The sequence below is a fragment of the Anastrepha obliqua genome, chromosome 1 (assembly GCF_027943255.1).
Source record: "Anastrepha obliqua isolate idAnaObli1 chromosome 1, idAnaObli1_1.0, whole genome shotgun sequence".
NCBI classification, from domain to species: Eukaryota; Metazoa; Arthropoda; class Insecta; order Diptera; family Tephritidae; genus Anastrepha; species Anastrepha obliqua.
In genome coordinates this window covers 133,971,330-134,115,508 of record NC_072892.1, presented here as the reverse complement: position 1 = coordinate 134,115,508, position 144,179 = coordinate 133,971,330, and the positions used below count along the sequence as shown (strand labels likewise).

General features: G+C 36.7%; 8 protein-coding genes across 9 annotated transcripts; 4 read left to right on the top strand and 4 right to left on the bottom strand.

The window, feature by feature from the left end:
• The first annotated feature begins 29,887 nt into the window (after positions 1-29,887).
• On the top strand, positions 29,888-60,875 carry LOC129251677 (serine/threonine-protein kinase 32A). Of its 2 annotated transcripts, XM_054890851.1 has the most exons (9): positions 29,888-30,100; positions 34,730-34,785; positions 48,675-48,840; positions 52,154-52,224; positions 52,484-52,572; positions 52,672-52,709; positions 59,369-59,494; positions 59,556-59,737; positions 59,807-60,875. In XM_054890851.1, exons 1-9 carry the CDS (start codon positions 30,046-30,048, stop codon positions 60,653-60,655), a joined length of 1,632 nt encoding a protein of 543 aa, XP_054746826.1. In that variant the 5' UTR covers positions 29,888-30,045; the 3' UTR covers positions 60,656-60,875. The 2 variants fall into 2 exon arrangements, with proteins under 2 accessions (XP_054746826.1, XP_054746827.1); XM_054890852.1 differs by lacking the exons at positions 29,888-30,100; positions 34,730-34,785 and adding an exon at positions 46,065-46,203.
• A 14,118-nt stretch (positions 60,876-74,993) lies between these two features.
• On the bottom strand, positions 74,994-86,072 carry LOC129236184 (methenyltetrahydrofolate synthase domain-containing protein). The gene is made up of 8 exons (XM_054870420.1): positions 85,380-86,072; positions 77,501-77,674; positions 77,227-77,427; positions 76,921-77,096; positions 76,333-76,674; positions 76,193-76,261; positions 75,918-76,131; positions 74,994-75,793 (listed from the first exon to the last, which is right to left on the bottom strand). Exons 1-8 carry the CDS (start codon positions 85,483-85,485, stop codon positions 75,465-75,467), a joined length of 1,611 nt encoding a protein of 536 aa, XP_054726395.1. The 5' UTR covers positions 85,486-86,072; the 3' UTR covers positions 74,994-75,464.
• A 637-nt stretch (positions 86,073-86,709) lies between these two features.
• LOC129236185 (BTB/POZ domain-containing protein KCTD9) lies at positions 86,710-88,453 on the bottom strand. The gene is made up of 2 exons (XM_054870422.1): positions 87,789-88,453; positions 86,710-87,638 (listed from the first exon to the last, which is right to left on the bottom strand). Exons 1-2 carry the CDS (start codon positions 88,380-88,382, stop codon positions 87,192-87,194), a joined length of 1,041 nt encoding a protein of 346 aa, XP_054726397.1. The 5' UTR covers positions 88,383-88,453; the 3' UTR covers positions 86,710-87,191.
• A 93-nt stretch (positions 88,454-88,546) lies between these two features.
• On the top strand, positions 88,547-89,940 carry LOC129236186 (Golgi to ER traffic protein 4 homolog). The gene is made up of 2 exons (XM_054870423.1): positions 88,547-89,078; positions 89,157-89,940. The coding sequence occupies exons 1-2, from the start codon at positions 88,710-88,712 to the stop codon at positions 89,823-89,825; spliced, it is 1,038 nt and encodes a 345-aa protein (XP_054726398.1). The 5' UTR covers positions 88,547-88,709; the 3' UTR covers positions 89,826-89,940.
• Positions 89,941-91,356: 1,416 nt separating this feature from the next.
• LOC129236183 (uncharacterized) lies at positions 91,357-92,924 on the bottom strand. Its single transcript, XM_054870419.1, has 3 exons — positions 92,266-92,924; positions 91,812-92,184; positions 91,357-91,729 (listed from the first exon to the last, which is right to left on the bottom strand). The coding sequence occupies exons 1-2, from the start codon at positions 92,831-92,833 to the stop codon at positions 91,922-91,924; spliced, it is 831 nt and encodes a 276-aa protein (XP_054726394.1). The 5' UTR covers positions 92,834-92,924; the 3' UTR covers positions 91,357-91,729; positions 91,812-91,921.
• Positions 92,925-94,875: 1,951 nt separating this feature from the next.
• LOC129236182 (protein Tube) lies at positions 94,876-97,712 on the top strand. The gene is made up of 2 exons (XM_054870418.1): positions 94,876-95,525; positions 96,459-97,712. The coding sequence occupies exons 1-2, from the start codon at positions 95,114-95,116 to the stop codon at positions 97,544-97,546; spliced, it is 1,500 nt and encodes a 499-aa protein (XP_054726393.1). The 5' UTR covers positions 94,876-95,113; the 3' UTR covers positions 97,547-97,712.
• An 8,309-nt stretch (positions 97,713-106,021) lies between these two features.
• On the top strand, positions 106,022-108,434 carry LOC129236179 (E3 ubiquitin-protein ligase TM129). The gene is made up of 3 exons (XM_054870416.1): positions 106,022-106,668; positions 106,747-106,876; positions 107,667-108,434. Exons 1-3 carry the CDS (start codon positions 106,166-106,168, stop codon positions 108,225-108,227), a joined length of 1,194 nt encoding a protein of 397 aa, XP_054726391.1. The 5' UTR covers positions 106,022-106,165; the 3' UTR covers positions 108,228-108,434.
• Positions 108,435-109,093: 659 nt separating this feature from the next.
• On the bottom strand, positions 109,094-142,468 carry LOC129236180 (uncharacterized). Its single transcript, XM_054870417.1, has 2 exons — positions 141,409-142,468; positions 109,094-109,387 (listed from the first exon to the last, which is right to left on the bottom strand). Exons 1-2 carry the CDS (start codon positions 141,697-141,699, stop codon positions 109,241-109,243), a joined length of 438 nt encoding a protein of 145 aa, XP_054726392.1. The 5' UTR covers positions 141,700-142,468; the 3' UTR covers positions 109,094-109,240.
• Positions 142,469-144,179: the final 1,711 nt, after the last annotated feature.

The following is a 144,179-nucleotide window of genomic DNA, read 5'->3' as shown; positions in this document are numbered from 1 at the left end:
GAAATGAGCAAGATTTTGAAGGGTTATTTATCTGCTAACATTTTGGTTATATTGACTTATGTTTGGCTAAATATTTTGGAAGCTGCATTCAATAAGACACAGGTACTTTTTTCGATATTTTCAAAATCGGGTGGCACGATATGTCACTATATGTGAGGGGAAAAGAACAATGTACATGGCTTGGAAATTAACGTTTTAACTTTTATTTATAGAGTATGAACACTGCACATGTTATAAAAGTTAGGAATTTTTCTTTAATTCATCACGCGAGCACGTAATGTTTCGAACGGAATTTTAAATTGTTTAGAGGCTGATCGAACACTAGCGCCATCTCGGACTGTCGCGATTGCATTTTTTACGTCCTCTTCACTTCGTTTCGGCGTTTTTCGCACATAATTACGCAACATTTTGCTGCAAAAACAATTAAAATTTATTTTATTCAATTAAAAGTAGTGACCTATAATGCCCCCAGACGGCTGACCTATAGTGCCCCCAAGAACATGTTTTATGTTAGTGTCGATATTTTTTTTAAAAACAAAAATATCAAAAAACTAACACATTATTCGTGTTCAGCATTATTTTCGACGTAAAATAAAACTCACCTGGCAAATATTTACATACATTAAATGCACTGCACCGTAGAATAAAAAAAATGCTATGTCGGAGAAAAGCTCACAAAAAACTAAACGACGCCAGAACTAGGATAACTAATCAATGGTGACGGCCGAAATGACAGTCGCGAACGTTGTTCCCCACCACGTATTCAATTCACATAAGACGAGTGACCTCTGCAAAAACAGTGCGACGAAAACCCCACCTACCTATTGTGCCCCCATACCTATCTTACCCCATTCTACTCTAGTAATTTCATTTATTAAAAGCTTAAAGTGTAAAGCAAATCACAAACTATACTAATGCGCGAAACGACGAAATGCTTTAATGAAATTACGAGTTTTTTATGACGATGTATAAATTATATGCCAACTGTTGCTGCAGCAATGAAGCAATTAAAAACGCTGCAAATCATAGCTAGCGGTTTTTTTTTGTTGTTGCCACAAGCGAGCTCAACATCAATTGGACAATGAAACCGCACAACTGTCATGCATTTTTTATTTTTTCTTCTCTTCTTTTTTTGCCCACATTTTCCAACTTTATTCAATGATGTACCTAATGAATTAATCATGGATCTCAGGTAGTTTATTACTTATTACTGGCGAAAAAAAAAAGTTTGTTTAATTGTGCGCGTTGAGGCGTTTAATTTGTTAGGACATTATTAATTAGCTTGGACATAAATTTGTAAATACTCGCGTCAAGGCAATGTTCCGTGTCAGATGCAATGTTCCGGGATTTCACACACGAACTACGGCTAATAGTTTATTAAAATGTTTAAAGGGTGTCCCATTTCGAACAGCTATTTTAAAGACTTAAAAACAAAGCATGCAATATTCTTCCTGAGTTCCCTCGTAGCAATAAGTTGCGATGTGAAGAATATAATATTGGATTGATGCTAATCTTGTGACCTAACTTTACTTTCTTCGACGACACATAGAATCTCGTTTTTGTCTAAGAATCTTCCTTGAATTGTTAGCCCACACAGTTCCTGCAAGGGTTGCCTTATATTAATTTGGGGAAACAGAAATCCATTATTTGCTCAAACTAATATTTTGCGCCCTTGCATCACTACTTGTGAAGAGCTCTAACCAGATATTTTTATCGGAAAGTTTGGAATTTTTTAACATAAACTTACAGTTTCCTTTGCGAACTTAATTTGCGTTCTTATTTCAGTGAGCTGAAAAACTCATTTGGCCATTTGATTTTAAACAATTTCGACGAGGAGCGCATTAGCCTAGTTCCTTCCACTTTTAGCGTTGATCCACACTTAGACGTTGTGAAACGCTACGCTGGTACAAAGAGCTCCAACGTGGCCGTCGATACTTGCAGGATGAATTTCGTGTAGGCCATCCAAAAACGGTTATTGTGCCAAAAAAACTCGATGAAGTGCGTCAATTGGTAACGCAAAATCGTCATGTGGCATATCGCAAAATAGAGGCATTCTTGGGCATTAGTTGACCCAGCATATATTCAATATTGCAGGAACATTTGGTTGTCAAGAAGAGATGTTCCTCATTCTTAATTCCTAATTGTTCAATTGCTCAACAAAAAAAAACTCGCATCGATTGATATAAAGAAATGTTGAAGAAATTCAGCAAAGGTAGTTCAAAGGACGTCTATGACATCATAGCAGGTGACGAATCTGGGATCTATGTATATGAGCCGGAAATAAAACAGCAATCGCCCCATACTATACCAAGACCAGTTTAATCCAGCAAACATTTTTCGCGCAAGAGCATCATCAAAGCAAATGGTCGCCTCTTTTTTCGTAAAGTCTTGCCATGTTGCAACTGTATCACTAGAGAAACTTAAAACAGTCTATTCTGAGTGGTTAGGTTAGGTTAGGTTGTAATGGTTGCCCAGAGGGTAGGGCCCACTTGGACGAAATAGTTTGGTTCGTCCTTTGTGATACCATTGAAGGACAAAGAGGGGGAGGAAGGGAAGGGATACGGAGTGGTGAGTGTTTGTGGACTACGAACGGTGACTAGTCCGCGGTTGTGTTAACCTCATTATGCTGCTGATGTAGTTCATCAGATTTTTGTTATCAACACCTGCTATATCAGCAGGCGCAGAAAAGAAGTGAGAACCAAGATATTTGAATCTTAGTCCCGCGAAGGCTGGGCAGCTTAGGAGCAGGTGCTGAGATGATTCCACCTCATCCTCCATACAGCTGACGCAAAAAGGACTCGAAGTAATTCCGAGTCTCACGGCATGTGTACCTCGCGGACAGTGCCCCGTGATGATGCCCACGAAATTCGAGAGATGACATTTTGGTCATCCCCAGGATATCCCTCGAGCGCCTCCTATCCAAACGTGGCCAGAAGGACTTCGCGACCCTACACGTTCGTGTACTTTCCCAGCGTTCGCTGAGTTGGTGCATAGCCCATCCTTCCAGGAGTAGAGCGCAGGTTGTCAAGGGGATCCCGATCCTCTTCTTTCGCGGACACATTGCCTCACAGGTCCCCTGTCTGGCCAGCTCGTCGGCTTCGCAGTTTCCTGCAATGTCACTGTGACCAGGTACCCAAATTATCTTAATATCGAAGAATTCTGATGCAATCGAGAGTGAGACCAGGCATTCCCTGACCAGCTTCGAATGCACCATAATAGAGCCTAGAGCCCTAATGGCCGCTTGGCTATCGGAGTAAATATTTACCTTTTTAGCAGTTATTACGCGAGTAAGTAGCCAGTCAGCTGCTTCTTTAATTGCGGCCACCTCTGCTTGGAACACACTACAGTGATCCGGTAGCCTGAATTTGAGTTTGATGGGGAGCTCTTTGCAGAGTGGTAAACAACCATTTGTTTAGCAGAAGATTTCGGAGAATTAAGGAAAACCAAGCGCTGAAGGCGAATCATCATTCAACAAAAAAAGGGTACCTTTTCGTATTTCAGACTTTTTGAGCTCTCATAAGATCGAATTAATGGGTCATTCGCTTGCAGTCCTGATTTGGTACGTAAAGATTTCTTTTTCTTCCCACACATTAAAAATAAAATGGTCAACATTTTTCAACATCTGAAGCAGCTGGTGAAGCCTTTAAACAGTAGTAAGTTTAGTAATTTATATTTAACAAAACTTTATTGCAACGAAATATGTAGATTAGTGAGTCCTTTTTTAAATATGAAATATACGAAGGAAGGTCAATAAATTCGTGGAAGGAGTGGAGATTTTTTTTTTCTTAGCACTACTTGTAAACTCATTACCTTAGTCATAAACATTGAATTTGACTAAATCGGTTCTGGAAGAAGTCAGAGAAAATTCAAAGAGCATTGAGTTTAGTGTAGTACTACTAAGTACGGAAAAACAGCACCGATCATTTAAGTATAAATTTGATCTGTTTACGGTGACTCTTAGCCGGGAAAAACAATGACTTTTAAATAGTCAAGGACGCGCATAGTACAGAGAGTATTACTTAAAAGATAGTAATAAGTATCACTATGCTATGAGGGAAATGGCAACTGTTTTGCAAACGGAAATTTTTGCCATCCTGAAAGTATCTGAATGGATAATCGAGAGGAAATAGAGCGGGAGTTTTGGAGTTTCCAGTGACAGTCAGGCTGCACTGAACGCAAAGCAAACCTCAAATATTATTCAGGAATGTAAGAAGAAGCTCAATTCTGTCGCAAGACAGAACAGGCTTGTACTTATATGGGTTCCATGGCACTCCGGTGTTCAAGGAAACGAAATTGCCGATAAATTGGCCAACCGTGGATCTGCGGTTCCCCCACAAGAAATAGAGCCAATCATCGGAATCAGTTCCGCAGGAATCATGAACTGAAACAGCGATTATGTATGTAATCTACATAAAGAGCGATGGTCCATTCTAAAATGCTGCAGAACTACAAAGTGTTTTGTGACAAGCCCGAACAGAAAACTGGCAAATTTTCTACTAAAACTTGGAAGGAAACACGCTCGGTTGATGGTCAGTATCATTACAGGACACAACCCATGGGGTCAGCATATGACCACCATTGGAATCATTGAGGGCCCGATTCTCCTGTCTTGCTTGGAGGAGGCGGATAGCACTGAGCACTTTCTCTGTGAGTGTCCTGGCTTTCGCTAGAGCAAAGCAACGAGTTTTGGGTTCCGATGTCATGGGAATGAGTAATATTCGTTCTCTAAAACTGGAAGATATTTACAGATTTGCCAAGGAATCTCACAGATTTCTACAAAATTCTCACAGGACTAACTACCTTTGCCTCTGTCTTTATTCTTTCCTATCTCTTTCTGTGATACTTTTCTCCGTACCTCCTAGATAGTCACCCTCTTTCCAGAGCTCTAAATACAATGGGCTTTTAAGCCTGAGTGTTTGCTCGACCTATTCAAATTTCATTTCATTTTCAGAGAGACAAGCTGCAAGCGACACCGTCAGACATTACTGGAAAAGTTGAGAAATCAGTTCGGGAAATTGAATCGTTTGAAAAATAAAAAAACGAATTATGAAAATAGTTGGAGTATTACATACCACTTTGAATATCTTTCATAATCATCACCATTTGGTGCAAGACAGGTAGCAAGAAATGAAGGATGCGTTTATTAAATGGTTTGTTACTGAAGACGAAATTTAGGTCCATCAATATGCGTTCAAGCAGGAGTCAATGCAGTGGCTCAGACAAGGTGTAGCCCCATCTAAGGAAATCAAGGAGTCATATTCTACTGTAAAGGTGAAGATAATTTTTTTTGTAATACATAAAACTTCTTATTGGTTGATTTTAAGAGATGCCCGAAAATGAACATTTTCTGGAGAATATACAAGGGTAAGTCCAAAATAAACAAGACTAGCGTCATAAAAAAGTTTTTGATGGCGCCATCTTTTTAATGAGTCAGTGCCTTGGAAGTTACATATCTACCTGACTTCCAGTAAAAACTTGGTGGCATTTAGTTCAGTGAAAGCGAAGTTATTGCGTTTAAAGTGTCAGTATGTTTGTGACATCGGTACAAAAATGAGTTTGGAACAAAGAGCTAATATCAAATTTTGTTTTAAAATCGGTAAAACGCTTACCGACACATTTGCTGAAAAAAGTGTATGACGATGATTGTCTATCTTGTGCCAGAGTTCATGAGTGGTTTACACGTTTCAGAGATGGTTGGAGGACATAAATGACAATGAACATACAGGCCGCCCAAAATCAGTAATCACCGAAAACTCCATCGAAATTGTTTATGCATTTATCAAAACTGAACCGAAATCATCGTTAAAATTCATAGAGTCGGAGTTTAATATCTCCCAAATATGGATTTATCGCCTCTTAATTGATCATTTGGACTTACGAAAGGTCTGTGCACGTTTTATTCCGTATAAGTTAACTGAAAACCAAAAATTGCTCAGAATTCAACATTCGAAAGACCTCATTAACTTCGCCTTGTATTTCAGTGCACACAAGCAAAAAGAGCATAGATAGGTATTAATTAATTTCATTTTCAGTCTTATTGTTTGACTTAAAGTAACATTAAATGATTGTCAAAATACTGTGTAAGCACCAGCGATTTCAACTCCTCTCGGGAGCATAGGCAATTTCAGCTCTCCAGCTCTCCAAGTGTTTTTTGGTCTATCTTGCGGGTTCCAGTCCATTGCCATTCTCGTGAGGCTATCTGGTCTTACTGCCCACGAATTTCTTCCTCTACATTATAATTTTGCACCAAAAGCACTCCATTAATAAAAAGAGCAAGTAAGGAAGGCTAAATTCGGTACATAAGTTTATATATTCGCGCATATTTTAGTAAAATTTTATTCGAGCTCGTTGTTAACTTTTATAATCAAACAAACTCGTAGACGATGGGAGTATTTCTAGTAGTTTTTAACATCAGATAGAAGGAGGGATTTAAATAATGAGGTGGAAAGCAATATGTATATTAAGTTTGAACGAGTGAATGTGGAACTGTGTCGCACATCCTTTATAATGCAGTCCCTGTGTATACTATATATAATATAATCCATATCGCACCCTAAATACAAAAGGGTCACAACTCAAAATTTTCCACACTCGAGCTTCACTTGTTTACAGTAGCACAGAAAACAAACTATGTGACATATCACGCTGAAATTTGCCATGTAAGCTTATAACAGTCCTACCAAAAAACAAAAAATTTATTTTTGCCATATGTCATCCGCGGACCGTTTTATTGATAACGTCTCGTTCATATTTGAGCAGAAGTACATTTTGAGTTGTGACCCTTTTGTATTTAGGGTGCGATATATATAACAAGCATGCAAGTGCAGCGTTACGTATACACAGACTATTATCTAGCAATCCCACTACAACATCTGAATGCAGAAAAATCAACAGGGGAATGTGGCTACATTTTCCTCAATTATTAATTTGTGTATTTTCCAATTTTCACGTTCATTTTATTTTGTCCACTTCAATAACACCACAACAAATTAAATTTTTTGCGATAAAACCAATTATGGAACATACGAATGAGCTCAGTATAAACACACATAACTGACACAAGCAAATACATTGGAATACCAGCAGAAACATGCGTTGCTAATGAAATATGCGAGGATATAATCTGGATTAGTTTTTATCTCGAGATTTCCGTAAGCAAAAAATTTCCGGCTAATATTCCAACTCAAATACACACACATATGCATAATTGGACGTAGTTATGTATTCTCTAATGCATTCTAAATGTTGTTTAGTCACTTAAGGGGGTATTCTAGTCTAGAAATTTGAAAAAATCGAAAATTTTTTGTTTTCAAAATTCGATAGTCTAGGTATTCAAAAATATCTCCCTAAAAGGATTTTGCAAAATTCGAATTATTTTCGAAATTACAACTATTTTAGTGACGCGACAGCTAGACTGGTTTGAGCGGACGGCGAAATTCAAACGCGTTTTTCTCAAAACTCCTTTTGCTGAGGTGGTTGACACGATATCTGAAGTTCTATCTGACCGATCCCTTTGAAATTTGGTGAGAATCTTTTTCATACATCTCTTTATCACTGGAGCATTGGATTTTGAAAAATTTTAATTTGAAGTATTTTTAAAAAATTCGTAAAGGTCAAAAAACAGGGGTAAAAAAAAATTTTTTTTTTTCAAGTAGGCGCCATTTTGTGAATTTTTATTTTTTTTTTTTTCGGCCGAGGCTCAAGATGTAGCGATTTAGATCACTACAAGGGTTGGAATCATGTCAACCAGGGAGCACTGTTTGACTAGCAACCCCTACTTCACCGACCTGTCACTGGATGAATTTTTGACTTTTTTTTTTTTTAATTTTTTTTATATACCTTAAACATCAATAAATATTATATAAAAAAATGGATAGTAAAAATGTTTTTAATTTTTCTTTTATCCTAGTTTGAAAAATACCCAAAAAGTAGGGCTCTAGACCAGAATACCCCCTTAAATAGACGGTTAAATAGCTGCAGGAAAATAATATTGGGTAGTTAAAAACATCCTGAATAAATAGGCTACATACAGCTCTTAATTGGAGCATTTCCTGTAAGGTTTAAGGGGTTACATACGTCCGGCAGCGCCAAAATTGCGCTAAAAGAAAAACTGTTTTTAGAAGGGATAACAATTGAAATAAATATAAAAAAATGTTATACATTGTTTATTAGTATTTAAACTTTATAAAAAAATGTATTTTAATTTTTCTTAACAAAAATTAGTATATAAAAAATCGCGTGACCCAAAGTACAATGGAAAAAAAATTGCTCCACGATCTGCATCATTTCTCCTTGAAATATTAAGGGGGTATTCTAGTCTAGGCGCCTTAATTTTAGGTATTTTTAAAACTAAGATAAAAAAAATGAAAAACATTTTTACTCTCCTTTTTTTATAGTGTTTATTAATATTGGAAAAGTATAAAAAAAAAATAATAAAATTGTGGAATCACAGGCCGGCGGAGTGGTGACTACATAAAAAACAGTGCTCCATGGCTGACATAATTCCAATCCTTGTAGTGATCTAAAACAAACAAATTAAAAAAATTCTAGTTAGATGTCGCTATCGGATTACGCCAAATCAAAGAAAAAAAAATTCCCAAAATGGCGTCAACTTGAAAAAAAAACTTTTTACCCTCTTTTTTTACCTTTTCAAATTTTTAAAAATACTTAAAACTCAAATTTTTCAAAATCTAAGGCAGGCGCGATAGACAGATGTATAATAAAAAAATTCTTATCAAACTTCAAAGCGATCGGTCAAGTAGAACTTGAGATATCATGACCACCCTCTCAAAAAAAATAGTTTTGAGAAAATCGCGTTTGAAGTTTGAGGAACAATTCCAATAGAATAACTTATTTACTACTCACTCTGGATTAATCGGCGATATATTTCCAGGTATATATTATAAAAGTATAATGTACAGGGTTACCCATATTCGATGGACCCATCTGGCAACCCCGTATCTTTTGAGAGAGACGTCAGATCGCTTAATGACATACCGCGTTGGAAGCGTCAGTCCAAGCAGATGTTTACCATAGAACAGTACCAGCCACGTGATCGCTTCCAAATTGTTGAAATTTACATTCAACAAAAGAAGTCAAAAGAAAAAGAAGAAGAACAAAATCATCATGTCCGATGAGGCTCATTTCTTATTGAATGGGACGGTAAACCAGCAAAATTGCCGTATTTAGGCCACTGAAAATCCTCACGAAATTCAAGAGGTACCTCTTTACGACGAAAGAGTCACTGTTTGGTGCGGCGTTAGTGCGAAAACGATTATTGGGCCGTTTTTCTTCGAAAATGAAGATGGTCAAGCTGTTACCGTCAATCAGGAGCGTTATCGCGATATGATAACCACTTTTGTGATGCCAATTATTCGCCGAAAGCGTATGAGGCAGTTCTGGTTTCAACAAGACGGCGCTCCACCACACACAGCTCGCACCACAATCGATTTTTTGAAGAAATTGTGTCCTCGTCTTTTGATGTCGAAAAATGGCGATTTTGACTGGGCACCGCGTTCGCCCGATTTAACGCCATCTGACTTCTTCTTGTGGGGATATTTAAAATCAAAGGTTTATATCAATAAGCCAAAGACCATAGAAAAGCTCAAGAACAACATCCGTGAGGAAATAGCCGCTATTCCAGCCGAAATGTTAGCTAAAACTATGGAAAATGCTGCAAAACGGGCACAACACGCCGTACAGGCTCAAGGCGGCCATTTGGGAGATATCATATTCAAAGAGTGATGTCCACAAATCTACTTGAACCAAATAAAATGATTATTATCGTCAACATCAAAAAAATTGTGGCTTTCTTGGATTTAAAAAAAAAACACATGGGTCCGTCGAATATGGGCAACCCAGTATATATCATATATATGTATAGAATAAATAAAGGTTGTGTGGGATTTTCAGGAAAGAACGAGAGCGAAAGAAGTCGTCCGGTAACATCTGCCGTTCATTGTGCGATTCGCTCCACTCGGCCGGCTTAGACGAATTCGAATTTTGAAAAATCCTTTGAAGGGCTTATTTTTGAAGCTCTAAACTTTCAAAATATGCGAAAAAATCGCTTTTTTCAAACTTCTAGACCAAAATACCCCCTTAATGGATCTGTGAAAAGTAAAAAAAATCTTGTAAAATAAAGTTGTAGTTCTAGTCTGCAGAGCTGGATTTTTGAATTTCGAAAAAGTTTGCAATTTGCGGCATTTAAAAAATAAAGTATGCGTTTTACGTCACAAATGGCACACTTTAATTATGTTTATAAAAATTTTTAATAAAAATATCACCAATCCGGCTCGAAAGACTAAAGAAAAACACTTTCGAATATTTAAAAAAAAACCGCATCAAAAAATTTTAAAAACTGCAAACCGTGCAGGAAAAAGTTGTGTCGAGAAAAACGAGTTAAAACTTTTATGTGCATTTTTGCTGCCTCAAACGAAGGGCAGCTACTTAAGCGCATCAAACACTCGTCGGGCAATTACATTTTCTACCATAACTTTGTATCTATAGGGAATTTTTACAATCGACTTCCACAGAAATACGCCTAAAACTAGAAAGAATAATAATCTGTAAAAAAAGTCGATTTTTTTTAATTCTGGTTGTATGTAACCCATTAAAAACGATTTGTTTTAAGGTATACAGTTAAAATGTATGTGTAATTAAACTGCAAATGCCACTTTGATTAAAAAAGTTCTCAGAAAGGGCGTCCCATCTGTGATTAACATTTCTACGAAAATTTTATCGCCGTTGCTTGGCATTTGTAAAAGTTACGCTGCCTTGAGTAAATCTACCTTTGCACATGTTTTCGATTTTTTACAATTTCAGAAATGGGTTTGAATTTGCATTAACAAGTTAGTATTAAATTTTCCCTAGAAATATTGGCTATTGTATCAATAACGATATTCTAAAGAAAACAGCCGACAGTCGAGTGACATGAACGCCTCAGAGGACATCGTGAGTTCTTTAAGTATGACGAACCTAGTGGCAGGCCGTCGCCTTCGAAAACTTATGAAAACATCGATAAAGTGAATGCGAAGTTGATCAATAACAACAACTTAACTATCAGAGAACTGGCAGAGGACTTCAACATTGCTTATGGATCCGTTCAGCACATTTTGGTTAATGATTCAAATTTACGCCGTGTTGCTGCAAACTTAGTCCCAAAGTACTTGAATTTAATGCAAAAAATGGACTGCGTCGATGTCACCAAGGATATGATTTCCAAGTCAGAACCCGACCCAACATTCATCAAACTGGAGACGAGGCGTAAGTTTATGAGTGCGACATGCAATGCAGACATCAGGCGAGTGAGTGAAGAGATCCGAATGATCTAAAACCAAAAAAAACACGTCATTTTCAAAATCGATGTTAAGCTTTCTTATGGATTTCAACGATATTAAGGGGTTAGGGGTAGTCAAAGGCCCCAAAAAATCATGATTTTCAAACATTTTAAAACAAAGCATTAATACATCATGTTTCGCTTGCAGTTCATTCAAGGTAACGGCAATGAGCAAGGTAACGACACATGAGCAAGGTAACGGCAATGAGCAAGGTAACACTAATGAGCAAGGTAACGACACATTTTTTCGTGCGTGCAGCCTGTTAAATCGAATTATGAGACGTTATCACGTCAAAAATAATAATAACATTAAAACAAAAGGTATTATTAACAAACTTGGTTTTATTTTAAATTCTTCAAGTAAATCAAATTAATAATAATCAATAAGAAGGCATATGCAAATACAAATACGTGAATTTATATATGTACATATGCGCATATACATACATGTATACGCTCACTTAAGTAGGAGAGAGCAAGATGTCGAACGTTGCCGTTCGTTTGCTTTGTTTGCTTTGTCGTTCGTTCCGCGCTTTCGCTTGCAGTTCGTTCAATGCAATGAGCAAGGTAACGACAAATGAGCAAGGTAACGGCAATGAGCAAGGTAACGACATATGAGCAAGGTAACATTAATGAGCAAGGTAATGACATATGAGCAAGGTAACACTAACGACACATTTTTTCGTGCGTGCAGCCTGTTAAATCGAAATATAAGACGTTATCACGTCAAAAAAAATAGCCGTGTCCCTAGAAGTCCCTTGCAGTGATCATCACAAGTCCTTAGAGATTCACTTAAATCAATCGGACAAGAGAAATGAGTTTTATTAAAAGATAATTTTGTGCCTGATCGAAGCTTTTTGTTTTTTTTTTTTATTAATTTACAATATGGCGGCCTTTCAAAGTATTTGTCGGATTCACTTAAAATTTTCACACAATATTTTTAAGATATTATACTTTAAGAAAGTGTAAAAAAAAAACATTTTTTTTTAATTCTGAATACCCCTAATCCCTTAAGTTAGGCTATACCAATCGATCAATAGCGATACCGGATGGAGCTCATTAGTTATGTGTTTTGAAATAGTCCACCCGCATGATGCCTGATGCCCTGATATTTCACGCGTGTTTTGAATAGCACAGCACATCCGCAAAGGAGATGCTCTACAATTTCCCTTGAGCCCTGCTCCCTACATCCTGCTTTCCTCGCTGCCCGTAATTCCTACCTTATAAGTATACGCTGCGACTGGGCTATGTCCCGTCACCACGTCTATCATAGTTCTACAATAACTTCGTATTTGTGATAGTATAAATCAAGTTCGAATGTGGTCGTCCTGTTACCACATGATCTCTGCACTCCTGCAAGTCGACAGACTCTCTCATCTTGTCTTGAATTTTCTGGTCATGTTTTCATGTCCGCGTTTTTCGCTATATCGTCTACTATCTCGGTCCCTTCAATGCCATTATGGCATGCACGCAATACAAATGTAGCTTACAATTCGCTGCCAACCTTTCTACTGCCCCCCTACTCTGAAGAACGATCTCGGACGTTATACTAAACGATGTATGTATGTAATTGAACCTTGTAGTTGACAAAATAAGTTTACTGCCTTTTCAACTACTAAAATCTCAGCATGGCTTACAGCATGCAGTAGTCTAGAAACGTATACGACTTCCTTAGGTCTAACTCTGGGCAGTATATTCCAGTGCCTACTCCACTATTCATTTCAGAACCGTCCGTATAAAAGTTATGTGTATGTATTTAAGCGTTTGGAGCTAAAGCCCTTACGCCATCATTCTTTTTCGATAGCGATCTTAAACCTTTTTTCCACCTAAAACCGGAGCCATGTAGTCCATATTAACTATATGGAGCTTTTGGTGTTCCTGTAGATTTAGCTACAAGGTTTTCTGCAAAAATATCTATCGGTGGTAAGTCAAGAAAGTAATGTAATGTAGGTATTCCATAGACAAAACATCCTGAACTTAACATAAATAAAGATAAATAGAACTGTATTTAAAAATATTTTTTTAATTCCACAAACCAAACTAAATCCTTTTTGATCCATGTTGAAGTATTTTGCAACTAAATGTTTTTGTTGCTGAAAATTCGCAAAATTAAAATTGAACGTTTATGCTCAGACTAGCAAACCCGGCCCCCTTCGCTGGGCAAACTAAAATAGAGTAGATATGGTTTAGAACAGAAAATATATGATTTTCATATTATTTATTTCTTTATTCTTTATTCAAGCGCTTTGGCGTAAACAATATTTTTTGTTTTTCTATTTGTTTTTGAGTAAATATAAAATATAAATTGAAAATCAGGAAAAAAGAAGATTGTTTTTAAATTTCAAATCAACGCATATGAATAAACAATCGTTTTTTTTCCTGATCATCCATGAATTTTTCGTTTCAATTTATATGTTTTATTAAGCATTGGAGCTTTTTTACCCATTATCCATTTATATTTTTCAAAAAAAAAAAACGAAAAAAAAATTTTTTTCCACGAACACATAATTTCATTAGGATTTCACATTAAATTCACAAATTTCGTAAGAAATTATTCACTGTTCCAAAATCCACTCCAAAAAAATTCACAAACAATTTTTACATGTTGCACTTACGTTTTTTCTTTATGGCATCCAAATCAGAAAGAAATATTAACACATTGTAACTCACACTGTCAATTTGACAGTTCAGTTCCGCCCCAAGCGTTAAAAAAGTAAGCGACATTATGGCTGGTTCAAAAGAACGCTGTACCCGTTGCCAGTGCTCCGAATTACAACCAAACTTTACGAAACCCATTTTCAATACTTACTTAACAATGTGCCTAAGTTTGGTTTAATTCGGTGCAAAGACACGGCGGGTCCACGTTTTGGCATATATTTCGAGACCCTAGTCATCAATAGGTATGAAAATTACCCCGTATTAAAGCACTTATCAACAGCTTTCATTTGATATCCATATTGTACAAACACATTCTAGGGTCCACGTTTTGGTCTCTATCTCGAGATCCTAGTCACGGAGCGGCATGAAAAATACTCTGGACTAAAGCATTCACCAACAGCTTCCATTTGATACCCATATTGTACATACACATCCGAAGGTTACCCGGGTCCACGTTTTGACCTATATCTCGAGCCCTATTTCCAACATAAAATATAATCCATGTTACTCGTGGATGATGTAGCTTTCGAATGGTGAAAAAAATTTTAAAATCGGTCCAGTAGTTTTTGAGCCTATTCATTACAAACAAACAAAGTTTTCCTCTTTATAATATTAGTATAAGTATATTAGTATAGATATATAATATTATATATAATTCAATATACGAATATTCCTTTTTATTGTGCCAAGAGTGTACACGGTGCGTGCTCTTAGTTCCATGGAAATCGTCCCTCCCTAACGCATAGTGACTTCATTTACTGTAATAGTAAAAATGTAAAAAAAAGTTATGTAAACACATTTCCATTTGTTTACTTTCCTTCAATTTCGATTTCTTATAGACTCCACTTCTGCATTAAAATCCTACAACAAGTCATTTTCTAGTGCGCCCTTTGCCGCAGTTACTGACAATATTTTACGCATTGCCGCCGCTGATATTCTTTTTCCTTGGTTTTGTTATTTACCTCGATGATGAGCAATTTTCCTCGGGTCAAGCGCGTGATATGCATTGTGTTACTACATATGTATGTATATTTTTATGTTTACTTTGAGCCCTTTTGCACTACACTTATACATGTATGTATGTATGTATGCCTGTATGTATGTAGGTACATATAGGTAAGTTTTTAACTGTGTGCGCATTTACTAATGTTTATTACCACCATCCACTCACACTGCAAATACACTACTATAATGGCAGAAGGCTCAAGTATACCAACGAAGGAAAGCAAACTGGTTCTTTCATTGAAAATAGTGCAGCATATCAAGAAAAGAATTAAAAGTATTGTAGGTTTATCGCACTGGAAATGAAGGAAATTACTTTAATTGCTCAGCTCTTACTCGTTTCTTGCTTGAATGCCTGGTTTATCGCTTTAGCAATAAAGCTGCTTACGGCATATTTTCGTTTCCTCTCACATTTCTAAAATTTCAAGTAAAAAAGGCATTTGCCTCGCTTACGTGCGTACCTAATGATTTCATCCTTTCTCCGTTGTTCTTTCCTTTTCTTTGGCTATTGTCAAAACTCTTGTTCGTAGCCATCTAATGGTTATGGAAATAAATACAAATTGATTTACCAACATTCAGAATTTGGTGAAGAATAGTCATTTTAAGACGGCTCTGATAAAAATTTATGTATATCAACTAAAAAAATATTTTCTTCATATAAAGTGCAAGATTTTTATGAACGAATGTTGAAACTGCATAAGGTCAATTAGTACAGTAGACTCTTTTTTCTGCTGTTGCTAAATCTAAACGTGGTCGTACAAGTCTTGAAGACGATCCACGTCAAGGACGTCCAAAAACAGCAACAACGCCAAAAATCGTAGAAAAAATACAGGAAATCGTATTGGAAAATCGTCGAGTGACTGAAAGAGATTTAGTGGAAGCGATAGCCATCTCATTGGGCAGAATGAGCAATATATTTACTGAAGGATTGGCTCTTAGAAAGCTGTGTGCACAATGGGACTTTCTCAGAAACAAATAGAGTGTTTCCGAAAGGATAATGTAGATTTTGTGCGTCGATTCTTCACAATCGATAAGACTTGAGTCTATCACCATGATCCGAAATCAAGATATAATAAAGAAACTGTATGAGAGCACAAACGTCTTGCTTCTCGCTCCACGCAAAAATTTCTATATTCGGGGTTTTTTCTGGCAATAAACCATAATTTGCTCAGGTGTTATATCAAGCTTATCAAAGTCTCTTTAAGCGGTGTCGTGTCAAAATAAGTGCTGATTTATATACAAAAACAGAAAAAAAGAAATAAAATAAACAAAAATAAATAATCGCATAAACAAAAACTTGTTTTTTGCTTTCCGTGAATGCTGCTACGCTCCAAGAATGATAGAAACAAGATTGCGCCCATCAGAGAGTGCGTGACGCCGCATTAGCTGAGTCGTGCACTGTTACCAACCATCTGCTCTTTGCAATAAATTTAGTGCTTTTTTATACCCAAAATGCCAAAAATTTTAAGTTTGGTGTTTGTTTGTGTTTGTTTATTAAACAAAAAATTGTAAAAAAGGTCACTCTGAGAAGATTTTAGTGCTAATGAAAATTTGTTGGTTTTTATAAAATTAGATATTTTGAAAGTAAAATTTAATTTTTTGCTCGTTTTAAGGTTATGTTAGAATACTAAATTTTCTTCTCTCAACTCTTCTTAACATTGAAAACCTTTTTACATTTTAAAAAGCGTTTGAATTTACTAAAACCATAGAGATGTAATCGTTTCTTCCGGTCCTCAATCCTTAATGGGACATAGGCCATCAAGAGATCTATTCATAGTAAAAATAAGCAACAAAATATCAGAAAATACTGCCGAAACCATAACAAAATTTTTACAAAAAGAGTACCTTATCTTGTTACATAACCTGAAATATAGCAAAAAGTCGTTTTCTTAACAAAAAACGTATAAATTAAATTATACAAAACCATTACACATTTATTTAAAAAAAATTTACATTTTAAAGACAATTTGTAACGCATAAAAAGTCCTTTAAGTTATTCAATAAAAATTTGGTATTTTATTTTCTTTAAATGGGCATTTTGGTGCGTTTTTATATTCAAAGCTAGGCAATCGCTGCAGTAGCGAGAGAGAGATTTGACTGATGAAAGGAGAAGAACACCAGGAATAACCGCTGTCGCGGGCAATGCGACCAGATGTTAAAAATAAAGCTAAATACATATAAAAATGTAAACGTATATTTTGCAAAATTATAAACATTACATTGTAATTAGAACAGGCTAGAAAAATGTCATGAAGAAAGAACTAAAACTCCGAGACAAAATAGGAAAAAAATGCCAAATCACGTTACGAACATGGTAATCTGGCCATACTGGTGCTAATAAGACGTCACTCATTGTCAAATTTGCTGAGAGCCAAATAACGGTACCACGATAGGCGCCATATCATTCCATCATGGCAACGCTCTATATCGGTTTTGATACCATTAAGTGCCTTGTTAATTTCTCCCGCTCTTTTGTTTTAAGTTGTTTACAAAAAATTACTACTCGCACGAAATGAAATCGCCTCATAACCACTTCTTTAGGTTTGAGTCCAACAATACAGCATAATTTGAGCAAAGGTGAGAGTGAGTGAATCACGCATAACTAGAGCAAAAATCATGAGTGCAGTGACAGACTCAGCAAAGGAATCAGAAGAGCGCATACTGCAACTTATAAGAGAGTTTACGGCTGAGCTTACAAGCCTAAAGAAAAACTTAAAATCTCTGGAAGAAAGAATAGAGACAGTGAAACGTGACTGTGCTGAAGTAGAGAAGTTGCGCAAAGACATTCGTTTTCTTAAAAAACGGATATGTTCACAAATGATTATTTTATCGTTGAAGCCTGCTCTTCTTTCTACATCAACGACCCAGCAGCAATATTTACCCAAATTTATTCTCAATTGTATGCAGATTATGTCCATATTTATCGAACTTGCAAACTCAATGAAATAAATAACTGAGTTCTTAACATCAAACAAAAATGTATGCCGTATTAACAAATGGGTATACGACGATGCACTAACTCTTAACCCTAAGCAGTCTCAATTGCTTGTTATTTCCAGAAAGCCCCTCGACACTTCAACTTTCCAAAAGTTAGTCACGTGAATTCAGTCGTAAGTTGTACGGCATACTTCACGCGCTGTGGGCTACGCAACATTTTACTCCTCCACGCATTCACATCTTAATTGTTAAATATATGTTATGCCATCGTTATTATATGGTTTTGAAATCCTTGTAAATTGTGGCTATACGTGTAACCATTAACTTAAAATATTGTTTAATAATATTTCCCGTTATATGTTTGGGATCACGGCAAGAGACCACGTTTCTCATCTTTCTGGCACAATCTACTCGATGTCTTTGGATAAGCTTTTTCAGTTCAGATCCCTCTTACTCTCGCACAAAATCTACTACTCGAAAGTACCGGGGTACCTCGCCTTCAGAATAACTGCCACGAAGTCAGTGAGAAACTCTAAACTTCTCGCTGATAGATACAAAGCCCTAAAGTCATAAAGACAGTTCTTGCTGCATGTGACTCGACTTTGGAATTCTCTTGGCCAAAACTTAGTATCTATAAAGGTGTTAGCATCAGTTTTTTGGGATGCGAAGAGAATTTTGTTCGTGGATTACTTACAAACTGGTAAAACAATAAATTCTATTCTAATTCTAATTCTAGTATTATTGCAGCCTTTTAGACCAGCTGGGGGAAAAATTTGTGATAAAAAACCCAGTTTGCAAAAGATAAAACTTCTACATCATCAGGGCAATGCACCGTGTCACCAGTAGTGAGGAACGAAAATACTAATTTCCAGGCTGATGGTGATGATGATGGACACAATGATCATAATTTTTAATTAAATTATAAAATTAGTAAAAATTTTAAATAATTATTTAAAAAAAATTAATGAAAACAAAGACGCATTTTCTTCTTTTGCGTCTTATTTGGTTTCACATTCTTCCTTTTGTATAAAAAATCACTCAACTATCATTCATTTAGTTCAGGAAGTTCTCTACAAGCCTGTTTCAAGGCTCAGTTGTCGATGGTATCCATTTTTTTTTTTTTGCAGGAAGCTTTTCAAGAAGAAATAGTCAGTATTTTCTTACTGCTCTTCTATTTGTATACTCTACATATTTTTAACAAATTGAAATCTGAACTTATTCAAAAACAAAGCTGAGTGTTGTAAAATAACATTAAAGGAAGCCAGTGGTTTAGAAATTTCAAAAAATCGATTTTTTGTTTTTTCGATATTTCAAAAGTATAGTAACTTAAGAATATACTCTGAAATACTCATTGGAAAATTCTCAGTATTATAGCGTCTACAGCTCATTTACAAGGTAGAGAGTGGTCCTCTCTCTCGAAACGACTTTTTTCGGCCAGCTGTTGTTAAAAAAAAAACCTATTTAAGCGAATGGTCTGAAATTTCAATATGTTGGTCACAACATCAATGGATATCCCCTGTACTAGAATCATAATATTATTTTAATTATTTCGTCTTTTTTTATTAAAAAACTAAAAAAAACCGATTTTTGGAGTGTGAAATTCAAAACCGCGCCATTTTGTCAAATTTTTTTTGTTTTTTTTTTATTCTAGTACGGGACATAGCTACAGTTATACTGATTAATAATTTTTTTGGTTTTTCAGATAAATAGAACAGCCAAAATGGACAACACTGTCCAGGTCTAATTTTTCGGGTGGGCCAACTTCACAGCCATTTTAAAAATTATTAAAATTAAAAAAAAAAATTTTCCTTTTTGTACTATATATAAAATAAGTTAAATAAAAAGCCTAAAAAATTTAAATATCGTTTTTTAATTTTTTTTTTTATTGTAAAAAAATTCCTGAAAATACTCTAAATTTTCGAGCTCTAGACCACCGGGACCCTTAAATAAACTACCACCTACAATAATTGTATGTAAAGAAAGATACCAAATATTGTTTGCATGTGAATCAATTACAAATGGCCGAAGCTTAGCCCTTGTAATGCAATAACCCAATTTACCGCAGGCTAAACTCATGCAATCGTACAACCTGCAAATGTATGACATGTCAGCAGTTATTAAAAATATAATTGCTCTCAGTTGCAGTGCTGCAATCGGACATATTTCCGAATGAAAAAAACACCTATACTGCGCTAAAGCTTCGGGGTGTTGTCACAAAAATATGCGTATGCATTTACGTCTGTGTATTAAATATGTAAATGGTCTTTGATGTGAATATTTTCATTTTCACATTGACAGTGTTTTATAAAATGGCTTTTACGATACAGTTTGCTGGTAAAAATTGTATGGGAATTAAATTGAGAAAAAGCTAATGATGGTACGTCTGTTGAGCAAATAAATATGTAATGCCTGCGAGTGGAATCCTCTTAGTGGATGCATTGCGATTCTTTATTTATGAATTAAAATAAATACCGAATAAAGTTTACATAATTAATGTAATCATATTCTTAATTTAAATTTATCGCTTTCGCCTTGATTGCGAATTTAATTGAATTCAATAATAATTTAAATCCAAATGAATTCTACGTAGCATAAATTTATGCGGTACTGTAAATCGTTACGGGATAATTCAGTTCACATCTCATGAGTGTGGTCGGAAATTCAAGCTTTATTTTTAAAGTTTCAAAAGTAATGTAAAGTATTTGAGAGCATCAAATCGATATTTCCGGGTCTAATAAATTAAGGAATTTTCTAGAATATTCAAGAATTTTTATATTTTAAGAAAACATTATTCGAGAATAACTCAATCGACGACTAAATTGTTTAAACTTGCAGAAGAATGCATTGCCTCTTGTTTTTGTTTGTTTGTCAGTAAAAAAAAGAAAATATTTATATACATGCCCAGCGCACAAATCGGAGTTCCATGTCAGATGCAATAATAATTTTGCACTCACACGCTCTGTATAATAAAATGTTACTCATACGCACCGTATATTTGGTTTTACTAGAGAACAACCGGGCATCATGTTTTGAGCCAAAGACGTACAGACCAATTTTATCAATGTTCGACCGAAACTGAGCCGAACCAAACTGAATATTTTCAAGAGTATAAAAATATACCTATAATGAATTTTAAAGAACCCCGCTTTTTTATGAGTAAGACAAAACAAAGGTGCATTAGCGTAAATCACATTTTCGGTTCATGCAACAAAAAGGAATAGAAAAATTCACTTTTTTAATTGATTTATAGACATTTTACGTATAATATTTTAATAAATATCTGCTATAGCACAACAGAAAAACAAAAAAAATCTTATGTTTTCGATACCACTGCAAATGTGCGTCGTTTGATAGCTGTTGTTTTGCAGAAATAAATGTAAATACAAATAAAGCGAAGCTACTACAATTTAGGAATGATTATTTACTATGATTATAGTAAAGTCTATTTTTTTAAGACTTTTCTCGTAGCGTCATAACCAACGCAATTCATTCGATCATCATTGTTAAATCCTTATTTCTCTTTAATAGCAATTGAAAAACAAATTTGGACTAAAGCGGGAACACCACTGTGAACGCGTGAAAATTAAGTGATTGTCATGAATTTTTTTTTATAAGTAGGGATGATTATTTGAGGATCGGGCAGATAATAATTTATTTAGCATATACTCAACTATATTGACACAAATTTTTATTAAAAAATATTAAAAATTACTATTGCTATTAATATTAATGCAATAACGACATAAAAAACTGATGCACCCTGGTGGCCCCGATACAGCGGTGAATAATCATGAAATCAAAAAACCAAAAAAAATCTTAATCTATACATCAATGGCTATCGTCGTACTTGGCGTTTTTTTTTATATATTTTTGTTTTTTTTTTTTGTTTTGAGAAAATGGTGCAGGTTTGAAAAATGAGTTGGTGTTTTTACCCTTTTTTTGTTTTCGAAAGGCTTGAAAAATTATTAATTTTTAGAATTTTAAAAAACCGCTATGTACGACTGTAGCCAATACATGTACAAAAATTAAAAAAAAAAGTAAAAGCGGTTCATAAATCTTCGATAAATCGAGGCCACCGTGTTCATAAAAGTCGTTTTGAGAAAAACGCATTTAAAGTTTTCACTGACCGTTGTAACTCACTACCTGCACTTATTGTATTGGGTATAACTTCGTCAATTTCAAGATTTTAAGTACAATTTTTTTTACATATTTTTGAATATATCTACTTTAAGAAGATGCAAAAAAAATCGATTTTTTTGAAAAATCACAGTGGTGCTCCCCCTAAATGAAAGAAACGTATAAGCTTCGATTTGGTATTTTTTTAGTATTTATTTATTTTCTAATAATCTGAAAATGCAGTATTTATTACAAACTATGAAAAACAGATTAACACTAAGCCATTTAATCAAAAATAAATTAAACTCTTCATTTTAAGGAAGAAAATGTAAGGAAGTTTACAAAGAAATAATATTAGAGAATACTTGGAATCTAGTTAACAAATTCATTTAGAAACATTTAGAAGTAGTACTTTGTGGAAAAAAAGTATTGGCGTAGATTTTGGCTTGAAAGCGAATTAAATCTCTGAAAGTTATAGAAATCGGAGCTTTGGAGGCGCAATAATTTCTAACTACCCCTAAACAGAAAATATCATGATTTCGTAAACTTCGCTGAAGAATATAATAGTAAATTTTCTCGATTAACGGAAGTCGGAAGTCAATCGCCCCATTTATCAAATCGAAAACGAAAGTGAGGTAGAGAATAGTCCTTCTAATATCTAGTGTTTGTAGATTAATGAGGAAGCACCGACTTTTATAGGATGGAATTGGATCAGTGAAATGCAAAGAACGCGAGGCATAACTGACAGAGACTTTCTGGACAAGTTCAAACGTACTATGAAATATGACAATGATAATATGGTCTCAAAATAAAGACGGCGTATTGCAGCTTCAAATGCACAAAAGTGGTATAGAATATATAAATCAACAAATCTGAAAGTAGAAACCTAAAAATCTGAAATCTAGAACGTCGAATAAAGGCGAGCACAGAATAAGAGTTGGTGTAATTTAAATGCCTATGAAACGAGAACTAAAAGTCAAGTAGCACGCCAAAATTAATAATTTCACTTGGATTGGATAATCAACAACCATCAATGCGGTAGGAAGTAGCTATGAGAAAACAAGACTTAGAATAAAAAACATAACAGCACTTGCTTATATTATATTATATTTAAATTTCATTTATTTCCTTACAACGACATTATCTTAATCAGATTAAATATTTATAGAGTCTGCCGCACTTCCAGCCTTTCAATCATCAACATACAAAAGAAAATTTGCTTTATTAAAACAACTGAAAATGTGATTAACAAAACTTATAAAAAGTAGGGAATCAATTATACTTCTTTGGACGCAATAAAAGAAATAGGCGACACAACATCAACATTGATAATGCATTTCCGAGAGAAGAAAGAGAAAGTACTTATACTTATGCCCTTAATTTAGAAATTAAAACCGTGTGACAAAATTTTTAACTCTTTTTGAAAAATCTGTGTACCCAGTGTCAATTTGAGCTTTATTTTTCAACAATTTTCAACAGCTCACAAATTTCAGAAGTATTTTTCTATGCAGCGCCAATTGCAAAAAATTACGAAATTGCATTTTGACGTGATAACGTCTTATAATTCGATTTAACAGGTTGCACGCACGAAAAAATGTGTCGTTACCTTGCTCATTAGTGTTACCTTGCTCATTGCCGTTACCTTGCTCATGTGTCGTTACCTTGCTCATTGCCGTTACCTTGAATGAACTGCAAGCGAAAGCGCGGAACGAACGACAAAGCAAACGAACGGCAACGTTCGACATCTTGCTCTCTCCTACTTAAGTGAGCGTATATATGTATGTATATGCGCATATGTACATATATAAATTCACGTATTTGTATTTGCATATGCCTTCTTTACTTGAAGAATTTAAAATAAAACCAAGTTTGTTAATAATACCTGTTGTTTTAATGTTATTATTATTTTTTGACGTGATAACGTCTTATAGTTCTATGTAGCCGGCTGCCGCACCAAAAAATGCGTCGTTACCTTGAACAGCATGTTATGTTATGTTATGATATGTTATGTTATGTTATGTTATGTTATGTTATGTTATGTTATGTTATGTTATGTTATGTTATGTTATGTTATGTTATGTTATGTTATGTTATGTTATGTTATGTTATGTTATGTTATGTTATGTTATGTTATGTTATGTTATGTTATGTTATGTTATGTTATGTTATGTTATGTTATGTTATGTTATGTTATGTTATGTTATGTTATGTTATGTTATGTTATGTTATGTTATGTTATGTTATGTTATGTTATGTTATGTTATGTTATGTTATGTTATGTTATGTTATGTTATGTTATGTTATGTTATGTTATGTTATGTTATGTTATGTTATGTTATGTTATGTTATGTTATGTTATGTTATGTTATGTTATGTTATGTTATGTTATGTTATGTTATGTTATGTTATGTTATGTTATGTTATGTTATGTTATGTTATGTTATGTTATGTTATGTTATGTTATGTTATGTTATGTTATGTTATGTTATGTTATGTTATGTTATGTTATGTTATGTTATGTTATGTTATGTTATGTTATGTTATGTTATGTTATGTTATGTTATGTTATGTTATGTTATGTTATGTTATGTTATGTTATGTTATGTTATGTTATGTTATGTTATGTTATGTTATGTTATGTTATGTTATGTTATGTTATGTTATGTTATGTTATGTTATGTTATGTTATGTTATGTTATGTTATGTTATGTTATGTTATGTTATGTTATGTTATGTTATGTTATGTTATGTTATGTTATGTTATGTTATGTTATGTTATGTTATGTTATGTTATGTTATGTTATGTTATGTTAATGTTATGTTATGTTATGTTAAAGTATATTATGTTATGTTAATGTTAACTCATTCTCTATATCCATACAAAATATCTATCAAACAAATAAAATTAAAATTTTCTTTTGAAAAATGCAACCATTCAATCAGTATTTTCTTATGACGTTATCACGTTAAACCGACTTTTCAGACATCCTCTTTTTTACAAAAGATTTCTAATTTCTCAGAAAAGTGCAGAAAACATGGAGCTCCATTTCTTCATATGCTATTTCGAAAACCCTTTGGCCCCAGTATAGTACAATATACGAAAGACTCAAAAAGTCCTTTGGACTCCTCGCCATTCAATTTCCAAACTCGTAGCTGTGTTTACGGGTCACTGGACGATCGGCACATGCGCGGAACAGCGAGGGCTACCATTTAACCCACATTGCAGAAGCTGTGGGGACCTTTCAGAGAAGGAGACTGAAAATGTCCGGATTCGGCAGCTAGACAATTAAGGTCACTTGGTGCTCCATTCTTCGACAGCCTAGAGCAGTGCGCCAACCTAAATCCCATCAATCTTCTCCATTATATCAACAGCTCTGGCTCGCTAAAATGAGTGGCCCGGCCAAAGAAATTGTAAATACAGTACTAGCTTCAGAAAAGAAAGTATGATATCAGTGGAATTAATGATTTCCAATGAAAATACCTTTTCACAATTAATTAAGTTATTCTTTAAGGATGAAATGGCAATAAAAAATATTTTAACATTTCTAAAATTTTTCTTTTTAATTTGAGTACACCTTCTATTATATTCAAATTAAGCTCAAATAATTGTGCATACAGCAAATAAATTCCGCAGAAATCGCACAATACTTGTTTCTGCGAATAACGGTACTTATGTTATTATTAGGACATGTGTACACTTATTAGAAGTTTCTGTCGTTTTTATTCAATGCATTAATTAAAGCTGCCCCAAAAATCGGAGCAGCCAAGATTGCAGTAAACTGAAACTGGACGAGCGATTGTTAACCCGCAAACCATCAGAAATTACCTAAAATCTAAAGAGTACAACGGGTGTATTTCTTGATAAGCCGGATGACTTTTGGAAAGTGATTATATTTATGGACCAGAGTAAATATAATATATTTTTGGGTCAAATGGGAGAAAATTTGTATGGAGAAAAGCGAATACTGCCCTCTCTCCTCCGCTCTTGAAGCATAATGGCAGCTAACTGAGTAGGAAATCTTGTATTTGTGTTTTCTATATTCAAGGTTTTAATATTTATTCATTTTAACAGCTAATTTAAAGCCAAATGCCGAAAAACTGGGTCTCGGCTCGGATTTTAAGGTGGTGCAACACAATGCCCCAAACATTATTCTGAGCTTACACGAACTTATTTGCTTTACAATTGTAAATCTGTGCTTCCACATCCTCCCCAGTCTCCGAGACTTAATTCTATAGAGTATTTGCGGGGTATTTTGAAAAAAATAAATAAATAAGAAAACACTCAAGCGGATTATTGAAGAAGAACGGCAAAATATTTCTCCGATGGAACAAAAAAGTTGGTGTTTTCCATGAAAGTAGACTTAAAAGCGTAATTTATGCAAAAGGATACGATTGAAAAATTTGTAATTATAAGTAAATATGAATTTTTCAACAATTTTTTTTTATGTAAAACATTGGTGATAATTAATTTGATGTTATTTTTTTATGAATAAACTAAATTTTTTGTTGAAGTTCTTGCTATTTTTGTCACTTATATGTAAAAAATAATAATAATGTAATAAAAATTGTCAGGGTGAATCTTTCAATACCAAAGTTGCTGCGATTTGTTCTCTAATGTTGCTGCTGTATTCACAATTTTTCGGTGCAGTGTGTATAATTCATGTATACAGGGTTGCCCATATTCGACGGATCCATATGGCAACCATGTATCTTTTGACAGAGGCGTCAGATCGCTTAATGACATACTGCGTTGGAAGCGTCAGTCCAAGCAGATTTTTACCATGGAACAGTACCAGCCACGCGAGCGCTCCCAAATTGTTGAAATTTACATTCAACAAAAGAGGTCAATTGTGAAAAGAAGAAGAAGAAGAAAAGAAGAAAATTGTGATGCCAATTATTCGCCGAAAGCGTATGAGGCAGCTCTGGTTTCAACAAGACGGCGCTCCACCACACACAGCTCACACCACAATCGATTTTTTAAAGAAATTGTTTCCTCGTCGTTTGATGTCGAAAACTGGCGATTTTGACTGGTCACCGCGTTCGCCCGATTTAACGCCACCTGACTTCTTCTTGTGGGGATATTTAAAATCAAAGGTTTATATCAATAAGCCAAAGACCATAGAAAAGCTCAAGAACAACATCCGTGAGGAAATAGCCGCTATTCCAGCCGAAATGCTAGCTAAAACTATGGAAAATGCTGCAAAACGAGCACAATGCGCCGTACAGGCTCAAGGCGGCCATTTAAGAGATATTATATTCAAAGAGTGATGTCCACAAATCTACTTGAACCAAATAAAATGATTATTATCGTCAACATCAAAAAAATTGTGTTTTTCTTTGATTTAAAAACAAAACACATGGGTCCTTCGAATATGGGCAACTCAGTATAAATATGATATACGAGGTGTGTTAAAAAAATAAGGTGAACTTTCATTTTTCTAAAAAAATATTTATTTATTTATTCATCAATTTCTATTTTATCGTCTTCAAAGTAGTCCCCCTCAGATATAATACACTTGTGCCAGCGTTTTTTTCCAATCCCCGAAGCAGTTCTGATATGCATTTTTTGGTATGTCCTTGAGCTCTCTCAGCGATTCGGTTTTGCTGTCCTCAATCGTCGAAAAACGCGGTCCTTTCATGGGTCGCTTCAGTCTTCTGAACAAGAAAAAGTCGCAGTCACCAAATCTGGTAAATACGGTGGCTGAGGCATGATAACTATGTTGTTTTTCGCCAAATAATCTCTCACAAGTAAAGATGAGTAAGCGGTACCATGAATTGTTTCCACAATTCCGGGCATTTTTTTCATATTGCTTCACGCAAACGGCGCATAACTTCAAGGTAATACTCCTTATATACCGTACGACCTTGTTGTAAGATTTCCTGATGCACTACGCCTTGGCAATCGAAGAAAACAGTGACCTAAATCATGACATTTGATCGATCTTGACGTGATTTTTTTAGCCTTGGCTCTCCTAGACTCTTCAATTGGAACGATTGAGCTTTGATTTCGATGTCATAACCATATACCCATGATTCGTCATCAGCTATGACCCTTTTAAGCAAATCTGAATCATGGTTGACGTCATTCAAAAATTCCTGAGCGATGCTCATGCGACGTTATTTTTGGTCAAAATTCAGCAATTTTGGAACGAACTTCACTGCCACACGCTTCATGAGTCCACCGATATGCTGACATCCTTAGCAACGTCTCTAATTGTGATTCGACGATGCTCCATAACAATTTTCTTCACTTTCTTAACATTTTCATCGGTTGTTAGATGTACTGAGGCGTCCAGAGCGAGCGTCGTCATTCACATCTTCTCGACCTTCTGTGAAAAGCTTTTACCACTTGTACACATTTTTTTGACTCAGAGTACTCTCACCGTATGTCACTGCCAACATTTCAAGTGTTTCTGAGGGCTTGATTCCATTTTTTACACAAAATTTGATGCAACTCCTTTGATCCATTTTTTTCGAAAGCAGAAAATCGCCGAACACGCAAACCACTTGACTTACTTCTGCCTCTCACAAACAAACTAAACATGTCTTATTGCTAAAACCGTGAAAATATCTTCGAGACGAGTGAGCCAACATAAAAAAAATAATAATAATCGAAAGTCGAATGTACGTAGGCCGAGAAGTTTGAAAATTCGCCTTATTTTTTGAACGCACCTCGTACATATGATTTTATTTTATTCAATTGTGAACACGATTAAAAACGTTATCTTGTAGTAGCGGTCGCTCCTCGGCAGTCAATGGCAAACCATCAAATTATATCTGCTACGAAAAGTTTCTAATACAAAAACAATACATCGTTCTGAAGCGAAAGAAATTGTAAGTTCCTCCATTGGTAGGACAGCATAAATACGCAAACCACAAATTGAAGTAAAAGCTTATCCAAACACAAAAAGAAGGATAGTATGGCACGTAAAATATGTATAAATTGTTTTTCTTGTAGCATACACACATATCTCATATAGATATACACTACCACATGTCATGCCATAATAACTCAATGTTGGTTTAAGTTGAACTTACTTACCCACTCAAATTTAATCTGTTCAAAAGACCGTAGAAAACACAAATAAATCCATTTTATTCATTTATCAATTTTTATCAACTCAGGCGGCATATTGAATTGTGTGTATGTGTATGCGCACGTGTTGTAAGAGATTTTCCTCTCTATTTGTTCGTGTAGCCTGTGGCACCACCGCAGACATTTCAATCATCTCAATTGTAATAATTTTATTTATCCCTTTTCTACTTTGCTTTTTCATTGCAGTTGTCGACTAACTGAAATCTGATGGATGTTAAAATCAATTCAATTGTTAAAAATCGAATTGTTTTGGAATTTCATGTAAGAAAAGTCTTCAATTTACCAACACACCAGACATATTGAGAGCATGGACTGCTAGAGGATATTAATGATTGTAATTTGACAGCAAGGAAAACTGCAGCAAAACAGAAAATTCAATAAATAGTACATGTATGTATGTATGTATCGAAAGGTCACAAATACATATATAAGCATACATATGTATGTATGTCTACGCGTGAATGTCCATACGAATTCACAAGCGAATGTGCGGATATTTCGAACGCCAGGAGCAGTGCCAATATTTAACCGCACACATCAATCAAGTTAAGCGTTCGTAATTCTGGAACACAAAATACTCGCTGTTTTACTATGTGTATGCGTGCGGATGTATGTGCAATATGTATGTAGTTATGCATGGAATTCACACAATAAAGTAAATCTCGTATTTATGAGTGAATTTATCGGGCATTGGCGCTAAGGCGAGTTGCCTACAGCTCTGCCCTAAAATGGATGTATTTAGACGTAAACACATCAATCATTTGACAAATTTTGTAATCTCAGCATTAGTTAGCAAATTGATTATAAACAACTCGAAATAGCAAACCTAATTGCACATTAAAACGCAACGCTTAGGCAATCCACTACGATTTCTATATACAAACAAAAATTTTTATGCAGCATGGGGGCGAATTCGTCGAGCAGATCGGATGCAAATCTGCTCAATGATGATGATGGTAAGTTTTATGATTTGTTATTCAAGGTGATTCATATAGTGTTTGTCATATTTTTGTGATTGTGAATGGAACTCCCCTGGGGGATTCCCCATACAATCAATTCAAAATATCACCATTTTTGGCCTTTGCATGAGAAAATAAACTAAAAAGTTCGACCCAAATTGGGGGACATAAGAATTCGTTTTAGAGGTATGGTTCCTTCGGCAAAGTTTCTTATTTTGATTCCTAGAATACGATTTTCACAGAGCAATGAGCGATTTTTAAATCGACCCGCCCTAGTAAACATCCTTTTATATCTGATGTCAAAAATGTCTGCGTTCAGCATTTGCGGGAAGTCGTGCTTCATTTTTACCTTTTAAAGAAAAGTGCAGCTGAAACGTGTTGTATTTTGATCAATATTTACGGTAATCACGCTCCATCAAATACAACTTGTAAAGAGTGGTCTCGACGCTTCCAAAGTGACAGTTTCGACATGAATGGCGACGTGTGAGATGCTTCTTCAACGGCAGAAAAGAAAAGGTTTTCTGCATCGCATCGTCACTGGCGATGAAAAATTGATTTATTATGACAACTTTAAGCGTCGAAAATGTTGGAGTCTGCCAACTGAACCAAGTCCATCGGCGAAAAAAAAGAAATGCGTGTAGCGTAGTACACATAACAGAAGTGAGACTTTCAAGGCAGACAAAGAAAGAGGGAGAAACCCGAGAGAGAATGAGAGAGAAAAAGAATATAATATATGTCTAACTAAATTCACAACATTTGCAGAGAATGCAAATAGGCAAAATTTACAAAAAACGGAGAAGGGTCGACCGGTGTAGGTAAACGCCGGCAACAACGCACACTACTCCGAGCGTTTATCACCCGCACAAGCGCGGCGATTTCAGGACCGCAGCAACGGCACAAATTACCGCAAAGTAATACCAATAAATCCGACGCCGGAATGGATAATGCTTTATAGTACGCACAAGCACTAACTAGGAAACGGAAATAAGCGCCAAAAAGTAGGCACCAATAAAATCCCCAAAAATATTGGGACCAAAAAACGCCCCAAACAGTAGGCACGAAGGAAATATAACGCCAAAAAGTAGGCACCAAAAATATATTTCCTACAAGTTTGCACCAACCAACAAGCGCCAAAAAATAGGCAGTGTTATTTCTCACTAGAAATTAGCAACCACAAGGAACAACTTATAAAAAAAGAAAAAGTATATATATACGGTATAGCTCTCTCTCTCTCCTTTTCCTCTACGTTATATCTTTTTTCTCTCTCGCGGAACGAAAATGCCCAAAACGTTGCATGGCCTTGAAATTTTACTCTCCATTCTCGCTCGTCCATCGACGCCTAAGAAGTTTCACTTCAAAAATATTCATGCTCAAAGGTTATGTTGTGCATCAGAAGGGTGGGATCAGAAGGGTGTCATCTATTATGGACTCCTTAAACCATCTGAAACCATCACTGGCGATCGTTACCGACTGCAGCTAATGCGTTTGAATCGAGCTCTCAAAGAAAAGCGGGCGGCATGGTACGGTAGGCATGACAAACTGATTTTGCGGCATAACAACTTAGAGGGACTGAATTGCCCGCCGTATTTCCCAGCCATTGCACCTTCGGATTACCATCTGTTCCGATCAATGCAGTCCACCCTTATTGAAGAGCGGTTCACTTCTAACGAGAGCTCAATAAATGGATCAAGTCAAAAGAACTCGAATTTTTCGTCAGAGGAATCCGTATGCTGCCTGAAAGATGGAGTAAAGTTGTAGCTTCCAATGGCACATACTTCACATAATATCATGCATTATTTAATTGTTTAAATAACTCGTTACTTTGGCTAAGAAAGGACGGAAACTTATTCCCATACCCAATACATATAGCTTTTGGCAGCTTTTGATGTGTTTTGGGTTACATCTTCACCCTTTACCGCATATGGGATCATACACGTTATACAGTTTTGATTCAATTTTATTTCCAAATTATGTATTATATTAAAATAATTCAAACTATTATAATCCATCAAATATACATACATAATATTTATTTTGAATAAAACACACAAAAAATAGTCTATGTTTTTATGGCAATTCGAAATAAACACACTTCTGTTCAAGTGGGTTAAAGAGCAGAATTAAAATGCGAGTGATTCATTTTCAAAATACTTTTTGACAAAAAAAAAACATTTTTATAGTGTCGATATACTCATCTTTTTGACGCATAATAATTTTTCCACGTTCCAACTGGTTTTTATACTTTACAACTAGTTTTTATGTTTGGCTCCGTAGAAAAATGTAAAAGGATTTCATAATTTTTCTAAATACATTTTTTCCACCGAGAAACAACCTTTTCTCAGCGCTTTATTAATTCATGCACTAAAGGGTTAATATAACTTTTTTTCTCAGTTTCAATAGCCCATTACTACCAAGTTTTAAAATTGACAAAAGAATAGTTTTTCATTTTCAAGTTAAAGCATCGTCATTGAAATTCTCATTTTTTTTCAGTAAGCTTCTTTGTTTGCTAAAACTTTTCTTCTTCTTCTTTCATGTGAAAAAACTGTTGCTTGCCTTGTTTGGTTCGTTTTGCTTTGCTTTCTGTAGTTTGCCAAATGGAAGCTTTGAACACTCGCAGAATAATAGGAAAAAACGAAGCGAATTGTAAAATTAAAATGTCAAAGGCCCACAAAGCGCTGTCAAATGGAAAATTGGCGTTATTCGAAACATTAAAGCACTTCAAGCGAGCGAGGCAAAGTTGCCATTTGACCAACTTTCATATACAGTCTGTATCAGAAGAAAAGAACGGTTTTTTTTCATATAACTTCAATATATATTTCGTTCTGTTTTTTGCTGCATAATAGTCTCACTCAAGGACTACAACGCCAGTGCTAACTCAAGTTAGTGTCGTTCGAAACTTCCCCGTAAACGCAGCCAAACAAAAATGAGGGAGAAGCACGCGAAGCCTTCGAGGCGGTATTTTTTTGTACGCATTCGAAAAGGCCGAAATTAACTTACACCGCGGCTGCAAAAGTGATTAAAAAATCAAAAAGGTTGTTGTGATGTGGAATCAGCGGTATAAAGTGTACAAAAATGTTGATGACTTTTCCGAGCGCGGCTTGGAGCGAGTGACGACAAAAAACCAGGATAAAGTGATCGTCCAACTTTTTAAGCGGGACACTTCTTTGTGACTACGCCAAGCACGCACAATTCTTACAAAAAAAAAATCGATCTGAGTATCAACACCATCGAACGACGACTGAAGGGGGCGAACATATCCTAAGTTCCACTTCATCAAAACCACTGCTCTCAGAAAACCACATTGAGGAACAACAAAACAAGAAAATGGCGTCACAGTATTGGACTGGCCTTCCCAGTCCCCAGACGCCAACCCTATTGAAAATGTGTGGGGAACTATGAAAACGCATCTTGCCAGAAGGCCGGAACATGACTTAAAGCAATTCGTGCGTCACGTTCGCAAAATTTAGTCCTATTTGTCGACGAGCTACGCAGAAAAGCGGGTTCAAAGCATGAAGAAGATGCCAGGCTATACTCGACAATGATGAAGGCTACACGGCTTATTGAGTAATTGCGGCTCGTAGTTTTGTACATATGATACTTTCATGTAAAAAAAAACTGTAAATAATGGGTTTTCCAATGACAAGTGTTACTGGTGAATATATTGCACCATCGAGAGATGATTGACGACTTTTTATAGCCGGAATCGGATGCTATTGATTTGGAGAACATTGTTTTTTCAACAAGACGGCGCTACGTGCCACACAAGTAACGAAACCATTGATCTTTTACTAGAAAAGTTTCTGGACCATGTTATCTTTCGAAGAGGTGATCACAATTGGCCACCGAGATCTTGTGATTTAACACCTTGTGACCTTTTTCTTTGGGACCACGTGAAAGCCCAGGGTCGATTCAAGACCTCAAAGATGGAATTCGTGAGGCTATCGAGGACATAGGGCAGCCACTTTGCAATTCGGTTATGGAAAATTTCATGAAAAGGATATTGTCCTGTAAGCGTGGTCGTGGTGGTGATTTGCCTGATGTTATTTTTCACTATTAATGGCATACATTCCTCTTTATAATGAAATAAACATCCGATCATTTATATTAAAAAAATGGCATTTTTCTTTTAATATATTATCAAAATAAAACCTCTTATTAATAAACCCTATATATATATTTAATACTTCATGAATAATCGCGGTTCCTTTTTTCTGACCCAGACATTTCTACATTTTGAATGAATGGGGTCAGTACTTTTTTATTCTGGCGAACTTGAAAAATGTAGTTTTCGGCTCGCCATAGTTGCGTTTTTTTATTATTAACGGACAACAAAAATAAATTAATCTTAAATAAGTATTTAAAGATCACACTTTGTAGTGAATAAATTTATTGTTCCCTGGCATTTTCTGAGAGTTTTGTTATCAAGCATTGGGTGATGCTCATTAGAACCTTTTTATTTTCGGCACAAGGTATTTTTTACGTATAATAGAAATCATTATTATCTTTAAAATCTTACCTTAAATATGAAGAATAAATTAAAAAATTAAACTTAAAATCTGTTCTTTTATTTGTACGCAATTTTTGTGATGATGGTTGGACCTCGATGCTGATTTATGCTACTTTTAGTAAATTTCGATCATTTTCAAATATTGCGCGCCATTGGCAAAGGTAGTTTTGGCAAGGTAAGTTTTAGTTTGCGAAATAAGAATAAAATTATTATATACAATATTATTACAATTTTTATTAATATTATTTTTATTATTATTTACTAAAAAATAAGGTGAATTATTGTTCCAATTGCATGCATGTTGTGGGTTTTGAATAACGATGTTGGCACTATTGTAGAAGAAGTGCGCCAACGACCGTAAGTCAATTAGCGTGAAGCCTTCTCTTTTGAGTGTGGTGCCTCTCACTTCTGCAAACAAATCAGTATACAAGGTCCGGCACTCGAAGTGAAAGCAATTAAAAACGCCATCAATTTAGTTTGGAAAATTACGTTTATTCAGTTAAAAGTAAGAAATGTGTGAAAATAATACAAAATTCAGAATCAATTTACCTTTGCTCGTTATGGCCACCTTTTTCCTTGACTATGGACTTGAGACGGTCCAGAAACGAATCGCAAGCTGCCCGAATGTGACTTGCAGGTATTTTGGCCCACTCGCGGACAATGGCATTTTTCTGCGCCTCGAGACAGGTGAATCTTTTAGTTCGGACTTTGCCCTCCACATAGTCCAAAGAGAAAATTCCATCGGATTCGCGTCTGGTTAGTTTGAGAGCCATTATGTGGACGTTATGAAGTTCGGTACGTTGTTTTTTAGCCATTCTTGGTTCACTCGAGCTTTGTGAGACGGTGCCGAGTCCTGTTGAAACGTCCATGGTCTGCCACCGAAATGTTTCTGTGCCCACGCCTGCCTTCAAAGCAACCTCCAGAATACTTTCCCGATAATATTTTGCATTTAAATTGACACCAGGCTTGATGAAAACGATTGGAGCGCCCCACCTGCGGCCCAAACCATTACCCACGGCGGGTGGCCAATCGATGACTCAAATTCTCGTATGAGCGGTCGATCAAATAAACCCTATCGTTTTGGAAGTTTACGAATTGCTCAATTTGAAAAATTTTCTAGTCAGAAAAACAATGACCGGAAATTGACCGCTTTCGGCCAAGCCAAGCAACTCGTTTGTTCTCTCAAGTCTGACTTGTTGCTGCTTTGGTGTGAGATCGTGCGCTTGTAAGACTTGACTTTGAGATCATTTTTCAGTATGCGGCTGATACTACATGAAAGCCAAATTATTCACAAAAATACCTCTGAAAGCTTTTCTATAACTTTTGCGTTCCTTTTCTATAACAGTAAACCTTTCTTTCTACCCCATTTTTGACTCTTATATCAGCAAAAGCCTTAAATATTGTATTCAACTGCCTAAATCGAATCTAAATTCGAATCTTGTTGATATTTTATGATAGCCCCCAAAAATGCCTTATTATGCAATTATCGAATCGAATGCGCAATGGATCCATTGCTGAAAATTTGTATGGCTGGTGACAGCGCCATCTTGCTGAAATGAGAGGACGCCCATATTCAGTTGTACAAAGTGCTTTTAAAAAAAATATTTAGCACGCATCTATAGCACTTTCTGTTGATCATAAAATTATTGCCCTTTTTGTTTGCGAAGAAAAATTAACCAATAATTCCATCGCTCCGAAGGCCACACCAAATTCTCTCCAGATTCTCTTCCATAACGGGATGATTTTTAGAACCTCAAATTTGACAAGCTCCCTTATTAATATAGCCAATGGGTGCAAAATTTGCTTAATCCGAAAACTGAAAAATTACTTTCAAGCTGCTAGAAAACCCAAAAAGATACGAGATTATTATTATTAGGCTTCTCAAAAGGCACACAAAAATTTAAGGATTCTCATAAATTTGAGACTCTCTGATTTGGCCAACTGTGGATCAGCGATTACCCCACAGGGGCCAGAGCCAATAATCGGAATCAGTTCTACAGGAATCATGAACTGGATCAGTGATTATGTATGCAATTTACATAAAGAGCGAATGCTGCAGAACTGTAAAATGTTTTGTGACAATCCCGAACAGAAAACTATAGAACTTTCTTCTAAGACTGGGTAGAAAAGCACTTCGGTTAATGGCCGGTATTATTACAGGGCCCAATCCATGGGGTAGGCATATGACCACCATTAGAATTATTGGGAACCCGATTTGCCTGTCTCGCTTAGAAGAGTCGGACATTTTCTCGGTCCGGTGTCCTGCCTTTGCTAGACCAAGGCTACGAACTTTGAGTTCCTATGTCATGAGAATGAGCAAAATTAGTTCTCTCGAACTAGAGAATATTTTCAGATTTGCCAAAGACTCTGGAAAATTTTCACAGGACTAACTCCTTCTGTCTCTATTCTATTCTATATCTTTCTCCCTGTCATTATCTCTCGTTGCTTCCTTGATTATCTACCATTTTACTTTCCAGAACTATGAATACAATGGGATTTTTAGCCTGAGTATTTTAGGAGTCTCGGTGCTTCTTGGCTCGCCTTCTTCAAATTACAATTTTACCTTCTCAGATTTTTTGCTCCATATCGATAATGGATTTAGAGTCACACCTCCTAGGTGTACGAGTTTTCGTCTTGCGAGCGCTGCAATGCGCAGAAGATGTTCTCTGAAGTTTCATCACCCAGTTCGCGAAAGCGGCAGACATTTGTTCCTACTAATTATAGTTTCTTGAGATGATAACGAAGACTACAATGTGCCATGTAATATCCCGTGAGAGTTCGTAAACCTTCTCTATCCAGATTTAATAACTTATTCGATGCTCTTCTGACATATTTACCGTCATACTGTGTAACCTGCTCTGTCCTGGACTCTCCATCAAGTGTTGCCTTAGTTCCCTGTGCTCCAAGTCTTTGATAAGTTTCTTTAAGTGTGCCCACAGAAAGATTCGTGTCTATGAATTTTGAAAATTTGAAAAGAGGAATACGTTCAGCATGGCTTTATAGCGCCCGCCATTCACCACAACGACAGCTCCTTCATTATTTCCAAAGAATCCGAAGACCGATGATGCCGCTAGTACTCTGTGAACTTCGCAAACAGATTTTTTTTTTCAAGTACAGAAAATTGCCTCAATTTGGAAACGTTGTTCTGGCATTAAACGAATCATGATGACTTGCCTTACTGAACAGGAATGTCAACACAGTTTGCCATTCTCAGCTGTCAAACTGCTGTGATAATTATCGGTAGTTGTCATGCAGCTAAATAAAACACCCGTAACATACATACAGAGAAAAATTGTGTTTAGATACTAAGTGCACCTGTAAATTAAATTGAATTCATATGGCAATGGGAAGACTTTGTGGAGAGTGTAAAACGAAAATAAAATTAGTAAATTAGTATTAATTATAACATTTGCTGTTATCCGGAATTAGCGAATTTGACAGAATCAGCTAATAGGCTGACGTAACTGGAGTCACGAAGCGGTTTTTTACGAAAAAAATTAAGATTCTCTAAGTGATATACGAAGAAAATCAACGCAATGTCACTTCATTGCCGCCTTACTGGCTGATTGGACAAGTGAATGCATGTGAAATGATCCTGCAGTGCCAGTGACGTGGCAGCTGAAGTTCCCCTCACAATTTTCTTTTGCACCATAGTTATTGGCCAAACCTTGCAAGAGCGTCAAAATGCAGAGTCTATTTCTTATAAACTCACTAGGGACCACGACATTGGTTAAGACGCTGGCGCTCAACGCAATGTTAAATGTGGTACCCGTAGTCATCGCAGGCAGAATTGCCGTTACACGTACCGCCATCAGACTGAGGGGCTCGGGCTATACGCTCAATCTCACCTATGAGCACTCAAGCAGCCTTAGAAACTTCGAGTTCATCCAGAACCTTCTCCACTCATATTCCATCAAGGGAAGAGTGGACGGAGGGCTACACTTGGGGACAGGGTCTGGTGAACTTGTTCACGGTTGGATCGAAGTTGGAAGGAAAAGTTGGCGGAGGAGTTTTTTGTGGGGAGCTCCCCATCAGACTCAAATTCAGGTTACCGGACCACTGCAGTGTGTTCCAGGCAGAGGTAGTCGCAATCAAGGAGACAGCTGATTGGCTGCTCACATGCGTACTTATAGTCAGGAAAGTAAATATCGAGTCAGTGACGGTGCATTCGAAACTGGTCAGGGAAAGCCTGACCCCACTTTCGACTGCGTTCGAATTCTTTGACATAAGCCTCATCTGGGTTCCTGGTCACAGCGACATTGGGGGAAACTGTGAGACGGATGAGCTGGTCAGACAAGGGACATGTGAGGTGATCTCCCCGCGAAAGGAGAGAATTGAGATCCACTGACTACCTGCGGTCTGCTCCTGGAAAGATGGGCATCGCGCCAACTCAGCGAGCGTTGGGCAAGTACACAAACTAGAAAGGTCGCGAAATCCTTCTGGCCACGGGTGGACCGGGGGCGCTCGGGCGAGCTTCTGAGGTTGACAAAATATCAGCTCTCGAATATCGTGGGTCACAATGCGCGAGGAATGCATGCTTTGAAACTTGGAATTACCTCAAGTCCTTTTTGCGATTGATGTGTGGATGATAGGTGGAATCATCTCAGCACCTTCTCCTTAGCTGCGCTGCTCTGGCGGGGCTAAGATCCAGGCATCTTGGCTCTTACTTCCTTGCTACGCCTGCTGATATAGCTGGCATTGAGCATTTCATCAGCAGCATAAAGCGGTTGACGCAAACGCCGCACAGTCATCGTTCGTAATCCACACACTCTAAACCCATCCTCCTAACCAACCCAGCACCACCTCTCCCCGCCCTCTCCCTGCATCCCATCGTTCTTCCTCTTTCACCTCACCTCCTTCATAATGGTACCACAAAGGACGAAACAGTTTTTCCTCGTCCAAGTGTGCTCATTCCTTGGGCAACCATACCAACCTAACAGCGAACTCATTGCCTTACCAAATAAATTCACTTTTATTTGCTTGCTTGATAAGCAAATCTCGAACTCAAGTTATTAAACCACATTTGTTGATGAAATTTCGTACGGCATCGATAGCAGATTGACTGTCGGTATAAATGCAAAATTTACTTTTATTTTGGAAGTTATTAAAGCGGTTCGATATACGTAAAAGCAAAGATTTCACTAGTAAATGTGATTATGCAGCAAACCTTAGATGTAATCGCGAAAGAGGTTAAGAAGTTTGTTGTTGAGCCATCTGTAAATATGAATTTACTCATGGAAAATTTGTCGATAGATAAGAGCACAAGTGTTTTGCTTTCGATAATCTTGAAAGCAATTAGCAAATGACGAGTTCGAGAGAAGCCACGGCGGGTACTTACTACGAGTTTGGTGAGTTGTTTTTGTTGAAATAGTTGAGTATTTCTATAATATAATCCTAATTAGCGACCAGCACCCTTTTACTACCACTATCCTCGTGTGATGATGCCTTGTTTTTTTTTTTTTCTTTTTTTTTTTTGCTTCTAAGTCAGATCCATTTTGTGAGATCCAAGTATATTAGCAAATTCTTTTTCTCGATGTCTGAGATCTCATTAATTTGCTGTGAGAAAGGCCTACCGAAAAAGCGAAGTCGTGCCCTAGCTAGCTCTGGACATTCACATAAGTAGTGGAAAACACTTTCCTTCACCCCTTCCGCTTGACAGCTTCTGCAGATGGGATTGAAGGGTAGGTTGAGTCTAGTTACATGATCTAACCTACTTTCCAATGTCTTGTAAGGGTTACAATGATGCGTGAATGTTTAACCGAGAATATCCCAACAGATCATTCATCGTTTGTTTTTTTTTTCTTGTAATACATGTAATTAATTGCTTCCATCTTCTTTCGGCTAAAGCATGATAATGGGAAGCAATATATACTTTGATTGTGTTGAGTGGGGTGGAGACTGCCACCGCCTCTGCTATGTCTGGTATCGAACCTTTTCTTGCTACCTCATCCGCTATCTCAATACCCCGTATGTTCCTATGACCGGGAACCCATATCAGAGTAATTTCAAGCCGCTAAGCAATTCTAGTTCCTCTCTACACTGTAAGACTAGTTTGGATGAAATGCAGTTGGAGTCTAAGGCCTTGATAGCTGCTTGAGTGTCTGAAAAAATAGCTACTCTTGCACCAACTTGTAGAGTTTCAGTGATATGCATGCTTCTCTGATAGCCAATAGTTCTGCCTAGAACACGCTGGCATAGTCAGGAAGTTAAATTGACTGAGATAGGTTGAGCGGCTCCGAATGAAAGCCAGCTCCCACACCAGAGTTCATCTTAGAACAGTCAGTGTAGATGTCGATATCGTATCTTCCTATCACCTTCCCTTTGCCCCATTCGGCTCTCGGTGGAAAATGTACCGTAAAGTCTTTTTTGAAGTTGAGCAGCGAGGGTCCCTGTAGGAGATTCTTGCTATTTGACGACTAGGTTTAAAATGGATATTCATTTTTTTGGCCAAGACAACCACATGACATGACGCCGACAGCCTCTTTGGAAAATATTTTCCATTTGCTGCATTGAGTGTGTCTTCATAAAGGTAATCATTATTGCAGGATAAGGCTTTGATATAAAACCAGCAGTCATATATTCCCCCCGCTCAGTTAGAGTAGGGTGTCGTTCAGCAAAGAGGTTTTTTGAGCATGAGATGAAGCACGTAGAAGATTTAAGTTGCTTTTGGCACAGCTTCCATAAATTGATAAAGCGTAGTCAATTACAGATAAAAATGGCCATTTAACAGAGTAACAAAGTGTAGAAGTATGTAAAAGTATAAATACCATATTTGTCCACGTATTAGCTTTAATGAAATGCAAAAATTAAGATCAACATTTCAAATCCGAGTTCATGTGAATGTAATATTTCCAATTAAAAATACTAAAGACTAAACATTTCTGTTTGCATTTCTATAACCGCACTCTTCCTTATTTACTTAGACAATTTTACTAATTTGAAAGGCAGTACTAACATTAAAATTATTTGTTTCATTATTCACACAAGCACAAATTAATTTATTCTACTGAAAATTTAATGCAATTTTACGGTATTTAATTAATTGGCTAGATAACTATTTGCAAAACCAGAACACATTTTCATACATACAAACATGTAGTTACACTAGTAAGCTCTGGTGCATAGCAAATATTTATTTTTCATTTTTAATAAACAAAGGCAAACAATAACAGCAAATATGATTAAGCATTTTTCTTCTGAAGAGTTGAGTTTCATATTTTACTATAATTTTTTCATAAAATATTAAATATGTGAAACTAAAAATTGAGCTCATGGCAAGGCATTAATCAATTGAAGCTAGCTAGAAGTCATCTGCGAAGAATTGATGGCCTCATCACTCCTGGTTAGTGCTTATAATACGAATGTGGCACACGGGGTGTGGAAATTTAGTCGTATTACAAGTAATATATGTACAAGATGGCGCAAAATTAATGCAATAACCTTGGCGTGAATTGTCTTCAAGACTTTTACAATTACGTTCAAATTCAGCAACTTTACACTGTATACTGTACTAATTGATATCGAGAAGTTCTTATGCATCCCCTCTCTTTCAAATCTTCCAAAAATAAAAATTGAATCACTGCACGTTACTTGATTTTTTCCATTATAGAAATTACTGCGACGCGAAACTAAATGACTTGAATAAATCTTCACTTACGTCCATATGAAGAGTGGACCAGCATAACAAGCAAAATTTAGGCTAATGGCAACGCGCTCTTTTATCGAACCGCAAGTTAGGAGCCGCCAGCACTGCTTCCTAAACATTCAGTGGCGAGTATAACTGAGTGCCAGATGATTTTCTTTTTTTTTTCATGTTTCTGGAGCTAATTTTTTTTAATATTGTTAAATCTGTAGACCAACGCAATATAAATAAAACTTTCAAACTTTATACCGAATTTAGAAAAATGTAACCATTTTCCTCTAAATTTTGAATCTTTTATTCTAAATTTTTTAAATTATTAAATTTCGAGTATGCGGTAATAAGTACAAACTTTAAGGGGCGAAAGAATTGAGTTTTTTTGGTGACGACTCTTTCGGTTTTTTTCAAGTATTATGACACATAATAAGTGAAATTTATTTTTGGAAATGGTCTGGTGAGATTTGTTCCATCAGAAATTAATTTTTACACATGGATGAAAGTAAAAAAAGCCGCCGATATTTCTAATCCAAGCCATTTTTAGTCACATAAAACTTGCACTTAATTTACTAAATTTTTGTTACGTTTTTTCCTGCAGATAAGAATTTTCGTGAGCGTCTTGAAGTCGGCTAGAACCGCTGGATCTTATTTATTTGTCTATTTATCTTTGAATGGATACATTCTTACAGACTATGTTAAACAAATGTACTATAATTTAGTAATTACTAAGAAAACAAAAAAAAAGAGGTTGTCTGTAAAGTCGGTTTACTGACGATAGTTTAACGTGATAACGTCATAAGAAAATACTGATTGAATGGTTGCATTTTTCAAAAGAAAATTTTAATTTTATTTGTTTGATAGATATTTTGTATGGATATAGAGAATGAGTTAACATTAACATAACATAATATACTTTAACATAACATAACATAACATAACATAACATAACATAACATAACATAACATAACATAACATAACATAACATAACATAACATAACATAACATAACATAACATAACATAACATAACATAACATAACATAACATAACATAACATAACATAACATAACATAACATAACATAACATAACATAACATAACATAACATAACATAACATAACATAACATAACATAACATAACATAACATAACATAACATAACATAACATAACATAACATAACATAACATAACATAACATAACATAACATAACATAACATAACATACCATAACATAACATAACATAACATACCATACCATAACATAACATAACATAACATAACATAACATAACATAACATAACATAACATAACATAACATAACATAACATAACATAACATAACATAACATATCATAACATAACATAACATACTGTTCAAGCAAGGTAACGACGCATGAGCAAGATAACGACGCATTTTTTGGTGCGTGCAACCGGTTACATAGAATTATAAGACGTTATCACGTCAAAAAATAATAATAACATTAAAACAACAGGTATTATTAACAAACTTGGTTTTATTTTAAATTCTTCAAGTAAATCGAATTAATAATAATCAATAAGAATATACGTACACATATACGCTCACTTAGTAGGAGAGAGCAAGATGTCGAACGTTGCCGTTCGTTTGCTTTGTTTGCTTTGTCGTTCGTTCCGCGCTTTCGCTTGCAGTTCATTCAAGGTAACGGCAATGAGCAAGGTAACGACACATTTTTTCGTGCGTGCAGCCTGTTAAATCGAATTATAAGACGTTATCACGTCAAAAAAACAATTTAAGCTGGTTGACTAAGATGCCATACGGCCACGTAAATTCGCACTAGAAGAAAAAACAAATTTAAATCCGCACGGGCGCTAGAAATCGAAGCATTCACCCCGAATTGCTTCTCGATAAGCCAATTTTAAAGGTTTCGTACTGTCGAAGGTTCTTATTAGGAATATTAAATTGAATTTTACTCTTGCCTTGATCCATGACAAAAACGTGGAGTGAATACCCATTGACGCAAGCTTTAGCAAGCGTATTCGGTGGGATACTTTGTCAAACGCTTTAGAGAAGTCTCTGTAAATTGTATCAACTTGAAATCTGTTTTGGAAAGCAGAAATTAAGTTGTCATTGAAAATAGACCCATTGGTGAGAGTGGATCGCCTTGCAACGAAACCATGCTGGTTGCTGGAAATTACACCTTTGGCACCAAAATATAAACTTTCATTCACAGTTATCTTAAAAAGTTTTCAGACAGACGAGATCATCGAAAACGGCCTGTAATAGTGAATATCCTTGTTATTTCCACTTTTAAATATACGAGTAACGAATATCAATTTCCAGTCATCAACAAAGTCACCAGATAGCTGAGAAGTCATCTGCACCAAGATAGCTGAGAAGTCATCCGAGTCAGTTTTAGATGTGGGCTTGAGCTTCCGAGATCAGTAATAGATAAGCACAATGACCCGGAGTTAAGCTAAGAATACCTGTTGGATGGCAAACTAGAATCCAAGTCCAAGTCGAGTTCAAAATTAGAGCAAAGAAAGCAGCAAATAAATTGGCATATTTACAATTATAAAACGCAGAAGCTTGGGTGAGGCATCCCTTGGAGTGTTTGATAGAAAGATTCTGCTTCTGATACTTTTGGATCTTTGCACATTGGCGACGGCGAGTATCGTATGCGATGAAACAATGAGCTGTATACGAGTAATCTATACGGCGCAATAGACATATTATATATACATATAATTGACGCGTACTCCCCTTTTAGATGTATGGCCGAGCTCCTCCTCCTATGTGTGGTGTGCGTCTTGATGTTGTTCCTCAAATGGAGGGACAGTTTCAAACCGATTCCGAACGGCAGATATTTTTTATGAGGAGCTTTTTCTTGGTAGAAATACACTCGGAGGTTTGCCATTGCACGCCGAGGGGCGACCGCTATTAGAAAAAACGTTTTCTTAATTTTGGTGTTTTACCGAGATTCGAATCTTTCCCGAATGGACTTCAGGACTTTGCTGTACTTGGTGTGTCCAACAGACGCCAGTAATATTGTTTTCAAAATTCAAGATATAATTTCTGTATAAGCACTTCAAACAGTCAAATTCCTTTAAATGGCACTGAAATTTAGAATAATGCACTGGGTCCTTTTATAGAGTGACAAAATTTTTTTTTCAGAATCTTAAGATGCATTAGCCGTTCGCCAAGGTGTCTTAACTACTTTCTTATAGTAAATAGAAATGTGCTTGAGGCACAACTTAAGAGCCTTAGTTTTAGTAAAGTAATGAGTAATAATGTCATGGCAGGCAGTCTGGGGTGACAATACTTAATAGAATTTCGTTAAAAATTGAAAAATCACAGCCATTGTACTTGAATTTGATTTTAGGCTCGTCGGAAAGAGGTTTCTGCTCTTAAGAAGAGAAAGAGGATCCTGATGTTTATCAGTTACACAGATGGGTGCAATACCTTCCAACAAAGTGTATTTGACTTTCTTGGAAATAAACTCTAAACCTATAATTCTGTTGAGGCTATTATAAAAAGCATTAATTTGGAGTAAATCAATGCCTAAAAATACTATCAATAACGTTAATTTCCTTCTTGATTATGTACAATTTTTTTATGAAACAGGCATTCAAACATAAAAAGGTTTATAACCCCGATATTCCCCCAGCGACTCTTTTTTTATTCCCCAAAATGAAGTCGCACTAAAATTTTATAAAATCTGTTTCACTGGCACTCTGGCAATTTGAATTTATTTCTATTTCATATTTTTACTTTTCTAAGTTATACTTTGAAAGTTATATACAAAATTTATTCATTTGGAAAAATGAAATTATTTGCGAAATTGTTCAAGCGAAACCGTTTAGCTATTCATGGCTAAACCAGCGAAAATTGAAAAACTCACCATCATAACTAAAAGTGCAATAGTAGCGCGAGCCACGTCATTTACATAAATGTGAACGTAACAAATAGAGTTAGACTGCGAAGTAAAAAACAGAAATAAAAATAGAAATAGATGAAAAATGTGAAAATGTGAAAATGTGGAAATGCAAAACAAGAACAAATTGATTGACGGTCGCTCGTTCCATTTCATACTTTTCAGTGTTTTTTTTTTTTTAGTTTAAAGATTATGTACAATAACATATCCCATTTATTTCTTTGCTGTGGCTGACAGATTTTCACATTCCAATCATTTTTTTTTTTTTCAATCTTCTTTATGTACAAATTTTTCTTTTATAAATTGACTGCAAAAACTCTAGTACAGTGGGGGAAGAAACATTTTCTATTGCAGAAATCAAATACTGCAAAAGCCGGCTGATGCTTCAAGTGGGTCAGGACCGCTGTCAATAACGTGGCCCCCATGGAGACCACTCGCTTCGCGGTCTACAATGAGGAGAGCGTATCCCTCAGACCTCAGATCCTCCGACCTGTCTACAGGGGATGTCCTGTCCTGCCTGAGTGCCCAGAACCCGAGCGTCAACGCGAGGCTTTGGCAAGACCTCTCACCCACCAAGGGTAGCAACCGGGAAGAAAAGGGCTTCTCTTGTAGTGCGAATGGATGAGGCCAGTGTTGATGTCATGGGCTCTCAGTACAGAAACCGTCTGAGTCTCTTCTTTGTGACTGTCACCTTCCATGTCTATCCCAAATGAGTGGTCTTCACATGAACACAGATATGGGCGATTCTACTGAACCGATTTTGATGAAATCAAATTTAAATCACGTAGAATTGATGTTGTTTTCGTGGGATCTACGGTAATTTGGAAAAAAAAATTGTAGTATTTTTTCGGACCTTTAATGTGAAAAAAAGGGCCAATAAAAGGTTTTTCACCATTGAACGTCCGCTATTTTGCCAAACTTTCTGATCGCAGTCCACACGATAACGACATTCATACCGAACAAGAACATGTTTGTCTTTTTGTTTTCAGACACCTGTGAGTCCCGGAATCCGTGTCGCTAGCGACATACCCTTTTTTGGAAGACCATATTTTGAAGCCTAACAACTTTTTGAACGAACCTCATTTGGCCAAAAAAAAAATTTAGTTTTTTAACAATAGATCTGAAAATAAAATATTGAAAACAAAAATAAAAAATCTTTTTTCGTTTCTGTTTCACATGTTTTTAAAGAAACACCCAAAAACACCATTCCAAATGAAGCGAGAGGGCCTTAAGGGGGAGGTAGGGTTTAGCGCTAAAAAAAAAACACTTTTTTTTTGAATTTTTTACAGAAATATAGCTTAAGATACTTTAATAAAATCAGTTGCATGTTATTGTACATCTTTTCAATAAGTTTTAAAAAAAAAATTAATAATAAAATATTGACAAATAAGCCCATGACAGAGTTTTTTTGGAGATATGTTTTTCGAGAGGTGCTCTGCGGTGCCAATCGGCATTCGTCGTAGAATCATCTGAAACTAAAAAAGTCGGATTTTTCATTTAAAGTATGACGTAATGCTCCCCCCTACATTAATAAAATTTTTTTTTTTTCATTTTTGTAGTTTTGGTGGCAAAAAAACGTAAAACGAGCATTTTTGGCGAAAAATTTCGCCATATTTGTAAGTGAAAAACAACCTTAAAAACAAAAAAATTAAAAAAAAACAGTGTAGGGGGGAGGTATTTTTGATTTAGAAAACGTGTGCCAAATTTGAAAAGAATCGGTTGAATAGTTTCGGAGTTGTGATTGGCACCGACTTTTAAGAAGTCGTTTCGGGAAAAACGCGTTTGAAAAAATGACTCTGAGAAATTATCGATGCTCCGCATTCGAGGTAGAGTGCCTACAAAGGCTATAACTTTGAGAGTTCTGCTCCGATCCACTTAAAATTTTGACACAACATTCTTGAAATGATTTACTATAAGATGAGTGAAGAAAAAAAATTTCGATTTTGAAACCCTACCCCCCCCTTAAGTCAAATTAATTTTTGTAACAGCCAAATTGATTTTCACACAAATCGGTCCTCCTTAATACGAGGGATTGGGAGTTTCTGTGGTTAATCCCGAGCTGTGACGATATGACGATGATGATGATCACTATAAGGCTGGTATGCGGAATTCGTCAAAATTAAAACGGCCACCTCTGAAGTGACACCAACTCTTTTTATTACAACATGAGTAAAATTTTTTTTTTTTTTGTGAAATTGCTGGACTGGGAAGTTATGTTAATCGACACACATTTCAGTTTTTAGGCATTAATCTGTAAAGAGATTAGTGGCTCCCGTTTATACATATAGACGCGTTATGCCGTTAATATGTAATTGTCTTACGCCTAAATCTACTACACTAATAAATTTATTGAAATCATTTATTGATAGCATCATTATTTCTTAGGCTAAGGAAATATTTCTGATATTCTGTTAATTTCACTAACCAATTCATTCGCTCATCCATTTTCCTTTTATCTCGTTTTTGTGTTGATTTGCTGCATCTGCTGCTAATGCTCCGGTGACTAAATCATATGAACAGGTATGCATTGTACAAAAACGTGACAGTGGCATACTTTATGCCATGAAATATGTCAGCCGTTCGGCGTGCGAGTCACGAGGGGCGCTGGGTGGCGTTATCAAAGAAGTGGAACTGCTTGCATCACTGGAACATCCATTTCTGGTGAATTTGTGGTTTTCATTTCAAGGTGAGTATGTGAATGTAAGCAGTAAGATATGCTGTAAATATGTAAGTATGTAGCCAGTTGCAAGCACTGCATACTAAAATGGCATACATACATATGTACGTGGGTAATTTATTTATGTCCTTTCCATTTTCAGCACGTGGGTAGAAGCCTTAACCTCTACTAGTCCGTCCTAATACATACAAATATATATTTGTATATATGTATATAAATGAGTATATTGCTTGCATTACATTAGGATAGGGGGTATATACAGGGTGAGCCAAATAAGATCTACTAATGACTAAAGACTACTGCCTAGCAGTATGCGTAGTTGCTCCATCTTGTTGAAACCACAAATTACAATAGGATACTGCTCCGCCATTGGCCGCAAAAAGTTTTCAATCAATGTTCTGTAAGAAGCTCCTGAAATCGATTCTGGCGTTTCATCCTCATTTTCGAAGAAATATGGACCGATAACTCTAGTGGCCATAACACCGCACCAAACAGTACTTTTAGATGGGTGCTACTGATGTTGGTGTGTTGCCCTTGGATTTTCAGAGCCCCACAATCTACAGTTTTGTTTGTTGACATAACCATTTAAATGGAAATGCGCTTCATCCGACATCAAAACATTATTTAAAAAATCAATTTGTATGGCTAATTATGTAAGAATAGAAACACTCGATAATTTAAACGCGTTGTATTGTACTGTAGGGTTCCATAATAAACCAACAATTCAATTATAACCCACAAAAAGGGGAAAATAAATATGTCAAAAATTTGGCCCACCCTGTATAAGTATATATATCTTCTTCTTCTCGATTGGCGCGACGACCGCTTAAGCGATTTTGGCCGACAATTTCCACGCTTGCCGTTTCTTTCTCGTGCTAACTGGCGCCAATTGAACACAGCAAGTAAAGCCAAATCCTTCTCCACCTGATCTCTCCAAGGCAGAGAAGGTCTTCCACTTCCTCTGCTACCACCAGCTGGTACCGCATCGAATACTTTCAGAGCCGGAGCGTTTGTCTTCATTCGGACGAAAGGAAGGAAAGAGACAGAGGTTATACGCTGCGAGTTTTCCACCAACTCAACAACAACAAGCTTAACATCAATTTAGTTGGACGGCAGTTCACTCAATGAGGTCCCCATGCTTCAATATTAAGGCTCCGTTATAACAAATATATATATATATATATATATATAATTGGCGCGTACACCCTTTTTGGGTGTTTGGCCAAGCTCCTCCTCCTATTTGTGGTGTGCGTCTTGATGTTGTTCCACAAATGGATGGACCTACAGTTTCAAGCCGACTCCGAACGGCTAATATTTTTTATGAGGAGCTTTTTCATGGCAGAAATACAGTCGGAGGTTTGCCATTTCCTGCCGAGGGGCGGGCGACCGCTATTAGAAAAATGTTTTGCTTTAATTTTGGTGTTTCACCGAAATTCGAACGTTCTCTCTGTGAATTCATGGTACTCACGCACCAACCCATTCGGCTACGGCGGCCGCCCGTTATAACAACACAGAAAGCCTGAATCAGATATTACAAAAAACGTGTTAAACATTGCCCCGGCACCGAAGAAGCCAGTTCGACCACAATACACATGGACGAAGCAATTAGAAAGTAATATGAAACGTAAGAACTTAAGCACCGAGACGGGCCGGGATCGAAGAATTTGAAAATTATGTACTTGGAGAGCTGACCACAAGTCAAATAAGATAAAAGCAAGGAAGAAGAAGGAGGACTATATGACCTAGCCAACGGAGTCACTGAATCCTTATTCCATGCAGTATGTGTTTGTCGCCATAAAGCTCAAACAACTCATTGTTTCAAGATGCAAAAATTTGAAGGGACACCTCATTGAAAGTTGCCATCGTCCAAGCCTCTGCACCATACAATGATGAGAGACTTGTAAAGTGTCAGTTTCGTTCGACATGAGAGGGTTTTACTACTAAGTCCACAGTATCATTTGTTGAAAAGTGATATCCTCCATTGGTTAAAAGTTCAAAATAAATGGCTTACATCATTGGCATATGCTCTGAATGCGTCAATAATATCTTGTACGTCAATAACATCTTGATGCCTCTCTTCATCACCCCGGACCAAAAACAAAAAACGGCGACATCACATTAGTCCTTGAAAACAGTTACCAAATTGAAGTAATTGCGCTACGAATTGATTCACCATCGCCCGAATTGTGCAGATATGGCTCTCAGCGACTATTTTTATGGTCAAACATGAAAAAATTCCGGCCTTGAGTTCACAAAACAGAAAAACGAAAGGCAGATTTCTTCAGGGGAAAAAATTCACGTCGAGTACTATCGCAGAAATATAGGAATAGTTTAAAGGCTTCAGCAAACCTTTGTTTGTTTTTGGTTTTTTTGCAAGATATCAACGCGCTGAAGCAGCGCTAGATTAAGTGTTCTGAATGGAAACTATACAAAGAATACCAAGAATGATTTTAGAGGAAAAAAAAATTGGGAATAGCGGACCGAAACTGACGGCATATGTTGACGACTTGGCTGTTATCATCTCAGGTAGTTGAACTAGTCAAATGTGCTCAACAATGCAGATCCAGATTGAACACGTCAGAAATAAACCTATCATTATCCTTTCTGAAAATGGAAATAACTGAGGAACTAGCTTTGAAAACGCTGTTGATATGGGAACACTCAACCTCATACAAAACTGCCAAAATTATGCCAAGAACTTGAAATGCCAAATCTGTAAACTTTATTTTATCGCTGTATAGGAAAGACTGCAAAATATTGGTTGGAATACTGACGGGACACTGTCTCACCTCATGTGGGGGCAGCCAAAATGGGCCTAGTCCAGAGCGATGCGTGGTTGCAATGAAGCGAATACTAGGGATACTTTGGAACACCTACCATACTTTGTCACTGCCCTGCTCATTGTAGAACTCGACAAATGTGCCTAGGATCAACATATTTTTCATGCTTGGAGGCTATTGCTTACCAATGGCTGAACGGCTTGTTAAAACTCCCGAACAGGTGCATTAAGAAGTGCATAGAATGTCTAATAATTCGACTCCAAACACCTAGCACTGGCAACACAATGGACCCCAGAAGTCTAAGAGATATATTTTTACAGATAAGCCAACATTACCTAACCTATGAGTTTTCATTATATAATATTTCTAGTATTTATAGTATGTATATATGTTGTCATACATTTATTTCCTTTATTATATATTTGTTATAAAATTATGCAGAAATTCAGTCACATATTCCAAAATGAACGAGTAGATTTTTATATAAAAAATATTTTAATTTTTTCTTTAATATCTCCCGCCTGCAACATCGATCAATACAGATGAGGAGGATTTATTTATGGTTTGCGATTTGCTGACTGGCGGTGATTTAAGGTATCACCTACAAAATCGGGTTAGTGCAAACAGACTCTTACTTAAGCATGCGCATACATACATACGTACCGCCCAAGCTGTTCTCAAGTATTGGATTGTTTTTGTGTAATAAACGCACATAGGTACACACGTACGTGCACTCTGCCTTGAATGCAATAAAGTCCAGAATTGGAATTGGCAGTCATAAATTTTACACTGCATGCATGAACATAAAAAATTTCCTCTTTCATCACTTTTATTCGATGAGTTTTACAATATTTTTATTTGTTTCTTTCCAGTTGGAATTCAGCGAGAAAAGTGTTGCCTTATTAGTGTGTGAGTTAGGAAGTGCTTTAGAGTATTTGCAGAAGCAAAGAGTGGTGCATAGGTGGGTAGATTTTATAAATGTATGAGATATTTGATGATCTTGGCAATCAAAATAAAAACGCAAATATTCAATTTATTCTCTTTCATATATTCGTTACAGGGATATAAAGCCAGACAACATTCTTTTGGATGGTGCTGGTGAGTAGAAGTAATTGGAAAAGTATCCAATAAACTTTATTCAGTATACGGTTGTATTGTGGTAAAAATAAATAATAAATTTCAATTAAAAAACAATGATAACATTTAATATTTATTTAAAATTATTAGCGAAGTAGAGTGTCCAAGGAACAAAAACACGACCGTCTCGTTTAAGCAAATTTTATTGTGTGAAAAATGTATAGTAATATTTTCCAATAACAATACTGGGTGCGCCATCTTTTATGTCGGTATGAAAACATTGAATAACTTTGAAAAAAAAAGTGATTTGTATAAGTGAGGTATTTTTATTTGATTTCGTCATTTACAATTTATTAAAACTATTTTTTGAATACAATATCAATCAAGTTGCCTTCTTTATTAGCAATCACAAACTGCGATCTTTTTTCTGCGTTTCTTATCGCTTTGTCAAGAATTTCGGGTTTTATAGCGTCGATTTCGGCACGAATGTTTCCTTAACCCTCCGATGTTCATATGGGTCTGACCAGACCCATTCGATCTTTAAATGTATGTAGATCTTTTATTTTTAATATCTGAGGCTTCTTAGTCCATGACTTCCTAAAATGTAGTGTGCTAAACATAATGTAGTAGCAAAATTAAGATTTTTGCTATATTTGTTGTAAAAATAATAATTTTAAACTAATTTCGTTAATTAAGCTCACATGGGTCTGTGCAGACCCCTCATGTAACCTGGTTAACCGTTAGGTGTAAGTCCGATCAATTTGAAACAAGTGGCGACGTAGAAGATGATGAATATTTTCCAGATGAAGATGACTTCGGTGAAGCATCAGATATAGAACAGGAAATCGAGTTAGAGGCTGTTCTGTATGAAAACTATGATGATATTGAGGATTTGTATAGAGAAGCTATCGCCCTTCAGGCTTCAACCACAATGGAATCATGCAGCACATCTATTACCCAGGGCCTTATATACAGGTCGAAGGAAGGTAAGATGTGGAATTCAAATCCTCCACCACCTGGAAGGCCTCGTTGTCACAATGTTACAACTTTTACTCGTAAAGGGCCACTACGAGGAGCGTCACCGAGTCATAAAGCTCTTTTCAAGCTATTGCTGTCTCCTGAAATCGTAAGTATCATGGTGCGGAAACCAACAGAAAAGCCGTTGAAGCGTTTCGTCTATGGAATGAAAAGCATCCCAGTAATAAACAGCGTTCTTGGATAATGACTAACGAAGACGAAATGTATGCTTTTTTTGGGATGCTACTTATTGCTGGTGTACTCCACTCGAATTCTCAGCCAGCGAAATAATTGTGGGCCAGATACAATGTGCCAATTTATAAGGCCACTATGTCATTGAATCGGTTCAAGAGCTTAACTACTTTCATCCGTTTCGATAACAGTGGTACGCGTGCTGAGAGGTTGAAGCAAAGCAAATCTGCTGCCCTGGACGATGTATGGCTCATGCTGATGGCCAATTTAGAGAAAGCATACACTCCGGATTGTCATGTAACCGTCGATGAACAGTTATTTCCATATCGTGGGCGCACTCGATTCATCCAATATATTCCGAGTAAGCCGGCAAAATATGGCATGAAAGTGTGGTGGATTTGTGACTCTGTTTCAAACTACCCTTTGAAAGGTATAATTTATACCGGAAAACCACCAGGTGGCCAGCGAGAAACGAATCAAGGTGAACGGGTCGTCATGAAATTGATGGAAAATTATATGAACAGCGGTAGGACTGTTTATGCTGACAATTTTTTTTCAACATACAACTTGGCAGAAATGTTGATGGATCGTAGAGTGGCTTTCGTCGGTACCGTAAGAAAAAATAAGACCTTCATTCCGCTTGAATTGCTTAACCCGAAGCGTGATGTTAAAAGCATTTTATTTTGTTACCACAATAATAATATCGCTCTGTGCTCGTATATGGCAAAGCCGAAAAAGCCAGTAATTATGTTATACACTGCCCATTACCGTCAAAGCACCGATCCATTGAAAGGATTCAAGCCAGATCAAATTTTGGACTACAATAAATTTAAAGCTGGGGTAGATACAATGGATCAAATGTTGGCTGGCTATTCGTGCAAACGCTCGACAAACCGTTGGCCACTGGCAATGTTTTATAATGTGCTTGATATTGCCGGTTTGGCCTTATTCATCATTTATGTCGAGCTGAATCCGGCAAAGCAGAGTGATAAGAGGCGCTCATTTATCATTGAATTGGCACGGCAGCTAGTTATCCCACATATGACGAAACGGGCGACTAACCCATTAGTATGGAGGTTTGCTCATATAAGACAAGCAATGAATCTTTTCAATATCAAGGTGAGTATGAATTATATACGCACCTACATATATCTCCGCGTATAAAGATATGTGTATGCATGTATTCATATTTACTAATTTAATATAAACTATTTCGCTACTTTTAGGTACCGGAATCTTGTCCATCGACATCAGATGCAGCACAGCAACAATCATATGCTCAAGTTGCTTCAACACGGTCATCGTGCTACCATTGTGCTGCTTCTTCTTCGAAAAAGCGACGTAAAACTCGTTATAACTGCAGCAAATGTAATCGTCCCATATGTCTTAATGAACATTCCATGCAACTATATAGTTGTAAACCCATTTGCTCTTCGTAATTAATACTAATCCGTTCAAATACATAAATAAATATATTTTTAAAACCGTATTTCTTACATTATTTGTATGGGTCTGGGCAGACCCTTATGATGCACTTACCGCATCATAAGGCCCCGAATATCGGAGGGTTAAGCTGGTCAATAGTGTGCGGCTTGTTGGCGTAAACCTAACTTTTTTGATTAATCCACAAAAAGAAGTCCGAGGGGGTTAATTCAGGTGATCTCGGGGGCCAGTCGATGTCGCCTCTTTTTGACACTAGATGCCCCGGGAATTTTCGTTGCGGAAATGCATTTGTTGCATTTGCAGTGTGGCATGCCGCACCGTCTTGTTGAAACCAGTAACCGTCTAAACCTCTCTCACGCATTTGCGGGCAGATATAATGAGCCAACATCCATCGATATCGGTTTCCAGCGACCGTTTCGTTTTCTCGGTAAAAATATGGCCCAATAATAGTTTTGGCGCAAATGTTGGCCCAAACAGTTACTTTCTGGTCATGCAATGGCGTTTCATGGATCTCGTGTGGATTCTCAGTTCCCCAAATGCGGCAATTTTGTTTGTTCATGCTGCCAGAGAGGTTACAATGTGCCTAGTCAATCATTAAAATTTGCTTCCAAAAATTGGGTTCAGTGCCAACCATTCAAGCGACTGTTTGGCCGTATTCCAAGCGACGTGAATGGTTTGTCGGCAATATTTTTTATGTCAATTGCACTTTATACGAAAACAAATTTAAATCATTCTTTAAAATGCGCCGCATTGTGGTTTCACTGGGCAACGCTCTCCCTCACTGCTTTAACAAATCCATTGGAACATCTTGGTCGTTGATGAACGGCATGTTGACTATCTCTTATGGTCCCCTGCTCAAAAAAATTCGACACCAAACGACGAATAGTAATGTCAGACGGTGCCTGTTTGCCGCCATACTTACGCGTTGAGTTAGAACAATATAACGACTATTTTCGATGTAGAGCGTCACTATTTCAGCGCGTTGTTTCGGTGTAAAGCGATCCATGGTTGAAATTGTACGGCATTGACGTATCGAAAACATGTGTGTTGAAGTCAATCATTTGCTAAATGACAAAGTTATTCAGCGATTACATACCGACATAAAATATGGCGCACCCTGTGTTTGTAAAGTAGCTAAGTAGTTTTGTAGTTGAGTTGTATTACGATCGCCTTCTCAGTTCAAATACATTATAATCATAAACAAAAATAATAGTATTGCAATTTACAAAATGAGGTTAAGTAATTTACAACAATTCATATGCTTAATTTTAGGTAAACATTTTGTCAACAAATCGGCCACATTATCGGGCGAAGTCACATACTTAAGATCCATATCTTTCGATTCATATTTCTCTCTTAAATAAAGATATTTAATATCAATATGTTTGCTTCTTTTCTTATTGACTGGATTACGTGCGAGGAATTCTGCTCCCTGATTATCGCAGTTAATGACTGTTGCTTTGATGCAGTACTCTCTTATACCAAGCTCTTGTAACAGTTGACGATAGAAGATTATCTCTTTAGCTCCCTCGCACATCGCCACATATTCAGCTTCGGTTGAACTCAAGTACACGCCGTTTTATTCCTTTTTTTCGATTTCCTTAGCGTAGAATGTCTGACCACAGGTGCATACGTTCTATGTTAGTCGTTGTTGCGTTTTTGAAAACAACCTAGGGCAATCAGTGGAGCTTTAGTACATTTCTCATTGCTACCGTCACGCTTCAACTTCGTTGAAAAAATCCACTTGTTTCCGATTAATTTTTTTCCAATAGGCTTATCAAGGTATTGTTCTTCATTAATGCATTGTAGTCAGCTTTCATCGCATCCCGCCATTAATTTTTATTAGGACTCTCAAAGGCTGCTTTCACTGAGATCGGGTCAGAGATAATATTATATAATATTTCAACATTAGTATTGTCGTCAAAAGTAAATATCTTTCTAGGTCTACCAACATTTCCGATTCTATCTAATTTAGGTCTGCCTCTCTTGCGCTTTCTAACAAGGTTTGTCACTTCTGCTTTTTCTGCGGTACTCATTTCACTTTCGTTCTCAATATGTTCCTCTTTCTCACCAGTATCCACATCAACTGCGCTTACATAAGGAATTGGGGCATCGCTTACGTCTGTTTCCTCACGCCTATTTATGCATAAATTTTGACTGATTTTGTTGTTTTTGTAGTGCCATGGCTTCGCATTCAAACGTTTTTAAGTGGGAAGCCTATGGTTTTCTGCCAAACCACCATTTCTATGGTGTTTTGCCGTCCAAAACCTCCGAGTGTGGCTCTGTCAAAAAAAAGTTCCTCATAAAAAACATTTGCTGTTTGTAGTCGGCTTAAAACTGTTCCTCCATTTACAGAACAACACCAAACCCACACCACAAATAGGAGGAAGAGCTCAACCAAACACCTAACCGAAGTGTACGCACTAGTTATTTTTTTTTTTTTAACCGCGTTCATACAGGAAAATATTCATTGCTTCAACTCCTTACTTGTGATGCTCCTGCGCTGTGTTCACCCTTTGTGCTCTTTTTCTTCTCAATTTTGTTGTTGGCCAAGGATGTTAGAATACCAGGTTGCGCCTTCCGAATTCGCCGTGTCGTTGGAGCCCATGAATAAACAAACAAAAGGAAGAAGAATTCCTTGTCTGTTAAAGAAAAGAGTAGGCGAAAGCAATGGAAACAATCAAGTTTAGGGTAGGTTAGGTTGAAGCGGTTGTCCTGTGAAACCCACTCAGGCTCATAGCCCACTGTGATGCCGCGTGCGGAGCTTGCCCTATCTCTGCTAAAACCATTGTGTGCTTTTCAAAAATTTCAGAATACCTCCTATTTCTGCAGAACTGAGATCTTTCAATTCGTTTCAAGAGCATTCCACTATATTGCAATACCATAGTAGAGAATAGGCCTTACCACTGCTGTGTACAGCCCATCCTGGGTTCCAGTCCCCACATCTTTCCAATTAGCCTTGCGCAGAAGTACAACTCTATCATAAATTTGCGTACTCTATGTGCGACTGTGAGCCTTCAATTTAGCTTCCTATCTAGTCAAGTCCCTCTTCTGTTACTTTAAGTCAAAATAACCAAACATAATAAATTATTCGCACACTTTCTTGCCACGGTGTCTTCTGCCTCCCCTCTGATGATTGGGAAGGCTACGAAACATAAAAGTTGGAAAGCAAGGGTGAAGTTACACCACGTTGTGGCACTCATTGCTTTATCCTCCTCTGTTTTGTGCTATGGCCTTCAACGACGCAAACGATTGTCCACCATACAAGTAGTTAGTGGACCACCTCAGTCTCGACGGGTGGGTTTACTATTGAATAAGATTTAGTAGCGCGGAATGACTGACTGTGTCGAACGCCTTTAACAGGTCCAATACTGCTAAGGAAATCCTCTCGCAGGGGCGGTTTTGGTTAAGCCCACGATTAATCTGTATGTTTATGGCGGTGAGAGCTGTGGTGGTACAGTGCACTTTGCGAAAACCATGTTGACGAGTAGCTGGCGTTCCCACGTCAATCGGTTCTACGTTAGCGGAATTACCCGGACTTATATCCGGCCAAGGACTATCACTTCAGCAGCATTCCCAGTATATGTATGGGAATTGTTAATGCTACTACAACAACAACAATGGTAGCTAGGGTCTGGTGTTTCGTGAAGATTGGGAGCAGTAGGGCCTCTAGTGTCTTCACTATTCTGGAAAGGAGAGTTATCCACTGTTGGCGGGTTTCCCAAGTTTCTATAGTAGAACCACTCTCCCTGCTTTCAACTTGTCAGCAATTATGAGAGTGGCCAAGGACAGATTCCGTGCACTTGTGAGGTATCCTACTCCCAATGAACCCAAGTTTTTCGACGTCAACATCATGTTATGACCATCGGAGTCAAATACTTTGAAAACTTTTTCTTTGCTGATGACTACCTGACGAATTTATTACTCATACGACCTGTTGATTCTATTCTTTGAATTTCGTTTGATATTCTTTACCAAAGCCATTTTCTTTTACAATAACAATAAATATTAAATTTTTTTCATCACAGGTCACGCACACTTGACTGATTTTAACATAGCGACGAGACTGCAGAAGGACTCACTTGCATGCAGCATGTCCGGCACCAAACCGTATATGGCGCCGGAGGTGTTCATGTGCGCTTTAGAAGAAATCGGTAAGTTACCGCCGAAGCTCTGTATATTAACTGATTTTAAACTAAAATTGTGCACTTATAGCTGGTTACAGTTTCCCTGTCGACTGGTGGTCGCTGGGTGTGGTTGCGTACGAAATGCGAGCAAATGCGCGACCTTTCATCGTCCATTCGAATACGGGGCTGGCGGAAGTGAAGCATATATTAAACACGCCCGTACACTATCCACGCTATTGGAGCTCTGATTTTATCGATTTATTGACTAAAGTAAGTGTTCCCATTAGGTATACTTCAGTTTTACTAATCAACTACTTTGGTTTCTTCATGTTTTCGCAGTTACTTTGTGTGCATCCGGGCGCACGCATCAGTTCTCAGCAAGAACTTCAACAAACACCGCTTCTACGTCATGTTGACTTCAAGACTATTTTGGAGAAAAAGTCAAAGCCACCATTTAAACCACCTGAAGATCACCTAAATTGTGATCCCTGCTTAGAACTGGAGGAGATGATTGTCGAAACGCGACCGTTGCATAAGAAAAAAAAACGTCTAGCGAAGCAACGTTCAGCACAACGTGACAGCGATCCAGAAATGGCACTTATAAAAGAGTTCATTGTATATAATCGCTATAAAGCACTAAAGCGGAAGGCTATGGAGAAGAAAGAGAACGATTGGCAACGTGAACTTGAACACGCAATGGCGAATTCTATCGTGACTAGCTTAGCGCCGATACAGGAGAAGCCAACACCGATCCATCTTAGCAGTCTTGACGGCGATGATGACACTTCCGAAGCAGAAATCACCACCATTGGAAATGTTGTAGCCAATCTTAGCACAACTATTACCACATCAGCTCCAACACCAACAACCATAAAGAAAACGATTTGCATTACACCAGTGACAACGCCAGTTATACAAGCGCCTACAACCACAAGGACTGTCGTGGCATTACCACCGATTTGCGTGAAATGTCAACAACAAAATTCTAGCAGTGGAGTGCCAACCATACAACAACAAAAAGGACAACAATCAGCAAGCACAAAAGATAATGAAAACATAGAATTTATCGATCGCACACCTACGCCACCGACAACGCAAGTCAATGCGCAAGCGACGTCAGCGGCGGAAGAGAAAGCAGACACTTCAGCGCAAACGAATGTACTGACGTGCGGATACCCAACTCATTAATTTAACTATGAGTGGGATTAAGGGACTAATTGGGGAAAATAAATTGATAAATACTCGTAACCGCGCTCGTAATATAGACACATAAGTATATATTTAGCTATGATTGGTATATGAAATGATCGGTAGATTTAAGGAGAACTAAGCATTTAATTTATTGGTCTTACGTACGTATGGATGTCAGAAAGCTCAAATACCAATACGAATTGGACTAATTTGCAGATCAGATTTATATTTAATAGAAATAAATTTTAAACGGAAACTTCTTTAAACAAAAATTGTGTTTACAATTTTGTATTTCAAACCGTTTTGATTGAGTTCTAAAACACAACTAAGCGATGGTCCTTTAAATAAGAATAAAACATATTTGTAACGATTTTTTATGGGTGTTTTGAGAAAATATGAGGAAAAGAATAGTCGAACTATTCACCGTGCAGTCGAACAGTCAAAGTATATTCAGGACCACCGGATTCCAATTGAAGGCAAGAGAAATAAACATTATTCCAATCGCAGAAAACTAGGTGTTGCTTTAATTTTAAAATAATTTAAAGAATAAAAAATTCTTCAGAAATTCAGAAAAAATTCTTGCGCACATATAATACGTACTCAATCAGATAAAGCGTGTAGCGTAGGTAGACTTTTAGGAAGGAAGGCATAGAAATAGTAATATTTATGTCTTTAATATTATATCTTTAAATCCAATTTTCTTCGATTACTTTAGGCCGTATACTCACATAGGCAATAAATTAGCGGATGTTGGCTTCCGAGTTCAACGAATTACTACTTAATAAAGAACACTACGACAAGACAAATAAGGAGCAACAGATAGTAAATACAGCTGAAATCTATGTTGAAGAGCCTTTATTTCTCGAAGTAGTATTGCCTATAAGAAAACTTAAAAACCGTAAAAACTGTGGCGAAAATGAAATAGCGGCTCTGCCGGTGAAATATGGTGGACAAGAACTACCTGCATAAGCGAATGGGTTGATAGGTGACTACCATTCGGAGTACGTTTGTTCGAAATACGCCTAATAGAATAAAGGGTGTTTTTTTTAGAGGTTAGGTTTTCAAGATGAAATAAAACGTATATAATTTAATGTTTTTGCTTTATTAATATATAAAGATAAGGGCTTGCCATTATGTTTTAAAAATGATTTTGGGCAAGTGGCCGCCGCGGCTGGCTCGAATAAATTCCAGCCGAGAGGCCCAATTTTCGACCACTTTTTGCAGCAATTGGGGCCGAATGTCAGCAATAACGCGCAGAATATTCTCTTCCAAGACGTCAATCGTCTCGGGCTTATCTGCGTAGACAAGCGACTTCACATAGCCCCACAAGAAATAGTCCAGCGGTGTTATATCGCACGATCTTGGAGGCCACGCCACAGGTCCACGGCGCGAGATAATGCGCTCACCAAAAGTTTCCTTCAATAAATCGATTGTTGCGTTGGCTGTATGGCATGTAGCGCCGTCTTGTTGGAACCAAAGGTCGTCCACATCAACATCGTCCAATTCAGGCACGAAAAAGTCATTAATCATGGCTCTATAGCGCTCTCCATTGACTGTAACATTATGGCCGGCTTCATTTTTAAAGAAATATGGACCAATGATTCCCTCTGCCCATAGAGCAGCACACCAAACAGTGACTTTTTGAGGATGTAACGGCGTCTCAGCAATGGCTTGTGGATTATGTTCACTCCAAATGCGACAATTTTGCTTATTGACATACCCATTCAACCAAAAGTGGGCTTCATCGCTGAACAAAATTTTCTTGTGATGCGTCACGCGAACCGAACCATTATTTTCGTAATAAATTTGCACGATTTGCAAACGTTGTTCAGGTGTAAGTCTATTCATTATGAAATGGCAAACCAAACTGAGCATAAATCAAGTGACAGCTGTCAAAAAGACCATCTACGAAAAAAGTAGTGCCAACTTGAAAACCTAACCTCTAAAAAACACCCTTTATATATATATATATAAGGTGAAGTCCAAAATAAACAAGTCTGAGCTAAAATAGAAAAGACAGGAGCTTTGTTCTGATAACTTCGAGTTTATTTATTCAAAATAGTCGCCTCCCCCCTCGATACACTGTTTTGCGCGATCTAAAAGCTTTTCGAAAGCGTATTTCAGGAATCCGTCATTGAACGGAATCCGAAATGTCCTTCAGGATGTCGCTATAAGCTTTTTGGATGGGCCTCTACGAACGCAAAACGTTTTCCCTTCATGGCCAAATGCAATTTTCCGAATAGGCAGAAGTCACAGGGAGCCATATCAGGCGAATACGGTGAGTGATTGATGGTTAAAATGCGATTTCTAGTCAAAAAGTCAGTCACAAGAGTGGATCGATGAGAGGTGCAACAAGCGGCAGCTTCCTCCTGTGTTCAAGGCAAATTCGACGAATGCGATGCAACAAACGCTTCAAAAAAAAATGAACATCGAATTGGTTTTTGACTTCTCTAAACCCGATTTTTTGGGTGGTGGCTCGTCTGGGGCCTTCCATTCGGCACTTTGACGCTTAGTTTCAGGTTCATGTTGGAAACGCCACGACTCATCACCAGTTTCAATGTTGTAAAGGAAGCTCTCGTCTTTTTTCGCCTCTTTAATGAGGTCTTTCGAATGTTGAATACTGAGCAATTTTTGGTCCTCAGTCCACTGTGTGGAATGAAACACGCACAGACTTTTCGTAAGGCCAAATGATCAGTTGAGATTCGATAAATCGATGTTTTGGAGATATTCAACTCCGATTCCATGAATTTCAATGATGATTTCGGTTCATTTTTGATAAATTTACTGTTACTGTTCATTGTCATTTATGTCCTCACAACCATCTCTGAGGCGAGTAAATTCATGAACTCTGTCACGAGATAGACAACCATCGCTATAAACTGTTTTCGTCAATTCAATGAAATTTTCAAAATTTCATGAAAACTTTCAACTTTTTTATCAGAATTTTTAGAATTTTTTTAAGTATGCAGTTCTATAGCCCATTGAATTTTAGCAAGTCATTGCAAGTGACAACAAATACCGATAATTTTTTGCAATTTCGATTTTTTCCGCCTTCCAAGAAAATATACATCATTTTCAAGAAATATCATAATATTTCATTAACTAGTGAACGAAAATTTACTAAAAAAAATTTACCGCATACTTGGTTTTGTTTCTGAATTGAAATCTTCGATTATTTTTTATCCAGAGCCGAGCTTATCTTGTCTTGGAAGGCCTACAGTTTGAAGTCGACTCCGAACGACAAATAATTTGTATGCGGAGCTTTTTCAAGGCAGAAGTTCACTCGAAGGTTTGCCATTACCTGCCGAGGGGAAACCGCTATTAGAAAAATAACCGAAAGTTACTCTAAAGTGGATGATTCAATATTCGAAATCGTTTAGTTGACGTTAATATACAGGGTTGGCCATATTAAACTGACCCATGTGATTATTAAAAAAATATGGAAAAAGAAACATTTTTTTGTGTTTCATTGTGAAAAACATTTAATTTAGTTCAAGGAGATTCGTTTACATCACTTTTTGAATATGATATCGCGCAAGTGGTCGCCCTTAGCTCGTATAGCGTAATGTGCCCGTTTTTCGGCGTTTTCCATAGTTTTGGGCAGCGTCTCTGCCAATATGGCGGCTATTTCCCATCGGATATTGGCCTTAAGTGCGCCTAGTGTCTTTGGCTTGTTGACGTAAACCTTAGATTTCAAATTACAGTAAAAAGTTATAGGGTTACTCAACGGGTCAGTTTAATATGGCCAACCCTGTACTTAGTCTTGCCAAATTTCACTTGTTAACAATGGAGTGGGGAGCTAAGGAAAATCGCATTGCAGTGACTGCATGACGGAAGTGTGGTAAAAGTGCAAGTGAGACTTGCATGCATTGAAAATGCCAGCCATAAAAGCTGTTGGAGAAAGAATACGCAGATATCCCCTTGGAAAGCAAAAAATCACGACCAGGGAAATGAACGCATGGACGCATGGACCCATGTCAAGACTAATTAGAGATCATCACCACATGAAAGCCTTCCGTCGCTCAACTGGTCATCTTTTGACAGCGCGTTTGAAGAAAATTACACTCGACAGATACAAGCAACTTCTTCAGTGGCACGTGGTTAACGGCCATGAAAATATTGTTTTCACAGATGGGAATATTTTCACTGTTGAAGAAGTTTTTAATAAGTAAACGACAAAATCTATGCAAAAACTTCTAAAGACGCAAAAAATATTGTTTCAAGCGTTCAGCGTGACCACCATCCAGCCTCCGTAATGGGTTGGTGGGGAGTGTCTTGTAAAGACGTAACATCACTTCATTTCTGCGAAAATGGGGTTAAGACCGTGGCAAAAGTGTGCCAGGAGGATGTCCGAGAAGGCAAGGTGAAGCCTTCAATGCAAAGTGTTGGATCTTCCTACAAGATTCCGCTTCAGCCCATAAGGCAAAAACCACCCAGCAATGCCTAAAACACAATATTCCTGGATTCATAGCCGCAGAAGATTGGGCGTCTGAGTCCATTGGAGTGCATTTTGTAGACAGAATTGGAGAACATGGCCTGTCGAAGGCCTTGAAAAAATTTAGAGAGTCTCTTTGATTCGAGCAGCGACATCAACATCCATGGAAACCGTGCGTGCTTCAATAGCTTAGTGGCCTACTTTCGAATGAAAATGAAAAATTTTTTCTTTTAATATTTACATGGTTAAATAAAACTAACTTCATTAAGGGGTTATGAGTAGTCAGAGGCAAGAAAAAATGATGATTTTCAATCATTTTTTTTTTTGCTAGTCAAAAATAAAAACGCAGCATTAGTATTTGTCTTCAACAAAATTTCAAAAACAAAAATTAATAATTGTAAAAGTTATCGCTGTTTGTGTGGAGCCCGTTTCTCCAGAAATCCCTTGAGGTGATGTTTTTGTTGTTGTAGCAGTAACTTTGCCCTGTCAGTGTAGTGTAATCACCGGTCGTCTTCGTCTAGCTCATCTAACGGTAGTCCCAGGAAACTAGCTGTTTCGACGGGTTGGGTCCAGAGGAAGAGGGGTGTTAGATGAGTGGGTTTGATGGGGCATGTGAAAAGGTGGTTAGTGTCGTGCGGGGTGCCTTCACATGCCGAACATATATATGTTTAGTATGTGGGGGTCAATTCTGGATAAGTAGGAGTTTAACCTGCTACAATATCCAGAACGTAATTTTGCCAGTGTTACGCGTGTCTCACGGGAAAGATGGAGCGCTTCATCTGCTGTAGGTGGTGGTTGGACTCCGATGACTGTCTCTCGGTGACTGTTTAAACACTGTCTGGTCCAGTAGATTTCTGTCAGTTTTGTCCTGGATCTCGTCGGCGTAGTTTAAAAGGTGTCTCCTGACGCGCCTAGGAGGCAGCTCTGACTCAAGCACGTGTCTGCAAGGGTGGTACCTACGGTAACACCCCTAGCAGGAACTGCATGTTGAGCAGTTTATTATGCTCCTTTACAGGTAGCATATGGGCCTCGTCGTGAAGATATTGTATGGCGGACATCCTTAGACATCCTTTCGCGGTCCTTATGGCAGTGTTTTGGCAGGTCTGTAGCTTCATCCACTGCGAATCACTGGTTCCAGGCGACCAGACAGGCGCACCATAGTTTAGAACCCGTCGGTCTATTGCCTTGAAAGTCGACAGCAACATTTTTTTGTCTTTGCCCCAAGTGCTGCCGGCAAGCGACTTGAGGACCTTGTTGCGATTCTGTACTTTAGTGGCAATAGCGGTTGTGTGCGCTGAGAAGGGGAGCAAGCTGTCAAAGGTAATTCCCAATATTCTGGGGTTGTTTACAGTCGGAATTTATGTATCAACGACTTTCAACCAAGAGGGTCGCCGTGGATTTAGTGGGGGTGATCATCACACGTCCTAGAGATTCTCCTAACCCAATCGGACAGGAGAAATTAGTTTTATTAATAGAAAATCCTGTGCTTGTGCCTGATCGAAGCTTTTTTTCAAAATTAACAATATGGCGGTCTCAGGAAATATTTTTCAGATTTCGGAGAAAAAACCGACAATTCATTGTTTAAAAAAATCGAAATTAAAAAAAAAAATCTTCGATCAGGCACGAGTTTTTTATGTTTTTCAAAGCAGTATACATTTTATTGAAATCTACTAAGCGGTTTTTAAGTTACAGTGATCACCAGTTCAAAAGAACATAGCTTTGAGAAAAACGCATTTACCGGGAACGCCCGAGAGCCCTTTGTTAATTGTTGAATAATTCGAAAATTATTTGTCGGATTCACTTCAAATTTTCACACAACATTTTTAAGATATCACACTTTAAGAAAATGCGAAATCCAATTGTTTTCAAATTCTGACTACCTCTAACCCCTTAAAAAAAGTATTATAATTTCATGTATACAACGGACTTAACTTGTAACAGAACTTATGGCAGGACTAACTAATTTCAAATGTATTTTGTTCACACATACATACATACATAAGCACGTACATGTATCATAACCAAAAATGAAAATAGATCTAAACTCCAATTTAAAACCGTTTATGCATAAGAAAATGTGATTAGCTAAGGCATAAAAGGCATTTACAAAATGCTATCCATTAATATTAAAAATATTGTCAATATCTGTAATTTTGTATGTAACTATGAATGTATAATAGAGTTTTAAAAATGCGAAAACATGCGCCTACATTTATTGAATTTATATTTAAGCAAGCAACCCATAGAATACATTTCAAAATGATGAATCCAAGAATGATGAAATCCAATTAACATAAACGAAACCAAAGAATATAATTTTATGGCTAATTCATACATAAGCAACTTAATGCTGCTACATAGTATATTTTTACTCGATATGAACAGAATCAATTAAATAATAACAATAAAACAATGGCCTATAAGAAAATAAAAATTTAAAAAAATATTCGATATTTATATGTAGTCTTCAACATTTTCAATTTTCTCCGAGTTTAATTGGAAACTACTGCAGGAAATTGGACACATCCAAGCCTACGCAGACGATGTGTGCGTATTAATCTCAGGACGATCACTTGAAGTTATATGCAATAAAATGCAGATAGCTCTAAATAAGATTAAGTATTGGTGCGAATTGCATGGCCTTTTGGTGAATCCTACAAAGAGTACCTTAGTTCTTTTCACTAGGAAACGCAATATGGAAGGCCTATTACTACCCACTTTGAAAGGGGTAACACCGCAACTATCTTCTGAGATTAAATACAGGGTGGTTGATGAAAGCCGCTACCAAAAAAAAATTGAATAACTTTTTTTCTTTTTAAGTTATCCGTTCCATTTTTGTTTTAATTTGCAGATTGATCTTTAAAATTTATTAAAATGGATAACTGGGACACGCAAACAAGAATTTGGATAGTCTGCCGCTATCACGCACTGGAGTCCGTAGTTTTGGTACAGAGAGAGTACAGGCGGATGTTTGGCGGCGATCCCCCGAGCAGATGGACCATAATGAGACTGGTGAATAATTTTGCTGAGCAAGGAACAGTCGCAAGAAGGCCTTATCATCGAAACCCACCAGTTCGGACGGAGGAAACGATCGCTGCTGTAGCTGCAGCTATACAAAGCAATCCGAGGGTTTCAACAAGAAGCTTATCTGCTCAACTTGGTGTCAGCCGACAGTCTTTGCAAACAATAATGCACAAATATTTAGACTTATTTCCCTACAAAATTCAAATGGTTAACAAACTGAATGCAGCAGACTTGCCGATTCGCTTGGAATTTGGCCAGAAGATCCTGCAAATGGTGGAAGAAGACCAAAACATGTTAAACTGCCTTTTCATGTCTGATGAGTCCCATTTCGATTTAAACGGCAATGTGAACAAACAAAATTGTCGAATATGGAGTACTTCTAACCCACAGATACTCCACGAGACGGAATTGCATCCTTTTCGCGTGACAGTGTGGTGTGCGGTTTCTTCACGCTGTATTGTCGGGCCTTATTTTTTTGAAGAAAATGGTCACACCGTTACGGTTACTGGAAACCGTTATTTGAAAATGCTGAAAGAATTTTTCTATCCAGAACTACGCCGAAAGAGAATTCCTTTCAACTCTGTGTGGTTTCAACAAGATGGGGCAACGTCTCACATAGCCCAGACTGTTATGACAGAGTTGCGACGAAAATTTCCCAATAAACTGATTTCAAGAAACTCCGAATTTCGTTGGCCCCCCAGGTCGCCTTACCTTACTGCACCTGACATTTTCTTGTGGGGTTTATGTAAACAAGAAGTTTATAAAACAAAGCCAACAAATTTGGATGAACTAAAACAATCCATTCGGGCAACAATTGCGGCTATTCCTGTCGCAACTCTCAAAGCAGCAATGAACAACTTTTTACTAAGATGCCGCACTTGTGTCAACGAGCATGGGGGCATTTAAATTCAATTATTTTTAAAACTAGTTAAGCTACATTTAATAAAATTTAATGACCTTCAACTTAAAAAAAAATAAATGAATTCCATACACTAAAAAAAAAGTTATTTGAGTTTCTTAATGTAGCAAAATTCATCAGCCACCCTGTATTTAGGAATACTCCTTGATAGTAAGCTTACCTGGAAGAAGCACGTCGAGCCGAACGTTCTCGAACACTAAAAGTCTTCTGGCAGTGTAAGAGAACCTTTGGCAAGACAGGGAGTCTAAGACCGGCTATAGTACACTGGCTGTACATACATCACCCTGATTAGAACCATTATTATATACGCCTCTGTAGTATGGTGGAAAGCCACAATGGTTAATTCCAGAGTAAAACCCCTAAACAGGCTACAGAGAATTGTGTGCTTGGATATCACATGCCATGAGTACGACATCTGAGGATACCGATAATGCCATTCTCAACTTGCAATCTCTAGATCTTCAAATTCGAAAGGAAGCAATGAAGGCGCCGTACAGGCTCAAGTTAAACGGAGTCTGGGGAAATGAAGTAAGCACTGGCCACTGTCAGATATACCACCAGTTGTCGGAGCGGTGCACTGTGTTCTCGATGCCAGTGGACAATCGAGTACCTGTCGTTAGTTTCGATAGGAAGTATGATGTTTTGATCCCAGATAGAAATCAATGGTTAAGTCCAGATAACCTATTAACGGGATATCAGCACACTTTCTACACCGACGGATGCAAAACCAGTGATGAAAGCGGATCTGGATGGTACTTAGACGAAGACACTAAGTATTCCTATGCCACAGGACAGATGGCCGCGGTATTCCTTACGGAAGTCTATGCCATCTTGAATGTGGCGTACTGGCCAATTGAGAAAAAGGGGCGGGGCAAAAGTATTGGAATTTGTAGTGACAGTCAAGCTGCACTGAAAGCCCTTGCTATCCCACGCTGCTCTTCATAGTTAGTCAGTGAATGTAAGATAAAACTGAACAGTGTTGCAAAACACAACAAAGTTAGTCTTATTTGGGTACCTGGACATTGTGGTATTACAGGGAACGAGTTAGCTGATAAATTGGCAAATCGAGACTCTGCAAGTATGCCACTAGACCCTGAACCCTTTCTTGGTGTCAATTTCGCATCGATTCAACTATGGATTGACGACTTCATGAGGTCTACCCATAGAGGACGTTGGTCTGAGCTGAACTCGTGCAGAGTAGTCAAGTGCTTTGTGAAAGAACCAAACTGGAAAACTGCGACCTTTCTCCTAAAAATCAGCAGAAAGCACCTGAGAGTACTGGTGGGTGTTATCACAGGGCACAACGTCTGTGTTCAGCATATAGCTACCATGGGGGTCGGAGACAGCCCGATATGCCTAACCTGTCTTGAGAATGACGACACTGCAGAGCATTTTCTCTGTAGCTGTCCTGCATTTTCCAGAATCAGACTTATGATATTGGGTTGCGATATACTGCGTATGGATAAAGTTCATACTCTTCCTCTTTCGGATCTCTTAAAATTCATCCATGAATCCAAGAGATTTGTGGAAGAGTGACCTCAAACAAATTTATCCGTCTTACCACCCACTTTTCATCTTTCTTTCATCCTATCTCTATTCTTTCTACTGAAATCTATCCGGGTATAGTACAATGGTCTACTGACTGAGTGCTTGGACTTGTCCAACCCCCCACAAATCTAATCTAATCTAACCAGCAGGCAAACTATGCACCTGCCGGAGCTGTAAAATAACTCAATCTTGGAGTTTTATTTACACCCAATTCATATCAAAAATTGCTAATATAATAAGCACTTTGATTGATTTCAAAGAATTCGCGAAAGGATTGATTTCAATTAAAAAATATTTAGGGTCTTACCGAAAGGAATAAAAGTATTAATTAAATAAAACGCAACTAAGTAATTGCGGATGTTTTTTAGAAAATCAAAGACAATTTTTTCATGGAACTAAATAACTTTATTCTGTAATGTATTGCCCATTTTGGTCAATGACCTTTTGCCATCTTTCAGGCAGCATCATTTTTATTAATAAAAAAGTCAGGTACGATTTGACATCATCATCATTATTGAAATTTTAACCATTCAAGGAGTTTTGTAGAGATCAAAACCAAAAATATTCAGATGGTGCGAGGTCAGGACTATATGGTGGGTGTGGCAAAACACCCCAACCAAGCTCCAATAATTTTTGCCGAGTGGCCAAAGATGTGTGTGGCCTTGCATTGTCATGATGGAATACAATACTTTTTCGATTTGTCCATTCGGGTCGCTTTTCTTCAACTGCATTATTTAATTTCGTTAGTTGTTCAATGTAGACATCAGAATTAATCGTTCGGTTGGGTGGTAAGAGTTCAAAGTAGGCAACAGTGTATTCCCACCAGACTGATAACAAAGCCTTTTTTTGATGAATATCAGCTTTTGATGTTGTTTGAGTTGGTTCACCTGGCCAGCTCCACGATCTTTTCCGCTTGATATTGTTGTAAACAACCCATTTTTCATTGCCAGTTATCAGTCGTTTTAAAAATTGATCATTTTCATTACGTTTCTTTAGCAAATCGCAGCTGTTAATGCGTTGCGTTAAATGCGTTTCTTCAGTTCGTGAGGAACCCATGGATCGAGTTTTTGAACATAGCCAAGTTGTTTTAAGTGATTTTCAATTCATGTATGTGGTACATGAAGCTTCTCTGCAATCTCACGTGTTGTACTGTGACCATCCAAATCGATTATTGCTTTGATTAGGGCGTCATCAATTTCAACTGGACGACCAGAGTGTTTTTCATCTTTGAGTGAACAATCGCCAGAACGAAATTTGGCAAATAAATTTTGAAACTGCCGTTCTTCTTCGTTATTCGTCACCATAAACAGCACGTAACTTTTTATGAGAAAGAAAAGAAACTTAAACCAGGAGATCTTACTGGCCACCCCAATATCTTGGACACGGTTCAACATGCAGTATGCATGACCCAGGCGAATGATCACACGGAACCCGTACTCAATTTTATAAAGAGATACAAGGTTATCTCCCCGTCTAGGAAAGAGTGCAACACTAACCCAACATGGATAAATGATCACTCACAAAAATAGTACACAGATAGTTCCAAAACGCTCCAAAGAGTAGGAGGAGGAATAGTGGGGCCTAGAGTACACAAATCCCCAACACTAAGTAGAGATATCACAAGTTTTCCGTTCCCACGACTGTCGGTTCTACGTACCGGAACGACCCGGATTTATATCCGGCCAAGGACTGTCACTTCAGCAGCATTCCCCATATATGTATGGGGAATGTTTATGCTGCTACAACAACAACCACCACAATTTTCCATGCGGAGCTCTTCGTCATAATGGAAACAAACAGTAGAAATCATATCCAAAAGAGGGTTCGAGAAAGTAAAAATTAAAGTACTTTTGGACAGCCAATCGGTTCTCAGAGCCTAGAATAGCTTCACATTCAAGTCAAAAGTCCTAATAGAGTGTAACAAAGTACTCAACAAACTGGCCACTCATAATCAGGTCTCACTGGTTTGGGTCTGGTACCCATGAGGGACACGAAGAAAACGAAAAGGCAGACTTTTATGCCAAAAAAGGGGCATAAGGGCTATTTATTGGACCAACCCCACTCTTCGGCTTTAACAAAAAAAAGAGGTTGTCTGTAAAGTCGGTTTACTGACGATAGTTTAACGTGATAACGTCATAAGAAAATACTAATTGAATGGTTGCATTTTTCAAAAGAAAATTTTAATTTTATTTGTTTGATAGATATTTTGTATGGATATAGAGAATGAGTTAACATTAACATAACATAATATACTTTAACATAACATAACATAACATAACATAACATAACATAACATAACATAACATAACATAACATAACATAACATAACATAACATAACATAACATAACATAACATAACATAACATAACATAACATAACATAACATAACATAACATAACATAACATAACATAACATAACATAACATAACATAACATAACATAACATAACATAACATAACATAACATAACATAACATAACACAACATAACATAACATAACATAACATAACATAACATAACATGCTGTTCAAGGAAGGTAACGACGCATGAGCTAGATAACGACGCATTTTTTGGTGCGTGCAGCCGGCTACATAGAATTATAAGACGTTATCACGTCAAAAAATAATAATAACATTAAAACAACAGGTATTATTAACAAACTTGGTTTTATTTTAAATTCTTCAAGTAAATCAAATTAATAATAATCAATAAGAAGGCATATGCAAATACAAATAAGTGAATTTTTATATGTACATATGCGCATATACATACACATATACGCTCACTTAAGTAGGAGAGAGCAAGATGTCGAACGTTGCCGTTCGTTTGCTTTGTCGTTCGTTCCGTGCTTTCGCTTGCAGTTCATTCAATGCAATGAGCAAGGTAACGACAAATGAGCAAGGTAACGGCAATGAGCAAGGTAACTACATATGAGCAAGGTAACACTAATGAGCAAGGTAATGGTAATGAGCAAGGTAACGACACATTTTTTCGTGCGTGCAGCCTGTTAAATCGAATTATAAGACGTTATCACGTCAATAATAAACAAACAGAAAACCAAAAAATGGATCCAAACAAAAATTAGGGAGCACTGGAATGGCACAAGCGGCCTTAATCACGCCAAAAAGTTTTTGAACTTCAATGCCAACAGAGCAAAATCTGCTCTAACCCTAGATAAAAAGGGGCTCAGACTACTCTGTGGAGAATTTACAGGTCACTTTGCCTGTCATAAACACTTTAACACAATAGGGTTATCTACTAAAAAATTATGCAGGTTTTGCTGTGTTGAAGAGGAGTCTATGGAACACTTAGGCAGACAAAGAATCCTGGGCTCGTACCTAGTAGAGGAGGAAAACCTACAATCGCTCTCTCCTAAGGAGCTGGTTCGATTCCTCGGTATACTAAATAATTATAATTTAGTAATTAGGGGCGAACAATAGATCAATCTGGTCGCAGTGCATAAAGGCGTTAGCCTAACCCGTACAACCATTACCATTAGGTGTCAAATCAGAACTGTAGGGGGGATGAGCCATTAAATCAATCTTTTGAGTACTCGAAAATTCGCTTGTGTAAGTCGATACATGAGAGCTCGTCTTGGAGCACCCGTACAGTCAATAGCGGCTTTGTTTCCGCCTCATATGCATGGATGCAAGATTCGTTACATCTTCACCACGACGCCATAGACATTGAAGGGACATTCCCTTACACCAATCGACATGCGCCCTTTTTTTTTTTTTTGGCAATTTTCATATTATGCGGTATACAACGAGAACAAATTTTCTTGACGCCCAAATGTACCTGCAATATTGAATGTTCACTAATGTTCAAGGATGCCTCTATCTCGCATGCAGTAATACGTTACGTTCACATATAAGTTTGACAAACTCATACACCTGCTGACGTACTGCTGATTTACGGGGAGTAAAACAATATATATTATTTCGTTTTATTCTTCGTTTATATTTCAATTCATTGTTTCACAAATTTAATATTTTATTTAATATTTTTTTGTATAAAAAAGGAAAGTAATTGTGTATTCTTGTTTATAATATGTTAGGTGGAAAACAAAAAAAAAAACAAAAAAAGGATTCACCGAAATGGGAAAATGTTTTAAGTTAATTCAAATAAACGCAGAAGTTTCATGTAAATGTTTCCTTTGTTAGTTCAATATACCATTGTTGTTTTTTGTTTTGTTTTTTCACAAACATTTTTTTATATTTTTTTTTGTAGATTTTCTTATAAAAAAACGTATGCGACGGTCCATACTGCAAATGCAGTGTAACTTCCGCTTTTCAAATTGGTACAGGACATTTGGAAATTGCGTTGAGAATTAATGCCTGTTATTTTCTTCAATTTTTTTTTTTTTGTTTTTTTTTTTTCGGAATTTATTTTTGTTGCATTTTCCCTTATTTTTTATTTTTATTTTTTTCCAAATTATTTTATTTTATATTTTGCTAGTTATCTTCATGATTTCATTATACAAATAAGTTAAAAAACGTGCGCGCCAGTTAATAATTGTACGAGTATTTTTTTATCTACGCAATGCAAAGGAATTTTGTAAAAAATTTAAAGAATACAAAGTCATATATTTAAATAACAAACAAATGCATCGCTCGGAACAGAGCAAAAATCTTTTCTAATCATTGTTTTATTTTGACGTTATTTTTAAATATGTAAAAAAACCGTTTGGCATACGCCATGGGCAAATTAAGAAACGTGCGTAGTTGCATTATATGTTACGAAAAGGCAAATATATGCATATGTAGGGGCGGGTAGTGGTGGAGGAATAAATGAATGTTAAACAATTTTCTCTCGTTGAACGCACGATTCCAAATGTCCCAACCAAAAGTACAGCCGTTTCAAAACAGCACGTAGTTCATACTATACAGTGGTGGTGTCGACGGACTCAATGCGAGCAGAGCTAGCATCACCGCCTGCGGCTGCATCACCATTGGCAGCAGCACCGCTACCACCTTCGGCCTTCTTTTCGTCAAACTTTAGCAGCTCCACATTGACCGTTACAGTCTTTGTCTGTTGCGGTTGTGCAGCATCGCCTTCAGCTCCACTGTCATTGCCAGCGCCTGCACCACCACCGGTGGTCACTGTCAGCGACAAGTCATTCAACGACTGGAGTACCTTGTTAATTTCATCTTCAGTGCTGGGCGTGCCATTACGATTGCCGAAATGTAAATAACATTTACCAAATTGGCCTTAAAGAACACAAAACACAAAAAAATTGTTCTCAAAAGGCATACAACTAAAATATTTCGAAAAGGCGAAAGGATTACTTATCGCTGCTGCGTAACTATGGAGCGCAAAACTAGTTCGGCTTACCTTTCCATGAAATGTAGAGCGGGTTACATTCACGCTTTCGCAATTCTGACTTCACATCCTTTACACGCACATCACGCGTAATATTCGAAAGTTTGATGCAAAAGTCACGAGCAAGACGATTCTTACGTACGCGCTGTTGTTGTTGCCTGCGATCGCCGCCGGCAGCCTTGCGCTCCTGGCTTTTACCTTCAACGCCTGATTGATCGCCTTCAGACTAACAAATGGAAATAAGAATTGTGTCACACGGAAATTTTGTGAACCTTTTTTTATTTTACCTTTGTTGGTCGTCTTCTTCGGTTAGCGAAACGGCGATTTCGGCGTGGATTGCGCTTTTGCTGATCTTGCTATTTGGAATACAATCAAATAAATATGAATTAAAGCTGATTCATGATGTAAAGTTTAGATATAAACATACACCCTGTTGTTCGGTATCGGTTTGCGAGATGGCGCGACGCTGATTACGGCGTCCAAATCGTCGACGAAATGGTCCACGACGACGGTTACGCGCCTTTTGGTTTTGTTCGATGTCAGTATCCTCTGCCTTCAGCACAATTACTTTGCCGGCCTTCTCTTCGTTCTCCTTAAACACTTGCAGTACAGGCACAATCTTAAGGCGACGTTCCGACAGCAAATGCCAGAAAATGCCAGCCGGGCGCTCCAATCGCTTAGAGACATGTATGACTTCTGTTGGTGTTACAATCAAATCAACGGGTGTATCATATTTTTGAAACAGCTCTTTTGGCAGGCTATCAACAACCTAAAAACAAAGACATAATAAATGCATGCATTGTAAATATTCCGAGTATTGATACAGCTCGGATGCAGACGCACATTGCATAGCTTATCAACTCAGAGGCGAATACTATTGCTGCGCTGAACTTAAGGTTAACAACAAAAACTTCAAATGCCTTATATTTGCTTAGTTCTATTCCGAGATATCTATATGTGTGTGTGTGTATATATATTTTTCTTATTGAGTGCTCACTCATACTACGTTACATACCTGTAAATCATGTACAATCGTAGCAATTACTGTGTCTGGTGTAATTGAACCGATTTCGTTAAGCAAGCCGATATCCTGATCGGCGAAACCGTTACCACGCCCAATGCGGTAACCATCACGTGACACCACAACCGAGCCAATCACTACCATATCCAGCTTGACTTTGTTCTCCAAAGCTACACAAACAAATGACAACAACAAAGTGTACACTCGAATAATTATATTACTTGTAAAATATTGTATTTGTAATGAATTTCGTTTGTGCATAAAAAACTAATGAAATGCGAAAAGAGCTCATTTACTTACTAATTTCGGTGCGATGTTGCGATATATCCTGCACATTTAGAATTTCTTTTTTCTGGTCGTCAGTAGCGTCAGTAGGCACATCAACTTTCAAATAGATGGCTTTAGAGTCCCGTGTGGCGGGTAGATACAATGTTTTGCCAGCAAGAAGAGTTTCCAATTTTACCGAGTGCAAAGCGCGATCGATATTGACCTTAATGTTTTCTACAAAAAAAAAAGTCATATAAATCAGTATCTTCATGCAAATCTGAAAATGGCTTTAAACTGATGTACTTACGCGCTTTCTTGAACTCCTCGGTCTCGGAGAGAAGTTTTGCAGCCTTGTCGCTATCCACGAATCCAGGTATACGATTGAAAATGGCGTTGAAACCGACACCGCATTTGTTGTCTTGAATCTTCTTCCAGGTTTGGACACGCAGTGAGCGTTTTGTTGGCTCAGCGGGAACATTCGCTAAAATGTGTAAGAAAAATAAGAAAAATTATAGAAAATAAAAAAGATATTGATAAGTAAAATTTGTAAGAAAACTTAAATAAAAAAATATTTGCATGAAAATTTATTATATGATTTTATTCAATTCGGTTAAAAGGCGAGTAAAACGACATAACAATGGAAGCATTGACGCTGATGGCAGAAAACGCTGTTGTTTTTCAAAATATTCTCCACGACGATCAATACACTTTTGCAGTCGTTTGAACCAATTTCCTCAGCACTTTTAAAGGCGGGGAAAGGAATTTCACTCCAGCAGTATTCTCCGTTTATGTATGGAAAATGTTTATGCTGCTGCAACAACAACAACGTGCTGCAAACTCTTATAGCTTATACTAATGACCAAGGATGTCTCAATTATGCACAACTGGTTTTAAAATACTCCAAATATTCCAATGAAAATGTCAGAAGGCGTCTGAGTCACAATACTAGGAGTGCCCAGCTCAATAAATCTGAATAACAACCCTTGTGCTCGTACTGTTACAAAAGAAGCCTGCCTAATAGCCTAAACAAACGGTCGGAATTATCTCAGAAATAGAGCAAAAATTAATACGGATTGACAAATAGACTTAATTCTCATAATTTAAGCGGATTATGGGACTTTTCGATGGCAAAATTGCCGAAAAATTACAGTTAATATCTATTGTAAATGAAAAATAATGACACTTTTAAAGAAAAGAACAAGAATGACTGGTTGCAATGCTAGTTTACACAAATATATTGGAAATTACATTAATTAATTGAAATTTCGGAGCTGTTTGAGAAATTGGGATTTAAGACTTTTTTTTTAATAAATAATTTAATAATTTTTATTTTTATTTTTAAAAGCTTGCATGATAATAAAATTATAAGTTAACTCAAGCAAATGCAGCGTTTGCAGCGGAGGCATTCGGCTGGCTGGTGATGTGTGTTGGATCAGATACGACGGAGTAGGGCGGTGTCCTTTAGAAATTTGTAAATTTTTTTAATATATTAAAAGTTGAAGAGGATCTGTGTTGCTGAAGTAGTCATGCCTTTGAGAGGCAAGTTCTGGGCAGGATACCGGTAGGTGATGCACAATGAATGTGGCTTGGCAGAAGGGGCAGGTCAGTAAAAACCAATTGCCACACGTTAAATTTATAGTATGCGATAGATTCAGAGAACTTGGCCCTGTAAACGGCGTTTGGAATTTTTTGCAAATATCAACAGTGCATCTCTCATGGAGCAAAATTATTTGACTTTTTTAAATTATGAATCCTAACCACCTCAGTATTTCATAAGTAAAGCATTAGCTATTGGAAAATAAAAATATTTAATATTATTTAATTAACAAAACTATTTATAGAGTATTAGCTGGACTATTGCACACAATTTCGAAATTATTGGCTGCTCACAACCAAAATTCACTTTCAATTTCTAATTACAAACAATAAGTAAATAACTCAAAATTGTTTTATATTTACAATTATTACAACATAAATAATTTAATTATTTAAAAAAAAAATTGTAAATAATTAAAAATTTAGGTTAGGGCTCACAAAATTAAGTAACTTAAACTTTTTACAACATTCGCAATATTCTTCATGAACAATTTTTTGTGTCAATTTTTCTTTTTAAATATAGTCCATTGTATAACAAAAACCTTATGAATTGAAGTTCCAAACTTTTTACAAAATTCACAAAAATTCCCTAAAAATTTACAACTTTTTGAACTTCTTTGTAAGGAGTTTTATAACCCATCCAATTTTAGTATAATAAAGGGTAAGTCTTAAGTGCCTGAGTTGGTTTATAATTTTTTAGGGTCCTCTCTACCTCTAGACCTAACCTGTTGTTGTAACAGCAATAACATTCGAGATACATGCACAAGGAATGCTACGGGAGTGACAGCCCTTGGCCGGATATAAATCCGGGTAATTCCGCTGACGTCGAACCGTTTGTCCTGGGAACGGGAACCAACCGTCGAAACAACACGATTCCTGGGCCTACCGTTAGATGACATCGCTTAGACCGTCGGTGATTAATGATCTGCTACAACAACAACTTTTGTGACCAATGTTCCAAGATGCACTGCGAAATGTGATCATTATATTTATGTTATAATTTTACGCCCTTTATAGTGTTTGGCCAAGCTCCTCCTCCTATTTGTGGTGTGCGTCTGAACGCAGTAGATTGGCGCGTACACCCGTTTTGGGTGTTTGGCCAAGCTCCTCCTCCTATTTGTGGTGTGCGTCTTGATGTTGTGCCCCAAATGGAGGGACCTACAGTTTCAAGCCGACTCCGAACGGCAGATATTTTTATGAGGAGCATTTTCATGGCAGAAATACACTCGGAGGTTTGCCATTGCCTACCGAGGGGCGACCGCTATTAGAAAAAACGTTTTCTTAATTTTGGTGTTTCACCGAGATTCGAACCTACGTTCCCTCTGTGAATTCCGAATGGTAGTAACGCACCAACACATGCGGCGACCGCAGTAGATAATTACCGTTATTTATTTCACAAAACAATCTTTGATTGAAAATATTAAAAAATAGAGTGATGTAAACTAGGCCACCAATTGTGTATCTATTTAATTGCCCACCACTGTACCACCTTCGAACAAAAAACCTGGCCGCAGACACCGTAAACCACCCCAAAGCGTCAAGAAAATTATGATTTGTCACCTCAACTTTATACAAAGTTAAAGCAATTTCAAGAATCCAAACGAATGATAATTTATCATACACCGGTCGAGCAATCAATGGCACAAACTAGATTTGCTTAAATATAGAGCATCATTTATACGAAAAACAAATTCAATATTGTACATTTACATTACAAATAATTAGTACACTAAGCACCTCATAACATAGCGTATACTACAGGTACATATATATAAGTACATATAAATATTTACTTATGTATGTACTCACATATAGTACGTAATCCGACAAAAACTAATGAAGCCAGAATATTATAATCGGTATTGAAATAACTCTAAAAAAAAATTTGTCTAAACCCCAGCCGAAACAATGGAAATAATAGAAAAGAAAGAAAAATTAATATTTATAATATTTATATAGTACATATAGTTTTCAAATGGAACCAAAGAATGAAGAATTGAATAAGTTAAAAACTTATACATACATACATATTTGTTTTTGCGATGTCCGTATGTGTGCGCGCGCTCATTTCTATTAGGAATTGTTAATGATAGTCAACGAAAAGCAAATGGAAAAAATGACATAGAGCTTGCAATGTTGTTGGCATTCATCAACGATGAGCGAATCATACGCGCGAATCATCAACAAACCATATGGCCTCGGGAGACGGTCCAGCATGCTTGACTGAGCTTTGTGTGTGTTAGTGCAGTCGGGTGTCGTCGTGTCACACATACTTGTTGTCGGCTTTTGAATGATGAAAATCAAAAATTTTAGATATTAGCGTCAATCAGCCGACACGCACACATATAAAGTTCTTGTCAAACAATGCTTGACCGTCACCCGAGGCCAATACAAAGCGTTGTACGAAATATTATAGTCAACCACTTTTCGTTGAGTTGTGCTGTACGTACACCACACCACGTTCCTATTGACAAGACAGTCGTCATATGTACATATGTACATGCATATCCACATACATACACATTAAACTCCATTAGAATTGAACTTCTTATCCAAAAGCATTCAAATACCATAATATAAAAATATTCAGAGAGAAGAGATGATACTCTTGTGAGAGTATGGTATTTGTTTATTCGAAACCTCCCTACGTACCGTTTGATTTGGGTTCAGAAACCGTAATTCTAAATTACCAAAGAAATTGGTAACAAAAAATTAGTGTAAGTGATGCAGCGAGTATGATTTGCAGTCCAACGGAACCAAGTGTCAAAAACTCATGATTCATAAATAACTGTATATAGGTATGAACGAAAATCGAATTAAATGTATGTAAGTGCAAATATATTCATATTTGACTCAGTGAGTTGAACGTTGTGAAACTCGGCAATGATGATGATACATGAAAATTTGGTAAAAAAGAACGAAAATCGAAAAAAGAATTCGCGCTTTTAAATGTACATACATTCATATGTACAATACATAGAAAAAGGCCAAGAAGAAACACTTGATAATCAGCAAAGAAGCTCGATAAAAGAAATATGAAATAGGTAGGTATTCGAAAACAGTCAAAAAAAAAATGTGCGCCGTTTTCAATAAAAATCTAGGTAATGTAACCAATTCCATAATTTCTTGCTTCAAAGGTTCATTGTCATGATGAGCTTTGTTTTTTTTTTTATTCTGTTTTTTTGCTTCTGGTCTATAAGTAATTTTTGTGACCGGTGAAATCTTCAACGCAAGTTTTTGTATACACAGTATCGATCGACAATAACATTCCCATGGCAGCCGGGTTCTACGTTACCGGAACGACTCGAGTTTTTCCCCGACCAAGTGCTGTCGCCCCAGTAAACTAGCCCTGTCTAGTGCACCGTAGCACGTTTTATGGGTCTACCGTTAGATGAGTTAGACGAAACTGATCCGTGACTTCACCGCCCTGGCAGGGTTTGGTAAACTTTTACAACAACAGCAATAATAACTTCGATCTCCAAGACCTAACTAACCAAATTAAAGCATTAAAAGAGTGTTCATTCTTCGGTATAAAATCTTCTGAAACAATAAATAAGACGAAAAAAAAAACTGTAATTTGATTTCGACTTGTCGCTCGTTTTCGGATAATTTTCCTAAAACCTTTTGCAGCGTGGTAATATAAAGATGTGCTGTGCCATTCAACCGTTCTTGTATGATACATCGTATTTTCATCTACACTTCCTCCAATTGATTAGCGCCAGATATTTTCCTTTTCGTTTTGTGTCAAATTATTGTTCCGGGCAATAAAAAAAAAGTTTTTATGAATAATTATGTTCCGAGAACAGTTATTATTAAAAAAATTACTTTCTCTACTATAGGGTTATTCAATAGGTGCGCTTCAACTGTTTTCCGATAGGGAGGGCGAACGACGCAATATTTTTTATTTTTCGCTTGTCATTTGTAAACTTCATTAGTATACATTTCATCATGGAACGCTACACACTTCAGCAACGATTGCAAATCGTCCAAATTTTTTATCAAAAATAATCGTTCTGTTGCTGCTACTTTAAGAGCATTACGGCCAATTTACGGTCCATTTAACAAGCCGTCCCGTTTTGGGGTTATGTGAAGTCATTGGTCTACAGTAACAAGCCGGCGACGATTTGTGAGCTCAGAGCCAATATTGAACGCGAAAATGCTGGAATTTCGGCCGATTTATGCAAAAGAGTGGTCGAAAATTGAGTTCAACGATTGGACTTCGTAAAACGTGCACGCGGTGGTCATGCAAAAGAAATCAAATTTCATACTTAAATGTATATGTTCAAACTCGATAATAAAAAAAAATTAGTTAAAAAAGTCAAACCGTTTGTGTTTTATTCAAAAAAGTAGGGGTGTGCGAATATTCGAAATTTCGAACTATTCGAAGCGAATCGAACCGAATTATTCGATCCGAGATTCGACTTAAATATTCGAATGGTTCGAACTATTCGAATGGTTTGAACTATTCGAATGGTTTGAACTATTCGAATAGTTCGAACTATTCGAATTATTCGAATGGTTAAAATAGTTCGAACTATTCGAATAATTCGAATAGTTTAAATAATTCAGATAATTCGAATATTTAACTGAGTGCATGCTTTTTTTTATTTTTTTAAACGATTTTTCTGAAGATTTCAGGTCTAATAAAAGCAAAATTAACATGGCTTAAAGTTCATTGTTTAATCTTCGGTTAGGATATCATTATTTTTATAGAATTAGTAGTTTTAAATAACTTGATATAGGTTTTTAAATGATATCGATTCTTCTAATCGTACGTATCGATCCACACATGAAATGATTTCTATCTTAGATGAATGGTTAATCACTAATCTCTTATGCATATTACAATTCTCCACTACAGTATTGTTCTTAAACCTGTTTTCTAATTTTAATGAGTGTACATTCAAGTTTATACTTGGAAGCTACATATATCTGCTTAGGAAAGGAAAAAATAATACTAAAGTTCATGAATAAAATACCATTAATTTCATATCAAAAAAATGCGGAATGCAATTGACTTTTCCAAACATATAGTATTATTTTACATGACAAGTGTATCTACAGCCACTATCAACGAACTATTTGGTGATTGGTGGCAACTATACTTGGAGTCCTAACTTTGTCCCGGACTCCAAGGACTAGAATTATCAAGTCTGTGAATAGTATCCACAGCTACTGATCATGTATTACTTTGGTGAATATGTGTGAAAATATATTTGTTGATAAAGAGCAAACATATAGTTGTTCTTTCAAATCTTCTCGGTGTATAAAAAATAGGGGTGTGCGAATATTCGGAAATTCCGAACTATTCGAATATTTCGAATTATTCGAGTATTTCGAACTATTCGAATATTTCGAACTATTCGATATTCGGCTCGAATCGAATGGGATTCGCACACCCCTACAAAAAAGTTCAAAAGTTGAAGCGCTCTTACTGAAAAACCCTATACTTTGCCTGGACAAGTGATAGCTTTTCATTCACTTGGTTAAGGCCGCAATAGTTTTATTTGTGCTCTGTCCTGGATCCCGTTAGTGTACTTGAGAAAACATATTTGAGTTTGAAATTTGGTTTTGGTCTTTTCATTATTTTTACCACAAATCACCTCCCTCCTCCTTGATTGCGCGCATGACTCAATTTAAGTAAGCTTTACGGCTTGAAACAAGGGCTGTATTTAGAGGCCACAAAACGAACTATGCCTTTAATGAGCACACGATGAAGATGAAATGGGTGCGATTGCAATAGCGATGCTAACTTAGATTTTATTTCAATACCCTAGTAGCTAATTATTACAATATTTGCTTTCTGAAGAAAAAAAAAAATGTTAGTAACGCGTGATAAATACAAAAAATTCGCCTGGCTGCGAATTACGTCACATCAAAAAGCGAATGATGTACATTCCCGTCAATTCAAGCAAAAATAGAGAGCTTGAATTGGATATAACCTGGATATAGTGCTGAGCATATACCTCGAAACCTATAAATTAGTTTTCGTGATGAAAACCTGATTTAATAAAATGAAAAGACATCACCTATTTGACTATTCGAGCTCCTTAAATATATATAAATTAATGCATATAAATAATTAATATAATTATAAACTTTGAATCTGTATCTTTTGCGTGAATAAATTTTCATGTCGAGTAGATGCAACGCGAAGTTCAAAGTTTATAGGAAACCGATTTTTCCCATGTTTTTTCTGCGATATTTATTAAAAAAAAAAAACAAAAATGTGTACCTTTTTTCTAAGGAGTATGTGCATGTGTATGTACATACATATGTATACATAGCATTTACGTACAAATCAACCCCGAGTTACAAAATAACGCAGCCAAATGCAACCGATGACCTTGCCAATCTATAATAAAACTACCTATTTTAAAGCGATAAAAATGCCAAAAAAGAAAAAAATTAATTCAATTATATTTACGTCACCCCGTCGCAGTATGCTTCATATTCATATATATTTACATATGTACATATAATCGCTTATTCACCGCCCATTTTATAGCAACGAATATCATAATTTCCCACCACACTCCATTCAAAAAAGAATTATATATACATATACTACAATATTTTCATAAACTTACTTGTCGAAGAGACTTCCTGAATAGCACTCGATCCGTTTCCTGCAGCATTGGCTGCATCTGGGACGGCAGCAGTAGCTACAGCAGTGGCATTGTTTTGATTTTCCATTTTTTTTTTTTTTTGTTAACGAGCTTGCGACGTTTTCAATTACTTTCGTCACAAAGCGGCGCGAAAATCACTCAATAATTTTCTTTTCCTATAATTTGACAATTTTCTGCTGGGTTGCTATCAAAGCAAAAAACCACGTTTTTCGCCTTTCCTATCGTACGTAGCGGCACTCGTCCCGTTCGATATTCTCTTTGTTGTTGTGCTCTTTCCACCAGCGGTACTGGACGTACTGTACTCGTATTTGTACAATAATGTTTATATCTACGTCCTTTTTACGCTGCTATACTCCAGAGGAAGTTAGTAGCCGCCTTTCGTATTTTCTCTTCCAACTTTTTTTTCAATTCCTCCGAAGATGGAGTTGGCGGAATGTGATTCTTTCTCGACTTCTGAACTAATTCGCAAAGTTATGAACGCGAAAGTTGTTAGCACAAGAATCTCGTCGTGCGACTTTTTGACTGCTTTTAGTTATTTCAACGAGAGAAAATTTGTTTTTTTTTGGGGGGGTTGACAGAAATATCACGTCAGCTGCAGAAATAGAATTTCTTGTCTGTGCGATGCAGAGCTGGAACGAACTGTGACGATTTTCACCAAATTTCTTTCCGACTACCTAGCGAAGTGTTCTTTATGAATTCTCACCTCTTCAGTGTGGTTAGTTCAACATGAGTATGAATGGGAAAACAGTAGAGGGCTAACTGAGGAATGCCTATTATTACGCATGTTGAAATGAAACGACCACTCTACTGTTATGTTAGCAATAGCAAAGTACGGCCAAGTTTGAATTGCCTTTGCACAAGGTGTGTCAAATATTTACGAATTAATTCTCGTTTGATTAATCAATAAAAGAAGAAAATAATTTATTTTTCAACTTTATATGCATCATTAGAGAATCCAATAATTTGTATGAATCCCTCTTCATAGGTATTATAAAGTGGAGGAATTGTAATTAGATTTTCTTATTAAATTTGTTAGAAATATTAGGAATAAACAATAAAATACAATAAAAATAAGCAAATTCATTAAAACAATCGAAATGACAATATAACAAATAATCCAGACACCCACAGACGACACAGAGCTGATGGCCTCTGCAGCCAATGCTCAAACATAATTTTAGTACTGGTATTCATACCAGTCACTAAATAATAATAATAATAATAATACAATAAAATATTAGAACATAGAATATTAACCTAGAATTAACATAATTCTGAATTATAAATCTCTCGAGTCACAATTATGTGCATATACAGCATTAATACTTTTACGTATTTTATTATAAAGTATTTAATTTGGACATGTTCATGACTTTCCACACGTAGATGTGCATGTACGATGAAAAACTCTATACAAAAAAACCCGTTATATGTACGTATGTATATGTGTATATGTTAAGTTACATTATCTTTATTATTATTAAGATGCGGTAATATGGCCATATGTAATTAAAAAACAACGGCTGACTGCAAATTTTTTTTCAGTCATTGGTAAATGTTTATATGAAAGTTCTTAATTTTTAATTGTTATATTTATGATGCTTTTACAGACTATCACTATTATGTTTCCTCCTTAGCTGAGCCGGATTATTTTTTTTTTTTTTAATTTTTATTTGCTTCATACCAAATTTTAAGCACAAGCAAGAAATCGATAGCATTTCAAATCACAGGAAAATTAAGGTAGGGAATTGCAACATTCAAAGTAGCCACACCTCATCGTATGGCCTGAGCCATGTGCAATGGTGTCACCATAAGCGTCAATTCGGCATCCTTCAAATTGGCACCACGCAAATTTGCCTCTTGCAAGTCACTGCCCGATAGGTTACAACGTTCCAAATCTGCGCCGGCAAGCACAGCTGAACGCAAATTACAATTCTTCATGTTAGCATCTTTCAAATTGGCGACACGTAGATTTATCCCTGCCATATTGCTACTCTCCAAGCAAGCCCCTTTTAAATTTACACCTTCCAAATTCGTACGTACACCGGTCGGATCTTCGAAATTACAACCGCGCAGGTTCGCACCCTCCATATTGGCGCACAAACCCTTCACCGATACTAGTTGCGAACACTCCAAATTCGCAAAAGCCAAGTCGGTACGTTCCAAACAGCAATAAGTCAGATTTGCATGCGATAAATTACACCGTTGCATGCATGCATACTATAAATAAAATAGGTAAAAATTAAATAAATTATAAATTTAATAGTGTACCGTAATATAAATAGATGGCTTTTAATTACAATTAAAGGTTGATATAAAGTTACATATTGGAAACCATGTTTGTATACTGCCAGAGATAATGTCGCCTACCTTAAAATTTATATTACGGAAATCTAGCTTCCGCAAGTCGGCACCAGCCAAATTCACGCCCTGGAAACGCAGTTCACTAGCATGGGGAGTTTGTATCAGCGCTTTGATAACATCCCGACGTGTAAGTGGCATATCGTCTATAGGTCGATTGATCTGGGCAAGTTGGGGCTCTAGCTGGCTAATAAGCGAATATATACCGAAAAATCTTGCTTCTTCCAATACACCTTCCAGGCTAACATTAGCGTCAGCAATCAGTTGCCCATGTCGCAGATAATTGATTATTGGTTCAAAGTAGTGGGCACTGCGATCTATAAGATACGCGCCTTGTTCATCCTGCTCACTAGGCAACATGCCGTCCTGCGAAAACATGCGTGCCAACATACTATCAGGCTCCTTACTAACCAGTGTACATAAGGTGGTCACATACACCTTTCCACCTACATTCAACTTCACCCACTTCGATGCAGGAAATTTGGCATCACTTTCACGCACCACTTCTGTGGAAGGTTCCATTTCGACCGGTGATTGGTCCGATTTCAATGGAGGATGTGTGCTTGCTCCAGATTTATAGCTACTGGTTGCTAGTCGCTCCATTTTCTGAAAATTACCTCTATTTTTATAATATATTTACAAAAGATAGGAGATAAACAAACTGTATAAACAGATAGACAGAGAACTTGAAACATACATACATATTTATGTATATATTTATTAGTATATGCCATTTTTTTCTTGTTATTTAATTTTTCGCAGTATGTCATAGAAACGTCAAAAGAGCCAAATGTATAGAGTGTCGAACAGATGTGTTATAAGTTCACTGAACACGGCAAATTTTCGCAAAGTGTATAATTCAAGGTGTCGAAAAGACATTAAAGACGCAGAATTTTAATTTAAAGCTATTTCTACACTCGTACAACAACTATGACCGCAACTGCAGTCGATCGTGGAGGACAACGGGGCGTGGGCCGTGTGCTTGTTAAGTTGGAAAATTCAATTGAGTCGGGCAACTATTATGAAGCACATCAAATGTACCGTACATTGTATTTTCGCTACACCGGTCAACAGAAATACACCGATTGCTTGGAGTTATTGTGGAGCGGTGCAATGAAGCTTGTTTCCAAGCAGCAGGAGACCAGTGCTGCTGATTTAGCTCTACTGCTCATCGACACCTTAGAGAAGCGTGGTAGTGCTGAGTCAGACTCCAATAGTGACGGTGACTTATGGATTGATCGTTTGGGCACTATTATTGGACGGCTTAGCGCTACAACTGTTGAGCGCGAGACTTTGGTAGTGAGTACCCTTATTTTGCTTCCTTCGCTTTTTTTCTACTTTTTATCAATGGTTCAACGCAATTTCTTCTATGGCTAGAGTCGTGCAATCAAATGGAGTAGCGATATGTCCGGCAACTCATTGGGTCATCCTAATATGCATAAAGCCATCGCTCAAGTATTTTGGGCCGAGGGAAATTATGAGCAAGCTCGCCACCACTTTTTACTTAGTCGTGATGGAAATCTTTGCGGCCGCATTTTAATCAAGATTCACAAAAACAAAGGCTACGATAGCGAATTGGACTTATTCATAGTGCAAGCAGTACTACAGCAGCTGTGTTTGAAAGACCGCAAAACTGCTGAAAATACGTTTACCTCTTTCGTCATAAATCATCCGGATATTAGGCGTAAAGAAGCTCCCTTTAAACAACCACTATTGAATTTCGTATTCTTCCTGTTTCGATGCATCGATACAGGACGGAATGATGCTTTTCGTACTTTATGCGATTTGTATAAACCCAGTTTGAATAGGGATTCATCATTTGAGAAGTATTTGGTAAAAATAGGAATACACTTCTTTGGTGTTGCACCACCACCTTCAGCGACCGGTGGTGGTTTAATGGGTGGCATGTTCGGCGACTTATTTACTAGATTATTCCAAGGATTTGACGACGATGACGATGAAAGCGAAAATGGGCAGCATCCAAGGCCATGCACGGATGCACGCAGCCGTATTGGAGGTGCAGCGAATGCCACTGATTTGGACTAGCATCTAATGAATATTGCCACATGATTGGACTTTGGACAGAAGGATTTATGTTTTATTATGTTTGTGTGAAAAAATAAGCTTCAATAAATAATACATTTAACTTTTATATGTTAAATATTGTATTATATAAATATATATACATATGTACGTAACGCGGGTTCAATCGATCTTCATATCCAAAAAAAAATTAAGATATCGAAACTCCTGCCTTAAAAAAAACGAAGGCGTATTTCCATCTGTTAACAACAATAAGATAACGGCATACATTTTACCTTAATATTACCAATATTTTCCATTAGGAAACGCTTAAAGCTTCCACGACCACTATGTTTTCCGGAGTTTCCCATTACACATTGTATGGGTAATGAAGGAATGTGTGTGGCATTGCACATGACTCATTTGATGCAAGTGTCATAATCAAAAAAAAAAAAAAAAAAAAAATCGAGAAAAACAGTTTCCTAAGTTGAGTTACTGCTAATAGATATCTCCATATATTTTTTAAACAAAATTTCTGCATATTATTCAAGTTTTTTCTGTATTATGAGTGACTTGTACGAGTAAAGGTATTCATTTTTGTTCTATATACGAAAAACGCTCACAAATAATTTCATAGTTTATGAAGTTAAGAAGTGTTAAATTCGGTATAGACCCAATTACATATGCACACGCACATTTTGTTAAAATTTAATTTGGGCCAGCTGCTAATTTTTGTAATTGAACAAAGGCAATGAAGTAGCTCATATGGTAGTAGCATATGGACTGATAAAAATTTAGAATTACCTTTTCATGCTGCTCTTGGTTTTTATCCCATCTCAATAATATTTATGTCAGATCTATATCAGACGAAAGGAATCGGGAATACTCAATTTGGGCATGTTCAACTGCTTCACCACGCCTTTAAAGACAACCTCCTGGTACACTTTTGCCCGGCCTTCACCACTGTTTGCAGAAATGAAGAGAGGTAACGCTTTTGCAAGACTCTCCCTACCAAGCCATTACGGAGGCTGAATGGTGGTCCCACTGAAGCCTTGAAACAATATATTTTGCGTTTTTATAAGTTTTAGCATAGATTTTGCCGTTTTACTTATTAAAAACTATTCAACTGTGAAAATTTTCTCATCTATGAAAATAATATTTTCATGGCCGTTCACAGCGTGCCACCGAAGATGTTACTTTCATCTGTCGAGTCTAATTTTCTTCAACTGCGTTGTCAAAATATGATCAATTGATCTGGTCGATACATTCAATTCCCTGGACATGATTCTCTGCTTTCTAAGGGGATTTCTGCAAATTCTTTCTCGAACGGCATTTATGGCTGCACTAGTTCGAACCACCCGAGGAAGACCACTTATTTTTCTGTTTGTCACTTCAGACGTTTGAAACGATTGATTGTGCGGTAAACAAACATTCTCCAAATATTAAGTTTTTTCAGCAATTCTAAATCTAAATCTCACTTGTATGTAAAGCAATCACTGCAATGCGATTTTCCTCACGAAAAGCAAAAATAACGGCACTTCTTTCTGCGAATTTATTCTTCCATATGCATCGTAAAATTTGTCACAGAATTTATGGCAAGACTAAGTACTAGTCTATTATATCTCGACTATTTTAGGATTTTACATACAAGCGTTTTGTGAAGCAAATTACAATACCCCTAAGCACAAATGTGCAAGGGTATAAAAGTAAGGTTCAATAAGTAGTATACTGTTCAAAAGTCCTTTTATATACATATGTATGTTTATATTTCAAATTTAGGTGCTCTCAATTCAATTTCCTACAAAATATACAGCTATAATTCTTCCGACTAGAACTCGTTGAAAAAATAGTGAATACAATATCAAATGTTTATAATTTTACCAAGTTCCACAAGCTTGGGAGCTGAAAAGTCTTGTGCCAGTCAAGAGCTGAAAAAATCCAACATAAAAATAAATGCATAATCCAAAAGTAAACTCAGTTGTCTACAAGACTTGAGGATAATCAACCCACCTTATTATTTTATGTACTCCAAATCCTTCTTACATTTAATTAAAGATTCAAATATTCATTATAAATACTACGTATCGCTAAAAGTAAAAACAAAGTTTTAATAACAAAAATTAATTCTGCAAAATGTTTGCAGTGGAATTATTATTTGCATTCCAACTGCAACTAGGGCAGAATTCCAGAGAAATTTCCCCTTGCCTTATATGTAAACAAATGCCCGCATCTTCTCCTGTACTATTTGACGAAATCATTTGTCCTAATTCTGCGTAACTGTGTTCATTTGTAACCGTTGTTAATTGTGCCAGGTCTGCCGTTTGAAAATCTTCATCGAGGATATCGGACCATGTATCATTACAAATAGACGATGTAACGAGATCTGAGGAAAAATTGTCAAAAATGTTACACAATTGCATTGAATCATCAGGATGATAAAACCCCTCTGTAATTCCTACGCTACCATTATTTGAAATATCCGATGTATAAAGAGGATTTCGAACGAAGTCGTCATTTTGTAAACCCTTGTCCATGTTGGCTACATGCTGCGAAATGTTTGATGATGGAGAACTGTCTCCATACCCAGGAGAACTCAACATCGGTGAATTCGCATTCGACGACTGCTGCACATGCATTCGAACATTCAGAGCTTTAATAAGATTCTCTATTTCTTTGTGATTTGTTATAACGCTCTGAAAATACCTTTTCTCCCGCTGGAGTTGTTCAACTGCTTTCATTTGCTGCTTCAAAGCCTTCTTAAGATGCTTGTTTGCCGCCCGCACTTCCTCCAACTCCTTCTCCATTGCCTCTAAATGTGCCTTTTTCTTGCGACGATTTTCCCGTGCTAACAAAGCGTTTCTGTTGTGCACATTCGGGTTGGGCCGTCTGGTTGGCATACGACCTTGCTGGTCAACCTTTTGCCCGATTTTAAAAGCTGAAATTGTGCTTTCTTCGCTCTCACTGGCGGAGCTCGACTCTGACAACACATACTGAAGACCATTGTGCTGCAACAACTGCTTAATATCGTCCATTTCGGTAATATAGCGAAGGAAACGGTGGTGGAAAATTTTATAAACGGGAATCTTGTTTATTATTTTGATCACTAAAAAATTGCCGCTGCTACTTTACCTTTTATAAACTATCTTTTATTTTTATAATCAGACAATTTCGCCTAAATTACGCCACGGATGAAAAGAAAATGGCGTCGAATTAGAAAATAATATAGAAAAATTTTTGCATCGTTGCATTTAGAGTTGCACAGGGTTGCTTGAAACAAGTTAGTGCCACTACACACTAATAACTTTTAGTTGGTCAATTATTGTATCGGGTTCGAAGAGCAGGCTATACAACTTTTATAGTAAATCTATCACTAACTTAAAATAAGCTTAAAATTTATATATCTTACAATTTTTAATTTTTCCATAAGTATTACCTCAAATGAGTAATTTTAATTTTTTTATAGAGATTTATAAAAAATATGATTTATTTTTTATGTGTTATGATGTGAAAGTCGCCTTTATTGTAGATCATAAAGCCCAATATGGGCAACTATGGCTATATTATTATCTCTAACTAAGATAAATAAATCGGATATTACCATTTTTTGTGGTTTAGAGATAAAACAAGACGAATGCATGCATATGCATATGAAAATATATTCATATATGTATACGAAAATAAATCTACGGCCCTTTTTTCCTTAATAATACGTTCACATATACGTAGATTATCTTCTTTTTCGTGCTTAAGTCCCATTTCGTAATTATAAAGCGAGATTTTCCATACAAAATTTCTCAAATGTTAAGTAAAAAAACAAAAAATATGGACGCCGGCAAAGAAAACAGCTTTGTAGACATAATTGTAATACTTTTATTTTTAAATATTATTAATTATGCATTCATATTACAGAAAAGAGAAACGCCTTGTCCTCTTATTACTTATATATTATATTATAAAATGTAATATCGAATTTCGAATGCATATTGCTGCCATAATTTTGTAAAACCTCAGTAAACTCCGTTTATTGATTTCCTCCGACTGTTTATTACTAGCAACCAATTACGAAATTAATGTAACTATTCCTTCTCCTTGTCTTTTCTGCATGTCATTAATAACAATTAAACAAACTAAAAACTCCAAAATATTCCACCAAAGCAAATTCTATGAAGAAAAACCTTTCAAAACAGTATTGACAGCTGATTGTCAATTTTTCAGGTAATCTGTCATATGTGAACGGGTAGATTAATTATCCGTCCACATGATATTTCAAAATCCATCAAAATCTTTACTAATCAATGCGTTGAATATAATTCTGGGTGTATTTTTACCGATAGAGATAATGGATAATTCTTCCAAGTACAACACAATATTTTTCAAAAATTCCCACATGGTTGACGAAATTTTGCAAAAATTTCTGAATAAAAAGCATTATTATAGCTAAGAAATATATTGAAAATATTTGTTATTGTAAATTTAAATGGTGTATTGTAAATGTAAAGTCAAAGATATTGTTTTTTATTTCAATACGCTCAATACAAAAGACTATGCATGCACACCATGACACACTTGACAGCTAGTCAGCCTCACACCAAGGGTGCCTGTCAAAAACTAGGAAGAAGATTGTTTTTATTTGTATTTTTGTAGCATGAGTGCAAGTCTTCAGTTAAGCGTGGGAGCGTAAACACGAATAGTAAGTACTAAAAATAAAGCAAGTGATATTTAACCATCTAGTGATCGATTTCATAGGAATTATTGTGAGACTTTTTAAATTGGTGAATATTCAAAAACAGGCCTATAAGAACATGTTTTTTCATATTAAATAAAACACCAACCATATGCAATTATTCTCTGTGAAAATTCTTTAGGTTTCCACGATTAATTTTCTCTTAGGAAATTTACCGAGCTACCGAAAAACGAACACAACTTTAACGAATTCGGTGTGAAAACCCCTCTTGTACATTACATATGGAAAATTAGAATTGACCAACGAAAAAACTCATATAATTTTTACCTTCAAAGTGAATTAGGTGTATTGGCAACATTGGTGCGAATATCTTTAGAAAGTGTAAAGAAAAATAAGGAAACAACGAATACTAAGAGGGATAGGAGAACACGTAAAGATCGAATATTACAACAACCGCTGGACGGCCAATCATCCACAGCAACAGCAGTTACTGGAACTTGTTGAATACTTTGGAAATTCCATGGTATGAAGTATAAAGGATTACATAGAGGACAACAAAATTGTGAACCTCCACACTAAAAGGTTTCACTCCCACTCCGACAAGGGGAGCGTGCAGTGAAAACATAAAATGTACACCCGTGATACAGAATTGCGTCGACTGCAATCCAACGATGTAAACCGGCTTGCGGAGACACTAGGGTTCGATGGTGGGCGGAAGTTAATGGAAACTATACCTAAAAATTGGACAGCCCAAGATACAGTCTATGTGGGCGATGCCGCAGCGCGAGGCAGTCATAAATGGAACGGTGAAATCAAAGGTTTAGGCGTGGTAGAACTAAAATATAAGCCAGAACAAATACGTTTAATAGAAGAAGCAACAAGACAAACGAGTGGCTGTTATTTTGCTGAGATATTAATTCAAGAATGGAGCACAAGCGGACGTAAACATGAGCGCCCAACAGTTGGGCTACTGCTACACTTGCTGATAAAGGCTGACCTGTGGAATGCAGCAGATTTTGTAGCGGAACATTTTCTTAACGGTAAGTAACAATAGTGTTATGAATATCATACACAATGCTATCATACAAGATTTATGAAACCAAATTAGTAATAAGTGGACGACGATAGATATGAATCGATAATAGCATGCACATATAGAAACAAAAAATCCCCTCATAACTACAGAGGGATTTCTAAAAACAGAAAATGTAATAGAAATATTCATATGTTATGTTGCAGCTGTTGTTACTGCATAAAATATTTCGCATCATTTCTTCAGGAGTGTAATTGAAATGCCAGTTTTTGCCGATGATATTACCTCTTATCAGTGGGCGAAGATTCTTGCATTTATGTTAAAGATAAATTCAACAATTTTGTGTTAGTCGTGACCGTAATTTATTTTACGTATTATTTCTTTCTTCTTTTGCTTTAATGCTTTATTTTTCTTGTTCACTGAAATGAGTTCCACCCAACATTTTGGTTGTATCAACTATTCAGACATCTTGATTTTTACACTTTAACCTCAAAATAACGAAATTTATTATTTGTTTGGGGAAATATACAATGTAACCCTGACCATACTAGCATACTGGCTGCTAGGGCCTTCGAGTTATAAATAAGAAACAATATTTAAGAAACAATGTTCCGTTATCAAATATGAAGCCTCTCACTTGTCAACTACTGTTGCGCATAGATTAACATAGAACATTTTGGGTATTCTCAAAAGTGGCGTAAGTGTCGGAGTTTAGAGGTTCGCAGTGTACTATAAAATTCATATTATGAACTTTAAACCAACAACATCAGACAACGTTTACCATATTCTTCTGAAGAACCTACGTACTACCTTGAAAGTACCTTTGATTTGTTAAATATGTATGTATTCATATTAGTAATCTAAAAAACGAAAAATACCTCAATTTGTTTTCCGTTGATATATAATATTATTTATGTCTTAATTCTTTTCCAATCAACAGAAGCACCGCCCGATCGCCCGTTAGAAGGGCCTGGAGCTAAGGTAGACATATCAATACCAACAGAATGTTTGGGGAGTGTGGCGGATTTCGTGAATGACTCCGCAGGCTATCCAGACACAGAAACACTCAATGACAATGCTAACTGCGTGAATAGTGTGACAGATCACAATCGAGATTATTACACGAAATTTCCTTTTTTCAATAAAGACATGAATGGTGGGGCTCCAAAACCGCCACCTCGAGCACAACGAATGGCACGACAACAAAATTTGCAAACCCATCAACAAAAGTTGCACTTACAAAATCAGCAACAAGTTCTACGAGCAGAAACTAACAACGTTGTTGCTACAGCAGATACTAATGATGGCAATTTAAAGAATCATAGCTGTGAAAACCTACAAATATCAAAGGCGCAACATGATTGCAATTCTGCTGCCGTTAGCAGTGCCATAACGACACACAATATACCGGAATTAAGTGAATTACTGGAAGTTAATAGTAGCCATCACTCAACAATTAAGTCAGAGGAACCACATAACGTCCCTATGCTTACACTTCTAGATCCCAGTACTGAAAATTTATCCGGTGTTCCGGCTCTAAGTACACCAGTCGTTGCTTCAACATCAAATGTTGCGCCGATGTCATCGTTGGCATGCGCTTCAGGTGGAAGTTTACCACTGATAACTGAACTCAATTTAGATACTAATAGCGGTGAACCTTTGAATATTGATAAAGGAAACAGTTGTACTTCAAATCAGGTACCACGGCAAAATACATCACAATTGCCAAACCCTTTAAGTGATGAAAGCCAATGTAGTAGTTTAAGCAATGATAGTTTCGACGATGATGGCGAAAATTGCTTTAACGGTGTAAATATGTTAGATGGTGGCAACGTTGATGCTGAATTGACAGATGGGAACTCAGGTGATCAAAGCCTGCCATGTTTAAGTGTTTTTGGTCACCAGAGCCCAAGCAATGACTCCAGTTTGACGACTGTAACATGTACAAGTGGCGATAATAGTTTTGAACTGAGTTTGAATGATTCGAGTTCTACTTCTACAACCGACCCCACTGCGCAAAGAAAGTAAAGTGGTATTCATGATTGTGACACTCATGTTAATAAAGAAATTAAAATAACGCTTGAAATGCGACTGTGCTAGTCAATATTATGACATTGCATTCCAAAATATTTGTGAAGCGTTACATGCGTTGGTATCTATTGGCAGAAATGTTTGCATTAACGCATTGCATTAAAAATATTTATTATTATTATTATTATTATTAAACATAGTATTAAATACAGTGCCTAATATCTAAAGAAATAGAGTACAAGCAGCTTAGGCCATCGACTCTTTAGTTTAATGTTAGGTGGTAGGTACATATGAAGTACGTGAAATATAAATATAATAAGAACTAAAATTATAGGTTACATACATTATTACAAAATTTCATATACTTAAATTGCTTTCTTGGATGAAATTATATATGCTTAGAATGTTACGTGATGTTACATATTTTAAAATAGACGCTGGGTTCGCCGAGCCGAAGTGTTTTTTCCTTAATCTCTCCAAAATTAAGCATTCGTTGAGGAAATGCTCCGCTGATGCTAATCTGGAGCAGAAAGGACAGGAACCAGGAGAACCTCCGGTGAGCAAATGCTGATGCGTTACGTTGGTGTGGCCGATCCTCAGGCGGGTAAAGATTGTTGATTGGTGACGGGTTGTTTTTGTAGGGTAAACTACTTTACTACGATCTGGGTTGGTACTTTTGTATTTGTGAAAGAAACTGCGCCACTCTATGTCCCATTTTGAAAGTATGTGTAGCTCTATGTGTTTCTTTAGGTCTTTTTTATCTAAAGTCGCAAACTGGAACGTCGGTGCTGCTTCAAAATAACTTGCAGCATGATCGGCAAACTCATTTCCAGTTATACCAGAATGACCAGGCACCCAGAGCAATTTTATTTTATTTGAGTATTTGATGCACATGTCGCGTATGTGGGAAACTGCTGTGGTCAAATTGTAAAAGTTTCTGACTGCTTTCAAGCAGGAGAAGCTATCAGAACAAACGATAAACCTCCCTTTGTTTTTAATAGCATATTCAATAGCTTTGTAAATTGCGAATGTTTCGGCAGTAAACACGGACGAGTAACCGGGTAGGATTCCCCCGGATATTGTTTTCCCATGCTCAGTAACAACTGCAAATGATGTATTATTCCGTTTTGAGCCGTCTGTGTATATTGCTGTGTAATTAAGGGATTTGTATTTATTTATGAGCTCCAAAAATCTTTGCTGGTATACCAGTATACTAGTATTTATCTTTTTTAAGTTGTGCAGAGATGTGTCAATAGTATTATCCATCAGCAACCATACAGGTAGGTTATTAATTAAGGGACAACTTTTAGGAGGAAAAATTCCAAGATTTTTTGCGTAAGCAACACATCGTCGCAGAGTGGAGTTGAGTTTAAAAGAGCGTTTGTGGCGAGAAGCTACAACCAGGTTTTTGTGAATATCCCTGTTCGTTGAGTTAAATAATTTTGGAATGAGCTGCATGGTAGATTCGTATACCCTCTCTTTTATTGCAGGGAAACCGCTTTCACCCAGGATGCATAATATTGGAGATGTTGGAAAAGCATTAATGCTACGACGCACTGCTGCATGATATGGCGCTTCCAGTAGTTTAATATTGGAGTTTGCACACCAACCAAAAATGGGCAGGGCGTAATCAATTTTGGAGAGAATTAAGGCTTTTGTAACATTAACTAGCGTGTTGGTATGAATAAAAGAATGCATAGATGAGAGATACTTAATTATATTTAATCTTGACAAAAGCTGTCTTCTTAAATTAATACATTGATCCCGAAAAGTGAAGTTTTTATCAAAGTAAACACCTAAAATTTTTAAACAATTTACGCTTTCTATAATATTATTATCAAAAGTTATTTGAGGAAAGTTACAATTCTTTTTTTTACATATGTGTAGTATTTTACATTTTGGGATAGATAATGCTGCACCAAATTGTAGTCCCCATTTTTTAAATTTATTGAGAATTTGACAAAAGGTGATTTCCACAATGTGGGGATCCTTAATATGAGTATAAATTATTGCGTCATCGGCGTACATAGTTAGTTTTACATTTTTGATATTCATACACATTTCGTTTAACTTTTCAAATGCTATTATAAATAAAACTACGGATAGGGGAGATCCCTGTGGAATACCATTAAAAAGGCAATAGGATTCGGATAAATTATTGTTCACACGAACTCGAAACCGGCGATGTGTCATAAAAGCCTTTACGAATGCAAAGGCTTTTTGACCAATCTTCCATGTAGCAAGCTGCCTCAGTACAGCATGTATTCCCACACGGTCAAATGCCTTTTCAAAATCAGTTGCTAGAATGGTAACATGACGTTTCGTACTTAATGAATCAGAAACAAAGTGTTGAATTTGTATCAAAGGATCCATTGTACTATGATTTCGTTTAAAAGCAAACTGATTATGGCTGATAAAACCATTTTTTGTTATGAACCACATTAATCTCACAGCCACCATTTTTTCCAATATTTTACTCAAACAACTTAGTAGAGAAATTGGTCTATACGAAGTTGTGAAGTGGGGTGATTTTTTTGGTTTGGCTATCGGAATAATAATGGCAGACCTCCATACGTGCGGGAATACAGATGCATTGTAAATACTATTGTAAAGTTTTAGCAGCCTTTGTTTGGCTATTTCTGGCAAATTAGAAAGCATCGGATAGGCAATCCTATCAAAGCCAGGCGTTTTCCCTTTTGCATGCTGCAATGCAGATTCCATCTCGGAAAGAGAAAAATTATTTTCTAAGTATTTGGCGGTAAGAGATATATTGGCAGAAGTGTATGCTGTGGAAAGCCAAATTTCTTTTTCATTTGTATATTCCCGTGGAAAATTACTATCTTTGGAGTAATTAGACCAATACTGGGCAAACAGCTGTGCCATGGCAAAGGAATCTGTTACAACGTTGTTGTTGGATATTAAAGTTTTAATTTGGCTTTTTCTGACTCCGGCTAATAATCTAATATCAGACCAAATGTTTTTTGGTGTTGAAAGTGGGGAAATTTTGGACGTAAATGATTCAAAGCTTTGTTTTTTTGACTCTTTAACAGCCCTCTTAAATAAAGCATTTGATTTTTTGTAATTTAGAAGGTTGGTTACAGTCATACAACGCTTATAAATTTTCCAGTGCTCTATTTTTTGAGTACGCAGATTTTGCAGGATTTTGGTCCACCAAACGGGAAAAGATCTCGAAAATTTATTTTTGGTTTGAGGTATAAATTTATTGGCCGCTGAACGTATTATTTTTGTCAAAAACGCTGTTTCTTTATTAATATTTACGGGTGAAGATAATTCATTATTGGCGACTAAGTCGACAATTTCTGATTGATACGAGTTCCAGTTGGCTAGGTCGGTCTTAAATCTAGGAATATGCTTGAATTTTTCAAAGGTTAAATTTGTTTGTATAGAGATAGAAATGTGGAAATGATCGCTACCTCTTAGAACGGAAGAAATTTTCCAGTGAGTTCGAGGCTTTAGTTGGGGAGAAATGAGAGAAAGATCTATATTAGTAAAAGAAGAATGTGTAGAAAAATGAGTAGGTGAGCAGTCATTTAGTAAAATGAGTTGATGCTGAAAAATAAAATTTTCTAAGACCAGTCCCCTTGCATTAGAATTTTTTGCACCCCACAGAGGACTCCATGAGTTGAAGTCACCCGTCCACAAAACAGGAGAAGGAAATTGGGAAAATAAATGATTTAATTGGGATTCAGAAAATTTTTGTTGTGGAGGTATGTAAGAGTTAACTAAATAAATGTATTGGTTTATATTTATTTTAAGTACCATAGTGGATATTAAACTAACAACATTGATAAATTCGTGTGGAATGTGGGATTTTATTAATATACCAATACCTTGTTTGTTGGATTGTATATTTGGTAGGTTTGAGAAATAGCCAATGTATTGTCTTGGGTAACATATGGTATTTGGATCTATATTGTATGAAAAATGGGTTTCTTGAAAACATATTATGTCGGGATCTTCTTCTTTGATTAGTAGTAGTAGCTCATTGTAATTATTATGGTAACCGTTTATATTCCATTGAATGATTTTTACTGACATCATTTAGTCTTTTATAAAGTTGCCCTTATAGAAGCGGGAAGTGTTTGGAATATTTATAAATTTTCGAAACAATTATCAGTTGAGAGGTCTTTTCTAGTACTGACGGTTTTTTTAAGATAGTAGTCGTTATTTTTTAGTAAGTTTTGAGTAAAAATGGATATTGGTGATTGGAATGGCAAAGTATTGGTATCTGAAGTTGAGCTATGTTGTGGAGAGGAATAATTTTCAGCAGAAATAGTAGGAGCAGCGTTAGGGACGCTACTAGAGGTGGGTAACTCGGTAAGATTGGTGGAGTTTTGTTTTTCGGTACGGTTAATTTGTGTTGATGATGTAGAAGAATCTGTCGAAATTTTATTTTCAGTGTGTTTTTTATTATTTGTTCCGGAAGGTATATTATCTGCGGATGAGACATTTTTTGTGACACTAGCATAGGAGCTGAGCCGTTGGGAAAGGGGTAAACTATTTTTATATTTGCGGCGCGCTTCACCAGTACTGCATTTCTCTAGGGTTTTAATCTTGAGGATTTCCCTCGCCTGGATATATTTGGTGCAGCTCCTGTCCGAAGATGGGTGCTCTTCGGTGCAGTTGGCGCATTGAGTACGGATACACTTGTCAGGATTGTGAGGTGGAAGGTTGCAATTATTGCATGTTGCATTACTATTGCACCGTTTTTGGGTATGTCCCAATTTTTGGCAGTTTCTGCAACGCATTGGGCTTGGGATATAAGGTTGAACCTTGACTTTGTACCATGCGACTTCTACGGTGTCAGGAAGCTGGAAAAGATCAAAAGTTAGAACAATTTGACCGGTATAAAAAGTTTTACCCTCGATTTGGCGGGTAAATTTGTAGACACCCGTAACGTGTTGATCTTTCATTTCTCCGATTATTTCGTCTTCCGGAACGTGCTTTAGACAAGGCGAGTAGATAACACCTTTCACTGAATTCAATGTCTCATGTAACTTAACGTTAATGGGACATAGGTTAGGAAACGATTTAGCTTTTAGGAACTTATCTGCGATTCGAGCGTTGCGGGTTAAGACGAGTAAGTTACCGTCGCGGAGTTGTGAGATTGAGTTTATCTCCGTCGAAATAGCTTCGATCGATTTTTTGATGGCAAAAGGGCTCAACTGAGAAAGAGGCTTAGTATTGTCGGCAGAAGATATAATTATAAATTTGGGGTTATGTGCTGTAGGACACTTTTTAGGGAGTTCGGGAAAAATGTCTTGATTTGGGTTTGGTTTCTTTTTCTTCCTTGTGGGATTTTCCAGGAAGTCTGCTAATGCTGAAAAGCGATTCGGTGACCTATCTGGAGGTCCCGGCGCCATTATTGAGCTTGTTTCTGATTTTTTGTTTTGTTTTTTTTTTTTATACTATTGTTTTTACACGTGTGTCTAATGTCAAAATGAAAAAAAAAACACAAAAAAAACAAAAAACCCAAAGGCGGGAATAAGCACAAAGTAGATGAAGCGATTAGAGGAAAGTTTACAAATGTATGTCACGGAATAGTCACTGAGAAAAGAAAAGACGTCCGAACGCTTTGAGTGATAGTCGGTGACTGTGTGCATTAAAAATATAAAATTACTTGTTACATAGTATTTGCAAAATCAAATGCAATAAATACATTTTAAGACAAGCTTAAATCAAATTTAAAAGCTATAATGTGAGAGTTTATAAAATTTAAGTAACCAGAGTTTAAATTCATAAGACATGTAAATTGTAAAATATAGCGATTATTTTAAAAGAAATATAATCCATAATTTGCTTTTTCGTATCTAATAAGAATACAAAGTATTTCTACGTTCTTTTTTACGGTTTTTTTTTTTTTATTAAGCACTTAGTAAATATCAACGAAAACTTTCGTCCGTGTATAATTTTGATGCATGTAAAGTTTGGAAATTAATTACAATTCAAAAACATTTAATTAGTAATTAAAAAGTTTGTAACTTAAAAGCAATTTTGTGCAATTATATTTAAAACGTATTGCATGTTTTGGAATATGAAACAGGATTTGTGAGATTGAGTTAAACTTTTTGTTGATTATAAAATGTAACATTTACCGTATTTAATATAAATAAACGCTGTAAATTATGATAGTGTTATCAGTTGTTTTAAAATAGGGGTTTTCAAATATAACGAATTTAACGTTTGACGAAATGAAGGATTCAATCATTTTTCATAGTGAGCAAATAAAAATTAACCAAAAGCCAATATGTGGTGCCAAGTTTTTGGTGGTAGTTGGTCTATTAATGGCAAAAGTTCGTTGTTGTTGTAACTACATTATTACTGCTATGTTCCGACGACACATAGGTTCACGAACTACTATACCTTTTTGCAACGGCGTATTCGTAATTCACTTTGGCCGCTCTCCTTCTTGTTCTTGATGCCTTTTATTATTATTTGTTGTGAATATCAGTGATAGAGAAACAAAGTGAGTTAAACAAAGCTTTTACTTTATTTTATAAAAGATTGTTTTAATTTATTCCCTACATTTTCCAGCAATAAGAAAGTGCCACGTGGAAACAAATGGCGAAAGGGTGCTGATAGACTTCCAAAAATGGTGTGTGATTTGCAGAACCAAAGATTTGTGTATCCTTTGGTAAAGGCATCCCAAATAGACTTCAGGTCCATGGTTAGACTAGTACTAGTACTAGTTTGGCTTACACCTTCGTTTTGAATTGACAGCTAATTTCAATAACTTTCGTAATTCGCAAACTAACTGAAACTGCATTACTTAAAAATTAAGTGATTCGCTTTTAAAATTTAGTATGGACCGTGTTCATATAGACAGGCTGAATCGTTGAATCTAGAAAAAGGGGTTAGACGCAGAAGTTTAATCTGCTACAGGTTTCACAAAGAAACTGCGATTACTGGTTTAGGGGATTCTGCTGTTTCCGTGGCGCCGCAATCTGACGACGGATTCTTATAGAACTCGACAAAAGAAAACGAAATGAAAAAGTAAAATTTTTTGATATTTCGCTTAGTTTTCGAGATATTTAATAAAAAAGGTCTCAAAATGCCCTTTGGAATATCACTATAATTTGCCTATTACACTATATATTTTTTAACACTTCAATAAAATTCACGAAATATACACTCACACGCGTGTTTTTACTTATTTTTATCCTTATATTCGAATTATTTCTATTAAAATTAAATGCAAATGCATTTGTCCATGCAGTGTCTTTCCAATTTTAAACGCGAGTAAGAAGAAGATTGGAATGACGACAGTATGGTGTTGCCGGATGCCTGCGAATGAAACAAAAATATGAACCAAAATATGAACAAAAATTAAGTATTTAAGTTTAGTGTTAATGTTGGGGATTAGGGTTATTGTGCCTCTTTACCACATACACGCATATGACGTTTTAATTTTGGGTTCAATGGTTTTAACACGGAAATCAGTTCTACGCAAAAATACTGTGGATTGCGTAGCCGGAGTTGGACTGATGAGGGTTATTTTTTTGAAGCGCGGCCGAAGGCCGCCCACGCGAAAAGGTATTCTACGCAAAAATACTGTGGATTGCGTAGCCGGAGTTGGACTGATGAGGGTTATTTTTTCGAAGCGCGGCCGAAGGCCGCCCACGCGAAACGAAGTTCTACGCAAAAATACTGTGGAATGCGTAGCCGGAGTTGGACTGATGAGGGTTATTTTTTTGAAGCGCGGCCGAAGGCCGCCCACGCGAAAAGGTGTTCTACGCAAAAATACTGTGGATTGCGTAGCCGGAGTTGGACTGATGAGGGTTATTTTTTTGAAGCGCGAAAAGGTGTTCTACGCAAAAATACTGTGGATTGCGTAGCCGGAGTTGGATTGATGAGGGTTATTTTTTTGAAGCGCGGCCGAAGGCCGCCCACGCGAAACGAAGTTCTACGCAAAAATACTGTGGAATGCGTAGCCGGAGTTGGACTGATGAGGGTTATTTTTTTGAAGCGCGGCCGAAGGCCTCCCACGCGAAAAGGAGTTTCATTCATTTTTCATTTCGTTTTCTTTTGTCGAGTTCTATAAGATTCCGCCATTAAATTATTTTCAACTTAAAATTACAGAAAAAAATACTGCAATTTTACAATGAATTTTCTACTGAACATCTCTGCATACGAACTTCGTTTTTATTTCAGGTGTACGGCAACACCAACTTTGCGCTAAATTAGTAAACTTTAACATTAAATTACTCGAAAACCAAGCGAAATATCAAACAATTTTACTTCTTCTTTTTGTTTTCTTTTGTCGAGTTCTATAAGAAACCGTCGTCAGATTGCGGCGCCACGGAAACAGCAGTATTGCCCTGGTTTATTATTGTGACAGCATAAAACATACGCCTTATATTTTGTAATTCGAGCCCCTCCGGAACGTAAATACGCTACTACTTTGTCACAAAAATACAACCATGTGACATAGATAAGGAGAAGAACAAAGAAGTATGACAGAATTGACACATCAGGCGAAATTAATAGAAATATACAGAAAGCGATAACTAAATAAAATTTGCAAACAAGTTGTGTTAGGAGAATTAAAAAGTATTTTGTGGCACTTCCTTTAAGTTTTTCACAATTTTTCACCAAATGGACGAGTCTGAACTGCTCTTCAATTTGTTCTACCTCCTATTATGTATGTGCATTATCTACCCACCCGAAGAGTTTCAGCGACTTGGCCTAACCATCGAACAGATTTTCAATAAATTGTTAGGTGATGAGAATATTAATTTTATACGCTATCATCAACGACGAACATCATTGAATTTATTTGTGCACAGCTGCTTGCCTGCCTTTTATTTTCTTATACATAAGTTGAAGTTTTCGGTATTTGCGGAGCGTGAACCACCAGAGGATGCAGATTTAGATCCTGACTTTCCTATGCCTCAAGAGGCTGTAGCATTTAAGACGCTCACGTGGAAGATTGCACAACGTTTTAGTTTGATAGCAGTGATGGCAGTGCCAGCCTTAGTTTTTAATTGGCAGCAACAAAATTGGCGCCGGCATCCTATTAGCCAGACACTGTTGAAATTCTCCAATGTGCCCGACAGTTTTCAATCAGTGGCAAAAGACATAAGTACGGAATTTCGCCGGTATGTAAAATGAAATATCAACTAATTTTATTGAACCTCGAATAAAAATATAAAATTAATAATTTTTTTTTTTAATAGAATCGACGTTTACAAAAAGAAACTTAATTCTATATCGACTGTAATTGCAACAGAAAACTGGATAATTAAAACCTCGCTATACAATGTGCATTTTGCGCACCAAAGTGATACCTCACTTAGTGTAGCCAAGGTAAGTCGATATTCGAAGTTACATGCTACGCATTAAAGATTTACATTGGAAAATGGGCAAAAAACAAACAACAAATAAGCGGTACAAGTTATGCCTCAACAAGCAACCGAACATGTGTTACTTTTGTTATTGGGAAAGTTGACATTCAAATATGCATCACCTAATAGACACACAAATTTGCACAACAGTTGGCTTTAAAGATAGAAAAGGCTTATGTCAAACGGACAAGTTAGATCAGAATTCGTGGTTCCGTTTATCAAAATTGGCACAATGGAATCGAACAGCCGTCGCGGCCACCTCGAATATAATAGTCAATTTTAAAAGGAAAACTGATATGCCTAACGTAGACTATTAAAGCATTTCTGCCATGAAAAACCTCCTCATAAAAATCCATGTTGTTGTAGCAGCATAAACATTCCCAATACATGTACGGGGGATGCTGCTGCGCTTCGTTCTTGGCCGGGTCGTTCCGGTCCCTCCGTTCTGTAGGTCCCTCCTTTTGTAGAACAACATTAAGTCGCATGCCACAAATAGGAGGAGGAGCGCGGCCAAACACCTAACAGAAGTGTATGGGCCAATTATTTATTATATTTTATTATTCCTTGGCCACCATGCGGTGGCATGGTGAATGTTTTCTGTCACACGGTGATAGACTTAAACTCCAGATACTTTAAATTATAGGTGAACATAAATTAAAGCTTAACTTATGAAGTTCACTTACGCCATTCTACCCCATCAGTTCATGTTATCGCTTAAACTTTGTATTTACTAATAATTTTTGTTTCAATAGACTGAGACTTACAACGTTTCTCAGGACACTAATGATACGCTGCAAATGGTGAGCATAATGGTGAAACCGAATCGTCAAGGAGTTGCTGACTTCCACATACGCATTAATGCCTTAGAATTTCGCAACCTAGAAGAGCGTATTAGTCGGCCTATTCTCATACCGTCAAATATACAATTTCATCGTAATGTAATCGATCGCTTTATAGATGTTTTCAAGGAACAAGTTGCACAAAATCCAATTTACCAAGCAGACCGCATAGCCGAAAAGTGCTTCGCCTGCTTGATTGCCGAGCCAAATATAAAAATACACAAGCAATGCGAAGATGTGGATCGCGATGGACGACCGATCACAGCGGAAAACACCTGTTCAAACTGCTACTGCCGACCGATGTGGTGTGTGGAGTGTTTGGCGCGTTGGTTTGCTGCGCGTCAGAACGAGTATGATCGCGAAGTGTGGCTGGAACAAAAATGTACATGCCCAATGTGTCGTGCCAAATTTTGTCTACTCGACGTTAGTTACATCGAAAAGCGTGATACAGGAGAGGCGGTTGATAGGGCGTGATAGCTACAATTAGAAAGAATCTAAATGAATGTTTCGGACATTTCTATTAAAGCTAATAAGTAATTCTTAATTCTGTCAGTGTATAGGACAACAACGATTAAGCTCGAATATTTGATTAATTCTGTTTAATCAAGTTGAAATTTTTATTTGGCATGTAATAGTTTATAATTTCCTTAAATTTTTTTATTGAAAATTCTTAAATTTTTATCTTCACATAAACATAGGCATTCATAAATTTAATATTTTTCTAAAAACAAATCACTTACTGTCTAATAAGTTTGTAACTATCACGTTTTAATACTTTACGATACAAAAATTATACATTATAAAAAATTTAAAAGGAAAACATGATTAAATGTGTTATTAGTGCATACATTTGTATATTTAAGTAAATTGAATATCTGCGCTTAGTACTGAATCGTATGCTATTCTAAAAAGTCTTGGGCAAATGTTTGGGCTAATGCCTTTCTTGTTATATAAATGTATATATTTATGTTTTTTTATACAAAAATAGAAGAAAATTTGCGGCAATTAAACACATACTACTGTAGAATGCGTACGATTAGTCGAATCGCATATTTTCGTTGGTGAGCGATGCTGTCGAGAGTTATACATTATTTTTACAACGACAGCTTTCCGTTCAAAATGCTGGCACACAATCAAGACTTGAAAATCTAACGAACAGCAAAATGTCATTTAGTGTTGTTTTTATCGTTGCTTAATTTAACTATAAAAGCGTCGTGTTCGACATTTCTTAAAATCTTAATTACTCTTTATAGCATTAACTACAAAACACTTAATTTAACAAACCAAACTATTCAAAAAAAAAAAAAACCAAAACTATTCAGTTTGTAAAATTAGTTTCTCCATGCTAAAATATAAGAATATGTTGTTAAAAGCTAAATACGTTATAAAAGTAGTGTTTACACATGTCTTTCACAATAAAGTTTAATTTAAAAAATTTATATTATACATAAAAATATATAGTTTTTCGTGCTATTTGCGAGTGACATCTATAAATTCGTTTCATAGTAACTTTTGTAACTCTCTGTCTTCTCACGCATCATCGCATTTCTTGCATTTGAATTAGCGGAGGCTGATGGATTGGACTGCGACGAAAATAGTTTGCTTGACATGGCTGAGGGTTGGCGGTAATTGTTCTGGAATTAGAAAAAGAAAAATATTTTAATGTTTTGCAGTATATTGTATACTATTATAATATATAATTATTTTTACCAAATATTCATATTCATATTCAAAGATAAGTAGAAAATCGAAGGCGCATAAGGGAAGAAAGTGGTGGTAGACAATTGAATGCGGATGAGGTGTTAAAGGCTTCGGAGCTAAAGAACCTCATGTTTCGCTTCCAATTTATGGTATGCGTCTTAAGGGGTTATATACAGTTAGAATTTTCAAAAAATCGATTATTTTGTATTAATTTTTTAATTTATAAATTCGCGCGCCGTAGCCGAATGGGTTGGTGCGTGACTACCATTTGGAATCCACAGAGAGAACGTTGGTTCAAATCTCGGTGAAAAACCAAAATTAAGAAAAAAAAATTTCTAATAGCTGTCGCCCCTCGGCAGGCAATGGCAAACCTCCGAGTGTATTTCTGCCATGAAAAAGCTCCTTATAAAAATATCTGCCGTTCGGAGACGGCTTGAAACTGTAGGTCCCTCCATTTGTAGAATAACATCAAGACGCACACCACAAATAGGAGTAGGAGCTCGGCCAAACACCCAAAAAGGGTGTACGCGCCAATTATATATATATATATATTTAAGAATACACACAGAAAATTTAATTTAGTTGAAGTGAATGTTTTTAAAGCTACACGCAAATTTGAAAAGGCGTCTCCGATTACTCTCACATTTTGATACGAGCATCATCTGTCTGGTCTAGAATTTCGAAAAAATCGATTTTTGAAAATCTTGAAAAAAATCCTTTTTTTTTGTTTTCCAATAAAAAAAAAAAAAATAAATAATTGGCGCGTACACTTCTGTTAGGTGTTTGGCCGAGCTCCTCCTCCTATTTGTGGTGTGCGTCTTGGTGTTGTTCCACAAATTTTCCAATAAAAAGATAAAATATCTAGAAACATTTTTTTTTGTAAATCTGCTACCGACCATAGTGACATATCTCCTGACCAATAATCGACCGAATTTTTTTTTTTTTAGACGTACCTGAGCAGCCCAATCAGTAACGCCAGTGGCATGTGTTACGTCAGGGGAAGCAATTTTTTATATTATTGTCATTGAAAAAAAAATTTTTATTTGTTATATTGATTTAATGAATAAAAACGATTTTCAATTGATACCGATTGTTTTTCTTAAATTTTCAACGCCTTCAAATTTCACGTCTCTAGACCAGAAAGGTGCCTTAAATATATTTTTTAGTAATTAATCGAAGATTTTTTCTCACTGATAAAAATATGTTTTTATAAACAATTTAAGGCCGAAATTTTGTAAAATTTTCTTTTTTTGCTTATTTCTTCAATTAATTACTAGATTTAACAATATTTTAACGAAATCTGTTTGGTGTTTTAATTTCAGAGGATCCAATTCAGAGATATAGTGGTCACCTCAAAACCTATTTTTTGAGAGAAGCTCCCGGAGATCAGCTGTAGCTTCTTTCCAAATTAATTTTTTTACTACTAAGTCTTAAAATACAGTTAAAAGATAACATAATATGTGTATAAATTTTTAGATCAATAAATTTAAAAGTTTTCTCAGAAAAATGCTGAAAAATTCGCTTTTTTTTCGTCCTTCTATAATCCCTTAAATGGAGGAACTAACAGCTTTATGCCGCCAACGATAGGCATTTAATGTTTTGTGAGCAACTTTTTTATGACAGAAATACACTCGGAGTTTTGCCATTATCTTCGGTGGGCGACCACTAGTAGAAAAAAGTGTTTACCTGTGTTTCCACGATACCATCTTCTATGCTACTCCGGCTCTCTCGAAAACTAGACTATGCTACATTTGAAAGGCTAGAATCTATCGCTAAACTGGAGTTTAAGCGACACCTAAAATTCGCGAATGGAAAAAATCAAGTATCGTTAAGTAATCAAATTTTTATTTTTGGATAGTTTAAAAGCGAAGGAAATTTATGAACGAATGATGAAAGTTTATAAGAACTTTTCGCCATCAATTAGTACAGTGGATAGATGCGTTGCTTAATTTAAAAGTGGTCGTAAAAGCCTTGAAGACAGTTACGTGAAGGTTGACCAAAAGCAACGCCAGAAATTGGAGAAATAATAAAGGATATCGTATTGGAAAATTGTCGAGTGACTGAAAGAGATTTAGTAGAAACGATAGGCATCTCATTGAGTAGTGTAAGCAACATTTTACCCGAAGTATTGGGTTTCAAAAATACATTCGAAAGCGATTTTCTCAACAACATTTAGAGCGTGTTCGAAAGGGCAAAGTGGATTTTGTGCATCCATTCATCACTATGGATAAGACTTGGGTTTATCACCATGATCCTGAATCGAAAAAAGAGGCTAAAGAATGGTGTGAACCTGGTTCTTCAGCTCCGAAACGTGTTCGCGTCCAGAAATCGGTTAAGAAGGTGTTAGCATCAGTTTTTTCGGGAGCGAGAGGAATTTTTTTTTTGGATTACTTGCAAACTAGTAAAAGAATAAATTATGAATATTATTGTAACTTTTTAGACCAGCTGAAGGGAAAAATACCTAATTTGCAGAAGAAAAATTTTTTTATCAGGTTAATGCGCCGTCTCACAAGAGCATTTTGCCTCAAATTGTTAGAGGTTCCACCGAATCTACCAGATTTGACTTCTAGCGACTCCCATTTGTTTCCAGACCTGAACAAAATTGATGCGTGGAAAGCGTTTTTCATCAAATGATGAGGTCATAACAGCTGTAGAAGCGTATTTTACAACCCACCAGGTTCTCACTTCAGGAATGGAATTTATCACTTGAAAATTCATTGAAATAAGTGTTTTGATGTTTCAGGAGAGTCTACTGAATAGTAAAATGTATTTCGAATCATAAAATTGTACATCAACTGGTTGAATGTTACAAAATTCAAAATCAAATATTTTTATACTAATCAAACTTAAAACTAACACCTAAGTCTACCCAAATTCATTTAATTCTTAATAAAAACTCTGAATGCCATAGTATCCAGTGGTTTGGTTTTTGCTTCCGAGGATACTTTGTATCCATGCGGACGACATGACCCAGCGAACGAAGCCGCTGATCTTTATTCGCTGCGCTATGCCTACAGGGTCCGGCACTCGAAGTGTAACCTATTAAAAAGGCTATACATTTAGTTCGGAAAATTACTTTTTTCAATTCAAAGTAAAAAATTTGTGAAAATCATACAAAATTAAGAATCAATTTACTTTTGCTCGATATGACCACCTTTTGCCTTGACTGTGGTCTTGGGACGGTCCAGAAACGAATCGCAAGCTGCCCTAATGTGGCTTGCAGGTATTTTGGCCCACTCGCGCACAATGGCTTTTTTTAGCGCTTTGAGATTGGAGAATCTTTTAGTTCGGACCCTGCTCTCCAAAATTGCCCAAAGAGAATAATCCATGGGATTCGCGTCTCGTGAATTTGAGAGCCATTGTTTGGCCGTTATGAGTTTCGGAAAGTTGTTTTTAGTCATTCTTGGTTCACTCGAGCTTTGCGAGATGGTGCCGAGTCCTATTGAAACGTACATCTGCCTTCAAAGCAACCTTTAGAATACTTTCCCGATAATACAGGGTGGCTGATGAAAGCGGCTACCAAAAAAAAATTGAATAACTTTTTTTCTTTTTAAGTTATCTGTTCCATTTTTGTTTTAATTTGCAGATTGATCTTTAAAATTTATTAAAATGGATAACTGGGACACGCAAACAAGAATTTGGATAGTCCGCCGCTATCACGCACTGGAGTCCGTAGTTTTGGTACAGAGAGAGTACAGGCGGATGTTTGACGGCGATCCCCCGAGCAGATGGACCATAATGAGACTGGTGAATAATTTTGCTGAGCAAGGAACAGTCGCAAGAAGGCCTTATCATCGAAACCCACCAGTTCGGACGGAGGAAACGATCGCTGCTGTAGCTGCAGCTATACAAAGCAATCCAAGGGTTTCAACAAGAAGCTTATCTGCTCAACTTGGTGTCAGCCGGCAGTCTTTGCAAACAATAATGCACAAAGATTTAGACTTATTTCCCTACAAAATTCAAATGGTTAACAAACTGAATGCAGCAGACTTGCCGATTCGCTTGGAATTTTGCCAGAAGATCCTGCAAATGGTGGAAGAAGACCAAAACATGTTAAACTGCCTTTTCATGTCTGATGAGGCCCATTTCGATTTAAACGGCAATGTGAACAAACAAAATTGTCGAATATGGAGTACTTCTAACCCACAGATACTCCACGAGACGGAATTGCATCCTCTTCGCGTGACAGTGTGGTGTGCGGTTTCTTCACGCTGTATTGTCGGGCCTTATTTTTTTGAAGAAAATGGTCACACCGTTACGGTTACTGGAGACCGTTATTTGAAAATGCTGAAAGAATTTTTCTATCCAGAACTACGCCGAAAGAGAATTCCTTTCAACTCTGTGTGGTTTCAACAAGATGGGGCAACGTCTCACATAGCCCAGACTGTTATGACAGAGTTGCGACGAAAATTTTCCAATAAACTGATTTCAAGAAACTCCGAATTTCGTTGGCCCCCCAGGTCGCCTGACCTTACTGCACCTGACTTTTTCTTGTGGGGTTTATGTAAACAAGAAGTTTATAAAACAAAGCCAACAAATTTGGATGAACTAAAACAATCCATTCGGGCAACAATTGCGGCTATTCCTGTCGCAACTCCCAAAGCAGCAATGAACAACTTTTTACTAAGATGCCGCACTTGTGTCAACGAGCATGGGGGGCATTTAAATTCAATTATTTTTAAAACTAGTTAAGCTACATTTAATAAAATTTAATGACCTTCAACTTGAAAAAAAATTAAATGAATTCCATACACTAAAAAAAGTTATTTGAGTTTCTTAATGTAGAAAAATTCATCAGCCACCCTGTATTTCGCATTTACCCTGACGCCAGGCTTGATGAAAACGATTGGGGAGCGTCTATCTGCGGTTACAACGGCCCAAGCCATTACCTGTAGCGGGTGTTGCCTCCTGGTGGCCAATCGATAACTTAAATTCTGGTATGAACGGTCGGTAAAATAAACCCTATCATTTTGGGAGTTTACGAATTGCTTGATTTGACAAATTTTCTTGTCAGAAAACACAATATTCAGAAATTTACCGCTTTCGGTCAAGCAAAGCAACTCCTTCGCTCTCTCAAATCTGACTTCTTATTGCTTTGACGTGAGATTATGTGCCTTTTGGATCTGGTAAGGCTTGACTTTGAGTTGATTTTTCAGTATGCTGTGGATGCTACGCTCAGATATTTTTAGTTCTTTCGCCAATTGATTGGCACTTCGTCGGGGACTTCGCTCAAGTCGCTTCTTCACTTTTTGAACCATTTCACGCGACGTTGCAATCTTTTGATGACCACCTCCACGACGTTTCATGATGCAACCCATGTCATTGTAACGAGTAATGGTGCGATAAACAAAAACTTTATTTACTTTAAGGTGCTCGAGCTCAAGAACAATCTCTGTTTGTGATTTTCCAGCCAAATAAAATGCAATCACACTATTACGTTTGAAATCCATTACTGATTTTCTTTTTTCGCGTTTACTCTCGGCAAAATGCTTCCGCGCGCTTACTGGACTGCTTACTTACTCGAGTGCTGGATCCTGTATGCACCTAAGTGGGTATTTATTTGTGTAGTGTATATTACTGGTAATAGTTCTGATTACACCAGAAGGGTGCCAGTTCAAAACCGCTGAAGCCTTTCTGGGGGGTATTGGCATACAAAATGTAATGCGTACATTATTCATCCACATATAGATATATACATATACAAATGCATGGATGGGTATGCACATATGTATATTTGTATACTTATGTATGTATTTGTATATGCGCTAATAAATGCGCACCTTATCGCACTGCTTATATGGCCATTCATAATTGCTCTGCAGACAGTTAATCCCTGCAGGCGCTTACGTACTCTCTGCCATATTTAATAAATGCAAAATATAAATGTTGCGAAAACCTCGGATTTTTTATTATTCTTAATGAAATTTAATTCGTAAACATTTTGGCAAACAAAAAATTAATTTTTTTTTTTTTTTACAGGCACCTTACACAATTTTTTTATTATTTTATGATAATGTAATATACATATGTACGTACATACATAACTATGTACATATGTATATACATAACTACCTAGCGTTTGTCTTATAGCCTAGACAGACGGTGGCGTTAATCGGGATTAACGACTTAGTTCGGAATTATCTCAAGAATTAATTGCAACTAACTTAGCCCTTTGGTGACGGAGCCCCTCGACGGGCGAGCGTCGTTGAGGACGAGAGGTATTGGAGTGCGCAGTAAAGAAAATAAATACATTGAACGTTATAAAAACTAAGGCTTTATTTAACACAGGAAAATTTTTCATGAAATCAACAAAAAATTTTATTATTCATTGCAGCAATAAAATTCTGGAACAATATGAGAGTAAGTATTTTATAGCTTCTTCGTTTTATTTTTAAGTTTAAAAATGCGTCTTTTTTCAATTTCAGATGGCAGAAAGAAACGTTCAACCTGGATGGAGAGGGACAAGCATATTTCTCGTTCTCTTTTCAGAGATGTTATGGATGCCACGCTAGTTTGCGCTAATACCAAGGCGCATTTATTAGGTGGCGGCACTAGACCAAAACTGATATTTTGTACATTTGACTGTCAAAGAAAAGTATTGGCAAAGTAGAAAACAAAGAATGAATTCGCCTTGTTTTATTCTGGGTTGACAGCCACATGAACACGGCGAAAGAAAAAAAAAAATACCAGTCTAACGGTTAGACGCGATAGAAGTGAAGCCTTCCGTAAAACAAACTGAGAGAGAATGAGACGAAAGCAGCATTAGGAGCGGGATAATTATAGGTTCATTATAATATTGCTATAAAGTTCACATTTTATTTTCTTCATCTTCATTATGATAGCTAAAATATGATACAAATGCTTTGGTTTCGATGTTGTCAACATATCTTTGAAATACCGCGTCAATTGTTGTTTTTGATCGTGTTGTCGATTCAGTGCGATTGTTACACATTTTTAAATTGAATGTTGTATTGAGAACGTCAATTAAAGGAACCGCTGTGTCCAATGCAAAATTTACGTGAAAATCGCCACTTAAAATCATTGGAACTTTATTGTAATCTTTTCTAAGTATCCGCGATACTTCTGGTGTATACTTTATTAAATTTTCGTGAATGAATTCCGTGATGCTATTTATTGATTTTTTTTTCTGTCGATACTCACGACACTTTTCTGTATTATTTTTCGGCATAATTGCGGTAAATATTTAAAAATGAAAATATTTACGAATATAAAAATACACACGCGGTTGCTATTATGAGCGTCCCCAGCAAAACGTGACCGAAACTCTTACACAATTACATTTTTTTGAATGTTACAAACACATATGCACGCAGGTTTTGCTGGGGTGTGACCGAAACTCTAACACAATTACACATATGCACTCGTATTTGTTTGAAAATCGACTTTTTTTTTGGTTCTCCGTCACCTTTGGAAAATGTGTAAACAGTAAGCAAACTTTATTCAAATATTTTCCCTCATTTTTGCATCAGTAAAATTAAACAAACGCCGTAGCCGAATGGGTTTGTGCGTGACTACTATTCAGAATTCACAGAGAGAACGTCAGTTCGAATCTCGGTGAAAACACCAAAATTAAGGAAAACTATTTTTCTAATAGCGCTCACCCCTCAGCAGGCAATGGCAAAACACCGAGTGTATTTCTGCCATGAAAAAAAGCTCCTCATAAAATAAAATAAAATAACTGTATAAAAAAATTTTTTTTCTTGTGATTCGAACCAAGAATTTTGGATCGGAAGATCACATTGCTAGCCGCTCGGCTATCGCGCCATGCTGTCGGCGCTGGCCAAGAGTGTCGCTTTTTTCGTTTCACTTTTTCTCAAATCACTCCCAACGATTCTAAAGAAGTTTTCACTTCAAAATCAGCTGATTTACCGATATCACCTTTAATAGATTCGCTTTGACTAATACAAATTTCATTAAATGTTCAATTCAAGATATTTTAAAATAAAAAGTTATTTTTTAGTACCAGTTCAGATAATACCCGTATTTGCCGCCTGCGAGCCATCTTTTACGTCACTAAATCAGCGAAATATGGCGGTTGTGGAACTATGTAAGTATATCAGATGAAATTTTGGCCGAATGGTTACTTGTAGGTCTATAGCTCTGATGCAGTATTATGCCTAGAGCTTCGTAGAACCCACGCATTATAACCTCACTATTTAGTATAAGAGCGTACAGTTGCTAGTGTATGCCGATGATATTGACAACGTCGACCTTGCTGGATAAAGAAGCAAAACACGTGGGTCTGGTGGTGAACGAGAACCAGACGAAGTACCTCCTGCCATCGAAGAAACAGTAGGCGCACTCGCGTGTCGGCACGCACTTCAGAGCCTGGACGTTGACAATATCTGATAATGCGTCCCATGGAGTGTTTGAGAGGAAGATTTTGCGCACAGTTTTTCGGTTTTTGTACGGCGGCGAGTATTGCAGGTGGTCGGGGATATGCGCGTGTTTATGGCTAAATATATATATAATTGGTACATACACTACCATTAGGTATTTGACCGAGCTCCCCCCTCCAATTTGTGGTGCGCGTCTTGATGTTGTTCCGCAAATGGAGGGACCGAACGGCAGAAATGGGACGCCGTAAAAACGTTAATGGCTACAGTCTCAGCAATTGCAATTTCAGCATCAATAACAACGGTAGCAGCAGTGGAAGCATCTTGGCAGTGGAGATGAATTGTTTTAGACAGACCGACGACAGATACATACAATACAAGACAATAGCTCGTAAGTATCGGACTATTGCACATCTACCGAAGTTTCATTTCCTGCAGAATCACACTTATGAACGCAGTGGGAGGAGCGGAGACTATCAAAGGTGTAAAACATTCATACACCCACAGGAGTAGACCTGGACATAAGGAACCTGTTGTGTCAATAGACATAAACGCGGCTCCACCTTAAAGAAATATTAAAGCGGTTCCAAGGTGGAAATCAGCTGTCCGAATGGATACAACCATTCCGGAGCTGAAAGAATTCCATGTTGTTCCATGTGGTGTTAGCAGGAAGAGTAAGCAGAAGAGTAGGAATACCTTTTTGTTGAAAAGATCAGGTGGAAAAGAATTTGACTTCACTTGGCGTGTCCAACTTGGGCCGCGTGGCACGAAATACAAACGATTAACGATTAGCGCGCTTTGTTAAACACGACAAAAATCGGCTTAAGCCGTTATCACGCCAATCAAGAAGAAAAAATGATGTACTTTAGATTGATCTGGATTATTAAAAAAACAGGGTGGGACGATCTCTCCTCTGCCAATACGAGGAGTGCCTTTTATATGTCGGGATTTGGCAACCCTGGTGTTGCAATCTGGCAACTGACAACTGTATCGCAAAGTTTGTCATTTTTTGGCTTTTACCTACTCAGAACGTTTTGAAATACCAGCGCTATTTGTGTTGTTTACAGTAACTTAAAAGATTCATCTCGGTCCAAAAATGGAATTAAATCATGAACATTTTCGTGCGATTATTTTTTACAACTTTCGACGTGGATTAACTCAGCAATATTGCATGGATGAACTTAATTCATTTTTTGGCGATGAAGCTCCATCAAGGACCAGTGTTTATCGATGATATGGAGAATTCAATCGAGGTCGTAGTTCACTCCAAGACGAATTTCGTGAAGGTCGTCCAAAATCAGTTGTTGTTCCGAAAACCATTGATGCTGTGCGCGAACTGATATTGCAAGATCGTCATGTGACCTATCGTGAGATTGAGACAATCTTAGGCATTAGTGGGACCAGCATACATTCAATATTGCATAAACATTTGACTGTCAAAAAAATTTGTTCGCGTTGGATCCCACACAATTTGTCAATCACTCAAAAAAAGGCTCGAGTCGATTGGTCGAAGGAAATGCTCAAAAAATTCGATCGCGGGGCTTTGAAACACGTCTATGACACCGTGACAGGTGATGAATCATGGATTTACGCGTATGAGCCCGAAAGTAAACAGCAGTCGACTGTATGGGTGTTTCAAGATGAGCCAAATCCAAGAAAAGTTGTTCGCGCACGAAGCACTTCCAAGCAAATGGTCGCCTGTTTTTTCGGAAAAACTGGACACGTCGCAACCGTACCACTAGAACAACGCAGAACAGTAAATTCTGAGTGGTACACAACCATTTGTTTGCCAGTTGTCTTACGAGAAATTAGGAAAACCAATCGCCAAAGACGGATCACTCTTCACCAGGACAATGCGAGTTCTCACACATCGGCTCAAGCAACTGACTTTTTTGAGCACCCAAAACATCGAATTAATGGGTCATCCGCCGTATAGTCCTGACTTGGCATCGAATGACTGTACGTTAAAAAACAAACTGAGAGGTCAACGTTTTTCGACACCTGAAGAAGCGGTTGCGGCATTCGGAATGCATGTTTTGGAGGTACCTCATTCAGAGTGGCAAAAGTGCTTCGACAATTGGTTCAAACGTATGCAAAAGTGTATAGATCTTCATGGAGAATATTTTGAAAAAGAATAAAGTGATTTTCGATGAATAAAATTTGTTTTTGTTCTCTAACCCCGAAATATAAAAGGCACCCCTCGTATATGTTTAGGCAGACCAGGAAAATATGATTACAAATCAAGATTTTTATAGCATTTCAACTCGATTTCAATGGCTCAAATTATGCAGCAAAAGCCAATTTAATTAACGAAAATAAATTTTTAATTTTTAGTAAAAACTAAAATTGAAACTTTTTTAAAGCGCATACATACATACAAACGTATATACTAAAACTTTTTTGCGGCTACGTTTGAAATCAGTTAGTTCGCGAACAACCCACATTGAATCACCTGTGCAAAACAAACTCCAAAAGATTGATGGGGCTGGGATTTCCAACCACTTATTTACATACATACATACAAACATATACGAAGTTAATACAATTCAATGCATTATATAGATATCGAGTGTGCAAATACGCGTGCATATGCCCATAAACACACATACATACGTAATCTATTTAGAAGTAAAACTTATTCTTTCTATTGCACTTATTTTTTCAAACAAATATTCTTATCGCTATCGCTTCGACCAAGTTCTCTTAAAAGTTTCGAGAATAGTGCAGCATTCAAGGCTATTCATTTGTACGTGTACAGTAAAATTAATTCTTAACAACTCCCATCAATACTGCAACATTCATCTTTGTCAACCCTGTAGGAAAATCCATTGTTTGTCGATAGACACCTTCGAGTTTATTCGCAAGCGGGGTGCGAATATGGGCCAATGAATATAAGGGGTTCTTGGAGGCTAAGTAGTCATATTTTAAGGATAGCAAAAAAAAGAAAGTACAATTATACTAATATATTTATAATAAACATTTAAAAATTTCAATAGGCGATCTTTTGAACATAAAAAATCTACCTCAACAAATTTAGAGATTTTATTAAACTTAATTAAGGCTCTAATAATAGGAGCATTTCGAGCATTTCTGGGTGTTTGGCCGAGCTCCTCCTCCTATTTGTGACGTGCGTCTTGATGTTGTTTCACAAATGGAGGGACCTACAGTTTCAAGCCGACTCCGAACGGCAAATATTTTTTATGAGGAGTTTTTTCATGACAGAAATACACTCGGAGGTTTGCATTGCCTGCCGAGGTGCGATCGCTGTTAGAAAAAACGTTTGGTTTTCTTTTTGGTATTTCACTGAGATTCGAACCTACAGAGAGAACGAATTCCGAATGGTAGTCACGCACCAACCCATTCGGCTACGGCGGCCGCCATCCAACATAAAAAAACTCTGAAATGCGAAGAGCTCTGGCCGGAGTATTAAAGAAAATCCTCTCCAGGAGCACCGAACAGTCAACAGCACCAGGGATTAAATAAAAAATTGAAGACAAAGATAAAATTATTCTCCTGTTCTGCAAAGATTCTAAGTTAATCAATAGGCATCGCGCTTCATAGGTAGACATAGGATTCGAACACAATTTTTGAAAGAATATTGCACACATTTCCATAGTGGCGAAAATGAAATGTAAAGAGTGGTCCAAATAAAAGTTTATCTCTTAAAATCAAATTAATACACCAAATTCTTGAGTCATTGCAGATGATTTCTAACTCTAACTGAGTAATTGGCATAATTATATTCGAGTTAGTGGCCTGAATTGCCCGACTGAAGAGTTGAATGAAGTCAAATCGCAAGCGTCAAAACTTATCACACGAAATAAATATATTTTACCTATTGAGTTGTGTGCATTGTACAGATCCATAAGTTAAAACACGTGCAGCTGGTCGTCAAAAAATGATTCTAAAACGGCTGCATATAACCTGGCTGCATGAAAAATTATTCAATTTCATAGGAAATCGTAACAAAAAGTCTAAAAAATGTCGTACAAAATTCATTTCTGAACCTTGGTTGTGTTGCACTGCTGAAAGCAAAAATCTTCCAAGTCCATGTTTTCAATTGTAGCCCCCACCGATTGGACGATTTTTTGACCAAAACCGTATTTCCTACAGCAATTTGGAAAAAAGAAATTGCTTACAATATTTTTAACTCTACGTTGCATTGGCTTATCGAGATGAAAATGCGTGCGTGAGGAAGCATAATTTTTCGTCAAGTTATACATCCCACGTGCGCAATGAGCTGTAAACAGAAACGATGGCGAAGCTGATGGTTGTTTGCAAGTAAAATTGTAAAGCTAATCTGACTGAAACGAATAATCCGATAGGTTGGTTAGGTAAAGTGTCTGCCTTATCTTGCACCTAGGCTAAATAGAGGCCACTTGTGATACCATCGGAACTATCCCATTCTTACTCCCCTTGGTCCTCTCTAAACCATGCTGTGGACTTTATAAATCTAGTTAGTGTAGCTTATTTTATAGCGACATCCGCGATGCTGTTCGGAACAGAGCATTCGCGCAGAAAGTGCTCAACTGTCTCTTCCTCTTCTGCATTCTGACAGCTTCTGCAAAAGTTAAAATATGGTGCCCCAATTCTACTGGCATTCCTTCCTATAAGACAGTGCCCAGATAGGACTCCTACTAATATTCTTAAGTCTTTCCTATTAAATTTAAGTAGACTGTTAGTGCGCCCAATGTTCCATTCTGGCCATGTCTGCCTACTAATGCTACAGGTATGCAACTGTCTCCAGCGATTGTTGGCAATACTTAAGGTGTATATCAACTTTGCCTGGAGTAATAGTACGATAAGTTCGTGTAATATTCTCATACTCACTAATCTTGGATTGAGTTGCATATTCTCGTCCACGACGGCCCAATTCTCGATGGCGCGCCGTTAAAAATAAAATAATTAATTGGCACGAACACTTTTGCTAGGGTTTGGCCGAGCTCCTCCTCCTATTTGTTGATGTCTTGATGTTGTTTTACAAATTGACCGAATTGTAAGCCGAATGGCGAATGGTTTTTATGAGGAGCTTTTTCTAGACTCGGAGGTTTGCGCTATTAGAAAAAACTTTTGCACGCCGTTAATTTAACAATAAACTTGCATTTGTAACATCCTGTACTTTCTAGGCTTTGAAATTCAGTAGACGTGCACGCATTCAAAAACTGTGGACTTTCCAGCAGGGTATATACATACATACATCTGTACACACATAAACACATGTACATATGTATGCATTTAAAAGTATTATCATTTTGCACATGCATATACATATAAACATACATATCTACACATACATATGTACGTGTTTTGATACCATCGCTCAAACTTATCGGTGATACTCTTCATAAGTTTAATAAAAAAAAAAATTTCTTTGAAAAAATAGCAATCAGTGATAATGTGCAACTTCTGGTTTTTTGCTTTATTTATTTTATTAGTTTTACGTGTGAATATCGATGGTTTTCGAGAAAAGTGACATAATTCAAAAATACAAAATACTGAGGTGGATCAGTATTCTAGATAATTGACGCGCCAATTCGATCACCTGACAAAACGACACTAACGTCATCTCTCAGAATTGCTTTAAAATATATGAACTCTGTAGTTGATTTTTGCTTTTAACGGCAAAACTCCGAATTTGAGTTAATTTTGAGTTGTGTCGCTTTTCTCGAAAACCATCGATATGTACGTATGCACTGTGTCAGTTTGTTAACGAAAAGTAAGACGTGCTCTTGTTTTGATTAAAAGTGTTAGCAGAGCGAAGCCATTATCCGTACATTCAATAAAAATTGGGCATTCAAGGGAAGCATTTTAAGAATCATGAAAGCCGCGATCTGCATTGGTGAATAAAACCCATCACGCCGTGGAAGACAATCAGAAGTCATTAAGGGCGAGGAGCTTTATCATGACAGAAATGCGGTCGAGGGGTTATTAGAACTTAGAACTTTTTTTATAATTCGGGTTCAAAACCCGATATGTACTACCAAAAGTGGCGGAAAATTGCGTTAATATAATGAAGGCCACCTGCATATATCAGTTTGGGGGAAAAGAAAGCCATTATTTTCTCGGTAGATGGTTGTGGTGATCGATATCTCGCCAAGTAGCGATCAAACAATTTAAAGTTTATGCTCGTTTTCAAAGTGACATTTCACACTAAAAAAATTCTTTTGCTGTGTTTTGTTTGCTTCATTCAGTTGTGAGCTACAGGGTGTTAACAATGGAAGTCGACAAAGAGAAAATTCGGTAAATTTTACAGTTTTTCTTTGATAAAGGCGAGCAATGAAAATGCAAGCCAGGCCGCAGAAATTGTGAATGGTGCTTATGGTGCTGATGCTGTGACAATTTACGTGCAATTTGGTTTCGTCGATTCCGTTTATGCATTTTTAATATTAAAGAAAATGTTGATAAAATCATAGAAATAATCGAAGTTGGCCGCCATGTTAGTAGTCGTAGCTTCGCCCAGGAGCTTAAAGATCGATCCTAAAACAGTTTCAAACCATTTGCGCAAAAATTGTTACGCAAAAATAATGGATTTCTTTTTCCTTAAACTAATATATAATATTAGAGCGGTCGCCCCTAGGCAGTCAATGGCAAGCCTCCGAGTGTATTTCTGCAATGAAAAAGCTTCTCATAAAAAACCATCTACCGTTCGGAGTCGGCTAAAAACTGTAGGTCAACATCCAGACGCACATCACAAATAAGAGGAGGAGCTCTGCCAAATACCTAAAAGATGTGTATGCGCCAATTATTTATTTATTTTTATTTTTTTAATTTGTTAGAGCGGAGGCAGTGTCCAAGTGGATACAATTTGGAAGAACGCAATATGATAATTACCAGTATAATTTACATTTTTACAACAAATTTGGGGTACCTGGGGTGATTGGCTACATTTTTTTTTCACTTGCAGTTTTGATAGCTTCTAATAAAAAAAAGCAAAAAAAAACCCAAACTAAAAAATTTTCGCATTTTAGGTATAAAAAAGCACTCAATTTATTGGGAAGACGAAAGAGTTGGCAACACTGCACAACTTGATTAATGTAACGTCCCGTCTCTGATGGGCGCAATCTTGTTTCTATCATTCTTGGAAAACGGAATAGTGTTATTCAACATACGCCAGCACATACCCCATAGTTCATGTTTTTTCAAGATCGGTATCGAGAAAATTAGATGTATCCGTGGCTAAAAAAAATGTATACTAGTATATTACAGGGTCCGGCACTCGAAGTGTAAACAATTAAAAAGGCTATACATTTAGTTTGGAAAATTACTTTTTCAATTCATAGTAAAAAATGTGTGAAAATAATACAAAATTAAGAATCAATTTACTTTTGCTCGATGTGACCACCTTTTGCTTTGACTGTGGTCTTGAGACGATCCAGAAACAAATCGCAAGCTGCCCTAATGTGACTTGCAGGTATTTTGGCGCACTCGCGGTGAGACAGTGCCGTGTCCTGTTGAAACGTCCATGGTCTGCCATTGAAATGTTTGTCTGCCCTCCAGAATACTTTCCTGATAATATTTCGCATTTACTTTGTCGCCAGGCTCGTCGTTGTGGAAGTTTACGAATTGCTCAATTTGAAAAATTTTCTCATCAGAAAAACAATGTTCGGAAAATGACCGCTTTCGGCCAGCGAAGCAACTCTTTCGCTCTCTCAAGTCTGACTTGTTGCTGTTTTGGTGTGAGCTCATCGCCTTTTAGATCTAGTAAGGCTTGACTTTGAGATCATTTTTCAGTATCCGGCGCATGCTACGGTCAGATAGTTTCAGTTCTTTCGTCATTTTATTGACACTTCGTCGGGGACTTCGCTCAAGTCACTTCTTCACTTTTTGAACCATTTCACGTCTTTTGCAGTCTTTTGATGACCATCTCCGTGACCTTTCGCGATCCTACCAGTATAATTGTAACGAGTAATAGTGTAAACAGAGAGAACGTAGGTTCGAATCTCGGTGAAACACCAAAATTAATAAAAAAAAAGAGGTTGTCTGTAAAGTCGGTTTACTGACGATAGCTTAACGTGATAACGTCATAAGAAAATACTGATTGAATGGTTGCATTTTCAAAAGAAAATTTTAATTTTATTTGTTTGATAGATATTTTGTATGGATATAGAGAATGAGTTAACATTAACATAACATAATATACTTTAACATAACATAACATAACATAACATAACATAACATAACATAACATAACATAACATAACATAACATAACATAACATAACATAACATAACATAACATAACATAACATAACATAACATAACATAACATAACATAACATAACATAACATAACATAACATAACATAACATAACATAACATAACATAACATAACATAACTTAACATAACATAACATAACATAACATAACATAACATAACATAACATAACATAACATAGCATAACATAACATAACATAACATAACATAACATAACATAACATAACATAACATAACATAACATAACATAACATAACATAACATAACATAACATAACATAACATAACATAACATAACATAACATAACATAACATAGCATAACATAACATAACATAACATAACATAACATAACATAACATAACATAACATAACATAACATAACATACCATAACATAACATTACATTACATTTCATTACATAACATAACAAATTACCCCGTATTAAAGCACTTATCAACAGCTTTCATTTGATACCCATATTGTACATACACAACTAAAGGTTACCCGGGTCCACGTTTTGACCTATATCTCGAGACCCCAGTCACGGAGCGGCATGAAAAATACTCTGTACTAAAGCATTCACCAACAGCTTTCATTTGATACCCATATTGTACATACACGTCCGAAGGTTACCCGGGTCCACGTTTTCACCTATATCTTGAGACCCTATCTACCAATAGGTATTCAAACTATACGGAAATCATCTTCAATACCTACTTAACAATGTGTGTAAGTTTGGTTTAATTCGGTTCAAAGACACGGCGGGTCCACGTTTTGGCATATATTTCGAGACCCTAGTCATCAATAGGTATGAAAACTACCCCGTATTAAAGCACTTATCAACAGCTTTCATTTGATACCCATATTGTACATACACAACCAAAGGTTACCCGGGTCCACGTTTTGACCTATATCTCGAGACCCCAGTCACGGAGCGGCATGAAAAATACTCTGTACTAAAGCATTCACCAACAGCTTCAATTTGATATCCATATTGTACAAACACATTCTAGGGTCCACGTTTTGACCTATATCTCGAGCCCTATTTCCAAAATAAAATATAATCCATGTTACTCGTGGAGGATGTAGCTTTCGAATGATGAAAGAATTTTTAAAATCGGTCCAGTAGTTTTTGAGCCTCTTCATTACAAACAAACAAAGTTTTCCTCTTTATAATATTAGTATAGACAACATATCTTATAAGGTATATGGTAAATATTACCATACATTTTTTCCTTCATATATAATAAAAAAATTAATAATAATAACATTAAAACAACGGGCATTGTTAACAAACTTGGTTTTATTTTAAATTCTTCAAGTGAATCAAATTAATAATAATCAATAAGAAGGCATATGCAAATACAAATACGTGAATTTATATATGTACATTTGCGCATATACATACATACATATATACGCTCACTTAAGTAGGAGAGAGCAAGATGTCGAACGTTGCCGTTCGTTTGCTTTGTTTGCTTTGTCGTTCGTTCCGCCCTTTCGCTTGCAGTTCATTCAATGCAATGAGCAAGGTAGCGGCAATGAGCAAGGTAACACTAATATGAGCAAGGTAACACTAATGAGCAAGGTAACACTAATATGAGCAAGGTAACGGCAATGAGCAAGGTAACACTAATATGAGCAAGGTAACTACATATGAACAGTAATGAGCAAGGTAACACTAATATGAGCAAGGTAACGGCAATGAGCAAGGTAACTACATATGAACAGTAATGAGCAAGGTAACGACACATTTTTTCGTGCGTGCAGCCTGTTAAATCGAATTATAAGACGTTATCACGTCAAAATATTTTTCTAATAGCGGTCGCCCCTCGGCAGGCAATGGCAAACCTCCGAATGTATTTCTGCCATGAAAAAGCTCCTCATAAAAATATTGCCATTCGGAGTCGGCTTGCAACTGTAGGTCCCTCCATTTGTGGAACAACATCAAGACGCACACCACAAATAGGAGGAGCAGCTCGGCCAAACACTAAAAAAAAAAGGGTATACGCGCCAATTATATATATATATATATATAATAGTGCAATAAAAAAAAACTTTATGTACTTTATGGGGCTCGAGCTCACGAACAATCGAGCTGCGCGAGCTGTCTGAAGTTGGTTACACTTCGGGTGCCGGACCCTGTATTACCGAACTCATTGTCTCTCTTATTATTTTATAATTGCCACTATCAGTTTACCAATTCCATAACTAGACTTGGAGTTATAAATATATGCACATATGTACATACATACATACGTATCTATGTGTAATGAAAAAATATTTCACAAAAACACTACAATATGCAGGTGCTTAGACTGAGTTGCTTTTCTCTGAATTGCGGTGTTCGTCTTTATTATCTCGGTGATTAACCATTGCCAGTAGAGGGAAGAACGCTGTTAGAAGTAACTTCTGCTGTTCTGTTGGTAACTGGCAGTCTGTTTAGTACCAAAAAAGTTTTTTTTAATAATTTTGAAAATCCGAATAAGATTTCATTCTAACTCCGAACAAGAAATACCTATGAGCTTTTAAGTTAATGTTTATGTTTAGGCTTATGTTTAATCCCAGATGAGCTTCTCTTTCAGTTCAGCGTATAATTCCACTTACACAACTACACCTGTATGTAAATATGTACGCATGTGCACATGGCTGTTTAAATTAAACAATTACATGATCTTAAAAAAATACAAGAATGTTGTTGACCCTTCGAACTCGCCGCAGCCGAACAAGATGAGACACTTGCAAACATAAAATTAAAGTTTTCTAGGAAATTGGGGCTATCAAATAAACGCGCACACAAATAGGTATCTACAATCAGCCATGCACGTGAAAAATGAGTAAATATTGTATTGTTTTTAAATATACTTTAGTCATATACCAGCTGGCATCCGGCGCTTTGCTGCCGCAGGGAAAGTAATTGTGGACTTATCATTTGAAATTAATTTTTTTTTTCTCCGCCTTCAGCAAAAATTAATAAATTTTTTGGTTTTCCAATTCGTGAGCATGCATACTTCAATTGCCCATGCAGTTAATTCCAAAACAGGAATATTCTAGATTTCATCCGCACACTTAACGTGCCTTGGAGTCTTGTCAATGGTCATAGAGAATGCAAGACGAATGTTAAAAAAAAGTTGAACTAAAATTGCACAACAATCGGAATAATGGGCGTGTGTGGAATGCGCAAATCTTCTCCTTTCGACTTTGAGTGAAAATTTGGCACACAAGAAAGATCCAATGATATTAATAACCCGATAGGATAATTTACAACTTCGTCTGCATTCATGACGTAATAAATAGATTTACAGGCAACAGGATCGCTTCTTAAATTGTTTGGTTGAGTCAGTGTTTTTTTAAGCCAAGTATCCATTTACAGTTTTTGACGTGATAACGTCTTATAATTCGATTTAACAGGCTGCACGCACGAAAAAATGTGTCGTTACCTTGCTCATTACTGTTCATATGTAGTTACCTTGCTCATATTAGTGTTACCTTGCTCATATTAGTGTTACCTTGCTCTTTAGTGTTACCTTGCTCATTAGTGTTACCTTGCTCTTTAGTGTTACCTTGCTCATATTAGTGTTACCTTGCTCATATTAGTGTTACCTTGCTCTTTAGTGTTACCTTGCTCATTAGTGTTACCTTGCTCATTAGTGTTACCTTGCTCATATTAGTGTTACCTTGCTCATATTAGTGTTACCTTGCTCTTTAGTGTTACCTTGCTCATTAATGTTACCTTGCTCATATTAGTGTTACCTTGCTCATTGCATTGAATGAACTGCAAGCGAAAGAGCGGAAGGAACGACAAAGCAAACAAAGCAAACGAACGGCAACGTTCGACATCTTGCTCTCCCCTACTTAAGTGAGCGTATATATGTATGTATGTATATGCGCATATGTACATATATAAATTCACGTATTTGTATTGGCATATGCCTTCTTATTGATTATTATTATTTTGATTTACTTGAAGAATTTCAAATAAAACCAAGTTTGTTAATAATACCTGTTGTTTTAATGTTATTATTATTATTTTTTTATTATATCTGAAGGAAAAAATGTATGGTAATATTTACCATATCTATACTAATATTATAAAGAGGAAAACTTTGTTTGTTTGGTTGTAATGAATAGGCTCAAAAACTACTGGACCGATTTTAAAAATTCTTTCACCATTCGAAAGCTACATCACGAGTAACAAGGATTATATTTTATTTTGGAAATAGGGCTCGAGATATAGGTCAAAACGTGGACCCGGGTAACCTTCGGATGTGTATGTACAATATGGGTATCAAATGAAAGCTGTTGATAAGTGTTTTAATACGGGGTAATTTTCATACCTATTGATGACTAGGGTCTCGAAATATATGCCAAAACGTGGACCCGCCGTGTCTTTGAACCGAATTAAACCAAACTTACACACATTGTTAAGTAGATATTGAAGATGATTTCCGTATAGTTTGAATACCTATTGGTAGATAGGGTCTCGAGATATAGGTCAAAACGTTGACCCGGGTAACCTTCGGATGTGTATGTACAATATGGGTATCAAATGGAAGCTGTTGGTGAATGCTTTAGTTCAGAGTATTTCCATCCGTTCCGTGACTAGGGTCTCGAGATAGAGACCAAAACGTGGACCCTAGAATGTGTTTGTACAATATGGATATCAAATGAAAGCTGTTGATAAGTGTTTTAATACGGGGTAATTTTCATACCTATTGATGACTAGGGTCTCGAAATATATGCCAAAACGTGGACCCGCCGTGTCTTTGAACCGAATTAAACCAAACTTACACACATTGTTAAGTAGGTATTGAAGATGATTTCCGTATAGTTTGAATACCTATTGGTAGATAGGATCTCGAGATATAGGTCAAAACGTGGACCCGGGTAACCTTCGGATGTGTATGTACAATATGGGTATCAAATGGAAGCTGTTGGTGAATGCTTTAGTTCAGAGTAATTCCATCTGCTCCGTGACTAGGGTCTCGAGATAGAGACCAAAACGTGGACCCTAGAATGTGTTTGTACAATATGGATATCAAATGAAAGCTGTTGATAAGTGCTTTAATACGGGGTAATTTTCATACCTATTGATGACTAGGGTTTCGAAATATATGCCAAAACGTGGACCCGCCGTGTCTTTGAACCGAATTAAACCAAACTTACACACATTGTTAAGTAGGTATTGAAGATGATTTCCGTATAGTTTGAATACCTATTGGTAGATAGGGTCTCAAGATATAGGTGAAAACGTGGACCCGGGTAACCTTCGGACGTGTATGTACAATATGGGTATCAAATGAAAGCTGTTGGTGAATGCTTTAGTACAGAGTATTTTTCATGCCGCTCCGTGACTGGGGTCTCGAGATATAGGTCAAAACGTGGACCCGGGTAACCTTTGGTTGTGTATGTACAATATGGGTATCAAATGAAAGCTGTTGATAAGTGCTTTAATACGGGGTAATTTGTTATGTTATGTAATGTAATGTAATGTAATGTTATGTTATGGTATGTTATGTTATGTTATGTTATGTTATGTTATGTTATGTTATGTTATGTTATGTTATGTTATGTTATGTTATGTTATGTTATGTTATGTTATGTTATGTTATGTTATGTTATGTTATGTTATGTTATGTTATGTTATGTTATGTTATGTTATGTTATGTTATGTTATGTTATGTTATGTTGTGTTGTGTTATGTTATGTTATGTTATGTTATGTTATGTTAAAGTATATTATGTTATGTTAATGTTAACTCATTCTCTATATCCATACAAAATATCTATCAAACAAATAAAATTAAAATTTTCTTTTGAAAATGCAACCATTCAATCAGTATTTTCTTATGACGTTATCACGTTAAGCTATCGTCAGTAAACCGACTTTACAGACAACCTCTTTTTTTATAGTTGGTGGTAATTCGCAGAGAACCTTTCAGAATGAGTTGCTTAATGGATGGCACAATGACACAGAAATTCAAAGGAAATTAAATACATTTTGTGGTAGTATCAACTGGTACTTTATCTTCACTAATGTTCAACATATGAGAGCATCGTGAAACATCATGGGGGTGGTCATCAAAATACTGCAACACTACGTGAAATGGTTCAAAAAGTAAAGAAGCGACTTGAACGAAATTCCCGATGGGTTACGGTACACTTTTCCCAATCCATTTTTTCCAAAAGTCATTTTTCCCAAAACTTTTGTTCCCAATAAAATAACTCCCAAACCAATTTTCCCAAAAACAATTTTCCCAATTCAATTAAAATCCTATTTTTCCCAAACTTGTCTTTTTTTTTGCGTAGAACTCCTTTTTGCGTGGGCGGCCTTCGGCCGCGCTTCAAAAAAATAACCCTAATCAGTCCAGCTCCGGCTACGCAATCCACCGTATTTTTGCGTAGAACTCCTCTAAAGAATTTTTACACATTTTATAATTTTTATATCATTAATAAATAATTTTTTGCTCTTTGGAAAAAAATGTATTTGGGAAAAAAGTCTTGGGAAAAACAGTTTGGATGAAAAAATTTGGGAACATTTGCCTTTGGGTAAGCATTGGGAAAAAAGTTTTGGGAAGAATGGATTGGGAAAACTGGTCGGCAACGTCCCCGATGAAGTGCCAATCAAATCATGAAAGAACTGAAAATATCTCACCGTAGCATTACCGCATACTGAAAAATTATCTCAAAGTCAAGTCTTACAAGATCCAAAAGGCGTCTGATCTCACACCAAAGTAGCAACAAGTTAGACTTGAGAGAGCGAAGGAGTTGCTTTGCTTGGCCGAAAGCGGTCAATTTTCGAGCATTGTGTTTTCTGACGAGAAAATTTTTCACATGAGCAATTCGTAAACTCCCAAAACGATAGAGTTTATTTTGACCGACCGTTCATACGAGAATTTGAGTTATCGATTGGCCACCAGGAGGCAACACCCGCCACAGGTAAGGGGTTGGGCCCCTGTAATCGTAGATGGGCGCTCTCCAATCGTTGACATCAAACCTGGCGTTAAGGTAAATGCGAAATATTATCGGGAAAGTATTCTGAAGGTTGCTTTGAAGTCGTGGGCAGACAAATACATACGTTCCAACAGGACTCGGCACCATCTCGCAAAGCTCGAGTGAACCAAGAATGGCTAAAAAACAACGTTCCGAACATCATAACGGCCAAACAATGGCTCTCAAGTTCACCAGATGCGAATTTAGTCCGATGGACTATTCTCTTTAGGCCATTTTGGAGAGCAAGGCCCGAACTAAAGGATTCACCAGTCTCGAGGCACTGAAAAAAGTCCTTATCCGCGAGTGGGCCAAAATACGTGTAAGTTACTTTCGGACAGCTTGCGAATCGTTTCTGGGCCGTCTCAAGACCACAGTCAAGGCAAAAGGTGGTCATATCGAGCAAAAGTAAATTAATTCTTAATTTTGTATGATTTTCACACATTTTTTACTTTGAATTGGAAAAAAGTAATTTTCCCAACCAAAATTTATGGCCTTTTTAATTGGTCACACTTCGAGTGCCGGGCCGTGTAATGTGAGTTTTTGGCATGTCTCCAAAGGCGCGATGATTTGAGGCAAGCACTTAGCTCATCATCTAGGGTTGATGTATGTACATATGTAGGTAGGTGCTGAAAGTCAATAAAATAAGAACGTCAAAGAACGACTGTGCATTTCATTGCAAATCTTTCAGAGTTCGATCAAACGCTTGAAGTGATTTCTTATAAGCCATTGTACATTCGCTCCACACAATTATTTTGCAAGTTTTAAAACCTTAGCCGTGTCAGATACTTTAGAAATGTTACAAGTTGGAGTCTTCAAGAAATACAAATCCAGTGGGAATTTGAGCACCGAATGTGCTATTCCCCCACCCTTTAAAAGTGTAGCCGTCCTATCAGATGAAGCAAGAGCAAAAGCATATCTATGCATTTTTGAAATCCAATTTGAGCCAATATCAAACTGATAAGGAATTTTTTTCTGGTGCTGTCGTGTGCATCACTAAAGAAGAGACCACTTTTGCCATTCGACAAGTCTCACCACCTATCACAGATTCGCCTTAGTCTGGTACAAGGCACATTGAACAGATAGTATCAGTAGAGCAGCTGATTTGATTTTGTTTTTCTTAAATAGAAAACTGTAAATTTTTTCTCTAAATTGTCAAATTTTCTTTACAAGAAAATGATAATCATAAGATCATTAAGAACCAATTAGAGAGAATGCTTAGAATTGGACGGAAAATCAAATGCAATCAACAAAATACATCCGACTTAGCCAATCAGACCTTAGATATCGATCTTGAATCATCACTGTTGATCAGATGGTGGGTCATATGACTGTAAATTTTTCTGTAGGATAAATTTAGCTTGAATTATTGCAACCACAGGTAAATGCCCGCTCCGACCGACTTATATGAACAAATCGATTTTTTCGCTATTTCAATCAAATGTATACATATTCATATGTATGCACGTATGTGTGTATGTACGTTTGAATATGTGTGCCTGCAGCTGGCACACCTCCTTTGGATGTTACAAAATACAAGTAAAAGGTGGGAATGCTCTTATTAATACCTCCATTGTTTAACAAATTTTATTTATTAAACAAAGTTAGCACATAAACGTTAGCAGATGATTACGATCCGGGAAATAACACTCACATTTATGTGTATGTATGCAGGTACATATATCCATACAGACTTATTTACTTACACACATACATATATATGTATATCGACTATAAAATGAAACACTTGCAAAAGCCTTAAACAAGAAATTTTCATGGATTTTTTGCAGTTGCGAAATTAGTGAATGCCTGTTATAATGAAAAGCTTTTTATATTCACTTACATACCTTCATACCTACATGCACACACATGAATGTGACTTGTGTTTATTATTGTAAACAGTAAAAGGTTTCGCAACCATATCGACAGACTTCCGTTTTCGTGGTTCGTTAGCGTACATATATACATACATACCTACATACATATGTTTGAATGAATGTACGTAGGCGATTGCATACAAAAAATTGAAGTATACTTCTTGGACACCTTATCGCCTTCAATTAAATATGAGAAGATTAAATTTAGAAGCAAATTAATATATGTACACAAATGTGTATGCAAAAATATTGAAACGGAGGCACGTAAATTAAAGCGCATTTGCTAAATTTGTGTTGGGTGGTCTTTTACCTTTTCTGAGAGTGACTTTATGTGCGGTCTGCATTATTTATAGCAGTGAAGTGTAAATGAATACATTGTAGCTTATAACTAACAGATAAGTGATAGTGACTCTCATATTTATATGTACATATGTATGTGCATGCACATGCATGAGTATATTCATAAAGACTTACACTGATAACACTGATTGCAATGTACTATATGTATGCACATACATAAATACAGGCTTATATGTAGGGGTGCACAGGGCCGTATTCATTCGCATGGCAATGCTTATCTCACAATTTTCTTTTTGTAAGAATAAACGCCAAGCAAACGTGTTGCAAACTCTCAATAAGCTTTACCAAAAAACAACAACTTCCCCAAATATTTCTTCCATAAAATACTTGCTATCTCATGTGCTGTAGAATGATTCTTTTCTCAATTTATTTGGGAGAAATTCGTCTGGAAACAAAGACCGAGTAGTTTAGCCTCAAAGGGTGCTGACGGTAGATTTTATTTGGAAACTGAAGAAGTGATTCATGGATTTGACAAAGACTAGACGGAATCAACGAAACCAAAATTGCACGTAATTAACTGCTAAGTATCGGCACCATAAGAACCATTCAAAATTTCAGTGGCTTGCAGCCTGGCTTGCATTTCCGTCTTTGTCAAAGAAAAACTGTACCGAATTTTCTCTTTGCTGAATCGAACAAATAAAAAACAGCAAAAACAATGTTTTTAGTGTGAAATGTCACCTGGACAAGAAGCATAAACTTTAAATTGTTTAATCGATACTTGACGAGATATCGACAACCACAGCTATCTACCGAGAAAATAATAAATTTCTTTTTGCCCAAACTAATATTAAAAAGATAAGCGTCAATGCCTTATGAATACTCGATTTATGGAACCTTTTCACTTTGACGGATATACGGAAAGATATTTTTGTGACTGATCTTAATCTTTTTTTTTAGATCGCAGTTATTATTACAGTATCTAAAAATACTGAACATACAAATACAAGGTGGCGCAAAATTAATCATCATCCATTTTTTTAGTAACTTTTTTTTTAATCAATAAAAAATAGTTTTGATTGACGGAAATATATATTTTGACCTCCTTTTTGACACTCCTTTCCTGCCTTTCCCCGTCCATCGCATCGTTGTCAGCCTTTACTCTCACGAGGACATCAACCTGCCGGGCAGAGGCACCTTCCCCATTAAGGGACTGGATATTTTAGGTGCATGCCCTTAAATCGTTTTCTTTAGTTCGTTTGTAGGGATCGTCATCAGTACAGGAATTTCTCATTCGAGGCTTTGTTTGTGTTTCATTGGGGGGGATTTTTATGTGGCGAGTCCCAAACCCAGCGCACATCCAGCTATACTGGGATGCTTCGCCTTTTCACGTTGGCTCGATCTCGAACGTGTGTTCGGAAGCTATCCAGGGGATACTGGGACTAATCCCGGGAGTTGTGAGCTGCTTGAACCATATGCAGAAGAATCGTCCTGGCCACTCCCAAGTGAATGGCGATCAGTAACTTTCCCCACATACGTGGACTTCTCCATATAGAACCATCCTGTACTAAGCTATCCCAAAAGTCAGTATGGACAAATGGCATACAACTCTGGGGCACCTAAACAGCTAACGAAAACACCAAAATACTCCAAAGATTCAAATCGAAAGCTCTGAGAATGAACGCAAATGCCTAAATTCGCCGTGATCTCAAAGTTCTCACAATAGTTGAAGAAATCAAAAAGAGTGTATCACCACGCAATATAAGACCTTAATCGCACACGAACCCCTTAATTACAGAAATCTCCACCAATCCCATTTCCTTTAACAGGTTGAAGAGAAAATCAACAAAGCAAGAATTGAGGAATGGTTGCACCACTGGGTGCTTTCTATGCATGTCTCGTACAGTATCTTACTTTTAAGTATAAATAATGTTAAATGTTATTAAAGAGATCGAAATAAATAAATTGAAAATATAAAAAAACAAATTTGCAAAAATTATACATCTTGTGAGAGGGTGATTAATTTCGTGCCACCTTGTATTATTCTTTATACATTACATATTGATTTATAATTATAAGTATAATGCAGGGAATAAATATTTGCACCCAATTTGTCTAGCACTATTTACTTTATTACTTCTAGGTCTTGCAATTGTGTGACGTAACTGTAGGTGAGGTGCGTCAAGGTACCGAACTTTTGTAAACAAAGACGAAAAGTTAGTTTAGGATCATTTTATATAGAAGAGAATACAAAAAGTTGTTTGTAAACACAAAAATTTAACACAACTATGATTCTGTGAAATTAACGGAAAGCTACCTAGCGATACCGCAATACTCACAGCTTTCTGTATTCTCTCAATTGTGGTATGATATCATAAATCACCTCAAGAGTGAACTTTCCATAGAAAATACGTAATTTTTGGAAGTGGAGCTCCCTGTATTATAAAACAACTAGCAAATAAATACCCTGCACGTGCTGGTCTGGTGTTAGAGCAAAGTAAGAATATGTATTTATATGTATTAGGGCGGGTCGATTTAAAAATCGCTCATTGCTCTGTGAAAATCATATTCTAGGGATCAAAATAAGAAACTTTGCCGAAGGCACCATGCCTCTAAAACGAATTCTGATGTCCCCCAATTTGGGGCGAACTTTTGGGTAGGGGCAAATTTTGAAAAATCCAACTTTGATCCATTTAGAGTACTCCAATCGAGTCCAAAGGTATGACCGACCCCCACTAACTTTAGACGGCCGATCCACCCATACCAGTGGCACACCCCCTGGAACTCTCCTGGGTGGTTCCCCATACAATCATTTCAAAATATCACCATTTTTGGCCTTTACATGAAAAAATCAGCTAAATGGCTATGTTTTTTCTTTATTTTTATTTATTTATAATAATATTTATTATTTATTTATAATATCTATTTTTTCTCTTAAGAAATTTATTTAGTAAGAACATATGTAAATGAAAAAATTAATTTAAGTGAGTTATAGAAAAGAAACTAAAAATTTCGACCCAAATTGGGGGACATCAGAATTCGTTTTAGAGGTATGGTTCCTTCGGCAAAGTTTCTTATTTTGATCCCTAGAATATGATTTTCACAGAGCAATGGGCGATTTTTTTGCCTCCCCACAAATCGACCCGGCCTAATATGTATGTATGAAAGCGTGGTGAGATATGAAAATCGGAGAGCATAAATTTTTCATATTGACTTTGTCAGCTTAGCATTCAGCGAACAAACGCACAAATAGAATTTCTTTTTAATTTTCTTTTTGTTTCAAAATTTCAGTAGTGCATAAAAGGAAATAATTATTAAATTTGCTTTATGCAGAGAGATAGTAAACATTTTAAAATTTTACAGTAAAAAACAGTACATACACCTTGATCAAAAAGTTCCCGGAATATATTCAGAAAATTCAAAATTTAAGATTTATTTCTCAAAAGTGGTATTATCGCCTTCAAAGTACGCCCCTTCAACTGCAACGCACTTATGCCAGCGCTTTATCCAGCTCTTAGAACTTTTCTGGAATACTATTTTCGGTATAGCCGTCAGATATATTTCGATATTTTTATTACTTTCTTTCGGCTGTTAAAACGTGTTACCCGTAGTGATTTTTAACGTTATAATCCAGAAAAACTGAGAGCACCACTTTCGTTTTTAACTGAAAACGATGTGATTTTTTGGTGTTGTTTCATTCGGAGCTCTGCTTAAATCCACGTCTCGTTTGATGAATATTAGGTTGGATGCAGCTTTGGAAATCGTGTCTTTGGCGATATCAACGTTTTCCCAAGAAATTAACTCCTTTGGCACCAACTTTGCAGCAATACGGCCCAAATCCAAATCGTTAACTTCAATGCCCTGAACGGATCCATAAGCGATGTTCAAGGCCTCTGTCGGTCCTCTAATGGTTAATTTGCGTCTATTGATTAACTTTTCTTTCACTTTATTGATATTTTCTGCAACTACGTTCGCCCTCCTCGATGGACTTATGACCTCATCTGAAGCGTTAATGCCACTCATAAATTTAGAGAATCATTACCGAAGCAGTTTTCTAACATTTCTGAGGTTCTCCCAAAATTTAATACAAACTCATTGTTGCAATTTTAAGTCCATATTTAAAAAATCGTAAACTCGTGCAGGGGCAGATTTACTCGACACGGCGTAACTGTTGCCAATGTCAGGCGATACAATTTTGGTAGAAATGCTATTCACAGATGCGGCAACCTAATAACCTATCAATAGCAGAACCCAAATCAGTTGACTGTGAGCGCCACCTGGCGATTGTTCCGGGAACTTTTTGATGAAGGTAGTAAATCCGCCGAGTTATTTTTAATTTTCCGCCGTTTATGAAATTTTTGTTGGAAAAAGACATTTTAGGAGAATTTTTATTTATTTATTTATTTATTTATTTATTTATTTATTTATTTGAAAGAGTAACAACTAATTAATAATTATTACACATATAATATTCAAGCATTAGCTACTAGGGCCTTTGGCTTTAGGACAGCTTAGCTTCACCATACAAAAGAAAAAAAATGAAAATCAGATTTTCTGCGCATACTTTTTATGGTATAAGATGTATAAATGAAAAGTTTGGCCGCCGTAGGCGAATGGACTGGCACGTGACTACCATTCGGAGTACGTAGGTTCGAGTCTCCGCGCATGAAACATTAAAATGAAGAAAAAGTTTGTCTAATAGCGGTCGCCTCTCGGCAGGCAATGGCAAACCTCCGAGTGTATTTCTGCCATGAAAAAGCTTCTCATAAAAAACATATCTGCCGCTCCGAGTCGGCTGAAAATTGTAGGTGCCTCCATTTGTGGAACAACATCAAGACGCACGCCTCAAATAGGCGCCAATTATTTATGCATGCGCCAATTATTTATTTATTTTCTATGAATTAGTAGTAGACAGGTAGCGCATGAATGGAAAAAATGTACGGGAGACAACTTTAACCCTCCGTTTGACACCGAGGTCTGGCTAGACTGGACGTTCTCGACTTTGGACGTGAATTTAACATATTTCTATTGTATTATAACTAACGACTTGAGCTTCCTGGTAGAATGTAATATTTTATCGATTTATGGATATAACCCTTAAAAAGAATCAACGAACAGGACGAAAAAGGCCAGAACCGGGTGCTCTACCGAAGGTCCAAAGGAGGGTTAAATAAAAATCGATTACTTTTTCATAGATAAATTATAAAAAATAATGGTAATTCACTCGGCAATGTAACGTATTTCAGTAAAATAGGTATAAAATCATTGACTGTAAATATGGTTTTAAAAAAGCGTTAACTCCAAAAAGCGCCCAACCCCATTGAAAAAAGTCCTGACTACGGCCCTGTAAGTAAATAAGTTTTTGCACGTTTTGCAAAAAATCACACACTTATTTTTAGCAAATGAACGAAATTCTGCTGAGCAAATAAAAGATAAAAGTGAAATATAATATGATTGCATACATACAATAATATGCACGAGTATATGTATTAGTATACTATGTAGCACTCTTGTATCTATACGTATGAAACGGAGTTTATGTGCGTATGTATGCACTTTGCATGTATGTGTGTATGTATATTTGTATGTATGCGCATCCGAACACGAAAAATTGAAGCAAAAACACACACTGGAAAATTGATAAGCAAAGAACAACAACAACAAAATATGTTATAAAATAAGTCAAGCAACTAACCAAACAATAAAGCAGTTAGACTGACTAACGCCAGCCAACCAGAAAACCAACCAGCTGACTTGCGACACACTTTGCCGACTTCGCGGCGGATGTGGCGGCCACAATTGTTGCAACTTAAGTGTTGTTGCATGGGCTCAACAACAACAACAACAACAACAACAAAGGGAACAAGAGCAACAGCTAGTAAACAATAAATGTCGTGGATTTGAATGCCGTTTATACAAATCTACAACTGCCTACTACTGCCATATGTATGTGTGTGCTTGTACTTGTGTAGAAATATACCATACATCTGCAGTGCATAATACATACATACTTACATACATAGTACCTAACTATGCCTAAAAAGTTGCATCTGCATATACATACATACACACATACATTTATGTGTGTGTGTGTGTGTGTGTGTGTGTAGATGTACAAATATCGTAGGTGCTGAATATTGTTTCTGTGTAAGCATTTATTTACCCATACATTTGTATGTATGTATGCATGTATGTGTGTGTTTATACTTTTCGTGTCCTACCTTATCCGGCTCCTGCTTGTAATGTGGATTCATGGTGGCGGACGTCATGACACGACTATGACCCGTAGCGGCAGCAGCCGACGACGGCTTGGACGATGCCGACATCATATTGGGCGCATTGCCCGCATCGAATAGTTTACCATCAACAACGTCGCGCTTACGATTTTTTGACTTGAAACGGCCCGAACGTGAGATTGTGAAATTGCGCCACTGATGACTGTATTCGCAGCGTGACTCCTCCTCGTTCAGGATGCTGTCTAAGTAGCTAATCGGTTGCTCATGCGCCGTCATTGTGCCGCTATGTGTGTATGTATGTATGTATAACTTCCAAAGATCGAAGTATTAAATAGTGTTTTCTCTTTTCTAATCTCTTTTTATACAAAGTTTCTATGTTTGTAAGTCACCTTTGTTTATTTTTCTTTTTATTATCGTTTTCTATATTGTTGGCTAGTTTCGCGGCACCTTTTTTATTTAGTTTTTTTTTTTTTTGTTTTGTTTGTGTGAGACGTTTTTTCTACTGCGCTTCAGTTTGTTTATTTTTACATTTCATTTTGCTTCAGTTGAATCTAATCGCTGCAATATTTACCTACTCACGTATTTGCATAAACATGTTGCAGATAATAACGCCACTAACACAATAACACTTAACTGCTATTAGCATCAATATCAGAATTAATCACGAGTTTCATTTGATATTGTCTGATAGGAATATGTCGGCGCATTCACAGTAAGACACAGTTTTTTATTTAGAGAAAAAAGTTTGTAATAAGGCTGAGTTCGATACACAAGTAAAACCGTAGCAGTAGCAGCACCGTTGACGAGTGCGGCTGTATCTTCTGTTGTCTCTGTGCTGAATTCAATGATAGAAGATCAAGATCAAGATCACACGTCGTATTTCTGTTGACTTCTGTTGATGTTGAGTCTTCTTCTTCGTCTGCTTCTACCACAACTTCTTTTTATTAACGCTTTCGTCTTGCTAATGATTGCCGTTGCCGGTGACATCCAACTGTACGGATGGATAGCTGCGAGTGCACTGTACGCTGCGCTTCTATGCGGCACACCGATGTGCGCTGCTGTGCTGAAGTTTTGTCAAAGTGAGTTGCTTCTCCCCGCGATGTTCAAAAAATCAAGTCGAATATGCCGATACCAGTTAGAGCAAATACAAATGTATATGTACTGCGTATACAAACTTTATGCATATACATACATACACACATACACACATATATTTGTGTCTAAGTATGTACGTATGTACATAAGAAGCACGGTACCGTGTTGTATTGTGACTGTTTTCCTTTTCCGGGGCCTTCTTACGGTTGTAGCTACCGTGTAGGAAATATTTACAATAATTTTCCGGTTCGATACTAGAACTATTTCGTCATGTGCTATTCCATATGTACTTTTGGATATTCACAACGGTTCAAATAAATAAATAAATAAATAAATAAAAATGTGACATCAATCAGTAATACATGCGCACGTTGTTTATGAATGTATCGGATGTTTTTAAATGCTCGAGAACTTAAAATGATAATACAATAAAAAAATTAATAATTTGTGTACACTTTTGTTAGGTGTTTGACCGTGCTCCTCCTCCTTTTTGTGATGTGCTACTTGATGTTGTTCCATAAATGGAGAGGCCTACAGTTTTAAGACGACTCCGAACGGCACGTGGTTTTTATCAGGAGCTTTTTAATGCAGAAAAAAACTCGGAGGTTTGCCATTACCCGCCGAGGGGCGACCGCTATTAGAAAAAAATTTGTCTATTATATGTATGAAGTTCATGCAGATTTGAACCTACTCACTCCCGAATGGTACTCACGCACTAACCCATACGGCTAAGGCGGCACTTATTTTTGAATATGATATCCGATATATGTCCACTGGAGCTACGAGATCCACGGTCCATGCGTTCACTCCAATTTTGGCTGTATGGCGAAAATTTTGGCTTGAATAATGCAATACATCGATTGTTAGGCGCGATGTATGGCAAGTTGCGCCATCTTGTTGATGCCAAATATCGTCGATATTTAGCCGATTAATTTTTGGAAACGAAATTCAAAACGAATTTTTCAAAGTAAATTCCCCATATTTTGAAAGTGTTGTTTTGGCGTTAGACGATTAATGATGACTTGCTTCGAATCTTGGTGAAGCACAAAAATTAAAAAAATTTTGTTTCTAACCGCGGTCGCCCTTCGAGCCTCCGAGTATATTTCTGCCATGAAAAAGCTCCTCGTTAAAAATATCTGCTATTTGGAGTCGGTTTGAAACTGTAGGTCTTTCCATTTGTGGGATAACATCAAGACGCACTCCACAAATAGGAGAAGGAGCTCGGGCCAAACACCCAAAAAAGGTGTACCCGCCAATTATATATATATAAAATAGAGACCACACATGCAAAGGAATTATACACACACACATTCTTGCCACAACGTCATTCGAGTAAAACGCACTTGAAAGCTTTGTATTTATGTGTGCCTTCACAATTTAGCATGCGGTACTTCGTCTTCATTAATTTGTTTCGCTAAGATCCCACAACATTAACAAGCCATTCACTGAATTTTCACAAACATGTAACTTCCCCTCCTTTTGTTTGTTTTGTTTGGGAAAGAAGCCTGACGTCAGTCTTGTATAAATAGCGCAACTGTTTTGCGAGGACGTCACCTTCCGTATTCAATACGCCTTGACTGAACAGAAATATCAACACAGTTTCTCAGCTTTCCAACCATATCGCCAATGTGCAATCAAATTAAGAAATAAAAATATGTATT

Coding starts and splice junctions, on each gene's coding strand:
- LOC129236185 (XM_054870422.1), bottom strand. CDS start 88,382: ATGGAGCGACTAGCAACCAGTAGCTATAAATCTGGAGCAAGCACACAT. Junction 87,639..87,788: donor TCCGTAATATAAATTTTAAG/GTAGGCGACATT, acceptor TTTTATTTATAG/TATGCATGCATGCAACGGTG.
- LOC129236186 (XM_054870423.1), top strand. CDS start 88,710: ATGACCGCAACTGCAGTCGATCGTGGAGGACAACGGGGCGTGGGCCGT. Junction 89,079..89,156: donor TTGAGCGCGAGACTTTGGTA/GTGAGTACCCTT, acceptor TTCTATGGCTAG/AGTCGTGCAATCAAATGGAG.
- LOC129251677 (XM_054890851.1), top strand. CDS start 30,046: ATGGGGGCGAATTCGTCGAGCAGATCGGATGCAAATCTGCTCAATGAT. Junction 48,841..52,153: donor TTTGTGGTTTTCATTTCAAG/GTGAGTATGTGA, acceptor CGATCAATACAG/ATGAGGAGGATTTATTTATG. Junction 52,710..59,368: donor CATTCTTTTGGATGGTGCTG/GTGAGTAGAAGT, acceptor TTTTCATCACAG/GTCACGCACACTTGACTGAT.
- LOC129236183 (XM_054870419.1), bottom strand. CDS start 92,833: ATGGACGATATTAAGCAGTTGTTGCAGCACAATGGTCTTCAGTATGTG. Junction 92,185..92,265: donor ATCGGATATTTCAAATAATG/GTAGCGTAGGAA, acceptor ATTTTTCCTCAG/ATCTCGTTACATCGTCTATT.
- LOC129236180 (XM_054870417.1), bottom strand. CDS start 141,699: ATGACGGCGCATGAGCAACCGATTAGCTACTTAGACAGCATCCTGAAC. Junction 109,388..141,408: donor ACAAGCAGGAGCCGGATAAG/GTAGGACACGAA, acceptor TTCTAATTCCAG/AACAATTACCGCCAACCCTC.
- LOC129236179 (XM_054870416.1), top strand. CDS start 106,166: ATGGACGAGTCTGAACTGCTCTTCAATTTGTTCTACCTCCTATTATGT. Junction 106,669..106,746: donor ATAAGTACGGAATTTCGCCG/GTATGTAAAATG, acceptor TTTTTTTAATAG/AATCGACGTTTACAAAAAGA. Junction 106,877..107,666: donor CCTCACTTAGTGTAGCCAAG/GTAAGTCGATAT, acceptor TTGTTTCAATAG/ACTGAGACTTACAACGTTTC.
- LOC129236182 (XM_054870418.1), top strand. CDS start 95,114: ATGTACACCCGTGATACAGAATTGCGTCGACTGCAATCCAACGATGTA. Junction 95,526..96,458: donor AGCGGAACATTTTCTTAACG/GTAAGTAACAAT, acceptor TCCAATCAACAG/AAGCACCGCCCGATCGCCCG.
- LOC129236184 (XM_054870420.1), bottom strand. CDS start 85,485: ATGGAAAATCAAAACAATGCCACTGCTGTAGCTACTGCTGCCGTCCCA. Junction 76,675..76,920: donor CGATTGTACATGATTTACAG/GTATGTAACGTA, acceptor CTTTGTTTTTAG/GTTGTTGATAGCCTGCCAAA. Junction 75,794..75,917: donor GCTCTACATTTCATGGAAAG/GTAAGCCGAACT, acceptor GTGTTCTTTAAG/GCCAATTTGGTAAATGTTAT.